The sequence below is a fragment of the Homalodisca vitripennis genome, chromosome 8 (assembly GCF_021130785.1).
Source record: "Homalodisca vitripennis isolate AUS2020 chromosome 8, UT_GWSS_2.1, whole genome shotgun sequence".
Classification (NCBI taxonomy): domain Eukaryota; kingdom Metazoa; phylum Arthropoda; class Insecta; order Hemiptera; family Cicadellidae; genus Homalodisca; species Homalodisca vitripennis.
Genome location: NC_060214.1, coordinates 16,898,727 through 17,020,622, shown reverse-complemented (window position 1 = coordinate 17,020,622; position 121,896 = coordinate 16,898,727). Strand labels below are relative to the sequence as shown.

The window sequence follows — 121,896 nt, the reverse complement described above, 5'->3', positions numbered from 1 at the left end:
TAACCAAACTAACATCAATACAACAAATTTGCTTGACAAGGTTATAATTGACCGCCAGACAAGTAGACGAAGAGTCTGAAAGTCGCCAATTGGTTACCTGTAGTTATCTGAGGCATATAACATTTATTTATGTGTCTGAAGGTGTGTCAAAGCCGGATATGATATAATATTGGTGTCCAGTTGTGTTAAACTTTTTGATATCTTAGTCTACCATTTCGACCTCCACCCAAAGTATCGCAGCTGATGATTGTTTTTTTTTCTTAGGGATAATAGATACAAAAAACCGGTTTTATGTTTATACAATCCAAATTGGATCAGGGGCGTGTGTAAGGGGGTGGACAAGGGGGCATAAGGCTCCCTTCCAGAAATTTTTAAAGACGCATTAACTAACTTTGCACCCAGCAGTTTGTTTTAAGCTAGAAAGCTCAAAAATTTTCCAGACGGTAGATTTTTGCGCCTCTACTTTTGGAGGATATTTTATACTCCCCCCTCCCCGAAAAGGTTTCTATATACGCCACTGTCGGCTCCTGGATTATTTGTAGCACGTTGACAAATAGGCCCACTGTCTCCTGCTAATTAACCTCCCTTAGTTAACCAGCAGGGCCACAATCTCCACCACTTTTGATAGATAGGCCTACTCCCAGCATTTTCTTTCTGAAACAATATTATCATTTGATCATGTTTCTAGACATTAAATGACCAAAGTATGATTGCTACGAGTACATTGGTTGCTATATAAAAATCTCAACAGTGAACATTTGTATAACAAGGAAAGAACTAGCCAGGAACAATTTGGGGGACACAGACAACCTTTATTTTTCCGTAGTGGACAGAGAATAAGAATCCATTTTGTTCCTTTAAAAGTTCTTGGCCCATTTCTTAGTTGAAAACGATCTTTCAGCATTACATGTCAATAATACTGAATTATTTAAATAATAATAATCGTTACTAAAAAAAAAACAAATTAAAAATGTTGGGGGTCCGGACCCCTTAGGCCCCCTCGCTGGCTAAGTCCCTGTTATAAGATGATAGCGCTAAATGAAGAAGTGTGGACTAGTTATTCTAAATTTATATTTCTTATTACTTAATTCGTCTTCTGCCACAACAAGATCTACAAAGAGTACAGCATACACATCTTATCTATCTGATAACAGGAGCGGTCAATAATCAGTTGTGCCTTGCAAAAGGTCGAATGATTGTGAATGTTATTAGACGCTTAGTGTTGCTATAGAGATGGAAATACCAAGTATTCAACTTAAATAGGTGACCGCTTCCTGCATCTTATGGAATAAAACTATAAATTGTTGGTTCTTTTTATACTTTGATTTATAGCACTAGAACCATACGTTTTGGTTATACAGTTGCCATTTGTTTTTTTGAAAAAGGATAATTTTCAACAGTTAGAGAGTAAATTGGTTAATGTAAGTCCTATTGTTTTCGAATTATAGCCATTAAAATTTGTAAAAATACTAGGAAATGTTGATCTTTGTAAAACATTTTATAGTATGCTATACAAATGCCGTATTTACTCTTAATATGTTCCCTAAAAAGACTGAGTACGTTTATTATAATCTGTTATATATTACACTACATAAGTATATTTTATATTGAAAATATCGTAAATAGAGAATCCTGAATGTGAATAATGTAGTAATGATTTATCTACAGATTAGCCCTTTTTTAGTACAATAAACGTAAAAAAATACATGCATATACAATCAGGAATTTCTTCTTTGATTGAAAGGTGAACTCTTAGAATTATATTTTCTCATGTACTAATTGTATGAAGTCGTTCTTCCACCGACTAATTTATTCATAAGAGCATTTAGAACAGTTTTGGCAATAAAGTGGAATTTACCAATTATAATGCAAAACATGTCAAAATAAACCTAACGGCCAGACCAGTTAAAAGCAAAATTAAAAGATGATCATCTAAACTATACTGACCATACACTTATCGAAATTGGAAATAACACTAAAAACTCACACATATTCAAGAGGAAGAACCAAATGTCAAGTCTAGAACATGTTTGAAGTTTATGAAAGTACCAAAATTTATCATGACATATTATAAAATGGCAATATTGTTACGACAAGTATTTATTATTTAATAAATAGTTCAAATTAATTATACGGTCGTAAATACAAAATTTAGCGGTAAAGGTATTTTTGTGTCACGTGTTCATATAGTCCAGTTATGGGTTTCTGTAACTGTTTATGATATGTGTACCTTGGATGGTCTCTTTAATATTGAAATATACAGTCTAAATTTACAGTTGTTTTTAAAGTATCCATCGTATGTCTATTTATTGAGTTAAACACTTTTGTAGGCTATATTACTAACTGTTGATTTCCAAAATATTCGGGTTTCCCTACTGTTGGAGATTGTTGCATTTTGATCTACTCCAGCAACTAACATTATTACCAAGCAGGGGTCACTTCTGTTCTGGTTTATACCTTCCAGTTGAACCTACCACTGGGCACAGCAAAAACCGATGTGTCACTTAAAACTGGGCAACCTTATGGAAGTCCAGTAACGGCACATCTCTGACAGCAAATCTCGAGATTCTGGAGGGCAAGGGCAATTCGAGAGGTCTAGTCTACTGCGGGAGATGACTGTTGGAGTTTGGTGGGGTTCGTTCATCAAGTATCAGAGGTTCTTGCAAGCCTCAACAAGGGTGTGCCATCCCTGCCTGCTTTGACTGGAGAGGCTGGTTCAGAGGCTCCCCTTCTTCCGGGGAGACATGGCTTTGAGATTAGTGTCCTAATTCTTCCTCATGGATCTCGATAGGAAGCGGCCCCTACCCCCTAACCTTAACCATCCAGAATATCCTGTCACTCCGGAAGCAGCGCAAAGGTCCTTGTAGGACTAGATGCAATTTATATGCTTCTTGTCCTATGAGAACAAAATAATTACTTATTATTGAAGGTGTTGAAATAAAACACAGCCAAGTGTACACTTACAATGTATTGCTAAAATACTATGAATAAATAAATGATGGATGCAGATGCAGTTGTAGATGTAGATGTAGATGTAGATACAGATGCAGATGCAGATGAGACCAAAGGTGATTGGTAGGTGTTGGTAGTTACAGAGCTGGACACCCTGTAATGGAAATAGCCTTAATTACGTCATATCAACTGTGATATACATTTCACGTATATACTAAAAAGTTAGTGCAAATTTTGCAAAGAGGTATTTTGTCAAAGGGTTTAAGCTTTATCCCTAAAAGGCAATTAGTTTTATATTGTATAATATAATTTACGATGCAGTGGGTTTTATATTTTCCCAGATATAAAAATAAATTTCACTGACAACGTATAAATTATAAACACTAGAGTTCATAGTAATTAAAGAGATGTAAATTTCAATAGTAAAATTTTTTTATTAAATAAACAATTCTGTTACATCTGCAAAACAAAATGTCAGGCTCATGTCAAATTCTATACAGAACAAATATAACTTATTAGTTATAAGTTTCAAGTTAAGTTCAGTAAGTTTCAGAAGCAAAATTTCAAGTTCATTAACGAATAAAACATTTAATCTTTAAACTGTAGCAGTTTATTACGACGATGTAATGAATACTATTTATTTATTGAAACAAAATCTTCAATTAATTATCAAAAATATAATTAATTATTATTTAATTATTTTTACTTTTCCTTATTTATATTTTTTCAGAAAAGTCTTAACTTTTGTGTCCAAAATTGCTCTATTTTGTTTAAAAACCAAAAAGTGTATAATTTAGAAAAAATTAAAAAGGGATAGTACTAGTATTTATCATATATTTAAAATGATACATCTCCCATAGTTCAAAAACAGTTTCATGACTACCAGCTTTTAATTTGATTTACTATTACATAAATTCGACTCTAAAAATGAAACCAGTTATTATATTCGAAACATGTTACTGTTTTTGACTATTATCCATTTTAATCCTTTATATTTAGCAATAATCTTTAAATTATTAGAACCTGCAGGGGCGTAACTAAGACTTGGCTTTGGGGGATGATCTGTTTGAAGACCACGCCACACCAAAGGCATGAAATATATTAAATTTAATTAGATAAGCTTCAACATTAAAATTCTAAAAAAAATTAGTTGGCTCTTTATTTATTTAGAGTTACACCCCCCCCCTTAGCACCCCGACTAGTTACGGCACTGACACTCTCGGTTGTACTCACTGCAGACGGAACAGCGCTCTTCGTCGCTTCCATCCCCACAGCCGTCCCTCCCGGAGCATACGACGGCGGTCGCTCTACACCGGCCGTTGTTGCAGCGGAAGGGGCAGAGCCCCGGGCCGGGGGCGGTCGACTGGCAGGCAGAAGCCGGTTCGTCACTGCCGTCCGGGCACGAGATGTGGGCATTGCAGAACTCGTATGAGGGCAAGCAGGTACCATCACCACACCGCAGTGTTCCCTCGGGGCATCCTGGAACAACGACAGATCTTGAGCAGGTGAATAATTAGTTGGTCTCGACCTATTAGTACTGTGCAATCAATTTTACATTCCAGAGAAATCAATTTTGAGAAGATCCAAGTTAGGTAAAGGATCCAGTAGTGAGTAAAACTGTTGAATAAGGTTAAATAGTTGTGAGTTATAAGTGGCGGCCATCTTGGTTTTAGCTCCACAAGAACAATGTTGAACCTCATGCACGTTTACGACCTTATTTGTAGCCGTTGAATTATGCGAGTAGTTTCAATTTACAGAAATTACCTTTGAGCATCCAAATCTTTTGTTTCCTACATTTTTATTGGTTATTCAGAAATAACACGAAACCTTTTTATCCTTGTCACAGAAATAGTAAAAATTATAGTCTTCACAAGAAAAACTAAAAGCGTTTGAATAAACTAAGAAGAAATAAAAATATTTTTGTATTGGTCTTATGGGTAACCTTGATGGCAACGAAAGAATATCAGAATAAATAAATAAATTGAAAAAAAAACGATACACTAATATGGAATTTTAACATGAGACATATTCATAAATGTGGCCTAACTATCTGGTAACTTTATTATTTAAACACTGATATGAATCGTAACTTAATTAAAACAAATCTTAATTTTATCATGTGGCAAGATAATTTCATCTTTAGACTTTAAATTTTGCACGAATCTTCATTTGTACACCGACAAGAATGAACTGAGGTGCACGTCCAACTGTGGAGCTTCGTTGCAGTACGTCACTCAGTGGGCTGACACAATTCGTTTCAGTTTGCAGGGGTCGCAAAAAATGTATTTTTCGTACAATTGTCTGTACTTCGATCTTTCAGTGACGAAATGAGCTACAGACTTGAATTTTTGCATGCAACCTCAGCGAAGCCTATTTTAAGGGGTTTTCTACACCAACAGCATTTTAATAAAGCATACTAAACGTATTTAATGGAAAACAGTCCAAAACCCACTTACAAATATTTATTGACCTCCCCGGGAATCGAACCCGTGACCTCTCGGTTAGAGAATCGCACCCGACCTATGCTACGGTGAAGGTCAACAAACTACGCTTGGTGTGGCGTACCCTTCTTGTTGTAACTGCAGTAGAGTAAAAAAATTGTTTTTGTAACTCGAGCCAAGAAGCCCTTTTTTGTTGTTTGATCCATTAAAACATGACCACGCCCTGCTCGCTTTTAGTTATAACAACGAAATATCATACTTAACTCTGCAGCTTAATAATACGAATGTACACTAATCTTTTGAATCAATTTATTTTAATCGTTCGTCCACGATGAGAGTTTTTTTTTTGCCTAAAATAGATATAAAACCAAATTATAACATGATTGATATTGTTTGTGAAATATAAGGAAATAATAAGCCTTGAGCACACCATACATAATGTGGATTTGACGGAGTCGAGTTAATGACTGTATTTAACCCCGGTCTAATGGGAGAATAAAGTGAACGCCCCACGTCGTTCTAATCATGATGGCAGTTAAGTTTTGTGCCACACGATACTACTCCACTCGCTGACGTCATATCACTACAAGAGTGTGTAATGAGGAGGGTGTGACCCCTCCCTCCCTCCCTTCGACCCCCTTGCCAGAAATTGTCCCTCAAACATCTACTTCAAGTAGTTTTGTACTATAATTTTAGTTTTAGATCTCTTAGACAGTTGTTGTTGAGTTTATTTCGTGCAAATGATTCAACAATTTAGTATTCAAATTATATGCTCTATGCAACAGTGTAATTTTCATAGCTATTTAGACTTGCAGTACTGATTTAAAAATGGCAGTGATTTCAAAAATTTGTGTGAAATTTCATGAAATTAAATAATGAAAGATTTATAAATAATTTTAATTATTTATAATTAAAAATAATCAAGAGATTCAAAACAGTTTCCAAGAACAAAAATAAATTAGGAGGTCAAGTGAAATTATCTTGAGCTTTTTTCCACAAAAGCAAAATGCAATTTTGTGCCTTTATTGTATACCGTAGTTAAAGGAGTAATGTATATATATTTTGGATATTTACACAAAATGTACACAAATGTTTGAGTTTTGCTGTGAATTACTTTTAAAAATATCGAAAAAACTCAAAAGCGTCTGGGTGCGTTTTAATTTCGTTAAAATCAGACATCTGTCATAATTATATCTACTGATCAAAAAGACAACACCAGATCAGTGTTATCAGTTTTTGTTCGACAGTGTCACGAGTAAGAATCAATATTATCTTACTTCTAGCTACTCCAATATTCTAAGCCAAATTAATTTTACTTTTTTATGGAACACCAATACTTTTATTTTTGCATTTCGTTTTTTACAAACCTTGCACTATTCTTAAACAAAATCTTGTAAGGCAGACAATTTAAATGAAAGTTTTCTAATTTGATAAATATATTATTAATTTAGTATTTACGTGATATTTCTAAAAATTTTAATTAATAAAATCTTATACCAGGTGTATTTGAAAATACAACTTCTTAACAAAGGTTCTTCTAAAAGAATAAATGTGGGAATTTCTAAGACATGTTATATCGAAATAAATGATGATCATGGCATAGCTTCCATTTAGTGTTACAGCATCGAGTACCCAGAATAATAATAAGCGACAGGTTAACCTTTCTTTATTGATAGCAAAATGTGAATCAATGTGTGTTGATAGCAGAATCAAACCGGACCTTTGTCAAAATTCGAATTACTTTTGTTTTGTCATCATCATAATTGATTTTGGTGCAGAATTGTTCAAAATGTCCACAACTTCCGTTGTTTTTTCAGAAGCACAGTTAAAATTTGTAATTTCGAACAAACCTGGTATAAGACGTAATTTAATTATTTTTAGAAATTCACATCATAGCTAAAAAGTTCACGTTAATAATATAAAATTAGATACGTTTCACTTAAACTGTCTGCCTTAAAAGATTCGTTTTAAGAATAGACCAAGGTTTGTAAACTACGAATTGCAAAACAAGTTGTATTACATAAGAAAGTAAGATTAATATAGCTGTAATCTTAGAATATTGAGGTAGCCAGAGCTAGGATAATCTTGTTCGTGCTTTTGATATTATCAAAATATAAATAAAAACGTAATATAAAAATAACACAGTCGATGATTCGTTATTATCTTTTTGATCGGTATTCACAGATTAGAAATAGTGTTATTTCTAGACGCGTATTTAAAGAAATACTGGTTTAACATAGTTTACAGATTTCTGCTCAAAAAACAGCTTGTAATAACTGTAATTTATTATAAACCATTTATAATTTAAATTGTATTAGAAAGGTGTTGTAAGTTCAATTATATTTTTCTTGCTTTATTACAAATGTTACGTAAGCAGCTCTTACAACTATGATTCTCAGATGCGCCTACAATTCTTTACGACGCAAAACATACACAGACATGTAGCCATATTGCATTCCCACTTGGTAGGCGCTAACAACAGTTATTTTTGTATTATTCCTTTTTAATGTAATTTCGGTCAACTTGGTCTATATTAAATTAATTCCATTCAGTAATTGAGTACCCGCAACGTCTACTGAGACATTGCAGTCTTTAACATACTACATTCGTTACGTCTTTGTCAATACATTTTTGTTCATTTTGTCACTTCTTACATCAAATAGTGTTTAAAATAAAGTGTAAGGTTAAGTGTAACATTTCAAGTTTCGAGTTCTAAATAAATATAATTGTGACGAAGACAGTAACGTCGTTGGGCTTCTCGCCTCCTTTTAGGCCTTGCCATGTAGTTTAATTCATTCAAAGTAGTTCTTTTTCACACTGGGAAGGGCTGGTTCGATGTAAATGTTGACTTTAGCTCCATCCAGTGCACTAAAAGGGAAGTAAACTTTTTTTATTAGGAATTTCAACGGGGGTGGGGGTTATACAGGGTGTCCCGTAACTCTCTGGACAAAGGTATACCACGTTATTGCTCAGGTCAAGACAAACATGTTTCACCATATGAACATGGGTCTCCGATGCTTAGTTTCCCATCTGTCTGTCAGTATGTGTTTTTATAAAAATATTAATATCTTAAACGCCAATTAATGAAATTATACCAAATTTGGTTCAAACTTTCAGGACAACAAGACCAGTGACTGCAAAATATATCATTAAGTTATCTTCAGCATCTTAAAGATGGCGGCCATTAATTACACTTTTAAACTTTAAACATCTTAAGAACTTGAAGTTTTTCTCAAGAACTACTAGAATAACGGGTTTTAGAGGATTTTATAACAAATATAAAAACACAAAAACTATTTAAATCGAATAATAAATAGCTAATTTAGAGCAGATTTACTGTGACAAGACATGGCCCATATCGAGGTTCTCAATGAAATAGCCAACAACACAAACACTAAATAAACGGACAGCTTGATCTGAGTAATACATTTGTATACTTTTGTGCAGAGATTTACAGGACACCCTGTATATGGGAAATCAAAAACATCGAAAAAACTTGGCAACATTTAGCTAGTTGGCGTCTGTTAGATTGTTTTAACGTGGATTATCTCCACCCGTATGAGACCTGTTTTTTGTGAGGGGGGGAGGGGTGTTTTAACTCCCGTAAACTTCTCGAAGGGCACTACATCACTGCTTTTGAGATCCAGATGTGGCTTTTGAAACCCAAAAAGGACGTCTTTAAGACAAACCCGGACTGACAGAGAAGGAAAATTGAGAACATCCAAGCATTAATTTTGAACGTAAAAGACGGACTCTGATTTCGCCCGATATTGTATGACTAGATACGGCCCTGAGGGTTATATTAGCATAATGCTGTCGTAAGACACACTGCTGTGTCATTTATAGCACAATATTAAGTAGACTTCAGTTACAGCCTCCTTTATGAGATTGGCTGGCTGGATCCAGGCCAGATTGAGTTTATATTCATGCGCATGGAGTAGCGGGAGTCTCGGTCCTGCTCTTGATGGGTCTAAAGGTTTACCAACATGTCACATGTAACATTTATAGTCAAACAATATTATATATCGGACATTGGTATAGAATTGTATCTTTAAACATCTGTAAATAAGAACTTCAGAATAGTTCTCATCAATTTCGTTATTAAAACCACATAAGCGGTGTTAATCTTCAAACGATGAACATTTCTTAATTTTACCGAAGTTTGTTATCATAAGGGCATTTTAGTTATGAAACTTAAGCCCAGTTGTAGGATTGAGTAGTGTTGTATGGCCTATAGTGTTGTATGGCATATAGTGTTGTATGGCATATAGTGTTGTATGGCATATAGTGTTGTATGGCATATAGTGTTGTATGGCATATAGTGTTGTATGGCATATAGTGTTGTATGGCCTATAGTGTTGTATGGCATATAGTGTTGTATGGCCTATAGTGTTGTATGGCCTATAGTGTTGTATGGCCTATAGTGTTGTATGGCATATAGTGTTGTATGGCCTATAGTGTCATATTTAACATTCTTGGTTTAAAGTTTGTTATTGGCGATTAATGATTTGAAATTATTGTAGAATTTCGGTCTTTTGATATTGTGTTATATTACAAGAAATATAACTCATGCTATATTTTTGTAACATATAACGATGTGGAATTGTCCGAAATCCTGTTATTCAAAATATATAATTTGTAATAATATCTGTTTAATTGAACAGGTTTTGTTGACTTACCGCGGCCGCGCCTGCTCTTCAAAACACGCAAACGTACTGACATCCCAGGACAGAGTGTTGCGTCGGCTGTCTGGAGGTGAGTATCTAGTCTGGACTCTAGACTACTTTCCTAACATTAATCTGGACTGTGTTGGCGGGAAGTTACCGTTGCAATCTTAGCGTTACACTCAGTATTTGGTAAAGGGGAAAGGCAGAATAGTCAACTGCACATAAGCGGTTTTTGAGAGTGAAAAGGAAACCACTTGAAAGGCATTCTCGCAATTGAGCAATCTCCACCAATAAAGTTATAACGCACTTAATCTGCGAGAATACAGGTCTACCAACCGTTCTTCGTTTAAAGTTTGTTCTTGACGATGGAAATTTTGAAAGGATAACAGGATAACAACGTTTCGAGGATTGGAATCTACCCTCTTCGTCAGGTGGGGGAGGTATTAATCAATACGGTAATAAAGAACAGAAACAAGTAAAGAAGGGACCCACCTGACGAAGAGGATAGATTCCAATCCTCGAAACGTTGTGTTATACCTTTTGTAACTTTTAATGATGGTAAATGTCCGAAATCCTGTTTTCCTTTCCACCAACCAGTACAACAAGACCGGAAGTTTCCAGGTCCCTCACAAACTGCTGCGTCACTTGTGTAACGAAAGGTAACGGACCGGCACGACAATATTTCCGGCCACGGAAACGAAAAGAAAAACGAAATCAGTGTTTTTGAACCTCTAGACACATCAAACCTGCGTGATACACACAGGACAAAGACCTCAATTAGAGCTCCTCGGACTGACTCTCTGAAGTGTACTTAGAATCAATTCTGACAGCTCTTTCTTGTTGTTTAGACATTCCGTCTATGTTCTACTTAGCACAAATAGGCCATTTTCAAAATTCAGTGAACAAAATTTGGTGAGTTTGCGGGCTGACTTAACGCATGCACGCCCTTATCCCACATTGCTATACGTCAGAATGTTATCTAAGTGAGTTCCCTAAGTATCAGTAACCTATAAATGTTCATTTCCTACAAATTCTGCCCTGTGTTATATTCCTGAAGACACTACCTACACTAGACTTTCAACCGCTTTTTCTGAAATTGGTCTGAGATTAAATTATGTTCAATACAGAAAGTTAAACCATTTTAGGATTTATTTTTTAGTTTATTTAATCTAGATTGTAGTATCACCGGGATATTGAATTAAGTTTCTATTGTGACTCGGCGAATCCAAGTAGTTTACGTTAAGGAAATGAATTTTCCAGAGTGCTGAACCTTGAGGGACTCCATGCGATACATTGTTTTTATTGAAGTTGACATCCATTTGTTTGAAATTCCCGGATACAAGACGCTTCCAATTGGTGTAACAGTATCTCAAAATGCACAAAATCGTACTCAATACCCATTCACAACTTTCCAAACACAATTTGTAAAGGGTTTGTAAGGAATCTAATGTGAACTTGTTCTTCTGGATCCAAGCTCATCTCAGAGTTTCAAAACTAAAGAGACTATAAAAACTTTCCTGAACACAGCAATGATTGATATTGGTTCGTACTTTTCCATTCCACAAGGACGGATTTTATAAAAGTTAAGTTACCTATTTTCAAAATGGACTAAAAAGAGAGGATTAATTTCAATAATAGTGTCACACATAAGGTGGACCACAAACTCATGGATGGTGCAATGTTTTTATAAAGATTTAAGATGGAGCATCAAAACTTGGAACATACTTAATGGTCTTAAAACTCTAATCTGACATGTATCCAGTGAACCTCCTCATGTGGACGGCGCACATGGAGTCAGCATAAACTCTTAAACGTAAGCATAGGTCGGTGTGCATATCAAATTAAAGATCTCTATTAGTAGAGTACAATGCCGCAAACCTGGCCTAAGACGGATAACAGAGTCAAAATTGACAGCCGTTCAAAGATGACTTAAATTTACATTTATTAGGTAAACGTAACTAAAGTCATATAGTTTGATTAATTTAATCACAAGCAAAACTAGAGCAATTGATAATTACTGAATACCATTATAATGGTACAATCCTGGGATGAAATGGCAATGGTTCAAGCGCCAGACGTTTATTATTTATATTGCTTGATTGTAAATTCAAGCCAACTTTGAGCCGCTGCCATATCCGGCTGGTCTTTCCGCTTGAGGTCGGGTTTACGGCATTCTATGCTTACATTTAAAAATTTTCTTCCGACTCCCTGTGAGTCGTACCCCTGAGGAAGCAGCGGGTACTGGATACGTGTTAAGTTATATGTTTGTGTCCAGTAAGTCTGCACCAAGTTTTGTAGTTCTATCTTTTATCAGTTGAAAAATATTTAACAGTCCGGGACAGTTTGGACAAAGTCCTGGAAGTAATTTCAAAGAACCAGTAAGAGGTCGAGTAGATGACACATTACTGGAAGTCGTTTCAAAGAACCAGTAAGAGGTCGAGTAGATGACACATTACTGGAAGTCGTTTCAAAGAACCAGTAAGAGGTCGAGTAGATGACACATTACTGGAAGTAATTTCAAAGAACCAGTAAGAGGTCGAGTAGATGACACATGACTGGAAGTAATTTCAAAGAACCAGTAAGAGGTCGAGTAGATAACACATTACTGGAAGTCATTTCAACGAACCAGTAAGAGGTCGAATAGATGACACATTACTGGAAGTCATTTCAAAGAACCAGTAAGAGGTCGAGTAGATGACACATTACTGGAAGTAATTTCAAAGAACCAGTAAGAGGTCGAGTAGATGACACATTACTGGAAGTCATTTCAAAGAACCAGTAAGAGGTCGAGTAGATGACACATTACTGGAAGTCATTTCAAAGAACCAGTAAGAGGTCGAGTAGATGACACATTACTGGAAGTCATTTCAAAGAACCAGTAAGAGGTCGAGTAGATGACACATTACTGGAAGTAATTTCAAAGAACCAGTAAGAGGTCGAGTAGATGACACATTACTGGAAGTCAATTCAAAGAACCAGTAAGAGGTCGAAATTGAGTATTAATACTCTTATGTCATAATAGGATCATTAATTTGCTGTATTATTACACATACTGCTGTAGAACTTTCACCGTATCATAAGAACTTGACCATCAGGTTAACTCAAGAATCTGTACGTATAAAGTAGCTATTGTGGCAAAGGTTTATTTAATATGAATCATGAGTTTAGCTCCTCTTAATGCAGCGTCTGAAATATAACGCTGTCACGGACTTGACTCTTGGACGGAACCTGGAGTCATGTTCGTCTGAAGAGATCCAAAAACTAGGTTGCCCCACCATGTCTAAAACATCGTAGTGCGTTTAACTGATGGGACAATGAGAACTTCTTTTCATCTAGATTACACTGCATTTGTAGTATAGGTGTCTGATGTCAAAACGATGTAAAGAGTTTGATCTTCTTCGTTGCCAACTTCGTTCGGACCTCTTCAAAAGAACATGACTCCAGTTTCCAGGAGTTGTCTGTGACAATGTCAACTAAACTCTAAACTCAACGCATTCTCAAGAATCTCTGTTTTTCTCAAGAATCTGTTTTTCTCAAGAACCTCTGTTTCAAGAATTTCCATTTTTCTCAAGAATCTCTGTTTTTTTAAGAATCTCTGTTTTTCTCAAGAATCTCTGTTTTCTCAAGAATCTCTGTATTTCTTAAGGACCACTCCAACCACTTACCTGAGCCGGAGAGATCCTTGCAGGCCGCCTCGTCCTCACCGTGGGGGCAGTCTCGGAGGCCGTCGCAGCGTGCCGCCCCCGACAAGCACCGGCCCCCGCCTCCACTCCGCCAGCATTTGAAGGTGCCCGGGGGGCAATGGCCACCCCCGCCATCACATTCTTCGTCCGAGCCATCGGCGCAGTCAACTCGTCCGTCACACACGAAGTGGGAGCTGATACACTGTCCTGTCGCCCTGCACTAGACACACACATGGGGTGTTAGTGGAGGAACGTTCAGGCGGGGGGGGAGGTGGTATTAAACACCAAGATTGGCGAGTTCGGCTGTTTCAAACCCAATTTAATATCCCCATAAACAAAACCGGACCCGGTTTGTGTTCTACTGCTGACTTGAATCCTGAAATACTCTTGCGTTCCTCTCAAAACAAATTTAGAAGACCCTCCAAGCGTCCATCACATTTTTTTAAAATGCATACCCGTTTTGTAAGTTTTTGCAAACTATCCTTGTAAAACTTTTAATAAATGTAAATAGTAACTTAAATATAAAGTGTTATATACCACTTTGCAAAGAACTGTGGTTTCAGACTGTGTAATTATGAAGTTAGAAAAAACAATTCCTTAGTAAAAAAATGTAACAAAAAATAAAAAGGAATTTTGCAATTGAGTATGCACATGTATTTGAAATATTACACATATTCAAAATAGCCAAATTGTAGAACGATTTTGTCTTGAAGACAGACATGTAGCTTATTATGTTGAACTGTTTATATGAATATTTTATTATCAATAAGTGCACATTTGAAATTGTTTCCAACTTGCGGTATTAATATAACATTTTGATATAACAATGTTCACACATTTTATATTATACTAGCATTATAGTAGCAATACAACATTTAGAACAGCCTACTCGTTGCAAATTTTGCCATGAGCACAGAAATATACATTGTAAGTGAAAATAGTGATTATCTTTAATGAAAAACATAAACAATATTTATGTGCAATAATATAATTTCTAACAATTAGTAACTACGTAACCACGAATTGAAAAGAAAAAGGACAAAATAGACTGTAAACAGCGAAATTCACACGTTCGTATCTGAGCATCAACAAACAATGGAAGTACACTTCGCTGGAAACTAAAGTAAGACGATAATGACTGTAGACTAATGGTTGGTAGAGAGTACGCGAAATCGAAAGACCACTAAAACATAAACTCATGGGCTGTCGAACGGTATAGGTTATAATGCGATTTGATCGGTATTACCATCGGCAAACAGAATTTAAGACATAAATGTTTGTCACCAATCATTTTAATGATAGCGTTTAGTGAAAGTCAGAGTCCTCAAAAATACTGATGATGGACGCTTGGATGGTTAGAAGAAAAAGGTAACTAGAGAAAAATGTGAAGCTGAGGTACACCACCGTTGTCAACATTGGGGTATCTCCGTGTGAGACCGAGCATAAGGTACAGCAATGCAAACGCGGATCATATTTAATTGAGTAAACTTAACAAATTTTAATTAAATGTCCCATTTTTTAATGTTTAAAGATTGAAAACTTTGGAGAGCTAATAACTGGATTTCAGAAGTTTGCAATCGTTATGGTTACAAATGGTATGTACACGTACAACACAACGTGTCGAGGATTGGAATCCATCCTCTTCGTCAGGTGGGAGGGGGGGGAGATTAATACATACAAACTTTAAACAATGAATTTGTAGAGCTGCCACTTTGAAACTATAGTGTTTAGTTTATTTTAATTGTGATTAAATAAAACAAAAAATGTTAGAGAGTTTTAAATTTATACTTTTCTCCGATTCAAATTTATTACATTTTCATAGCGAGTGAAAAGCTAAACGAGATGGAACTTATCTTATATTCCTATTTATTTTGAATTTTTTGTTTATATTTGCTAGAGCAGTTAATGGACATTCTGCATACATTAAAAGTAGTTGATGAATAATGAATGCACTGTTTTGAGGTCTACCTGAAAGGTGCCAGGGTGACAGCCGGTGTTGCGCGCACTGCAGGTGGTAGAGTTGCTACGGATGGCGCAATCGCAGACCCCGGCCAGGCAGCGCGAGGCAGGGTCCCGAGCACGACACTGGCGGTCCGTGGCGCAGGGCATCCCCAGGGACACGGTGGACGCCCATTCGTCCCCTAGCCTCAGCACTGGACCTGCGCAGTACAGTCAGTCAGCACTTACCACTTAAACTGCATTCCAATCAGTACAGATCCAAAAACTCTCATAAAACTTTACCTGAGCCGACCACTTGTGAAGGTCTTGAGGAAATCTCGATCGGATTCCCGGTCGTGGTTGTGGCCAGGGACGTAGTGCTCGGAGGAAAGGTCGGGGTCGTTGCGGGGGCCCCTGTGGTGGTGGGGGGCTCAGGGGTCCGCAGGGGTCGCCCAGGCGCCCCGCCCGACTTGAGCGGCGTGGGTTTGCCCTTGGAGTGGGCGGGGATGGTGTTGACGAGGGGCGTGGCCGGTTTACTCCCTGGCCGCTGCACCAATGTGGGCGTTGTCAGTTGCAGTAGAGGGGATGAAGAGGACGGCTTGTTATTGGGCCGCTTGTAGTAGGGCGTGGTCAACTGGAAAAGTTGAATCATTGATAGCTACAATGTAAATTGGTTTTATCAAGTATAAGTAATTGGTTTTAGATGCAAAAGCTACGTTTAATAATTTTTCAGAAATGTTTAATGTACCAACATAAAGAGGCGGCCGTAGTGAAATGACCTTGAATTATTTCCCAATAGGAACAATGTAAACCGAACTAGCTGTTTCCCTTGTAGAGTTTACCTTGTTACCACAATCAAGAAAATCTGTTGAAAAGTGTTTGTTTATAGCCACTGTACACCATGTACTTTATTATAAAGTGGTCTAACACTCAATCTTTAAGTTTAGCCAGAAATTTATTTTAAAGATAAATACACATCAAAACAGCGCCTTCAAATAGTGTTTGGCTATTTAATACACGTCACTGTCTCGTAATTGCAGGTGATAATGTGCAGGCGCTTTGATACCTTTTATATTTTGCAGCGCCGCCTGGTTGTGAGTTACATCAATGAGCATAAGATATAAACCTTCTACGTGGAAAAGTACATATACATACAAATTTTCAAACTGATTGGTCAAATAGTTTCTGAGTCTATAAAGGACATACACCAATTTGTGAAGTGTATACTTTTTGAATATTTAAGCGACGAAGTACTACAAAGTTAGAGATTTTTTGCTGAATAACACACAAAATATTGAAAAAGTAACAATAGTTTGGGATGAGTATCAGTTATATTTTAAATTAGGCACCTCCCCCCCCATTAGACAGTTCTGGACTAAGAATTGAATAGGCTTTATTATTTGTTTCATGGTGCCAAAATCAAGATAGCCACTACTACAGCCGACTCTTAACTAAAAACTAATTGTCCTTTTTAACATTAGAGGGAAAGGCTCAAGGTCAAGTACAACATCCGGCTCAAGTAGGAGACAATTCATTATCTTCAAAACTGATTTAAGTTTAGTTTACTTCTTCGGAGAATCAAACGAAACTCGTATTCTATTCAATTTCAACCCAGTGAAAGTGTGGAAAATCTCTTTTTATTTCCATTAAGGAATCTTCACATAAGGACGTCTTTTAGAGAAGCTTTTAAATTGGTTGAATCTGAGTGTTATAAGTTTTTTAACTATTGCTTACCTGGAGCTGGGAGGTGGTGGAGGAGGGGCGGGGGCGGGCGGGCCAAACGGGAGGGAGACACGCCGCCCCCTGTTTGGACTGGCGGAGTGGAGGGGAGCAGACGCAGCGGCCGAACAGCTTGGGTATCAGGAAGTCGCACTGAGATCCTGTCTCCCAGAGGCGACAGTGAGTGTCAGAGTAACAGACATCTCCCAGCTTGGCGGCTGTAACAGACGGAGTGAGTAGAAATCATAGGTCTATCGGTGTAGGTGTCAATATTCAATTTTGAAAACTGGAGTTTTGTAACGTAAATGAAAACTCCCAACTTAGCCCACTAGAAGAATCCATACAATTACAATACTCAAGAGACTGGTGATTACATCCATGCAAGCAACGTTTTCACAGATTTCCTAAGTTTAATTAGGTTTTCGTCTGCATCACGTACAATCTAGATACTCTCAGCAGAGACGAATCGAGATGTTTCCAAAGGTGGAATCTATACGATCGTTAAAGTAGATCATCGCTACCCATCTAGTAATTTATCGGGAGCAATCTTTTACACAAGGTGTATTTCCAAAACTAGGAAGGGTAATAAATAGCAGTCTTAAAATCTGGGGACGTAGCCGATCTTACAAACTATAGGCCTATAGTTATCCTGACACTTTTTCACAAATCTTCAATAGTATTGATAAGTTAAACTGGGAATTCTAGATTTAACTGCCAACTAACTGCATGATTCTTTGTTCGAAGTTTATTTTTGACGATGGAAGGATTGTGAAGGAAGCAGGAGTTTTCCGGACATTTGCCGTCGTTCAGTGAAACAAACAATCAGTAACTGCATGACTTTACCAAGTATGACTCTATAGATGGTAAATCGGCCACATCACGTTTAACAATTTTTTGTTATTACATCCTTTCTGCGTCTACCTGAGGAAACCGGGTAGATTGCATTAAATTGTCTCCAAAGCGTTTGGCACACTCAATCACGACCACCTTCTGGCCAAGTTGGAATTACGTTATATCAGAAAATCTGCTAAAGAGATTTTTATCCTATCCATTTGATTGGCTGCTGACGGGTTGCAAGCCTGCTCTCTCTAGCGCTATTATTGCAAATTCAGGAGTCCCACAAGTATCCCATTTTGGACCATTCCTGTTTAACTGTTTTGTTAATAATAAATGCTGAAATCTAACTGTGAAATGTCTGCTTTTTGCAGGCCATCCGACCGGATTTATGCAAATAGCTGTCTTCTGTAGTTCGTAAAAGTGGCACAACTTTCAATGTAATGTGCGAGAATGGGTAGTAGATCGTGTTACAGAATCAAAAGTTCTTGGCGTAATTCTTACACAACAACCACACTAAATACTAAAGCATATATTCAGAAAGTTTCCAACAAGGTCAACAAGGCTGTGTCAACGGATTGCTTATATTTGCCTGCACCCACTTAAGACCCCATATACATCTGTAATATCACTGCTAGAATATGGCTCAACCATCTGGTTTCCCTGTCATACTGGATTCTCAGCTCTCGAATGACTATAAATCAAAATTTTCCACTGAGGGAGGGAATGAAGTGTGGCTGGATATTGTATTAACCAAGGAATTTGAGCACCAAAATGTACAATTCAGTTCACTTCAGAAGAGAGAGTTGATAGAGCTTTTGCTTCTCTCCAAGATTATCAATAGTTTGGTGAATAGTCCTGAAAGTCTGAAAATTATTCCACTCAATATTGCCTTCTTCGTTGTCGTCTTTCTTTGGATCTTTTCTGACGAACATGGCTCTAAATTCCAGGAGTCAAGCCTGAGACAACTTCAGATACCAGACGTCCCTTCCTACCATAGCTACGTTATGTGTATAAAATTCGGTTGCTCCACCGTGCTTAGAGATTGTGTCTATCACATCGTAATGCACTCAATTGTGTACCTGATGAGAGAATGAGACTACCACTTCACCTATTTATAGGTGTCTTTGACGTCGAAACGATGTTAATGTTGAGCTTCTTCGTTGTCAATTTTCTTTGGATTTCTTCAGACGAACATGACTAGATTCCAGGAGTCAAGACTGAGACAGCGTCAGATACCAGACGTTGCAATAAAAGGAAGGTGAACTGGAGCTAAACTCAAAATAAAATAAATAATCTGTTAACATCGGTTGAGAAGTTGACACACACCTGAAAAAGCTAGATATTCGCAAATTCAAACTTGCAAATAAAGTTAGTTTGCAATGAATAAACAAGAAGATGTTTGAAAAAAGATAAATACGAATAAAACGTATTCGCCATCAACTCGTCTTTCAAAACAAATTTGGTCAAATGGTCTACTAGGATTGACACATCCTGATTTCAAATGGGAGCGATGCTGATGCGAGTGGATAAGAAGGAATTTGTTTGTATAAAAATCACCCTATTGCAATCACCTTCATGGTAGGTAGCACTAAAGTTAATCATATCAGGTATATTTAAGAGAAAATATTTAGTTTTCTGCACAGTTGCCTTTTTATAATTTTATTCTTACAAGCAAACGTCATACATTCCTTGAAATTCATCGTTCCTTTGACCTCTGGCCAAGTGTGCATTTTTTGAATCTCTACTTGCTGCTTCCGCTTGTGGAGAAGGTATTTTTACTCCAAGTTGTTAGCGATTGGCAAGCCTGATGCTACTAAAATGTGCCGGCCACTGTGTACCCCAGACTTGCATAATTTAGACACACAGTTGTCATGAAGAGACAAACACACTTTCTTTTAGAATGTCAGGACAAGTCAAAGTCAAAGCAATTGAAATTTGGGGGTGTGCTAGCCCCACAATACCCAACAATGAAAGCAACTTGGACTCTAAGTGTTTAGAAACCTTTTCAGGGTTTAGTATTTCCAAAAGTGGTTACGTTTTTTTGCTGGGAAACGAACCTCGACAGACAGGTCTACCCCAGATCTTAACTCGGTGGGGTCTCAGACCATATCTACAAACATTCTACGTATCCAACTTTTGAAAACATTCTTTTATCCGAGAAAACAAAACCTCCCGTCAATGACTTATTTTTAAATGTTGATCTTGAACAGGATAATTCATACTCCAAAAAGGTCTTGGCAAATTGTTTAATACATGCAGCACTAACTGTGTCTGTTTACAAATTTTAACTAGGTAAGTGCTTCTTTGTTAAAACAAAATTTCAGCAATTGAGATTACAAATTTGAAACCTTATGTACTGAATTATGACTGATAACTATTATAACCCATTACACATCTGAGGATATATGCTGATTCTGTAAAAGAAGAACAAAGGTATATCCTTGTATCCCATGATTGTGGCAGCCATTGAAATGTGCTGTGCTAACTTTTCTATTCGAAGACTGTATGAATACATTTCAATGATTGAATTTATTTGATTGTCCTCCACAAGTGGATAGCTTTGATATGAGAAGCATTACAGCTGCTTTTGATCCTTTATCCTGCTGGTTCCGTTTGCCGTTATCACACATGACATTACAATCTTACTGTATTCTCGCTACACATTAAGATTCTACACACGAGGTGTTCTAAGGCATGTTCCCAAACAAAAGGATCTCCAATTCTATAGTCTTCCGGATCGGTTCCCAGTGCCTGTAACGGTCGACGATCGTGGCCCATGTCCCGTCCATTCTGTGTTCTCCCGGTGACCCAGATAGGACGTGTCGTGACAGATCACCGCATGTGTGGCCGTGATGACGATTTGGCTTGGCAGACTGGGCAGCCCCATTCCTAGAGCTACGTGCGCGCGCATCTTGCCAGACGTGTCGCGACGTGCCAGACCCAGACGTGCTCAGTGTGTGGAGTCACGTCGCGCCAAGTGTTCGGGTCGCTTTGAACTGTTTGTAGACTCGGCAGCCAAATCTGCCGCCAGATCTGACGAGGGCAGGAAGTAGGAAGGATGCTAAGAATGCTCATCTCCACGAAGCACATGGTAAGATTCATACACATGAATTCAAAATGGTGGTCAGAGAAAGCTTCCTCTGAGTCAGAAGTCGTAAATCCATGTGAACCGTCACAATACGGGAAGAAGTAAAATTACTAAAACAAACCTTTGAGAAATTCCTTGCCAATCAAAGTACTGCTGCATCGTTCAACCAACTGACAGAGTAGAATTCGTTTTAGTTTTACTTTAAATCGGATTTTGTCTGACTAATGACGCTGTTTTATTGTTATCGGGGGATGGGTGGGGGGTTTGGTGAAACATTTCATTATATCAAAACGTTTCCAGATTGCTAGGTCAAACGAAAATAAGTTACTAGGTCAGTCTTCAAAATCTAGCACAGTCAATGAAAGATTATATGTAGTAGAGCCACACCTTAAACAGAATATAAACTCAAGTGGATAAACTCATTTCAGGGCTCATAACACAGGGTTCACAACCTTAATCACAGTTTTGTACCTAGAAAAGTAAAACTTTGACTGTTGAGTTAGTTTGTTCCTTCTGGGTGAGCATCCTTTTCATAATGGCTGCAGGTTTTTGCCCATGGATGAGGTATGATGGATTGTCCCTTCCCTGTCTGGGTTCAATTGTTGTGTGCTTAATGTTTTGCAAAAGGTGGGAAAAACGCTCCAAAGTGTTAAAGATGTCCAGGAGAGTAACGATCGAATCTAAAGATTCTCGTTCGACATGAGGAAGACAACATTTAGATGTCCATAGATGACTTGGATCCTTATCTTTTATCTCATGATTAGTCGCATGTTTCTCTTTATAATGATTTGTAAGATAAAGTAGCTGGACTGTGGTTCAGAAACAGATAAATAATACTACTTAGGAAGCCTGTAGGCCTGTATTATTTTCCTTTTGCAGTGCCTGAGAAGTTTTTATGGGCTCAATGATATTTTCCCAATACCTCAACAACGTGTCACTCCGTAAGGCTACGATTTATGTACATACTATAAACTTTTTGCAGTGCCTGAGAAGTTTTTTATGAGCTCAATGATATTTTCCCCCAATACCTCAACAACGTGTCACTCCGTAAGGCTACGATTTAATGTACATACTATAACTTTTGCAGTCCTGAGAAGTTTATAAAGAGCTCAATGATATTTCCCAATACCTCAACCACGTGTCACTCCCGTAGGCTACGAAATTTATGTACATACTATAAACTTTTGCAGTGCCTGAGAAGTTTTTATGAGCCTCAATGATTAATTTTCCCAATACCTCAAACAACGAGTCAACTCCGTAAGGCCACGATTTATGTACATACTATAAACTTTTGCAGTGCCTGAGAAGTTTTTATGAGCGTTCAATGATATTTTATACTAACCTCATCAACGTGTCACTCCGTAAGGTTACGATTTATGTACATACTAATAAAACTTTTGCAGTGCCTGAGAAGTTTTTATGAGTCTCAATGATATTTTCCCAATACCTCAACAACGTGTCACTCCGTAAGGTTACGATTTATGTACATACTATAAAATGCACATTTTTTATCTTCAGCCATTTCATTTGGGTCTAGCTATGTATCAGAGTAGGTTAGCTTACACTCTGTGAAAGGTGAGAGATTCAAATAGATCAGCCGGAAGAAATTCAATGCACATTGTTGGGCTTCTGTCGTGCACAAAACTTGGCACGTGGTCAGGTCTTCTGGGAGCGTGGATTTCCTGCGAAACACGCTGGTTAAGTTTGCCAACATTCGGTACTCACGATTCCCCGGGTTGTCTCCCAAAATTAGCTGTGGGGAATAAGATAACATCAGAGCTGTAGAGGCTGCACAGAACTAGGTAAAGTTTTACCTATCCTTATGTAGAAGTTTGGTGAATAAGGGTTCAGTGTTGAAGATGTCAAGATTCTTCCTACCATTTCTCTTCCTCCTCCATTTATATCCTTTGATCAGAGTGTCCTTTCCATGTACAATTATGCAGCTGGCTGACGACATGTAAACGAGACATTACAGTTTTTTGCACCAATTTCATTGTTATGTTATTTTGTAACTACAGGGCTGTATCTTAAGTTGTTGGTTCCTGGAGCAAGTGTGTATCAGCACCCACCAACATAAAAGAGTTAAATTCATATAGTTGTTATATCTAAGAAACCTGTGTCTATAATTTATAATATGGTTTAACACACATTTTAATTGCAGCCCCATATCATAATAGAAGTACGGTAACCGCAGATTGCGGCTTTGTCATCATCACGCGTCTTCCTTCAGCCTAAAACCCCCGAGCGGTAGCCACAGAATCGCCCTTTGAATAACCCTTTGTAACTCCGACTTGAGGTTCGCAGTTTGGCCACCACAAAAGAAATCAAGTAAAGTAGATTGGCTTAGGTTTTCAATGGCTGGGGACATTTTGTAAATGTTGGAGCCACGATGGATTTTCCTTTCTGCATTGCTGCGGAAAACAACTCTGCCTTATACCAGTAGTCAGTTTTTTTTAGTAGACTAGCTAGACGAACCAGTAAACCAATAAAGATTTTCTATCAGGATGGAAAATAAATTATAAACATACCATATGAGTGACCTCATGATAACCTCTGGGCTGAGCCTTTAAGGACACGTACCTCTTAGTGAAGCGTCTGCAATCTGATTGTGCACCTAATGAGGCTAATGAGGATAATTCTTCACTAAGATTACAATATATTTTGTTGTCTAGATGTTTCTTATGTCTAAACGATATAAAGAGTTCATTTTTGGCTTCTTCGTCACCGACCTTTCTTGGATCTCTTCAGACGAACTTGACTCCAGTTTCTAGGAGTCAAGTCTGCAACAGCATCAGATCCCAGACGCTGCACTAAGAGGAAGGTGAACTGGAGCTAAACTGAAGATTCATACTGAATCAACCCTTCCCACCACACCTATGTTATTTTTTAAGTAGAGTACGTTGTTTTAAGGAATTAGATGTTTTCGAAGAGACACATATTTTTATATTGTTAAATCTTTTTATGTGTTTGTTATTGTTGTGAAAGTTCTTACCACATTCCGTTAAGACATACTTAATTTAGCAAGTTTCATAATTCATTACTATACTTCACACTACCTTATGGCTAATTATGATGAAAAAGTCTAAGTTTATGGTTGTTTTTAATTATCTATGCAACCGCATGTTTTAAAATTTATACGGGAGTCCTTATAGAGTGCTCTTAACATTTCCAAATTCGGTAAGAAAACACGTATCTCAATTTTGTAAAACAATTACATGCAGATAATATTCGTATTTCATGAAGTATAACTAGATACTATTCAAAGTCAATTTTGCTTTAAGCTAATTAGGCGATTAAAAGAAATATTTAAACGATTTTTACAAATTAACATGGTCTTTTTTCTCACAATATATCTCTTTAGATAATATCGCCGTTCCTACCAAAGGAGGTTGTTCATTAATTCGTTTCCTTTTTGCTTTGTACCAGAAAGTGGTGCAAGAGAGAAGCGAATTAGGTTTAAGCTTCTAAATAGCATTGTTATAAAAACTAATATAACGAATTTTTACGGTTCTCTGACACAGTTCTTTTTCTGAACAGTTCTTCTGCTCCAGACTTGGTGAAGGACGGATTATTGTTGTATAATCTCGTGTTTTACGTCTGGTAGATTGGCACCACTGGGTACTGTTCCTAACACCGGCACATTACACAGCCTTCCGAGTGCTGTTGACCCTGTGACTCATCATCTGTGGGCTTTGTTCCTTGTCGACCATACGTTATTTCCTTCAGCGTACAGAGCTACTGGCCAACATAACTTTGTGTTCCTAACACCGGCACATTACACAGCCTTCCGAGTGCTGTTGACCCTGTGACTCATCATCTGTGGGCTTTGTTCCTTGTCGACCATACGTTATTTCCTTCAGCGTACAGAGCTACTGGCCAACATAACTTTGTGTTCCTAACACCGGCACATTACACAGCCTTCCGAGTGCTGTTGACCCTGTGACTCATCATCTGTGGGCTTTGTTCCTTGTCGACCATACGTTATTTCCTTCAGCGTACAGAGCTACTGGCCAACATAACTTTGTGTTCCTAACACCGGCACATTACACAGCCTTCCGAGTGCTGTTGACCCTGTGACTCATCATCTGTGGGCTTTGTTCCTTGTCGACCATACGTTATTTCCTTCAGCGTACAGAGCTACTGGCCAACATAACTTTGTGTTCCTAACACCGGCACATTACACAGCCTTCCGAGTGCTGTTGACCCTGTGACTCATCATCTGTGGGCTTTGTTCCTTGTCGACCATACGTTATTTCCTTCAGCGTACAGAGCTACTGGCCAACATAACTTTGTGTTCCTAACACCGGCACATTACACAGCCTTCCGAGTGCTGTTGACCCTGTGACTCATCATCTGTGGGCTTTGTTCCTTGTCGACCATACGTTATTTCCTTCAGCGTACAGAGCTACTGGCCAACATAACTTTGTGTTCCTAACACCGGCACATTACACAGCCTTCCGAGTGCTGTTGACCCTGTGACTCATCATCTGTGGGCTTTGTTCCTTGTCGACCATACGTTATTTCCTTCAGCGTACAGAGCTACTGGCCAACATAACTTTGTGTTCCTAACACCGGCACATTACACAGCCTTCCGAGTGCTGTTGACCCTGTGACTCATCATCTGTGGGCTTTGTTCCTTGTCGACCATACGTTATTTCCTTCAGCGTACAGAGCTACTGGCCAACATAACTTTGTGTTCCTAACACCGGCACATTACACAGCCTTCCGAGTGCTGTTGACCCTGTGACTCATCATCTGTGGGCTTTGTTCCTTGTCGACCATACGTTATTTCCTTCAGCGTACAGAGCTACTGGCCAACATAACTTTGTGTTCCTAACACCGGCACATTACACAGCCTTCCGAGTGCTGTTGACCCTGTGACTCATCATCTGTGGGCTTTGTTCCTTGTCGACCATACGTTATTTCCTTCAGCGTACAGAGCTACTGGCCAACATAACTTTGTGTTCCTAACACCGTCACATTACACAGCCTTCCGAGTGCTGTTGACCCTGTGACTCATCATCTGTGGGCTTTGTTCCTTGTCGACCATACGTTATTTCCTTCAGCGTACAGAGCTACTGGCCAACATAACTTTGTGTTCCTAACACCGGCACATTACACAGCCTTCCGAGTGCTGTTGACCCTGTGACTCATCATCTGTGGGCTTTGTTCCTTGTCGACCATACGTTATTTCCTTCAGCGTACAGAGCTACTGGCCAACATAACTTTGTGTTCCTAACACCGGCACATTACACAGCCTTCCGAGTGCTGTTGACCCTGTGACTCATCATCTGTGGGCTTTGTTCCTTGTCGACCATACGTTATTTCCTTCAGCGTACAGAGCTACTGGCCAACATAACTTTGTGTTTGTGATTTTTAAGAAACTTCAAAGAACAAGTTGTGGTTGTAGTTTTTGAGCGGTTGTTGGTCAGAACCCGAATCATTTATACGTACAACTATGTATTACAGAGCGGCATAACAGTTGCGTATAACATCCGTCCCTATGACGCGGCTCTGCAAGATAGTAAATATCCAAGAATTTCCAAGAGCAAAGTTCGCTTGGAAGAGAGTTAATTAGGAAGAGAGCAAAATTTATTATTTTCTGTAAAAAGTATTCGTTGCAAACCAATAAGAAGTCTCTATTCCACATTTACCAACAGACTCTTGGGTTGTGTTTAAATTCATGTTATCATCCTTTAAGAGTTCCATTAAACAAAGTGTTGGTCTCAATATTTTTCTTCTTCAGAGAGAGGCAATTGCGCCTCTGGTGTTAACATCACTTAAATCACTTTTACAGCCTCGCGGTCTAAGACGTCAGACTTTGAGTCTACGTTAGAGATAACGCAGGTTCAAACCCTGTATTCATCGTTTAGTATCATCTTTCAAGGACGTAGCCAGTGATAAGGTGCAAGGGCTCCGGAATCCCCCCAAATTTTCAATTACTGTTTTAGCAAACGATTATTATTATTTTAATAATTCAGTATTACTATAATGGAACTTATTTGAACTTTACTACAAAATCAGTTTTAAATCATTTTACTACGTAGTTTCGTAAATCAGTTTCTTCCCTACATATATTACGTTTAATAAAAGTGTTAGGCACACTTCCTGTATCGGCATGTACTGCTGAAAGATCGTTCTCAACACTGAAACGGGTCAAGAACTTTTTAAGGAACAAAATGGGTAATTCGCGTTTGGCTGCACTGCCTTACTCTCTGTCCACTAAGGGAAAATGTCAGGTTCTCTAGAGCAAATAATTCTAGATACCACGGCTCAGTCAAAAAAAGTTTAATTTATAAAAGCTCTTTCACTTACCATTTCTCACTGTGCATTTTTATACTGTGAACTGTATTTTGCATTAATAAAATCATATTTTTGTAATTACGTTACTAAATAAGTGTAATCAATTTCATTAATCCTGCACAGCCTGCTAAAGCTGTGCCTCCACAATTATCAATAACAATCGTAAATAAAACATATTCAAATACGTGAAACCTTTGTGCAAAATTCACTATTTTCCTCCTTAAATTTTAAAGTTTCAACATGTTTAACCTTTACGGGGGTGGCCCCCCCCAATTTTGTCTTGACTCTCCCCAAATTATTTTCCTGGTTACGTCCTTGTAAACTTTATCAACATTGTTAAACTTATTCTGTTTTATAATTTTATAAAATTACATTGAAACTAAAGAACGGATTTTAAGGCGAATATGACGGGTAAGTGGTGTATGGTGTGATTAAGATTAACTTTATATATTATAGCTTATAGGTATAGCTTATATATCAAGTGTTCAATACCCCAGTGATCATCGATAACCTAGGAATATAGAGCCCTACAGAAGGATATTTCGGTCTTATCTGTATTGTTAGTTTGTTGAAATCTAATGCCAGATTTAGATCCAATGCTAAGAACGTAGCCAGGAAAAATTTGTTTTCGGGGGGAGTCTAGACAACTGATATTTTCCCGTAGTGGACAGAGAGTAAGGCCCCATTTTGTTCCTTAAAAAATTCTTGACCCGTTTCTTCGTTGAAAAAAGATCTTTCAGCAGTACATGTCAGTAATACTGAACTAATTAAAGAGTAATAATCGTTTACTAAAAAAGTAATTGAAAAAAATAAAAATTGGGGGTTCTGGACCCCTTAGACCTCCTAGCTGGCTACGTCCTTGCTTGGAGCCTTTAAAGACTATCCTTATCTAAACTGCTAGCACTGATACAAGGTATGCGAGTGAAAATTCAAGAGATACAAGCTCCAAACCAACGCGTGGTGTATCATTTTCATTAAATGAAGTCTGCAATGTGTGTGTGGGATTAATTATACAATGAGTAGGCCGTCACCGTTACAGCCCGTTCTGCGGCAGTAGTTTCCCACACGTTAACACATCATAAGCAGCGCTCAGTCTAGATTGCGAGTCAAAGACCTCAGAAATTGTTAACCGGAAGTGTTCTTCAGTATCCGTAAACAGTTGGCCGTCATTATAGAGTCGTGTGCATCTCAGGGTCATTATCGTATCCTGACTGCTGCACATGTGATGCACTTCGCTCGGCGAACTTCTATTACTGGAGTATTATAACTGGCTAGTCAACCAGCGTGCTATTCGCTAGCACAGAACCAGAGCAATAAGTACGGGACTACAGATAGTAAAAATGCCAATGAACACTTACATAATTTATTAAATTTTTTCTCAGTTTCTTTAAATGTAGGTAAGGGACATATATTTTTTGAGAGTTCTAGAATAAATTAGATTTTTATTGTCTATTCAGTGGAATTGTTCTTCCAAGCGTACCTCCTTGTAAAGTTTATTTTTTGCTTTCAAATTTTATACTACACATCTATTATGGCTTAATCAGAAGCATTTTCCTCTCGTGAAATTTTAGCTCTTTTGTAATAATTGATCTCTCTTAGGTTTCTTTATAAATTTAACAACTAATTAAATTTCTAAATCTCATATAAGTTTATTATTTTCGCTTACGTGCCCAATGTTTAGGGTTTGTAAAATAAACATATCTAACGTTCTTACATATATACTACACAGTATTTTCTAATTGTATTTTAAACGTATATATTAAACATATTTTGAATTTCAAGGTATCCTACACGATCAATCAGTTCTCCTCTATGTTTGTTCTAATATGGGAACTAAAATAAAATACTACTATCATTAGTAGAAACTTTAACGCCGGTAAATACAGAAGACGTCCTGTACTGTCGTATGAGATCCACAGAGTTTTGAATTGTTTAATGTTTTGTCTTTATATATCCAATCCAAACCCCCACTGATAATTATTTTATAAAACTGATAATTACTTTATTTCGATATATTCTGCATTTTAGACTGCCATTTTGGATTTACCAGGTTGGAAATAACGATTACATAGTTAGTGTTTAAGCAGAGTTTAGCTCCAGTCCACCTTCCTATTAGTGTAGCGTCTGGAATCTGACGCTGTCACAGACTTGACTCCTGAAAAGATATGTAAAGCTATACATTTATGTTAATAGGCTTACAGATATGTATAAGCTATATTTGCAGAAACGTTCTCTCAGGTTTGAAGATCAGGAATGATCTGAATTGTGTTCTGGAAGGTTTGTCCAATAGCCAACTCGAGCCGATAGTCATGATGTCAAATTCTCTCTCCCGCCTATTGTACGAGATAAGTTAACTTTAAAATAACAAATTACTGCAGCATACTTCAAATTCTATGCAATAAATGTTGTAGTTATGAGTGGCTTTTTAAGAAATATATTTATATTTATGTCTCCGAAGAGGAAAATGCGGATAGGTACTCTCTTGAACAATGAAAGTGAGGGGTGGAATTCTTGAACTCTCAAACGAGGCAGAAAATGAGGTGTTGCCAAATTTAATATGTTCAGGCATCACAGACTTTTATTGTTTGTTGATTTATTTGTTTGTTATTGTAGTGGTTAAATGACATAGATCACTTAAATTCCTAACTTTGCCTCTGTAATGCAGGAATTATTTATCGGGAGTGCCGATGGCCGAGCGGTATAAGACTGGGCTTGGGGTCTTAATTAGAGATAGCGCAGGTTCAAATCCTGTCTGTGACCGTTGCGCTTTTTATCAGTACTATTGTTTTTGAACTGTATCGACTCTCCCCCTTATCATTTTAAATAAGATCCTCGCACAGGCCACTGGCCCATCAGAGCAGGCTGAATAAGACCTCTCCTTTTTATTAAAAAAATATGTCTAAAAGATCTCTGTGTGGGTATAGGTTCCATAGAAAGCAGCCAACATATCGCTTATTGATTACCACAAGTACAAAAATTCGTTTTTAATCAAAACCATCTCGTAAACACCTTGTAATTAAACTCAGTTTAATGTATTTCAATTATTAACATTCTTTAGAGGTCGTGAAAAACAAGACGTGGCTTAACGCTTAATCTCGTCCTTCCACGCTTAAATTCTTTTGAAGGTTGTTCAAAATTTGTTCAAATCCATGAAGAACAAGACATGATCCACAATTAAACTCAGTTCGTTGCACTTCATTTTTTTTAAGATTCTTCAAATGTCATGCAAATAAATAAACAAACAAAATATTAGTACATTTGTGAAGAACGTGGTAAGACCCACAATTTAAATATTTTCTTTGTTTGTTTAGACTCTTTTAAAAATAAATCATAGATCGTGAAAATCAGTGAACAACAAGGAAACTCGTACATCATCATTTACAAGATTCTCCAGAAATGGAGTAATTCCATAAGAGACAAGACAGATTCTTCAGGGCCGCACAAACCCATGAAGTTCCAGGAGTTACTGGAGAATATACATCCATCCAAAAACTCCTGAACTTCCAGTCATCCAAACTTCACCAAGAATGTAGGCGAGTATGTGTTCTACATAACATTAAATATGATTCAAAGGTCATGCAAATCCATGAACATCAAGAGATAACCCACAATTAAATTCAATTCTTTGTACGATAATTGTTTTCAAGATTCGTCAGAGATGATTTAAATCAATGGGGGACAAAACGGATTCTTCAGTGTCGCACAAGCTCATGGCAATCCAGGAGTTGCTGGAGAACCAAGAACTCCTGAACTTCCAGTCATCCCAACTTCACCAAGTGTGTCAAACATAACATTAAATATGGTTCACAGGTCACGCAAATCCATGAACATCAAGAGATAACCCACAATTAAATTCAATTCTTTATACGTTAATTGTTTTCAGGATTCTTCAGAGATGATTTAAATCGATGGGGGACAAAACGGATTCTTCAGTGTCGCACAAGCTCATGGCAATCCAGGAGTTGCTGGAGAACGAAGAACTCCTGAACTTCCAGTCATCCCAACTTCACCAAGGTATGTGTTCAACATGACATTAACCATTATTCAAAGGCCCTGCAAATCAGTTAATATCAAGAGATAACCCTGAAAATCCATGAGGGGCAAAACTGATTCTTCGGGGTCGCACGAGTTCATGACATTCAAGGAGTTGCTGAAGAACCAAGAACTCCTGAACTTCACAACTTCACCAAGAATGTAGGTGAGTATGTGTCAACATGCCAGACACGATACAGGAAGTCATGCGCCGCCACAGCACAAATCTCCATGTTCGTAGGCACCCGCCCATACCAACCGGCGGCATGGTCTGGGGACCACCATTAGCCTAATGGAGTACCTGTGTTCCAACAGTTTCGGCAACAAAGATTTAAATGGTCTTGAGATCGAATTGTCCCAAGTGAGGCCTTACTAGTGTACAATCGCTTCACTTTATTTGGAGTGTGATGTACGGATAATAAAATTTACATTTCTGGGTTGGAAGATTCTATTTTATTGTAGAGAAATAGAAGAGGGTTATTGTATTCTATTTTTATTGGCGGCGTATTCGTAAATCACAAATTAAATCCATAAGGCGGTACAATCGATAAGGGCGTGTAACATATTTTTAATGTTGAATTCATAACCCTTTATTATAAATTCTCTGAATTAAAAAAGGCAGAAAAAATGTTTTGATTGCTTCACGTACAATTACAGACATTATAAAAAGACAAATAGAAATTTAGTTGGAGTCAATCAATATTAAAAATCAGCTGAAGACAAAAATGTGAAATTTGTACAGTATAAATAGTACTCAATGTTAATAAAACAATACTTTCCAATGTGGTTTATTTTTTGGACGATGCCTTTCGAAACCAAAGTGGAGTCAACTGATAAAACCTTTGGTTTCGAAAGGTCTCGTCCAAAAAAAACCACATTGGAAAGTATTGTTTTATTAACATTTGTTTATGGGAGTGACAATTTAGAAAATTGTTATTTCCATTCATAAACGTGTTATTTTCTTAAATAATATATACTAAAATATATCATTTTCTTAAACTATAAATATAATTTAAAACATGTATATTACTTAAAGCAATAGCTCAAGTACTTACTGTATAAATATCACATTTTTATATTCAGACGTTATTGTTTAGGTCTGTTTACAAAATTATCTATTTTGTCTACTTTAATGCTTGTAATTTTTCGTGAAGTTATAAAATATGATATTCAGCTTTTTTGTTTTCAGGGAAGTTGTATCTCTAAGTTTTATGAATTTAACGTAAACAAATATTTTCGAAACCCTAAATCGATTACACTTCTCATAGGCCATCTCGAATGCCTTGTTTTCACGCTTGCCCTAATTCCAAGGACTACAGTGCCATATGTTCACCTCCTGGGCTCAACAATGGGACGTCTAGACAAAAACCAATTGTGGGTACAGTACCTGGCCTAATTCCAATGTGGGTGGCGAGGGGGGGGGGGTCAAGACAGGCTGTGCGGTACTGTGGTTGAGTCTGACCGCATTTCCTTCGTTTGATTTTCTTTATTTGGCTTCCTCGGCCTTTGAGCCTACATGGACTAGAGTAGGATAATAACTAATTTGAACAGTGTAGCAGTTAGTTAATGTAACTAAGTTAGTTAAGTTTAAGATGTCGCTTGCACCAATTTTTAATACCCCAGAGCGTACAATATACGCACTTAATATGTGAATTTCTGTTGAGGAAACTAAACCAATTTCGTAATCTGCACTGTTTTTTACTACCACGAAACGTAATTCACCGTAGTATTTTAATTACGTTTATTGCAGTAGCGAAACTGCCTGTCACTTGTCAAAATACCTGTCACTGTGATTATATAGTGTGAAGTTGACAAATCCCATAAACTGGAGACAGTAAAACAAAAACTAGAAGCTTGTTATAGAGTCAAATTCCTGACGTTGCACTAAGAGGAAAGTAAACTGGAGTTAAACTGAACATTTACACTGAATCTACCATTCCCGCTCCGTTATGTGTAGAAAACTCGGTTTTGCTCCACCGTGCTTAGAGATTGAGTCTAATACATCATATTGCACTCAAGTGTGCACCTGATGAGACAATGAGAATACACCCTCACTTAGATTAGACGGGATTTTGTAGTCTAGGTGTCTTTGATGTCAAAACGATGTAAAGAGTTCATTTTGAGTTTCTTCGTCGTGAAGTATATACACCTTTATCTAGATTACACTCAATTTTGTTAAGTCTAGGTGTCTTTGGTGCAAACCGACGAAATAAGATTTCATTTTAAGTTTCTTCGTCGTAAGAGTATATACACCTATCATCTAGATACAACTCTATTTGGTATAGTCTAGGTGTCTTTGATTGTTCAAAACGACGTAAGATTTCATTTTAAGTTTCTTTTGTCGTGAAGTATATACACCTTCATCTAGATTACACTCACATCTTTTAGTCTATGTGTCTTTGTGATGTCAAAACTAATGTAAAAGAGTTCATTTTAAGTTTCATCGTCGTGAAGTATATACGCCTTCAATATAGATTACACTCAATTTTGTAGTCTTGGTGTCTTTGATGTCAAAACGATGTATAGAGTTCATTTTAAGTTTCTTCGTCGTGAAGTATATACACACCTCACTTAGATTAGGCGGGATTTTTGTTGTCTAAGGTATCTTTGATGTCAAACGATGTAAAAGCGTTCATTTTGAGTTTCTTCGTCGTGAAGTATATAACACCTTCATCTAGATACAACTCTATTTGGTAGTCTAGGTGTCTTTGATTGTCAAAAACGACGTAAGGATTTCATGTTAAGTTTCTTTGTCGTGAAGTATATACACCTTCAACTAGATACAACTCTATTTTGTAGTCTAGGTGTCTTTGGTGGCAAACCGACGAAAAGATTTCATTTTAAGTTTCTTCCGTCGTGAAGTTTATACACTCTTCATCTAGATACAACTCTATTTTTGTAGTCTATGGTGTCTTTTGGTGGCAAACCGGACGAAAAGATTTCATTTTAAGTTTCTTCGTCGTAAAGTATATACACCTCCATCTAGATACAACTCTATTTGGTAGTCTAGGTGTCTTTGATGTCAAAACGACGTAAGATTTCCATTTTAAGTTTCTTTGTCGTGAAGTATTATACACCTTCATCTAGATTACACTCACTCTTTTAGTCTATGTGTCTTTGATGTCAAAAACTATGTAAAGAGTTCATTTTAAGTTATCAATCGTCGTGAAGTATATACGCCTTCATCTAGAATTACACTCAATTTTGTAGTCTTGGTGTCTTTGATGTCAAAACGATGTATAGAGGTTCATTTTAAGTTTCTTTTCGGTCGTGAAAGTATATACACCTCAAATTTAGATTAGGCGGGATTTTGTTGTCTAGGTATCTTTGATGTCAAAACGATGTAAAGCGTTCATTTTGTGTTTCTTCGTCGTGAAGTATATACCCCTTCATCTAGATACAACTATATATTTTGTAGTCTAGGGTTTGTCTTTGGGTGGCAAACCGACGAAAAGATTTTCATTTTAAGTTTTCTTCGTCGTAAAGTTATATACACCTTTCTCATCTAGATACAACTCTATTTGGTGTAGTCTAGGTGTCTTTGATGTCAAAACGACGTAAGATTTCATTTTAAGTTTCTTTGTCGGTGAAGTATATACACCTTCATCTAGATTACACTCACTCTTTTAGTCTATGTGTCTTTGATGTCAAAACTATGTAAAAGAGTTCATTTTAAGTTTCATCTCGTAGTGAAGTATATACGCCTTCATCTAGGGGGAAATTACATTCCTCAATTTTGTAGTCTCTTGGTGTCTTTGATGTCAAAAGATGGTATAGAGTTCATTGTAAGTTTCGTTCGTCGTGAAGTATATGACTACACCCTCACTTAGATTAGGCGGGATTTTGTTGTCTAGGTTATCTTTGATGTCAAAACGATTGTAAAGCGTTTCATTTTGAGTTTCTTCGTCGTGAAGTATATACACCTTCATCTTGATTACACTCAATTTTGTAGACTTGGTGTCTTTGATGTCAAAACGATGTATAGAGTTAATTTTAAGTTTCTTCGTCGTGAAGTATATACACCTTCATCTAGATTACACTAAATTTTTGTAGTCTAGGTGTCTTTGATGTCAAAACGATGTATTAGAGTTCATTTGGTGTTTCTTCGTCATGAAGTATATACACCTTCATCTAGATACAACTCTATTTTGTAGTCTAGGTGTCTTTGGTGGCAAACCGACGAAAAGATTTCATTTTAAGTTTCTTCTTCGTCGTGAAGTATATACACCTTCATCTAGATACAACTCAATTTTGTAGTCTAGGTTGTCTTTGATGTCATCAACGATGTATATGAGTTCATTTGGAGGTTCTTCGTCATGAAGTTATATTACACCTTCATCTTGATACAACTCTATTTTGTAGTCTAAGTGTTCTTTGATGTCAAATACTATGTAAAAGAGTTCATTTTAAGTTTCTTCGTCGTGAAGTATATACACCTTCATCTAGATTTACACTCAATTTTGTAGACTTGGTGTCTGTATTGATATGTCAAAACAACGATGTATAGAGTTAATTTTAAGTTTCTTCGTCGTGAAGTATATACACCTTCATCTAGATTACACTAAATATTTGTAGTCTAGGTGTCTTTGATGTCAAAACGATGTATAGAGTTCATTTGGAGTTTCTTCGTCATGAAGTATATACACCTTCATCTAGATTACACGGAAATTTTGTTGTCTAGGTGTCTTTGATGTCAAAACGATATATACAGAGTTCATTTGGAGTTTTTTTTCCCTTTTCCCATCGTGAAGTATTATACACCTTCATCTAGATTACACGGAATTTTGTAGTCTAGGTGTCTTTGATGTCAAAACGATGTAAAGCGTTCATTTTAAGTTTCTTTCGTCGTGAAGTATATATACCTTCATCCTAGATTACACTACATTTTGTAGTAGTCTAGGTGTCTTTTATGTGTCAAAAGGCGCGATGTATAGAGTTCATTTTAAGTTTCTTTTTCTTCGTCCGTAAAGTAAATACACCTTCAAAATCTAGATACAACTCTATTAGGTAGTCTAGTGTCTTTTGATGTCAAAACGACGCAAGATTTCATTTTAAGTTTCTTTGTCGTGAAGTATATACACCTTCGTCTAGATTACACTCATCTTTTAGTCTCTAAGTGTCTTTTGATATCAAAAACATGTAAAGAGTTCATTTTAAGTTTCTTCGTCGTGAAGTATATACACCTTCATCTAGATTACACTCAATTTTGTAGTATTGGTGTCTTTGATGTTCAAAACGATGTATAGAGTTTTATTTTAAGTTTCTTCGTCGTGGAAGTATATACACCTTCATCTAGAATTACACTCAATTTTGTAGTCTAGGTGTCTTTGTTGTCAAAACGATGTATAGAGTTTTCATTTTGAGTTTTCATCTTCGTCATGAAGTATATACACCCTTCATCTAGATTACACTAATTTTTGTAGTCTAGGTGTCTTTGATGTCAAAACGATGTATAGAGTTTCATTTGGAGTTTCTTCGTCATGAAGTATATACACCTTCATCTAGATTACACGGAATTTTGTTGTCTAGGTGTCTTTGATGTCAAATACGATGTAAAGAGTTCATTTTTAAGAGTTTCTTTAGTCGTCTTGAAGTATATTATTCCTTCATCTAGATTACACTACATTTTGTAGTCTAGGTGTCTTTTATGTCCCCAAAACGATGTATAGCGTTCATTTTAAGTTTCTTCGTCGTGAAGTATATACACCTTCATCTAGATACAAACTCTATTTCGGTATTAGTCTAGGTGTCTTTGAATGTCAAAACGACGCAAGATTTCATTTTAAGTTTCTTTGTGTCGTGAAGTAATATTACACCTTCGTCTAGATTACACTCACTCTTTTAGTCTAAGTGTCTTTGATATCAAAACTATGTAAGGAGTACATTTTAGAGTTTCTTCGTCGTGAAGTATATACACTTTCATCTAGATTACACTCAATTTTGTAGTCTTGGTGTCTTTTGATGTCAAAACTATGTATAGGAGTTTATTTTAAGGTTTTCTTCGTTCGTGAAGTAAATACAACCTTCATCTAGATTACACTACATTTTGTAGTCTAGGTGTCTTTGATGTCAAAACGATGTATAGAGTTCATTTTGAGTTTCTTCGTCATGAAGTATATACACCTTCATCTAGATTACACGGAATTTTGTTGTCTAGGTGTCTTTGATGTCAAAACGATGTATAGAGTTCATTTTGAGTTTCTTCGTCGTGAAGTATATACACCTTCATCTAGATTACACGGAATTTTGTAGTCTAGGTGTCTTTGATGTCAAAACGATGTATAGAGTTCATTTTGAGTTTCATCGTCGTGAAGTATATACACCTTCATCTAGATTACACGGAATTTTGTAGTCTAGGTGTCTTTGATGTCAAAACGATGTAAAGCGTTCATTTTGAGTTTCTTCGTCGTGAAGTATATACACCTTCATCTAGAAACAACTCTATTTTGTAGTCTAGGTGTCTTTGGTGTCAAACCGACGAAAAGATTTCATTTTAAGTTTCTTCGTCGTGAAGTATATACACCTTCATCTAGATACAACTCTATTTGGTAGTCTAGGTGTGTTTGATGTCAAAACGACGCAAGATTTCATTTTAAGTTTCTTTGTCGTGAAGTATATACACCTTCGTCTAGATTACACTCACTCTTTTAGTCTAAGTGTCTTTGATATCAAAACTATGTAAAGAGTTCATTTTAAGTTTTCTTCGTCGGGAAGTATATACACCTTCATCTAGATTACACTCAATTTTGTAGACTTGGTGTCTTTGATGTCAAAACGATGTATAGAGTTCATTTTAAGTTTCTTCGTCGTGAAGTATATACACCTTCATCTAGATTACACTAAATTTTGTAGTCTAGGTGTCTTTGATGTCAAAACGATGTATAGAGTTCATTTTGAGTTTCTTCGTCATGAAGTATATACACCTTCATCTAGATTACAATATTGTTTCTGATTACACGGAATTTTGTTGTCTAGGTGTCTTTGATGTCAAACGATGTATAGAGTTCATTTTGAGTTTCTTCGTCGTGAAGTATATACACCTTCATCTAGATTACACGGAATTTTGTAGTCTTGGTGTCTTTGATGTCAAAACGATGTATAGAGTTCATTTTGAGTTTATTCGTCGTGAAGTATATACACCTTCATCTAGATTACACGGAATTTTGTAGTCTAGGTGTCTTTGATGTCAAAACGATGTATAGAGTTCATTTTGAGTTTCTGACTGAAGTAAGTATTTACACCTTCATCTAGATTACACGGAATTTTGTTGTATAGGTGTCTTTTTATGTCAAAACGAAGTACAGAGTTTATTTTGAGTTTCTTCGTCGTGAAGTATATACACCTTCATCTAGATACAACTCTATTTGGTAGTCTAGGTGTGTTTGATGTCAAAACGACGCAAGATTTCATTTTAAGTTTCTTTGTCGTGAAGTATATACACCTTCGTCTAGATTACACTCACTCTTTTAGTCTAAGTGTCTTTGATATCAAAACTATGTAAAGAGTTCATTTTAAGTTTCTTCGTCGGGAAGTATATACACCTTCATCTAGATTACACTCAATTTTGTAGGCTTGGTGTCTTTGATGTCAAAACGATGTATAGAGTTCATTTTAAGTTTCTTCGTCGTGAAGTATATACACCTTCATCTAGATTACACTAAATTTTGTAGTCTAGGTGTCCTTGAAGTCAAAACGATGTATAGAGTTCATTTTGAGTTTCTTCGTCATGAAGTATATACACCTTCATCTAGATTACACGGAATTTTGTTGTCTAGGTGTCTTTGATGTCAAAACGATGTACAGAGTTCATTTGGAGTTTATTTCGTCGTGAAGTATATACACCTTCATCTAGATTACACGGAATTTTGTAGTCTAGGTGTCTTTGATGTCAAAACGAAGTAAAGCGTTCATTTTGAGTTTTGTTCGTCGTGAAGTATATACACCTTCATCTAGATTACAACTCTATTTTGTAGTCTAGGTGTCTTTGGTGTCAAACCGACGAAAAGATTTCATTTTAAGTTTTTTTTCGTCGTGAAGTATATACACCTTCATCTAGATACAACTCTATTTGGTAGTCTAGGTGTGTTTGATGTCAAAACGACGCATAGATTTCATTTTAAGTTTCTTTGTCGTGAAGTATATACACCTTCGTCTAGATTACACTCACTCTTTTAGTCTAAGTGTCTTTGATATCAAAACTATGTAAAGAGTTCATTTTAAGTTTCTTCGTCGTGAAGTATATACACCTTCATCTAGATTACACTTAGTCTAGGTGTCTTTGTTGTCAAAACGATGTATAGAGTTCATTTTGAGTTTCTTCGTCATGAATTATATACACCTTCATCTAGATTACACGGAATTTTGTTGTCTAGGTGTCTTTGATGTCAAAACGATGTATAGAGTTCATTTTGAGTTTCTTAGTCGTGAAGTATATACACCTTCATCTAGATTACACGGAATTTTGTAGTCTAGGTGTCTTTGATGTCAAAACGATGTATAGAGTTCATTTTGAGTTTCTTCGTCGTGAAGTATATACACCTTCATCTAGATTACAATCAATTTTGTAGTCTTGGTGTTTTTGATGTCAAAACGATGTATAGAGTTCATTTTGAGTTTCTTAGTCGTGAAGTATATACACCTTCATCTAGATTACACGGAATTTTGTTGTCCAGGTGTCTTTGATGTCAAAACGATGTATAGAGTTCATTTTGAGTTTCTTCGTCGTGAAGTATATACACCTTCATCTAGATTACACTCAATTTTGTATTCTAGGTGTCTTTGATGTCAAAACTATGTTCATTTTATGTTTCTTCGTCACCGACTGTTTTGGATCATTAAGACGAACATGATTCCAAATCCCAGGATTGAACTATGGGACAGTGTCAGATTCCAGACGCTGCTACAAAAGGAAGGTGAACTGGAGCTGGACCCAAATTTCACATTCAATCAACCCTTCCCCACCAAAGCTGTTATGTGTAGAAAACCTTGTGGTTCAATGAAAGTATAACGATATTAGATAAATTAAAAATTGCATCTCAATGAAAGTGAAGTTTTATAGGAAACACGTATTCAAAAAGTAACATAATAGAAAACCAATTAAACAAGACATTGCAACCTGTTAAAGTAAAGATTATTTTGACACAAACACGTTATCAAATATTCTATTTAAATAACATTTGTTATTGTAAATACCTTTTTCTGTCTGGTACATAATTCGTACTTTAACATGTCAATCCTGTAGATATGTTTATAACTACAGCTCACTAGCGGTTATAAATAATTATCAGGTAAGAATTTAAGACAAGAAATGGATCTGTTAACTCTTAGGCTTTAAACGATGTATTACTGTTTTTAATCGTGACGAATGGGAAATGCATAAATAAAATTATCTACAGCAAGAAGCTCGTGAATATTTAAATTCATAAGCCAGTGTATATTTAAATACTCCCCCAAGGTACGCTTATCTAAGGACACCCATTGAGTAAGATTACCTTAACCTTTAATTAAAATATCCATCAGGGGTAAAATGTCATATTTTTATTTCAATAACTTATCAAATACTAGTAAAGTGTGTTACTTGGAATGAAATTAAAGGATGTACTTTAAAGGTGCTATAAAACATTTTGTATCTGCGAGACAACTTCACGGAATACAGAAGAATTAGAAACAATATTTTGGATCGGTCTAAGTGAAATAACAAGCTTAAGTTGGAAATGTATACATTTTGTAATAGGGCCCAAATAAAAACGGGTGAAGATATGTCTGAAAATTTTACAGCTTGTAGATGAGTTATAGCTTCAATGAGTGACATAATTTTTATTTATTCAAAAGCTTATTTTTGTTACAAATGTATTTACAGACATATCATTTTAACACTTATGTTTAATAATTAAATAAATAATTTTCTGAAATAATCCTTGAAGCTTTAACTTACATGCTGTAAGTTTTAAATTTTAAACTTGAGCCGTTTTTATATTAAGCAAAAAATTTGATTTTATACTATCTTTAATTTGGAGTAATCCAAAACATACAGTTTATTTAATATTTTTAGTTACATTTAAACACTTTTTCATTTTCAAAATGTAAATAAGTTTTAAATGAAGATTTTTTTGGAACAGTAAAGTAACAATACAAAAAAATGTTAGAGCAGATTTTTTGAACATCTTGTAACATTTCCAGCAAGAAAAATTAATAGTTTTTTAAAATTATATGCGTCAAAAGACCTTGAAAATGAGGTAGCACACGTTCTCCCATACGTTTAAAAGTATCCCAAAAATTACTATCTAATCCCCAAAAAAGCCTTTAAATGTTTTTGCGGGTTCAAAATAAGTCTATAGAATTATTTGGCCAGAAAATAGAGTGAGTTTAATAAAAACGGAGTTTCTATTCTTTACTTTTTATACGGCTACAGACAGAGGGTGGCGTGGTTCACCCTGTATATCTATAACGAGGTGTTATAAATTATATATTTATATATTTTTGTATTCATCGAAGTTATTTGAAATGACTATTAAATTAGAATAAAACAAATCTCAACACAAAACCAACCAATCAATGCATCACCTCAAAGATGTAATGTGTTGAGATGACCATGTTGGCCGAGATATGCTCTTGTTAGCCAAGTTCACACATTGTGAAAGGAACGTTGAGATGACCATGTTGGCCGGGATATTCTATTGCTAGCCAAGTTCACACATTGTGAAAGGAACGTTGAGATGACCATGTTGGCCGGGATATTCTATTGCTAGAAAGTTCACACATTGTGAAAGGAACGTTGAGATGACCGTGTTGGCCGGGGCCGGGATATTATATTGCTAGCCAAGTTCACACATTGTGAAAGGAACGTTGAGATGACCATGTTAGTCGGGATATTGTATTACTAGACCAGTTCACACATTGTGAAAGGAACGTTGAGATGACCGTGTTGGCCGGGATATTCTATTGCTAGCCAAGTTCACACATTGTGAAAGGAACGTTGAGATGACCATGTTAGTCGGGATATTCTATTGCTAGACCAGTTCACACATTGTGAAAGGAACGTTGAGATGACCGTGTTGGCCGGGATATTCTATTGCTAGCCAAGTTCACACATCGTGAAAGGAACGTTGAGATGACCATGTTGGCCGGGATATTCTATCTATTGCTAGACCAGTTCACACATTGTGAAAGGAACGTTGAGATGACCGTGTTGGCCGGGATATTCTATTGCTAGCCAAGTTCACACATTGTGAAAGGAACGTTGAGATGACCATGTTGGCCGGGATATTCTATTGCTAGAAAAGTTCACACATTGTGAAAGGAACGTTGAGATGACCGTGTTGGCCGGGATATTATATTGCTAGCCAAGTTCACACATTGTGAAAGGAACGTTGAGATGACCATGTTAGTCGGGATATTGTATTACTAGACCAGTTCACACATTGTGAAAGGAACGTTGAGATGACCGTGTTGGCCGGGATATTATATTGCTAGCCAAGTTCACACATTGTGAAAGGAACGTTGAGATGACCATGTTAGTCGGGATATTGTATTACTAGACCAGTTCACACATTGTGAAAGGAACGTTGAGATGACCGTGTTGGCCGGGATATTCTATTGCTAGACAAGTTCACACATTGTGAAAGGAACGTTGAGATGACCATGTTAGTCGGGATATTCTATTGCTAGACCAGTTCACACATTGTGAAAGGAACGTTGAGATGACCGTGTTGGCCGGGATATTCTATTGCTAGCCAAGTTCACACATTGTGAAAGGAACGTTGAGATGACCATGTTAGTCGGGATATTCTATTGCTAGCCAGTTCACACATTGTGAAAGGAACGTGAGATGTTGACCGTGTTGGCCGGGATATTCTATTGCTAGACCAGTTCACACATTGTGAAAGGAACGTTGAGATGACCGTGTTGGCCGGGATATTCTATTGCTAGACCAGTTCACACATTGTGAAAGGAACGTTTGAGATGACCGTGTTGGCCGGGATATTCTATTGCTAGACCAATTCACACATTGTGAAAGGAACGTTGAGATGACCGTGTTGGCCGGGATATTCTATTGCTAGACCAGTTCACACATTGTGAAAGGAACGTTGAGATGACCGTGTTGGCCGGGATATTCTATTGCTAGACCAATTCACACATTGTGAAAGGAACGTTGAGATGACCGTGTTGGCCGGGATATTCTATTGCTAGACCAGTTCACACATTGTGAAAGGAACGTTGAGATGACCGTGTTGGCCGGGATATTCTATTGCTAGAAAAGTTCACACATTGTGAAAGGAACGTTGAGATGACCATGTTAGTCGGGATATTCTATTGCTAGACCAAGTTCACACATTGTGAAAGGAACGTTGAGATGACCGTGTTGGCCGGGATATTCTATTGCTAGAAAAGTTCACACATTGTGAAAGGAACGTTGAGATGACCGTGTTAGTCTCGGGATATTCTATTGCTAGATCAGTTCTCACATTGTGAAAGGAACGTTGAGATGACCGTGTTGGCCGGGATATTCTATTGCTAGCCAAGTTTACACATTGTGAAAGGAACGTTGAGATGACCATGTTGGCCGGGATATTCTATTGCTAGACCAAAAGTTCACACATTGTGAAAGGAACGTTGAGATGACCGTGTTGGCCGGGATATTCTATTGCTAGACCAGTTCACACATTGTGAAAGGAACGTTGAGATGACCGTGTTGGCCGGGATATTCTATTGCTAGCCAAGTTCACATCTGAGTGAAAGGAGCGTTAGATATAAAATCGCGCATAGTAATTGGAGGTATATCCTCATATGGCCTACACTGCGCTATTGCATCATGTATAAAAACAGCTACACGCGACTGGTTTCGTAAACTGGACTAATGTCGCTGCGTTGGCGGTTAAACAAGTCGGCACACTTCTATAATTATTCAATTCAAACGTAAAAAGTGTAATTTATTTCTGTATCTGTATATACAACTATTCCAAGTTTTAAAACATTGCTGGAGAGTTGAGGAAACTATTTTGTTTCATCTGAATTTTTCCAAAGGATTTGAAAGATTCGTGGAAAGTCTCCGCGATTTTGTAACATTTTACTAAATCGTCTATCAAATCAATAATGTTATAGATAGGCTCTTTTTAAAGGTTTTCATTGCAGATAATTGTTTGATTATGAAAACATAAATCATAAGTATTCTGTTAATTTGTTTTATTTAAAAACACAAACAGTACTTAACAAAAATATGTTTGAACATTTGTCCAATTTCGTCTTCGAAATAGCGCTAGAAAATAATTTCTACAAAACAATTGATACTATTGACTACTGTATGTAGTACAACTACACTTGCACACATATACACACACCAACAGTTATTTTACTATCCACAAAGTGTAAGGATAACATCACTTTTTGTGTAAATATACGTTTTCACTTTATCTCGTGAAAATCAGGGATTTTTTGTTTCACTGAAAGATGGCGAATGTCCGGAAAAATCCTGTTTCTTTCACAATCCTTCCATTGTAAAAAATAATCTTCAAACGAAGAATTAATACACACGCTATTACTGAATTCTGAGTAAATGAAAACTCCAATTGACAAAGTGTAGAAATAAAACTCTTAAGTACAACTGAATATAACTAACAAATCTTATATTTAAATGTAATTTAATTTTAAAAATAAAATTATTTACTTACACTATGTATTGTTTTAATTTTAAATGAGAGGAAGCGCTTTGAACACATTATTCCACTTTAAAACATATATGAATTAAAAGAGACAACTAAACTAAAAACAAACATAACAAGTTTTGGTTAATAATTTTAAAACTAAAAGTTATGTTGTTTTTAAGAAAGTTGCATTTTCACTTTTTTGTTTCACACTAAGGCTGGAAGTAAACATTTAATAACGAAACTGTTATAAATTGTTTTCTTGTGACTTGGTTCGTTGTGATTGTGTGATTATGTATCAACAAGTTTATAATACGTGAAGAAATTGTCGCGGTAGAACTTTTACTTACGTTTGCACTAAAAGGGTTGTACTTAATACAAAACCTCTATGGACATAACACAAAAATTGCACGGTTAAAAATATGTACTTAATCGGAGGTATTGACTTTAAGACAAGATCCTGCAAACCAGATTTAAGAGGCTGTGGTAAAACGACCTAAATAAGAACAACGATAAACCTCAGCGTTTTTACACCTTTAGTTTTAAACCTAGCAGTATCGGAAAATCGTCTCGCTTCAAAGACTTACACGCGTCCAAATGCTTTTCAGTTTATTTTTAAAGTTTTAGTACTTAAACGCTAAAGTACTGAAAAGTTGAAATTTTTTCAGAATAACAAATATCAATTTTTTAAGTAAAAAGCTTTTTTATGCGTATTAATGGCATTTTTAAGACATCTCCCACTATTCTACTAATAAGGTCGTTAAGGTTTATGAGGTTTAACGTTGACCTTAGGGGTTTTAATTGACATGGCAGTTAATTCAGCTCTCCTTTAAACTGGTCTCGAATACTGACGACAAAGATAAAGTCTTGTGCGCGCGCGCGCGCACGTGTGTGTGTGTGTGTTAAAACGTCATCGGCGTTATAATACTAAATACAAGTAGGCTGTTCTATTTTAGATTGTGTATACAGGTGTTCGAAAAGGTTGGACTGGCTATGCATATTCAGAAAATGTGAGATTCTAAGCTAAAAATGAAGAATATTTTTTTTCCAACTTTCACTTTATTCAGCAGCTAACGCCAATTCGTTTCTTTTATTAAAATAATGTTGTCTATGTTATCTCTATTATTATTACACAACTTGGTAAACTGGTCCGTGCTATAAAGTATTATACCAGAGGAAAATAGTTTTAAATCAGGTTTAATATTTTCAGAATGGCAGCCATTTAATTTTCGTTTCATAAAATAAACCTAATAAACAACTGTTTTCATTAAACTGTTATAGACGCAAAAAAAGTTATTAAATAGCTTTTCCTTTCCAAGGATACCTCATTTGTAACCAAGTTAACACGTTTGTAATATCGTTTTGCAAAAATTTGGGTTCCAGACAGCTGATATTTTCCCGTAGTGGACAGAGAGTAAGACTCCATTTTGTTCCTTAAAAAGTTCTTGACCCGTTTCTTTGTTGAGAGCGATATGTCAGCAGTACATGTCAGTAATACTGAACTATTTAAATAATAATCGTTTACTAAAAAAATGTAATTGAAAAAATTGAAACTTTGGGGGGTCCGGACCCCTTGGGCCACTCGCTGGCTACGTCCTTGGTTAATGGTTCAATAGGCAGTTTTAGTGTTGTACTTTAATTACAGTAACAGCTGATTTAAATAACAGCTGTTTAAGTACTAACAAATTATAGGTGTGTAATACGAAATCTTTACTTTTTAACCGATTTTTACATTCTTACATTTTTACAAATTCTTGGAAAGGAAACCTTGTTTAATAACTTTTTTATCTAACAAAATCTTGATAAAATCAGTTGCTTATTAAATATGTAATAAAACATAAATGAAATAGGCCTCATTTCGAAAATATTAAAACTGATTTAAAAATATTTCTTCTGATATTATACCTTCCACCTTCCAACATGACCCGTTCACCAAATTTTTAACAATAATAAAGATGACAACACAGGTAAAATTGTTTTAGGAAAAAATGACGTATTGATGCTAAACAAAGTAAAACAAATTATTCTTCATTTTTAGCTTAGAATAACATATAATCTGATAATGCATATCCCAACTTTTCTGTTACACTCTGTGTATTGAACATTATAAAACTCGTTGAACTGAGGTAAAAAGTGTTAGTATTATGTAAATTTTATTCAGAAACACCATTTCTTCACAATTAATTAATTAAGGTTCTTATTGTTAACCCTGGAACAAAGGCGAATTTATTTGCACCATGTTAACTTGCAAGTAATTGAAATGCAGAAAGAAAAAACTAAAGTGTGTTAATTGGTGTAGAAAAAGTCAACTGATTAAATCATCAGCTGATTTAATGAGCCGCGATCAGCCGCAGTCAGCCGTACCGGTATTGTTCCATTGCGGGTTGCACGATCGCTTGGGCAGTGCCTCACATAAATCAATAAAACTTCCTAGTTTCTTATTTGATTTTTCGGTACTTTGGGATTATACCGACCACACCAGTATGAAGAACACAAAAATATAAATTTATAGAAACAAACATGATAGAACGAAAAAACAACTCTTTAATTACAAAATTAAAAACTTACAAGCATTCCCAGGTATTGTAATCGGTATTGTTGTCTCTGTTATCTTATTTTTCTCGAGAATCCCGATTACGACAGGCCGCGCGGCATCACATGATTTGCACGGTACATAATTGCCTTTCCATTACAATTAAATTTATATTTCTGATCAGCCCCTCTAGAATTTGATATTTTACTGATAGGTACTATCTCGAGGAATGTTTTTCTTTCTATGACATCAGCGCGGGGCAGCACCATTTTGGGTGGCGGAATATGATCAAGAATAAAAACAAGTTTTGAGTGTTTTTTCAATAAAGAGTTTAGTTTTAGTTTGGTAATGTTTGTTTTTGTTGAATTTTAGTGTTTGGAGAAATGTAGAGGTAAAACATGGAAGTACAACAAAGCGACGCGACTCTGCAATCACGTTATCTACTAGACCGCTCGACTTTGACCTCTGTCTGAGGATGGGGAGGGGTTTGCGATAAGACAATTCCTGTTTTATATTGACGAAATATTGTTTTACGCTAATCTAGTAATCAGTAGAAGCAAAATGTCAAATAACGATTCATGTCTGGGTGTGGTCGGTATAATCCCAAAGTACCGATTTTTCAAAACAAAACATTGCAACTCAGATCAAACTCGTTAAAGTCTCTTGGTATTCTTTGTTTGAAGTTTGTTTTGATGATGGAAGGATTGTGAAGGAAACAGGATTTTTCCGGACATTTCAGGTAAAAGCTTTTGCTATTGGCCTTTAGTCAGTCGTAGGTGGTATGTCGAATGCAGACGTATTGTGACCTGTATTCTGTAGTTGGGTTTTAATAATTAGTGTTGTATTTAGTTATAAAAAAACTAAATAAAATAAGTGCTTTTAGAGTTAGTGAAGTTGACGCACAACATGGTGGTTGTGATCCCTGACTTACGGGTGCCACAACGCTCTGGTATGATTTGTTTATTTTAACCTAGTTCGTAGTTATGTGTTAAGTTAGTTATTTACCTAGTTAAGTTTCCTTCTCTTGGTATATTTTTCTAAAACTCTTTGTTTTCTTGTAACCAGCTTCAAACATTTTAAGTGAGTACTACCATTTGGAAATGAGTCAAGCAAATAAACAAAACAATATTTGGTAGGTAATACAAATGAAAAGGTTTGATTAAAACTGGTAGGTTAAACAATGTTTGGTAGGCAGTAGAAATGGAAAAGTTTAATTAAAACTGGTAGGTTAAACAATATTTGGTAGGTAATACAAATGGAAAGGTTTGATTAAAACTGGTAGGTTAATCAATGTTTGGTAGGTAGTAGAAATGGAAAAGTTTAATTAAAACTGGTAGGTTAAACAATATTTGGTAGGTAGTACAAATGGAAAAGTTTAATTAAAACTGGTAGGTTAATCAATGTTTGGTAGGTAGTAGAAATGGAAAAGTTTAATTAAAACTGGTAGGTTAAACAATATTTGGTAGGTAATACAAATGGAAAGGTTTGATTAAAACTGGTAGGTTAATCAATGTTTGGTAGGTAGTAGAAATGGAAAAGTTTAATTAAAACTGGTAGGTTAAACAATATTTGGTAGGTAGTAGAAATGGAAAAGTTTAATTAAAACTGGTAGGTTAATCAATGTTTGGTAGGCAGTAGAAATGGAAAAGTTTAATTAAAACTGGTAGGTTAAACAATATTTGGTAGGTAATACAAATGGAAAGGTTTGATTAAAACTGGTAGGTTAAACAATATTTGGTAGGTAGTAGAAATGGAAAAGTTTAATTAAAACTGGTAGGTTAATCAATGTTTGGTAGGTAGTAGAAATGGAAAAGTTTAATTAAAACTGGTAGGTTAAACAATATTTGGTAGGTAATACAAATGAAAAGGTTTGATTAAAACTGGTAGGTTAATCAATGTTTGGTAGGTAGTAGAAATGGAAAAGTTTAATTAAAACTGGTAGGTTAAACAATATTTGGTAGGTAATACAAATGAAAAGGTTTGATTAAAACTGGTAGGTTAAACAATGTTTGGTAGGTAGTAGAAATGGAAAAGTTTAATTAAAACTGGTAGGTTAAACAATATTTGGTAGGTAATACAAATGAAAAAGTTTAATTAAAACTGGTAGGTTAATCAATGTTTGGTAGGTAGTAGAAATGGAAAAGTTTAATTAAAACTGGTAGGTTAAACAATATTTGGTAGGTAATACAAATGGAAAGGTTTGATTAAAACTGGTAGGTTAAACAATATTTGGTAGGTAATACAAATGGAAAAGTTTGATTAAAACTGGTAGGTTAAACAATATTTGGTAGGTAGTACAAATGGAAAAGTTTAATTAAAACTGGTAGGTTAAACAATATTTGGTAGGTAGTACAAATGGAAAAGGTTTAATTAACACTGGTAGGTTAAACAATATTTGGTAGGCAGTAGAAATGGAAAAGTTTAATTAAAACTGGTAGGTTAAACAATATTTGGTAGGTAATACAAATGGAAAGGTTTGATTAAAACTGGTAGGTTAAACAATGTTTGGTAGGTAGTAGAAATGGAAAAGTTTAATTAAAACTGGTAGGTTAAACAATATTTGGTAGGTAATACAAATAGAAAAATTTGATTTAAATTTAGTCCTAATCAGTTTAGTAGTTATTTTTTTATTATTATTTGCCTTATTATTTTGTCTGATTTGTGATGCACACTGGCAGGCCCACTGTAAAGAGCTCTTCATTAGGTTAGGTGTCCTTTCATTGCCTTCTATGTATATATTTAGCACACTCTTGTTTGTTAAGAGGAACTTGGCACTTTTGCCTGCAATGTCTGAGGTCCATAACTATGCAACTAGAAACAAAAATAAACTTATAAGTGAACGATGCAGATACTCTGCAACTCAGAAGAGTTTTCTATACCAAGGCATAAAAATGTTTAATGTTTTGCCGGAAGGTATTAAAGAGCTGCCACTCACTAGATTTAGACAAAAACTAAAGAACTTTCTAGTTGCAACCTGCTTATACGATGTAACAGAATTTTACGAAGTTGTTAACTCTTTAAGTTAGGTTAAGTAACCTTTTAAGTTGACTTTGTTATACATGTGAACATGTTTACAACAAATAAATATTTGATTTGATTTGATTTTATACCACATACAGACAGACACACATACAGGAAACGGAATGGGTAATACAATTCGTTACATTTGGTTTATATCACCCAAAGGACAATCTCTTAAAGTTTGCTTAGATGTATATTCCACTCAAAAACACAATTTTTCAGAATTAATAGTTATTTAAGTATTTCATTGTTGGGTGGTTTTTCGAGTCTCACCTGGTTTTCTCAACACTGTCCAACCCCAGAGGAAGCTATCGTTGAACGGATAATTTTGAACATTAATTTTCAACATTCTCGAACAACACTTTTGGACGGTCAGAATATTAATTACTTTAATATGAAACATTTGTTTAATCTTCGAAACCTATTGAATTGGAATTTATTTTAAGATTTCTGTAAATTAATTACTCAGAACTGTTTATTCTCCGCAAATTGATTAAACTTAAAGAAACCATGTAATAGGATGAACATAATATTTACTGATCTGAGATAAAAATTATTTTCCAACCAGACTACTAGTGGTGTTTTACAGCTGATGTAAGAAAACCTGGAATCACCATTTGGATCACGGCTGGCTGGAGAACATGTCATTGACAACTGGACACCGGAGTGAAAAAGTTCCAGCTTACCAAATAAGTATTTCCTTAGAAAAAACTTTTCTTCTACATGAAAGATTATTACGTGCCACTACATGTGCTGTTCAGCCAGCATACCGACTCTGCTCTTGCAGGATTATTACGTGCGACTACATGTGCTGTTCAGCCAGCACACCGACCCTCCTCTTGCAGGATTATTACGTGCGACTACATTTGCTGTTCAGCCAGCACACCGACTCTGCTCTTGCAGGATTATTACGTGCGACTACATGTGCTGTTCAGCCAGCACACCGACTCTGCTCTTGCAGGATTATTACGTGCGACTACATGTGCTGTTCAGCCAGCACACCGACTCTGCTCTTGCAGGATTATTACGTGCGACTACATGTGCTGTTCAGCCAGCACACCGACTCTGCTCTTGCAGGATTATTACGTGCGACTACATGTGCTGTTCAGCCAGCACACCGACTCTGCTCTTGCAGGATTATTACGTGCGACTACATGTGCTGTTCAGCCAGCACACCGACTCTGCTCTTGCAGGATTGTTACGTGCGACTACATGTGCTGTTCAGCCAGCACACCGACTCTGCTCTTGCAGGATTATTACGTGCGACTACATGTGCTGTTCAGCCAGCATACCGACCCTGCTCTTGCAGGATTATTACGTGCGACTACATGTGCTGTTCAGCCAGCACACCGACCCTGCTCTTGCAGGATTATTACGTGCGACTACATGTGCTGTTCAGCCAGCACACCGACCCTGCTCTTGCAGGATTATTACGTGCGACTACATGTGCTGTTCAGCCAGCATACCGACTCTGATCTTGCAGGATTATTACGTGCGACTACATGTGCTGTTCAGCCAGCACACCGACTCTGCTCTTGAAGGATTATTACGTGCGACTACATGTGCTGTTCAGCCAGCATACCGACTCTGCTCTTGCAGGGTTATTACGTGCGACTACATGTGCTGTTCAGCCAGCACACCGACTCTGCTCTTGCAGGATTATTACGTGCGACTACATGTGCTGTTCAGCCAGCATACCGACTCTGCTCTTGCTAGATTATTACGTGCGACTACATGTGCTGTTCAGCCAGCACACCGACTCTGCTCTTGCAGGATTATTACGTGCGACTACATGTGCTGTTCAGCCAGCACACCGACTCTGCTCTTGCAGGATTATTACGTGCGACTCCATGTGCTGTTCAGCCAGCACACCGACTCTGCTCTTGCAGGATTATTACGTGCGACTACATGTGCTGTTCAGCCAGCACACCGACTCTGCTCTTGCTGGATTATTACGTGCGACTACATGTGCTGTTCAGCCAGCACACCGACTCTGCTCTTGCTGGATTATTACGTGCGACTACATGTGCTGTTCAACCAGCATACCGACTCTGCTCTTGCAGGATTATTACGTGCTACTACACGTTGTGTTCAGCCAGCACACCGACTCTGTTCTTGCACCATCGTTCAGAATGCAACGTACTTCATTCTATACTTAATTTATCGTAACTCCAATCTTTATCTTCTTTTTCCATGATTAGCTAATAAACATTTCTAATGTGGGCGCATGTAAGAATCCAAATGAAAGACATTCATTAAAATTTAAATGTCAAAACTTATTAAAACTATGTAACATACACTATTTATTTATAATACTCGATCTTTAAATACGGCAAAATCCTGTTCTATGTTTATAAAATTTTTAAATTATTTCCTTTCATTACTTTTCCATTTCATATCGTACTAGGGCGTAACTTAAGGTGGGAGGGTGATGGAGATAGAACCTCCACCCCCAAAAAAGTCCAAGTGTATTAAGAAATATTCCTAAACAACAAAACAACTTAGTTTTAATACAGCATTTACATGTGTGAATTAGAATTAGGGTGTAATTTATTTCAATTTATTATTTCCCATAACCCCCGTGTGGCTTGCTTTTTCATCACATTTATCCCCCCCTCTCCCAAAGCCAAGTGAGTGCTAGTCCCACCACTGGCCGCGACACCCCATCTCTACGATCTTCGTCCCTCATCGTCAACCCTAAATATATGAACTATGCCTAAATTACTAGCAATTAGTAAATCAAGGCGAGAGTACGCTACAGCTCGTGTCGCATAGCAGGTTTCATTGAGGTTACATGTAAAACTTCAAGTTTACACATGTTAAAACATCATAGATCATCGTACAAGTTTTGTTAAAAACATTAACTTATTCTGCAATTTTCACCTTGCCACTATGGTTATCAAAAAGGCCAACAATGCTCGCTAATGTCACTTGTTGAAACGCCATATCATCGTACTAGTTTTGTTAAAAACATTAACTTATTCTGCAATTTTCACCTTGCCACTATGGTTATCCAAAAGGCCAACAATGCTCGCTAATGTCACTTGTTGAAACGCCATATCATCGTATTAGTTTTTTTAAAAACATTAACTTATTCTGCAATTTTCACCTTGCCACTATGGTTATCCAAAAGGCCAACAATGTTTGCTAATATCACATGTTAAAACGCCATATCATCGTAGGCTACTAGTTTTGTTAAAAACATTGACTTATTCTGCAATTTCACCTTGCCACTATGGTTATCCAAAAGGCCAACAATGCTCGCTAATATCACATGTTAAAACGCCATATCATCGTACTAGTTTTGTTAAAAACATTGACTTATTCTGCAATTTCACCTTGCCACTATGGTTATCCAAAAGGCCAACAATGTTCGCTAATGCTCAGCCACATTCTATGGATGACATGTACCAGCATCTAACTTGATGTTCCTTATACAGAAATAAAGCTTCGTGCACAATTTCAGGTCTGTAGGTTGGTTTTTGTTCTTGGTATATCATGCAGAGGCAGACTGAATGAAAGTTTTCCTTAATTTGCTTGATAAAATTCGTAACCTCAGATGCATGTCTGGCAGTTAACTAGCGTCACTCTATACTGGCAGTAATATTCAATACAGAGTTATTTATGGGAAATACTGTACAAGAAGGTAGGCAATGCGTCTTGCCCAATAAATATCTTCAATAAAACAAATAAATTTTTTCACATAAACACGTCACAAATTCTTCTCTCCGATCAAACATTCTGAAAAGCTATTCGGTTTACAAAAAGATGTATGTATGTTATTCGGAAACATTAACCCTTTTAGTGACAGAGCACAATCAAAACGATTGTCCGAAAAGTGAAGCCCATTTCAACGATTTTAATAAAACATCCATAAAATCAAAATGGTTTTAGATAGTTGCTTAATTTTTATTTAATTTTCTTTACAAATAACTTTTTATTGAAAAATACATAAAACATGCATATACTGCTAATTTATTATTTTAAAAACACATAAATGGTACTTACCAAAATTATTTAAACAATTTTTGAGCTTTGTATCCAAAATAGTACTTGAAAAAATATTTCCTCACAACAACTGATACTACTATATAAAAAAAACTAAAATCGTAAACATATACACACAAATAAATATTATATTGTCCACAAAACTGTAAAGACAACACTTCTTTTTATGTAAACCTCCATTTTCACATTTTCTCCTAGTCCTAATCTGAACTCATGAGATTCAAACACAGTTTATAAAATACACTGAGTTTTGAATAAGTGAAACTTCATTTAGAATAAGTTAATGGAAAACGTTAAAAGGAGCACATAACGTGTCCCAGTTGAGAGGTATCAGTTGTTTGTAGCTCCCAGCTTGTGCAAGCGTGTCTTTAAAGTGACCGTGCTCGCTTATGCGTCAACGGATTTGGTTGGAAAAGGTACCGTTAAAATTTTATACAACTTTCAAAAAAGCTGGCATCTTGTAAAATTTGTATAACCTATTTAAAACAGTTGACGCCTATCACAAGACAAAATCTTAGTTGCTCCCGGCTTGTGCAAGCCTACCTATAAAGTGACCGTGCTCGCTTATGCGTCAACGGATTTGGTTGGAAAAGGTACCGTTGGAATTGTCATAAAACCTTCAAAAAAGCTGGCATCTTGTAAAATTTGTATAACCTATTTAAAACAGCTGACGCCTATCACAAGACAAAATCTTAGTTGCTCCCGGCTTGTGGAAGCTTACCTATAAAGTGACCGTGCTCGCTTATGCGTCAACGGATTTGGTTGGAAAAGGTACCGTTGGAATTGTCATAAAACCTTCAAAAAGCTGGCATCTTGTAAAATTTGTATAACCTATTTAAAACAGCTGATGCCTATCACAAGACAAAATCTTAGGTGCTCCCGGCTTGTGCAAGCACACCTATAAAGTGACCGTGCTCGGTTATGCGTTAAGGATTTCATTGAAACTGGTACCGTTAGAATTGGTATAAAACTTACTAAATAGTTGGTACGCTATGCATTTTTTATAACTATACCGGCTTCTTTGTTATTTGATTTTAAACATTTTAAACAGGTGAAAGGATTTTGTTAATATTTTATTTTCATAAAGGTTAATATAATTCCCAAGTTTCATAAATTCAAAATCTTCACTGGTTCAAAAGATATATTTTTCTATAAAAAAACACATAAATACATAGAGATAGGTTTTATGACATAGCCTACCTTAATATGAACGTTTTTGCTCATTTTTATGTGTCGAACAAAATCCCAAAATATTGGAACACTTTTATTGAACACTCTGTGTACGGAAGTTACCACTAAAGTGCTTAAATATACGTTATTTTTACATAAACGCCAAATTGTAAGCATAAGATATAGAACAGATTCCATGTGTACTCAAGATGTTCAAGACTTCGCACCATACAAAATGCATAACAAATTAGGAGTAAAAAGCAACTGCTATTGTACCAAAAGTGTAGTTTGGTGGTAGAGTGTACTTACGGGAGAGACAGGGCTATTGTACCAAAAGTGTAGTTTGGTGATAGAGTGTACTTACGGGAGAGACAGGGCTATTGTACCAAAAGTGTAGTTTGGTGATAGAGTGTACTTACGGGAGAGACAGGGCTATTGTACCAAAGGTGTAGTTTGGTGATAGAGTGTACTTACGGGAGAGACAGGGCTATTGTACCAAAAGTCTAGTTTGGTGGTAGAGTGTACTTACGGGAGAGACAGGTGTGTCTGCGGAACTGTAAGAAGCCCGGTTCACAGCGACACACACCCGCCAGGCAGGTGCTGTTGGCGACCTTCTGTGAACACTGCTCCGACACTTTGCATTCGAAGCCGAGGAGCGTCGCTGGAAACCAAAGAGCACCAGATTAATATACAAGAATTAATAGTATTAAACAGGCTTCAGCTGTGTTAGCTTCAATAATAGGGGGATGGTTTACACTTACAAGTAAATAATGTATTAATAACTCGTAGTGTAAAAAGATATTAAATCGTGACGACAATTGATGAATTTTATTTTGGAAGACGATTCTCTAATTATTGGACTCACACTAAAAATACAAAATCTAGCCACCACTGCATGTCCTGGTCCCACAAAACTACTTCACCCGATTCCGACTTTGTAGGGCAACACGGATAATTCTCAAGGTCAACTTTACTTCCGGAATTATTACTGCATGCACACATTTTAACAGTACTCGGTATAAAACTTAAGCACAGTTTCCTGTCCACCTCTCATTGCACACGAAACACTGTAGGTTTTTAAAGTTACAAAGGGACTCTAAAAATCCGGACCCCGCTAGTCCGTACATCTAGTTTATCCGGATGGATCTCGAAAACCCGCACATAAGTTGTTTAATGTTTCATTATAACAAAGTAAACTGTACTTTATTCGTTTGTTACTCGCTAGCAACTACCACTACTGCACACAATACCCTCCATTAAATCTATGAAATACGCCAATACGGATATTTAATTCCAGAGAATCAATTTTTGTTTTCGAACTAAATCTAGATAAAGAAGTGTCGTATTGGCGTTTATTTGTACTCTCATGCATGTAATTTAAAAGGATAATAGGATTTCGGAAACTTGCCGTCGTAGTAAATATGTTACAAAACTAGATCATTACGTTTCGTATAACTTCATTGCCACACATTTGCTAAATCTTAAGTTTTTCTTATGCTTCTCCTCAAGGTTTTTTGACGTTTAATGAAGAGGTTATATTCCAATCCTCGAAACGTGGACATATAATAAATACAAGATATTTGAACTAAAACAATAACGGTTACCATAGGACTTGGTTTGAATAGTTATACCTACTTTGAAACTTTCAATTTGACATTTTAAATACGCTTAGTTTCATCGGCACTCTCGATTATCCAGACAGTCCGGATAATTCGTGTCCGGATAACCGAGGTAGTGTTTGTGACATGTGTAAAGGCGCCACTTACTTGTAGCTTAGGCTGTTTCCTCGGCACTCTCGATTATCCGAACAGTCCGGATAATTCGTGTTCGGATAACCGAGGTAGTGTCTGTGACATGTGTAAAGGCGCCACTTGTAGCTTAGGCTGTTTCCTCGGCACTCTCGATTATCCGAACAGTCCGGATAATTCGTGTCCGGATAACCGAGTTAGTGTCTGTGACATGTGTAAAGGCGCCACTTGTAGCTTAGGCTGTTTCCTCGGCACTCTCGATTATCCGAACAGTCCGGATAATTCGTGTCCGGATAACCGAGTTAGTGTCTGTGACATGTGTAAAGGCGCCACTTACTTGTAGCTTACTTACACTGCAAGCACTGTGTGCCGTTGTACTGTGCGTAGTAAGGGAGACAAGAGCAGCGCCCCTGGTTACATCTGGAGTACTGTGTAGAGCACTGGTCGTCTCCGGTACAGGCAGTGTCCAGGCCCGAGCAAGAGGTCATCCCCGCCTGTTGGCAAAGGGGTGAAATAAGTAAATATGACTCAAATTTTCTCTATTTACATACTGTACATTTTTTTATCGTCTGTATAGCTCCAGAGAGCGGATGAAATCCAGGGTTTGCTGTTGTTTGTTTTTTACCTACGTTTTTACATAAAATCGTAATTAAATATTATATAACCCTTTAATTGCCATGTTCAACAAACAGTTAAGTATTACATTTTTGTACCATACTGTAGTAGTCTAGTACCTAACCGGAAGTTGACACTAAAAGGGGGGAATCCAAACGGCCAGACAATCACGCTGCCGGACCTGGATTTGCCGTTATACTTCACATTTTGCCGTTAAGATTAAAGATCAAATACTTCTTACCAAACCAATCCCAAGTAAATGGGAGGAGCTAACTGTAAAAGTGATGCCCACTAGATCGACTATGTTTGTGCGAGATGGTAAAGAAGTGGTGGGGTCACTCCCTACCAGCCTCTCCATTTCGGTTTTTGAATATTATTTATGACCAGGATAAATAGAAACACAAATTGTCGTTTGTTAAATTTAAATTTGCTAATAACATCTAATGACCATTATTTGAGTTTTTTAAATATTTAATCGTTAAAAAATCAGATTAAAAAATTAAAGCTTTAAATAACAATTTTGAAAATGTTTAGGTGTACCAGAAAATTTATTTGGCTTTACATCCAAGTATAGAAATGAAATAAATTACTTGCCCTTTAATCTAATCTACTATTACTTAGCAACCTTTCCATCAGATCAATCGATAAGTCAAACATTTACCGAATTCAAACCACTCTAGAGGCGTAACTAACGCCAAATGAAATCCTAACAAAATCCCTCAGGAAAAAAATTTAAACACACACAACGGCTGAGGTCCAGAAAGGGATAGGAATAAAAATTAAAATTAGAGGTCTCTGCCTATCCAACCTTCCAACGCACGTGACTTTTTAATACGAGGTTTCCCGTTTTATTCCCACTCGATGTCCATAACACACAATAATGGCAAATATTTCAATCGTATGGTTATTTAAAACCATTCGTAGCCAATAAGCAGTTGTAAACAAAAGTGTCAATGGCGGTTGCGCAAAAACCAGCGATTCATATTATATCTCGAGCTTGGCCTGTAAAATCAACCAGCACTGTCTCCTGGTAACATTTGATTCTATTACAATCGTTATAAACATTAGCCTTGACGATAATTGATAAAATTGCTATTAAAGGAGTATTAAATTGCTGTCATTAATACAAGAACTGCTTATAATTTTTCGATTTTTTTCCAACGTTCAGTGATAAAAAACTTCGGTTACACTACCTTTCAAATACTGCGATCTGATCTCTTCCTCAAGTTCCGGATACACTCTTCTTCCACAGGAAGATTTCAGATTGCAGACCATGAAACGTAGTGTTACTGATTTTCTGAATCACTGAAAAATGAGAAATATCTGGAACATCCCATCCTTTTTCCTTCAAAATCCTTCCATCTTCAAAAACATACTTTAACCAAAATATAGTGAGGATCCAAATTGCGTACTAATTGAGTATTGAATTCCAAAGTCAAGATACAAGAACTACTTCAGATCAGGATTTTCCGACATCAGCCATCATCCAGGTATCAAAAATTAGTGACACTACGTTTTGTGACCTGCAATCATATTTCTTCCTCAAGTTTCAGAACAAAGTCTTCTACCAAAAGAATAGCTTAGATTGCAGATCACGAAACGTAGTGTTACTGATTTTCTGTATATATGAACGATGGGAAATGTTCGGAAACTCCTGTTCCTTCACAATTCTTCCATCTTCAAAAACAAAGTTTAAAGAAAAAATGGTGAGGATCCAAATTTCACACTAATTGAATTGAATTACTAACTCAAGATAAAAGAACCGCTTCGGATTTTCCGACATTTGCCATAGTTTAATTATAAAAAATTAGTAATACTACGTTTCGAAATCTGCGGTCTTATCTCTTCCTCAGGTTCCGGATACACTCTTCTTCCGCTTCAGATTGCGGATCACGAAACGTAGTGTTACTGAATTTCTGTATAACTGAAAAATGGGAAATTTTTGAAAAATCATCTAAAAGAAAGTTTAAACCAAAAACAGTTAGGGTAAAACGAGTATTTACTTTATCCGACACGTAAATCCCCCTATCTGTCGACTCCAAGCCCGGGGAAGACGAGGCGCGGTTCGCCGTGCACGCACCGCTCTTGCCGTATAATCAATTGCACGCCCGGCAAAGTGAACGACCCAATTTTTTGCGACTGGAGCAATGTTGGCCGGGAAGAACCATATTGCAGTCTTCCACCCACAACAAATCATCCTCTTACAAGTCACTAGTAGCTGAGTGGTTCCCAAACTGGATCGAGGACTTGGTTTGAATCTCTGCTAAGGCATTGGGTTTGGCGATTAGTTTTACTTTGTAAATAATCGCTGATGCCAAGTAAGAAGAAAAGGCAGTGCCCACACGAATTAGGTGAGCCAGGTTTGAACCCATGTTGAAATCTGTAATCGTTATAATCGTTCTTGGGATGTAGACAGTAAGCCATTCATCCACTGGAAAAATCACTCTCCAAATACAACAGAGGAGACAACAATACAAATCTAAATTGAACATAAAAAATACTGGTGACTGCCACGCAAAAACAGAAGAATTTGTCTTCTCTTGCGTGTGTAATTATTCTCTCAGCAGTTCTGAAATTCTGAAACAACTTATGTTTCTGTTTTGTTTCATAAATTCTGCTATAATATGTTTTCAATAACAGAAAAATACATACTAATTAATTAACATTTTATTTGATCAAAAACTAGGTATAAAAATACAATATTATTGTTGCTTTGTTGCAATTAATTGATTGTGAAGAGAGAATAAACGTTTTCATTTCATAAAAAAATATCCTTGGTCTAGTCTGGTAACGAACTCCATTTCACATTTAATGACATCATTATGGTGAAACCATTGCAATAAGTGAGCACAATTTACTACGTATTGTTTAATTCTGTTTTTCACAACACTTAGGCAGGTATATTCTTTTAATTGAAGACTCTTGGTCAGTAATAAAAACTCTTAAAATAATAATAATAATAATATTGGAAAAGATTTGTTGTCATTGATTATAACAGGTATTATATGGTGAATGTTGAGTTCAGCACCTTCTTCTAAAATCAGCAGCATCTAAAATCTGATGCTGTCACACACTTGACTCCTTGAATCAGGAGTCATGTTCGTCTGAAGAGACCCATAAAAAGTCGGCGACGAAGAAACTCAAGATGAACTCCTTGCACCGTTTCTACACCAGAGACATTCAGACTACAAAATGCAGTATAATCTAGGTGAAGAGGTATTCTTATTGTCTCATCAGGTGCGCTACTGGATACCAAGGCACAATGCAGCAACCGAGTTTTCTACACATAACTTAGCTCTGGTGGGAAGTCAAAATTCACATTGATTCAACCTTTCCCACGAGAAGCTTCATGTGAAGTTTATATACTTTTACGTTTGCAGATAGACTTTTAAAGCAAGCACAATTTCAGCACACGTACATAACCCAAAGAGAGCAAGAGCACGATTCGACTGAACCCCATGTTCCCGCCTGGTCGGCATGTGCGGGATCTCCGTTAGCGCTGGTCGGAATGACGGACGGATGGACAGCTGCTGTGGGAAACGCTCCACGCCGCACAATAGTGTAATGCCGCTCTCATGCCCTATCAAACGGCCATCAACCATCAAACGGCACTCCGCCGGCCGAGTCGATAAGGCGTTAAATTACCTGTGCAATACGCAAGCGCGTTGAGCCAATATTAGTCTAATGCTGAGGTACACCGCAGGGAACTGTTTTAGCTGTTAATATTTCCCCTGGAGGTGCACACGTTTTGTATAGCAGTGCATCAGTAGTATTAAGGAGGTTCTATGTTCGATAGCTAAATCTGGATATAAAACGGCTTATTAACTGTCTGCGAGTGCGAAGAAAATGTATTTTAATCAACAATTTTACATCAGTTACTTTTGTTAATATTTCTCTATTTTCTATTTTCATACTGTCAGCAGGACAAACGAAAACAAAAGGTATAAATACACCCATTCCAACATTAAGACACCCGTTTCAAAATAAAGACACCTGCCGTTCCAACATAAAGACACCCATCCAACAAATACAACCATTAAGACTCCACCCCGCCGTTCCAACATAAAGACACCCGTCCGACAAAGACAACCATTAAGACTCCACCCCGCCGTTCCAACATAAAGACACCCGTCCGACAAAGACAACCATTAAGACTCCACCCCGCCGTTCCAACATAAAGACACCCGTCCAACAAAGACAACCATTAAGACTCCACCCCGCCGTTCCAACATAAAGACACCCGTCCAACAAAGACAACCATTAAGACTCCACCCCGCCGTTCCAACATAAAGACACCCGTCCAACAAAGACAACCATTAAGACTCCACCCCGCCGTTCCAACATAAAGACACCCGTCCAACAAAGACAACCATTAAGACTCCACCCCGCCGTTCCAACATAAAGACACCCGTCCAACAAAGACAACCATTAAGACTCCACCCCGCCGTTCCAACATAAAGACACCCGTCCAACAAAGACAACCATTAAGACTCCACCCCGCCGTTCCAACATAAAGACACCCGTCCAACAAAGACAACCATTAAGACTCCACCCCGCCGTTCCAACATAAAGACACCCGTCCGACAAAGACAACCATTAAGACTCCACCCCGCCGTTCCAACATAAAGACACCCGTCCAACAAAGACAACCATTAAGACTCCACCCCGCCGTTCCAACATAGAGACACCCGTCCAACAAAGACAACCATTAAGACTCCACCCCGCCGTTCCAACATAAAGACACCCGTCCAACAAAGACAACCATTAAGACTCCACCCCGCCGTTCCAACATAAAGACACCCGTTCAACAAAGACAACCATTAAGACTCCACCCCGCCGTTCCAACATAAAGACACCCGTCCGACAAAGACAACCATTAAGACTCCACCCCGCCGTTCCAACATAAAGACACCCGTCCAACAAAGACAACCATGAAGACTCCACCCCGCCGTAACAACATAAAGACACCCGTCCGACAAAGACAACCATTAAGATTCCACCCCACAGTTCCAACATAAAGACACCCGTCCATCAAAGACATTCATTATGACTCAAACTTTGTAATAAAGACACCCACCGTTCCAACATATAGACATATTATCCAATATTGACACTCATTTCAACATGAAAATTAATTCTCAATGTTGCAACAAGAAAACGCCAGTTTCATTACAATGGCACCCGTTTCAAAAGAAAGATACCAGTTCAAGTCACTTGAACCCCACACATGGAATAGGCATACGGACAGCCCATGCAGTTCAGGTGTTCATCGTATACCACTAACGGTGACACTACTGAGCAACTCTATCTCAGTGCTCCACGCTGAAGGATCGTACACAAAGCGGACTCGACATTGATAGATTCAGCCTTACAAGCAGTTTATCACGGTACTTTATCGGCTTTGCAGCATGCCCACAATCCTTACAGTGTCCTTCATGCGAATCAAATCACTCTTCTTCTAGGCTGGTACAAGCCAAAGTCAAACTAGCATGCGATAATACCATTCATGTTGTTGAATTTACTATCTCGGTTTTTGATTCAACCCACTGAGTTAGCAACTTTAAATCATGTCTTAGCTTCCAGGACATACAAGACATGAACATTTAAACTCCGTCTTCCCCTTTTCGCGCGCATCCTGTGAGGAGTTAGTTATATGATTGTGAAAGTGCCTTGAGTTCAATAACCAGATCATCTGTCAAGTACTCTGGCCTACATAACCACTATTTAGAACGGGCCATTTGGAACGGGAATCTGACTTAACAACCGTGGACGATGGTGACACAGGGTTTGCTCACTGCCAAGAATCAAACGTCATAAAGAGAGACTAATCCACAGTTGTGTACTGAACCGTGGTAAGCTTGTAATCGACAGGCCATCCGTAGCCATCGCCGAATCGTACAAACAAATCTCATCTTTACGTACACACAAACTTTAGTAGAGAAGAATAATGAAAAGAAGGTCAAGATTTCAATCGTTGTGATCTCAATAGTGCCTTCTCTACTTAATCTCAATATAGAAGACAAAGTCCTGACTCAACTTTGCCGAGTCCAACACTGGCTTAACTTTCAAATCCTCATCGAGATCACGCCATTCTCTACTTAATCTCAATATAGAAGACAAAGTCCTGACTCAACTTTACCGAGTCCAACACTGGCTTAACTTTCAAATCCTCATCGAGATCACGCCATTCTCTACTTAATCTCAATATAGAAGACAAAGTCCTGACTCAACTTTACCGAGTCCAACACTGGCTTAACTTTCAAATCCTCATCGAGATCACGCCATTCTCTACTTAATCTCAATATAGAAGACAAAGTCCTGACTCAACTTTACCGAGTCCAACACTGGCTTAACTTTCAAATCCTCATCGAGATCACGCCATTCTCTACTTAATCTCAATATAGAAGACAAAGTCCTGACTCAACTTTACCGAGTCCAACACTGGCTTAACTTTCAAATCCTCATCGAGATCACGCCATTCTCTACTTAATCTCAATATAGAAGACAAAGTCCTGACTCAACTTTGCCGAGTCCAACACTGGCTTAACTTTCAAATCCTCATCGAGATCACGCCATTCTCTACTTAATCTCAATATAGAAGACAAAGTCCTGACTCAACTTTACCGAGTCCAACACTGGCTTAACTTTCAAATCCTCATCGAGATCACGCCATTCTCTACTTAATCTCAATATAGAAGACAAAGTCCTGACTCAACTTTACCGAGTCCAACACTGGCTTAACTTTCAAATCCTCATCGAGATCACGCCATTCTCTACTTAATCTCAATATAGAAGACAAAGTCCTGACTCAACTTTGCCGAGTCCAACACTGGCTTAACTTTCAAATCCTCATCGAGATCACGCCATTCTCTACTTAATCTCAATATAGAAGACAAAGTCCTGACTCAACTTTACCGAGTCCAACACTGGCTTAACTTTTCCAATCCTCATCGAGATCACGCCATTCTCTACTTAATCTCAATATAGTCCAACACTGGCTTAACTTTCAAATCCTCATCGAGATCCTCTACTTAATCTCAAAATAGAAGACAAAGTCCTGACTCAACTTTACCGAGTCCAACACTGGCTAACTTCTCTACTTTAATCTCAATATAGAAGACAAAGTCCTGACTCAACTTTACCGAGTCCAACACTGGCTTAACTTTCAAATCTCATCGTGATCACGCCATTCTCTACTAATCTCAATATAGAAGACAAAGTCCTGACTCAACGGTCCAACAACTGGCTTAACTTTCAAATCCTCATCGAGATCACGCCATTCTCTACTTAATCTCAATATAGAAGACAAAGTCCTGACTCAACTTTACCGAGTCCAACACTGCCTTAACTTTCAAATCCTCATCGAGATCACGCCATTCTCTACTTAATCTCAATATAGAAGACAAAGTCCTGATCAACTTTACCGAGTCCAACACTGGCTTAACTTTCAAATCCTCATCGAGATCACGCCATTTCTCTACTAATCAATATAGAAGACAAAGTCCTGACTCAACTTTGCCGAGTCCAACACTACTTTCAAATCCTCATCGAGAATCACGCATTCTCTACTTAATCTTCAAAATAGAAGACAAAGTCCTGACTCAACTTTACCGAGTCCAAACACTGGCTTAACTTTCAAATCCTCATCGTCACGCCATTCTCTACTTAATCTCAATATAGCTTGACTCACTTTGCCGAGTCCAACACTGGCTTAACTTTCAAATCGAGATCACGCCATTCTCTACTCAATATAGAAGACAAAGTCCTGACTCAACTCTCAAACTTTCAAATCCTCATCGAGATCACGCCATTACTTAAGAAGACAAAGTCCTGACTCAACTTTACCGAGTCCAACACTGGCTTAACTTTCAAATCCTCATCGAGATCCACAAAGTCTTTACCGAGCCAATCACACTGGCTTAACTTTCAAATCCTCATCGATCAGATTCTCTACTTAATTCAATATAGAGACAAATCCTGACTCAACTTTACCGAGTCCAACACTGGCTTAACTTTCAAATCCTCATCGAGATCACGCCATTCTCTACTTAATCTCAATATAGAAGACAAAAGTCCTGACTCAACTTTACCGAGTCCAACACTGGCTTAACTTTCAAATCCTCATCGAGATCACGCCATTCTCTACTTAATCTCAATATAGAAGACAAAGTCCTGACTCAACTTTACCGAGTCCAACACTGGCTTAACTTTCAAATCCTCATCGAGATCACGCCATTCTCTACTTAATCCTCAATATAGAAGACAAAGTCCTGACTCAACTTTGCCGAGTCCAACACTGGCTTAACTTTCAAATCCTCATCGAGATCACGCCCATTCTCTACTTAATCTCAATATAGAAGACAAAGTCCTGACTCAACTTTACCGAGTCCAACACTGGCTTAACTTTCAAATCCTCATCGAGATCACGCCATTCTCTACTTAATCTCAATATAGAAGACAAAGTCCTGACTCAACTTTACCGAGTCCAACACTGGCTTAACTTTCAAATCCTCATCGAGATCACGCCCATTCTCTACTTAATCTCAATATAGAAGACAAAGTCCTGACTCAACTTTGCCGAGTCCAACACTGGCTTAACTTTCAAATCCTCATCGAGATCACGCCATTCTCTACTTAATCTCAATATAGAAGACAAAGTCCTGACTCAACTTTGCCGAGTCCAACACTGGCTTAACTTTCAAAATCCTCATCGAGATCACGCCATTCTCTACTTAATCTCAATATAGAAGACAAAGTCCTGACTCAACTTTGCCGAGTCCAACACTGGTCTTAACTTTCAAATCCTCATCGAGATCACGCCATTCTCTACTTAATCTCAATATAGAAGACAAAGTCCTGACTCAACTTTGCCGAGTCCAACACTGGCTTAACTTTCAAAATCCTCATCGAGATCACGCCATTCTCTACTTAATCTCAATATAGAAGACAAAGTCCTGACTCAACTTTGCCGAGTCCAACACTGGCTTAACTTTCAAATCCTCATCGAGATCACGCCATTCTCTACTTAATCTCAATATAGAAGACAAAGTCCTGACTCAACTTTACCGAGTCCAACACTGGCTTAACTTTCAAATCCTCATCGAGATCACGCCATTCTCTACTTAATCTCAATATAGAAGACAAAGTCCTGACTCAACTTTGCCGAGTCCAACACTGGCTTAACTTTCAAATCCTCATCGAGATCACGCCATTCTCTACTTAATCTCAATATAGAAGACAAAGTCCTGACTCAACTTTACCGAGTCCAACACTGGCTTAACTTTCAAATCCTCATCGAGATCACGCCATTCTCTACTTAATCTCAATATAGAAGACAAAGTCCTGACTCAACTTTGCCGAGTCCAACACTGGCTTAACTTTCAAATCCTCATCGAGATCACGCCATTCTCTACTTAATCTCAATATAGAAGACAAAGTCCTGACTCAACTTTACCGAGTCCAACACTGGCTTAACTTTCAAATCCTCATCGAGATCACGCCATTCTCTACTTAATCTCAATATAGAAGACAAAGTCCTGACTCAACTTTACCGAGTCCAACACTGGCTTAACTTTCAAATCCTCATCGAGATCACGCCATTCTCTATTTGCATTTGGGAAATAAATGGGGAACTGTAACTATCAATGTGGCTGCAACATTTCAATTACCGATAAAATATCGCATACACCATCATGATGAAAAGCTCCTGCGTTAGTCTTTCTACCAGATCCAGTGTAGTTTGAAGGCCCTACCAGAGCAAACGTGAATTGAGAAAGATCATTTCATCAGTAGTAAAAGGCAAAGTACTGACCATGGCTCTCAATCTCCACATATCGGGAAGCGAACCCTATAACAAAACTACCAAACACAATATAGAAAATCAACAATACGAATCGCCTACTCTTACGCCATGACTGAAGAAATAAGCCCGTGATTTCCGACATCCCTTCAAACTCCGTCGATCATCGCCCATAGAGCTTCTTCAGGTACTTTCGAAATCCATTTGAAATCCCCAACTCGGCCAACATAATGGAATGGGATGAGGATATCTCAGCCCAACATCATATTAAAGCCTAAAGAAGCAGCGTGATGCGATTTCAACCGAACTATCGACAAAGTTTGTTCTAGTAACTGCTACGATAACACAGCTATAATAGAATCAACACACAAATCAATTACGTCCACCTTCCGAAGATGCTCATCTAAAATTCTATGGAGGTGTCTGACTACTGATGAAGTGATGATTATAGGTCTAAAGTTGGCAGAATGAACAGAATTATGCTTCTTCAGCCGAATTTCAAATCGGTTATTGACAATGCTATCTCCACCCTCACTAATATCGCAGTGTCTGTGGTAAATACAGCGATTTCTGCCGTAATTAGTGGAACAAAATTCATACGGGAGCCCAAAATTTCCAAAAACGTAAAAGACACACGGCCAGAAACCCCCCCCTTCGAAAGAAAAGTGGGACTTTCTAAATTATTCCAATCAGTGGACCAACAGTTTGAAACCTTTAACAGTTATGTGCACTTTTATTTAGATCTAAGTCAGTTATGTGCACTTTTATTTAGATCTAAGTTGTCTAAAAAGAACTATCAAAATTTGCCAACCAAAGACAAACGATAGGTGGATCACTAAAGGAATTCTAATCTCGAGAGAAAAACTTTACTCTCGAAAATTTTACTCCAAAATTTATAAGCAATCTCGAGACGACAATTTTAAACATTTTTCCGGACATAAAAATGATTTATAGAAAGGTGATCCAAGCATAAAAAGTATATGATGTCTCAAAAAAGATTACATCTTCCAAAAAACGCTCTAAAACTATTTGGGGGGCATCATTAGCAATAAATAAAATCCATCAAAATTGGTGGTCGGCTTGTTGATGATGGAACTGAGGTGCCTAACGAGTTCAACAGGTTTTTTGCAACTGTGGCTTGTGACCAAGGCTCTCGCCCATCAGGTCCTCAAGCAAACTCCACGGGAAGACAAATTCCATCAGCCTCTATGGGCTTGGCACCGGTTGACGAGAAAGAACTCGTCAGAATTATTCAGCAGCTCCCAGCCAAAAACTCGAACGATCTTAATTCAGTCGGAATTTGCCTCATAAATAAATGCTCGAAGCATATTGTGAGGCCTCTGACCGCATTAATAAATTCATTACAATTGGGAGTTTTTCATCACTCCTGAAGATGTCAAAAGTAACCGCAATTTTATGAAAACGACCCTACGCTCATAAATAATTATTGGCCTGTCTCGATTTTGCCTATTTTAAGCAAAATATTTTAAAAGTTTTTTTAGTGAGAGTGGTTCCATTTTTTAACAAACACAGTCAGCTCTCAAATGATCAATTTGGCTTCAAAAAGGGCAAATCGACAATAGATACAATAATTGTGGGTCTTGTCAATATGATTGTAGGGGGACTGGAAAGTCGAAATCACAAAAGTGTTTTTGATTTATCTAAAGCGTTTGACTGTGTTGAACATATTCTTGACAGACTGGAATTTCATGGTATTCGAGGCGTGCCTCTCACGTGGCTTAGTTCATTCCTAAGTCAAAGTACTCAAGTTATCCGAATCTCTAATCATGTTTCCAATTCTAAAAAAATAAGTTATGGGATCTCTCAAGGATCCATTCTCAGTCCAATTCCCTCCCTGCTTTATGTCAATGACAAAATCATCACTGCCACACGAGAAAAGTCGTGCAGTATGCTGATTATACGACTCTAATTGAACGAAACGCTTTTGTTCTAATTAAAGATTGTACTGGTTCAACTATATTACTAGGCTAAAGTGAGTCAATAGAATACATCAAGCAGAATTTAGTTTCTGAGCTTAGCAACGATTAGGTGAGATGAAGAGGCAAAAACTGATTCCAACTAGTAATTTTTTAAATCCAATCTTAATTGTCAAGCATAAACTAAAGCCTGGTTTCACCATTACTAAACAACACACAGGTATTCCGTCAAGTAATCGGTAAAGCTACTTGACTAAAATAAAACATATTTCAGTCAAGTAACAAATCAACTGGAGAGTTGTAACTCGAGTCAGTGTGAGTCTTTCACGGCAGTGGTCTTTACTGGCACCACATGGAGTTTACACAGATACTTTACATAAGGAAAAGGAACACTTTCACTGAAGCAACTTCTTCACCAGAATTTTGTCCTTGGAAGGTGAAATATAAATAGAGTGTTTATTATGAATATAAACATGCTTTCAGGTCAGTGATATATACTTTACAAGGTTAACACACGAGTCAGCGTGGGAGGCATCGTGTTCGCTGCACAGCACACAACATCCTGGTCCTGATAGCGACCCCTAATGGACCATCGTTTACCATTTTTAATTTAGATATACAAGTAGCAGAGGTGGAGTTCACAGCTAAATTCACCCACAATTTTTTGTTCTCTTAAGACATTGCACTTAGTCCTATAAGGACCTTTCCGCTGCTTCCGGAGTGACAGGATATTCTGGATGGGTAAGGTTTGGGTAGGGGCCGCCTCCTGTCGAGATCCATGAGGAAAAATTCAGTATACTAAAACATGTCTCCTCAAAAGAAGGGAAGACCAGTACTGAACCAGCCTCTCCAGTCAAAGCAGACAGGGGGTGGCACACCCTTATGTTGAGAGTGGCAAAGCCGTTGACTCGAACCCCACCAACTCCAAGTCATCTTCCGCAGTAGACTAGACCTATCGAATTACAACAGCATCTCGACATTTTCGGTTAGTGATGTGCCGCTCCTGGACATCCATAAAGTTACCCAGACTTAAGTGACACACCCGTTTTTGTTGTGCCCAGTGTAGGTTCAACTGGAAGGTATAAACCAACCAAAAGTGATCCCTGCTGGTTGTCACCCACAAATTAATTCCTTCGTAAGTTACCGCGTAAGCAGATGGACACACAAACATGTCGTCAGATAACGGGAGAGATAATGTTAAAAGCCCAGCCAATTAAACTTGGAAGGGTACAAACCTAGATTCTGTAGTGCATAAATTTACTGAAACGTTTCGTAAACATCTTGTTGAATTCTAACCGAATTCGCTTGTCTCTGAAAAACTATGCAAAACAAAATCTGCGTTTTTCAGTAGAAAACACGTATTGATTTTCGGGTGGCATAATGTATTCCATCTGTTTAAGGATTCTATCCTAAGCTCATGCAAAATGTCGTATAAATGAATGTTGAGTTTAGCTCCAGTTAACCTTCCTCTTAGTGCAGCGTCTACAATCCTACGCCGTCACACGCTTGACTCCTGGATGGAGTCATGTTCGTCTGAAGAGACCCAAAGAAATTTGGCGACAAGGAAGCTCAAAATGAATTCTTTACATAGTTTGACGTCATAAACACCTATACTACAAAATTTAGTGTAGTATATGTAAAGAGGCATACACATAGCTACGTTACGTGTAGAAAACTCGGTTACTCTACCATGCTTAGAGATTGTGTCTAAAACGTCGCAGTGCACTCAATTGTGTACCTGGTGAGACAATGAGAATATTTCCCAGACAGAAATTGAGACTCCCCTAGGGACCGTGTGTACAGTTTTCAATGCCGATGTAGAAGTAGTGGAGGTAGAGAATTAAACCAAATTTCAACACCCTAGGTCAACTCGTTCGACACATTTTGCGTACGGTCAGACAGAATTGGATTTCGTAATCACCAACGGACGGGAGAGGCCTGGAGGCTCAGTCTTTAACTACCAATACGAAAGCGAAATTATTAATAGGGCCTGTATACACTATTATACCGTCCTTTTCAATTCATTGAATTCCCACAAATGAGGAGATATTGGACAGAATACCTTATCCCACATAGTATTTGCAAATTCAACGTCATTCCACTGGAAGTTCTTTTAGTGGTTGCTTCAAAGAAGCCTTACTTCCTGAGCAGTCAAGAAGTGATGGTGACCAGACCCTCGTCAAGTCTTTGTGCACGAGGAAATTCATGTAACTGACCATAACATTGTTGCACTTTTGTGACAGACTCAGTCCTAATGGCTGGTAATTTCAGTACTTTACCTATCCCAGGGCTATTCTACCACTCCACTTACCACGTTATACAAGATAATCTCTCTCACAGACCATATCGAGGTTAACGTGGTCCTCATCATCATCGTCTGTGCTCCTGCACCGCAGTTCAAGGTGGAGATACTACTAACTTATACCACTTATACCACATGTTAGACAACATCCAAAGCTGAAAAAGTAAAACTTAATGAATCAACTGTTCAAGAACCTATCCAAATTCATACTTTTTGACAGTAATGCTATTTCAGTTCAAGAGCCTAGAAAACATTCAAACTGCTTACCACACAACTTGGTTTTGTTTAAAGTCGATAGAGAAATTTACCTCAAGAATGAAATTGATAATCAGTCGAGCTAGTTTTGTTGGAAGTCGAAATAGAAGGGTCTCAAAAGGGTTGAAAATTTAAAATCATAATGGTTTCACATTTTTCATACACTGAAACCTTAAACCAATAGTCAGACACGTAACAAAACGTAAACTCGGGGTCATTTAAGTGTACCAATCTAGGACAAATGAATTTGAGAAAAAATATTGATTTATATTTTCTAACCTTATCGATACCGTCCCATTTCCACCTTCACAAACTAGCGTGGCTGACAATAGTTTTCTTTCTTAGAAAAAAATCCTCTACCGATGTCAAGCAAAACAAGGATATTTAGTTCAAACTGGTTCTGGACTCCTAGTCTATACATCATCTGCTACTACATTCTGGTAGCCTGATACATATTTAAAGTACAAATGTCTTACTTCGTTCCTCGGTGTTTTAAACTGTTTTGATCAGTTCAACTAAACGAACATACTGTACTATACTGTGAGGTTAAATGGAGTAAAACTGCGACATAAAGGAAGGCAAGGTCGCCGATGACCGTGAGGGCAACGGGACCTCTCGAAACCTCAGTCCCGCCCGTGGGAACGCTAGCTAGACCATCAGACGTGTCACGCTTTCAATCGGTTCCCATTTCGATATGGCCCACCTCTTTGTGTGGATTGATCACCTAAACGTGTCTGTTTCAATTGGCGAATTCTCGGCAGGAGCGCTGCGCGGCGCGTTGGCGACCCCACTCTACCTCTTGGCTCAGCAGAGGGCTCTCCTGAGGATTGCCTCTTCGGGCGGAGTTAAGATAAACTAGAGTAACCTTTGCCTGCATCAATGGTTTGCCCGGTTGAGTTTGTTCAGCTCGGTGATCAATTTGAGTTTGCAACTTTAGTTTAGAAAGATCTTCCTCCAAAGAAATTTGGAGCGAAAGTTGTCTACGACCAATTCAGTTTTATAATAATACACTGGGCGTTTTATGGATACATTATTATTATTATTATTATTAATGGACGTGAAAATTTTAAGAAATTAATGTTACCTAGAGTTCCCATAACACTTATCCAAATGGAGCTTCTGGGACAGCATTCTTCAACAGTCCCATGGAAGAGTGAATTTTTGTCTGAAATTGGCATGGATTTAATCGGATAATAAATCCCTTTTTGGGAGGAACATTCGACAATTCCAGAGTTCAAGAGCTGAAGGAAATTTCGAAAAAGCTGGAGTTCCAAAAGGTCTGGAATTCCCAGAGAACGGTTTGTTCAGAAACATGGTCCAGTAGACGAAGGAAGAGTCCATATCATACGATAAATCTATCATGATGTCTTTTTGCCTGATTTTTTTCAGAGACAGCGAGAACGATCATGGTCACGCTCTGCAAGACGCACGTATTTGTTTGATGAATGTATTCTTACAAGAGATCACGCTGCAGTACTCTAGTAGTGCAGTATACTGCATTTAAAATTCATACGTGAAAAAGTATATGTTTATTTTTTAATATGTATATTATTTTTGAGAAAACTAATTGATAAAACGGAGTATTGAAGGACACAAAAGAGATACGTATAGAACATGAGGACCAATATACCAAGTTTCAAGTCTTTAGGACCTTGCGCTCAAGAGTGATCTTGCAGACGGACGAATAAACTGACAGACGGACGTACAACACGATTTCAAGATGGCGCTCTCGGGTCTTTAAAAGCAAAAAAAAAATAAATGTTTTACTCCAAACAGGTATCCAGGCGTTGTTGACAAAACGTGTTTAAACCAAAGCATATCGCGATTAAATGAAAACGTAGATTTATTGTTGTAATAATTTGAAAAATACTCAAACCGACCAGTATTGATTGCAATACACTAATAAAATTATTTTAGAATAGAGGGTAACAAATTACAGTGTTACTAGCTTGTGTATAATTAGCAACGAGGATTATCACGATCGTGATGGCCGTGAGGCGTCAAATATTGCCACTGCCTGCATGATTGTCAACCAGTCGGGTTATTCTTCTTCCTCTCGCTGCCAGAGCTTCCTGTAGCGCGAGTTGCATACTGAACTGCCCGCGCTCGAATCATGAATGAAAGTGTAGACTGTTACTACTCCACTGATCCTCGCACCTTGGCGCAACCTGACCATCTTCTCTTCTTCTTCTTCAATGCTCACTTCATATTCTTCGTCTTTGCAACGGTCATTGTTTTTTTGTTGGAAGCAGTATATTTCCTTTTATCCTTGGCCGCATCAATATTTTTCAGCATTTTTAGGTTAACTACAAGAACATCAATGGTTGCTTTAATATTATGGTAGATTACCCCTTTTTATTGTGTACTAGCAGTTACCAACGGCTTTGCCCGCAGTTTCGTAGCTTTGTCCGCATAAGTATTTCTGGTACTAGTGAATTATATTTCCGACGCCAATGTTGAGTTTGGTTTTTGCCACAAACTAGAAATCTGTCTAAAATTGTATATTTCTGCAATTTAATTTACTCCGATCTTGGTATTTTTCGCTCCATAATTAATTTTGACTTTTTCATGGTCATGAAAATACATACACATACGTTTGAGAAGCCTCCTGATATCAAAAGACAACTAAGATGAGGTTTATAACAGTTTTTAAATGTATAGTAAGTACATACTGTAGTATAAATTAGATAGTAACTTTGTCTTTTATATATAATACTTAATATTTCCTAAAAACGTACAGATAATAGTATATTTTACTAAGACTTTTTTATTTTCTCATCTGGATATTTCCTTTCTGTGTGCTCAACAGAGGTCGCAGACAAGGTTAAAATAAGAAGTGGTGTTATTATAAAGCTTAATGTATGCTTTAACACTATAAATGTAATAACATTGAAATTGGGCTTAAATTAATTAAGCATATGATTGTACTGTCGTAAAATAATGTTTACACAGAACAGTTGGTTGCATTTAACAGGCTCTTTCAATTAATATTTCGTAACTTAAGAGACCAAGATGCGATGTTTTGCTACTTCAGAGACCAGTGGGGTGTAGCTCGGAGGAATTTTTGAATTAAGAATATAATATGAATAATGTTCATACCAAGGACTCTTATAGAATGTGTACGTAAAATTCCAGTACACTCTGTTGAATAGATCACGCCTGAAAACAAAAAAAAACAAACAACGGCATTTATAATATTATTAGGATAATGGTTAGTTTATCTTAAATAGTTTTTTAATGAGATATATGAATGAATGTATGATGTTAAAACCACAAGCCAGCATTTTAAAGATGGCACACGCACTTTAACGGTACATTGATTGTTTCTACGTCTTTTGTTTCAGAAAAATTGTCTAAAAAGAGCACATTCTCATTTTCCTTATCCCGAACATTTGTGCATTACGCTAAACTGTTGTAACATGTTATCGTCAAGTAGCTATGGTGGGACAGGTTATCGTTAAGTAGCTATGGTGGGACAGGTTATCGTCAAGTAGCTATGGTGGGACAGGTTATCGTCAAGTAGCTATGGTGGGACAGGTTATCGTCAAGTAGCTATGGTGGGACAGGTTATCGTCAAGTAGCTATGGTGGGACAGGTTGATTCAACGTGAATGAGTTAGTTCCAGTTCACCTTCATTCAGAGCCTCTTTGTGACCGACTATTTTGTATCTCTTCAGACGAACATGACTCCATCGTCCAGGAGTCAAGTCTGTGACAGCGTCAGATTCCAGATGCTACACTAAGAGGAAGACTGACTGAAACTAAGCTCAGCATTCAGACTGGCATCATTATTTGTTTGCATTATCGTTGATGTTTTATGTAGATATTTTGGGTTCTCTAATATTGTTAATTACACAACCTAATTTATACGCATTACTTCGCTTTAATCAAACCGATATGTAATGCCTTATTTATTACTACGCAGCCATAAAATAGTTTATAGCAAAATAAACTAGCTGTTGTCCGCGGATCCACCTGCATGCACAGTGATTAGAAATTTGCTTCGGATTGAGTTAGTTGATTAGATGTCGTAACTTTTAAATGCGGCATTATCAAGTAGGTTTATGGTCCGTTGGAAGTCGTCATGGTATAATAGCAGTGACACTCAGCAGCACTATAGCATGCGTCGGCTATGTGTGCTATAATATTATTTAAATTATCAACAGCACATTCAGCACATGCCTACTTATGTGCAGGTAGTCATTTAAGACACGTGTACCGGTACTCCGTTTTAAGCACACTGAGTTTTAACCCAAATAAAGCAGTCAATTTAAAATGTTGACTATTGCGAATGATGGTCAAAAGTAAGAGATGGTCTTGAAGACATGTGCACCTCCGGAACCCCTTCCGGATTATTGAATACTTAAGTAGTCTAAAACTGGAGAGTAGGCCTTTTGAATCAGATCCTCAGTCATAGTGGTTTCTGTGAAATTTCCTCATCGCCGCACCCTGTTTAACTCAGTGCACTTGAACTTTTGGAAACATTTAAGATTCAAGAGTGATCTTGTAGAGGAACGAACCCCTTTTATAACTTACCTTTGCCATAATATTGAGGTTGAGGATGTTGGGTTCATTGATGAGAATCCAGTACAACCATTTCTAGAGCACATTTGAAGCTACATTAATGTTTGTGCAATATTGCATAATTCTTAATTCATTACTTTCTGAGATTGATCAAATGTTTAGTGTTAAGACCAGTGGGGCGGAGCCCTGAGGTTGGAGCCCAAAACCTATCTCAGTGAGTACTCAAGAGCTAACATAAATTCGCATGCTAAATTCAAATTTATGTCAGTATTTCTCTGGAATATTCACGAACTTTCAGTAGCTATCGCTGAAATTCTTCAAATCGTTTTTATGAAAGCAGCATGACCGTAGATGGCAGTTTCAGGGATTTGCTACTGGTATTTGTTGAAAACGTTCACTGTTTCCAAAATTGCATGGATTGCAAATTCATTAAAATCATTCTACAAAGGGCGCCCACAAGGTGGACGGACAATGGTTGCAAAGATGGGATTGATACTTGTATCGGTATAAATGTAGGGGTACAGTGCTTTCAGCTTGCTGAAGCCTTCTCTCATAGGCTTGCAGTGAGATCGAGATTAGCCCATTTCGGGAGTTAGGTCTGTCACAAAATTAAGCCAACAGTAACAGTATAGGAATACAGAATGTATTAATATGCTACTTGCACATGAAATCCGTTTAAGGCAGTTCAGTTGTCGTACACATTTGACCGGAATAAGTTTTGGGTGATCACAAATAATACTTTCAGGCATAGAACTAAGCGAAATCAATTTCACAGCGAAAACATCGATTCATTTACGTCAATATAGTTTTATTGCAATACGGAAATTATAAACAATAATTAACTGTACGTTATTAACGTAATTATCTGTAACTTATTAACTGTAATATGTCTATACATTATGCGTAGTACGATGCAGAAGTACGCCACACCAAGTGTCGTAACAGTCTTCGCCGAGGCTGCATGCAAAATTTCTAATTTATAGCTCATTTCATTCTCGAGATGTCCTGTCGGCAGACAGTCGGACAAAAAGATTTGACACGAAAATGACGCAGCGTGCAACTTTTTCTTGTAGGAATTAAGTTTACTGTAAAATAAAGTCTACATATACGATCTTTACATATCCTGTCACATGATACAATATTAGATTTTTGTTCATTACATTTGGTTTCGTAACAGTGTTTATATTATAAAAGTGTACAAACTGTCTCTATAAAATTATGTATGTGTAAAAATACTAAAAGAGTTAAAATTTCAAATGTTGGAATCTCCTATAGGGGTATTGACCTTTATGCCTGCAAATTGATTTATTCTGCCATTTTCTCCTTGCCATCGTGGTTAACAATAAAACCGATGTAAAAACAACTGCTACGCTCAGCCAAATTCTATAGAGTGACATGCACTATTATCGAACCTCAGTGAAATAAAGCTTCATGCACAATTTTAAGTCTATAGATTTATTATTTCCTTCCGTGACATTAGACAGAGAAAAATGAAGTACTATTATCGGATTCCTTCGGATTTGTCCCTCATGACTACCAGACGTGAAGATTTATTATTGGATCCTTCCGTTTTGACCTTTATGACTACCAGACATGAAGTACTATTATCGGATTCCTTCCGATTTGTCCCTCATGACTACCAGACGTATATATATTATACGTTCCTATACAGTTCCTGGTGATAGGATTGTAAATATCTTGATTAAGTTGATTGGCCACCTTGGTACGATATTTCGTTCGCCATTTTCGGTGGTCATTCCAACATTTAAAAATTAAAACTCGGTTATGCAGGAGCCTGAAAAAAAATCAACAAGTGTTCTGAAATGCTTATAACATTTCCTACACACGTTGCAATTAAAATCTGTTCTATCTTGAACGGTTTTCGAGGTATTGATTCCGACACACTTGGAAGAAGTATTTTCTATAATTCCGCCTTCACAGTCCCGAGCCGCTAATCGCAGTGCATTGCTGCGGTGGTGCTAAACCCGTTTATAAACCTCCCCTCGAACAATTATTCATTGTTGGATAATTTATTTCTCCATGGAGGGACTGACGCCTCTGCCGCTCGTTTCATTAAAACAACACACCGCGCTGGGCCGGGGGGTGGTGGGGGCGGGGCGGCGTTAGGGTGAAGGGACGACAAAACCAGTGACAGGTGCAATAACAATTAAAAATCACTCTGCCCTTTCATTCCCTTCCTGTGAAGGGCTAAAACTTTTCTAAATCCGTTTATTTATTCAAACGTTTCCGATTCCCCTTCGGCGTTAATTATTCACGGCGAGGAGCGGCGTTTCAATTCGGCTGAGCTAAAGCGGGCAGAAAATTAAATGCAAACAACGACCGACTTGAAATTGAATATTTTGCGCCCAAAAGGTGAGTAAACATCAAAATGTTTTCTGATGGCAAAACCCACAAAGCGCCGCGCTCTAGAAAATGGACAATTCCTCGTAGTGTCCAACCTTTCATTTGACTGTGGAATAGTCTGTCTATAATATGGCTGTAACAAAAATCAAATCATGATAATTTTTAAGACGTCAGGTTGAAGATGGAGAAGTTTTTTTAAGATATCCACGTTCCAAATAGCGCCTCGCACATGTATATATAATGAAAAAACTTATTATTTAGAGAAGCTACAAAGTGAAGAAATCATATTTTCAGAACATTGAATTTTAAAGAAATTTCCACGATCTATGATTACTAATGCACAATTCTTTTTGAACGTGTTTGTAGTATTTGTAAAATTATCTTTGGAGAGGTAGGAAAAGCTAAAATTGTGTTTCTTTAAAAAAGCTGTTTTCTTATCTACAGTATCTTATTAAATACATACATTTTGGCCTGTTTCCATACTTTTTATACATTTTAATATGGTACACATTGGACTCTCCAAATATATACTTAACAGATCATACTGATATATAACTTCTTAAGTTATCTTTAATTTTGTTTTAGTTTTCCTTACAGGTCAATCGTATAAAGCTAAAACAAATTTTGAATGCCTATACAAGACTTTTCATCGACGTAACCCAAAAAAAGTATCGTTAACAGCATTTTTTTAAAGCAATCGTAAACGAAACAAAATTCATAACATGGAATTTATGTTCCACGGTAATTATTTAAATGCAAGATGTTAGAGCTTATTAATGCAAACAATATTGTTGCTTATTGTTTCTGGTTCTTTAGTATACCTGGAACCAATTTAAAATATTTTTATCACAGACAGCATATTTGTATAATCTAAGTTCACATAAACTGTACGAGCTTCGAACAAGTTATTTTTTATACAAACATCGCGAATCCGTTTATTTTAAAATTAAATTTAGTAAATGTTTTGATCCTTCTACATATGCTCATAAAAACCACACATAGTTATCAAGTATTGATAAGTAGTTCGTAGTTGAAATTCTAAATCAATAAGATTAGTTGTTTAAAAACGAGATTTACATTCATATTAAAATGGCAGATATCCTACCTGCGTCTAAACCAATTTTTGTTGTTTCTCCTTTTCATGGGCATTACAGATTGCTCTATATGACTAATCAATATATTTAAAAATACCAAAAAAAACAGTAGCTGTTGTACATATTGTTGTTCAAAACATCCATTAGAATTAAATTAACATATTTTTGCATATCGTTTTTAGTAAACATTTACTAAAATAATATGGAACTGAAGATGTACTATTTTAGAAATGTTAATTCGGCTCTCATTGTCTTGCAGGTATACCTAAGAGCAAATACTTAAGGGACGGATGATTAATTAATTAAGTAACTTCGTATGTCATTTAATATTTCGCTTTGGTCAGACTATGATGATGTGAACAATTTACAAAATTGTATATTTTGTAATAGGAAAAGTTGACCTATTAAATGTGTAACATGGTTTTCCCGATATATGGCGGTGAAAGATGTGGGACCACCATGGCTTTCCCTATGGAAAGTTGTGACCAAGGCCTACTGTACAATCAAATTTAATTAGTGTTATTTTATTGGGGAAAGGTCTTCAGGAACTTGTCTGTTGAGGGGCCTACATTTGATGAATAATTACTAACAATCATTTTACTTTTACTGAATGCGGATTAGCGATGTGAGATTTTCGTAAACAGGATTTTACAACGGGCGTTTGTTTTCTCTTACAAGATTTATGGACCAAACTATAAGTTGAAAAACAATATGTACGTTGATGTTAGCTCCAGTTCACCTTCCTCTCAGTGTAGCGCCTAAAATCTGACGCTGTCACAGACTTGACTCCTGGAATCAGGAGTCATATTCGTCTGAAGAGATAAAAAAAAACTCAGCGACGAAGAAGTTCAAATGAGTTCTTTGCATCGTTTTGACATCAGCAACTCCTAGACTATATAATATAGTGTAGACTAGGTGAATAAATATTCTAAATGTCTCAAAAGATACACAATTAAGAGCACTGCGATGTTTTAGACACGTATCCATTGCACGGTGAAGCAACCGAGTTTTCTACACATAACGTAGCTATGGCAGGACGGGTTAATTCAATGTGAATGTTGAGTTTAGCTCCAGTTCACCTTCCTCTCTTTGTGTGGATTCTACTTTTAGGGAGCATTTGAAAGAAAATCCATGTTCTCTCAAAAACATGTAAATACAGCATCTCTTGTAAAATCGAATGAATTCGATCTCTCCTATATTTTGGAAGGTAGAGTAATTAGCAATTATTCATGTCCTGAATGTAGTATATTGTGTTGTAGAATGTACGTAGTTTTATTAAAATTCTTCAATTATATTTATTTCTATTTGAATTTTTCTTTACGGCAAATTTAACAAAGTTTTAGAATGTTTGGTTCATCGATGGTACCCATAAGTAAAATTACTGTAAAGATAATTTCTTAAAAGGAGTTAAATAGTTTTAACTAAACAAAAGAAATCGTAAATACATAAAAAGTCACATTTGGGTAATTTAGTGTAAGATAAAATACACTTTCCGACTTCAGTTAACTTTCCGGTTTACTAAAATATTAATCAGATCTACTTATTGATTAAAAATTGCAATTTACCATTTACAAAGACAAAAATGATTTCCTCCTGAACTTAAAAACATGTACGTTTAGGTAATATTACAACACTAAAATTAATATTCCTATGACGTTTTTGGTTAAACCTTGAAAAATTAACGTAGAGATTAGTTTAAACATGTAATGTTTAGTAAGCCTCATAAAGTTGCTCTTACTCTGCGATATTCCTTGGCAAAAGTCGCCCTGCGTCCTAGGCAAATTGTACTTATTGAGGATTTTTGTTGGATGGTAATTCAAGATTTATTTCTATAGAGTTACTTAGACGTACAATGTTGGCAGATAATCGTATTTTTAACAATTCATTGAGACACTGAAATTTAAGTTTCTGGCATGAAACATTTATAAATTTAAGACGATTTTTTTATTAATTTTGAAAATTTTAGTCCCATTTTAAAAGAAGAGCCTAAGATGCACGCAACCTAGAGAACCACCAAGTGGACGTCTCGACTATAGGGACTTACAGCCCAAGGACAGTGAATACAGAAAAATCTAATATGGATTTTAATATTTGTTGCATTTTACCAGGAACATGAAAGTAAGCAAAGGAAGAAAAGTAAGTAAACGGGAGCAAAGAACGACGGATTGGCACTGTACCAACAATACTGTACCCATCGTGATAGCGGTGCACAAAGCTTTAAACCCACAGCTATGATACAATTTTAATTGTAGCCTATCGAATTCTGTTAGAGAGAAAATACATCCTTTCTCTCTCTTTTATAAGTGTAGTGTTATCGGAACTAAAAGTTTTAAGTCTTGTAGAAAATACGATTATGTCCTTACAAAATTTAAGAATACTACTTGGCTTTTAAGAACTTTCAAGTTTTAATATGTGTATAAAATGTTCGATGCTCATTGACAGAGTGATGAGCACATTTCAAATTCTGTTTGGTTAACAATACATTGTATTGACTTTTTTAAACTCAGGATTTCCGGTTTACGAGCCTTTAAATGAGAAAAATTGAGTTAACTATAATTTTTTGTTGGATTAGAATGCTATTTTTCTTGTATTAATAGTTTTGTTTTATGAAGACCATTAACTTTAGGCTTACATATTATAATTTATTTGCACTTTAACATTTACATGGACTCCTTTTATAGACCGTATCCTGAGGTGCGAAATTCGATGCCATGATCCAATACCAAAGACACTATTGATGACGCATTACTATCAAAATATTAAATCTGTATACTAAATATGATCAATACTTGGATCAAACAGTTCTAAAGTTGTCTTACGGACAGTTTCGTCAGTTAGAAGCTCATAATTATTGTGACCGATGAATTTGTGGAAAGGATAACAGTAAATTCAGAATTGAATCAATTAAACTTGCCATTTATCACTGCTATGTTAGTGTATCTTCATTTGTAAAACACAAACTTCGTTAGAAAAAACTTCACTTAACCATCACGTTTTATTTTTTTATTACTAGACGATAGACACTAAGAAGATATCAAATCAAGGATTGAACTGAAATTTAAGACCAAACTAACTTTTTGCATTTTGCAATAGCATTCTTTACTCACTTAAAATATTGTATACTGAAAGTTGGAATATTTTCAGAATGTAATATTTCCGAATTAGTAAAATCGTATATATTTTCTTTAATTTAGTTTCATTCGTTTCGAAGGAAGTGGAGAATAATCAACTGTTATAATATATCAGATATACGCATGATTACTAGTAAACACTTTATATAGTATGATAGAACTTACCTGGTAGAGCAGAAACGCGAGGGAGAGCACACCCGCGATCATGTTGGCACTGACTACCGCTCGCTACTGGCCCGCCAGACCATTGTTGATTGTTGCCGATTATCTACGGAAATGCACGAAGCAAGTGCTCTGCTCCCCCTCCGTGTCCCCGAACGTTCATAATCTGTCGCCGATTCGTGACGATCGCTGGTTGGCCTGGTTTAAATCAAACACTGCGTGAAAAACTCACTCGTTTCTTTATAAATAGCCTGTTTACGTGAAAATAACTGACAAACTCAAAAAGCTGCGTTTTGAAATCTCACTGCAACAGTAGGAGAAAGACTAATGTTACCAAATTATAAACCAATTTCAATTTTGCTAGTATTTTCAAAATTAAAATAATGTGATATTAAGCTCGTTTACCAACAGTATTGTAAAAATAGGTGAAACTACAAAACTTCACCTCTACCATATTTCTATATTTAACTGGTTTCCAATGGATTTTGGCGTATTGTTTAATGTACTGCTGAAGAACGTAGCCAGCGATGGAGTCCAGGGGTACCCCCAAATTTGCAATTACATATTTGGTAAACAATTATTATTGTTCAAATAATTCACTATCACTGACATGTATTTCTGAAAGATCTTTCTCAACAGAGAAACAGGTTAAGAACTTTTAAGGAACAAAATGGGGCATTAGTCTCTGTCCATTTTGGGAAAATATCAGTTGTCTGGGTCTCCCCCAATTTTTTTCCTGGCTACGTTCTTGGTGCTGCTCTTGAAAACTGAAGACCATCAAGCAAGCAGTTGAGACTTTGAATGATTTTACATACAGAGAACACTGACTTTCCCACATTTTTACCTTCAAACACAGCATTTGTGTACAGCAGTTTTATTCTGAGGATTATAGAAATTTAAATTTAAGCGTACAAAGTCTAAGTTGTAACATGTGACCTATACAATTTGCAATTCCAAGGAAAACGCGACAGGCATTGAACGACATTGGTTGAGTTTTAATGTCAAAATTTGATAACCAACTCTCTGGCGGTGAAGGGTGAAATTGAGTGGGTTCCGTGACCGGGGGTGGGGAGCGTAATGAAATGAAAGTGGCCGGTTGCTGCAGCGTTGATTCAGTAATTTCGGCGGCTGGGGGAGCGTCGCGACGGTGATGGTGGCGGTGGCGGCGGCGGCGGCGTATGAGTGTTGGGGTCCTAATTGAGAGTTCACCCTTGTAATGTCGATGTGGTGACGTCAGAACAAGTGTCATGATCAATACTGCAAGTACACGTGCCGTGCCGCAGGGGTGTCCCCTGGTGTCATTATAATAGGGAAGGGGACTGATCCGGCGGTGAATCTGGACTGCAAAACAAGTCTAGGCGTTTTATAATCGTCAAACATCTTATTTCTTTAGGAAATATCACGCGTTCTTTTAACATCTTGTTAACATACCTAATGGGGGTCCTGATGACCGAGTGGTCTAAGACGTTGGACTTTGGGTCTGAGTTAGAGATAGCGCAGGTTCAAACCCTGTCTATGACTGTTGCACTTTTGATCAGTACCATCGACCTCCCCCTTATTCTGTTTGATAAGATCCTCGCACAGGCCAGTGGTCCATGAGGACGGACAGAATAAGGCTTAAAAGGGGAAAAAAGAAAATAAAAAAATAATTTATAGTTAGCAATATTCAACGTCAATAAATGGGATCCTGTAGAAATCCAAGCCTTAAATCATCCACAAAACCTGATCACCAAGAAGCTGAATTTCTGGAAACCAACAACAGTACTTGGAGCAAAATCTAAATATTCTATGATAACTTGTGATCTTTATTTTTTTTTATTTTTACACAAACCCACCCTTTGTTATCAAGTAAACAGTCGTAATAAAAATGTATAATTCTAGGAAGTTGAATAGGCTAGAGCAGGGATGGATAATATACTCGCCATCGTGTGGTAATACTGACCTCAGTATCTTTTAATTCACTTTCTACTGAGCCAGAATACGTTCACCTATAAATAGGTAATGAGGGACCGACGCCAATGCAAGGACTGCTATTCGATCGTACAATCCGGTTAGTTGGAATTCAAATTAAGGTTGTTTTTTGAAGACAGACCATTCAATTCAAGGATTGCTATTCGATTATACAATCCGGTTAGTTAAAAGTCAAATTAAGGTGGTTATTTTACCATTCATATATTCTTGCTGACTTTCGCACTGAGCCCTTCCGTGACTTGGAGCTAAGTAAATATGCTCAGATCGTTATGTGGAAGTACAAAAGTAGGTTATGTTATTGAGCACAGAGTTAACAAAAAACTTTATGCATTTTAAAATACAAAAAACAAGACAAGGCCCAAGATACGAGATTCCTTTTCTTGGCACTGGCCGTTATAAACTTCTGTAAAGGTCAGCCTTAGTTAGTCTTCACATACTCTTCGTAATCATATCATCCACATTGTTTATTTTTGGGGTGATAACAGTATCCTTATTATCCTTATTGTGTTGACTCAAAATTGCTCAAATCGTTGTATCGCGCAAATGTTATAGACAAAGAGATATACAGGTGTTCAGTAAAAGTGTTCCAATACTTTGGGGATTTTGTTATACACATACAAATGAAAAAAATGTCATGCAGATATGTGCTATAACCTTTAATGTTCCGTCCAACTCTCACTGTCTGTTTGTGTTTTTTATCAAAAAATTTTATCTTTTAAACCAGTTAAGATAAAGGTAAGAAATTTGAGAATTGTATTGACCTTTGGTAAAACTTTTTGAAAATAAAATATCAATACAATCCTTTAACCCGTTTCAAAATGGCGAGTGTTTAAATTGTTCCATCATAATAACTCAAAATCGACAAACGTCCGCCATTTTGAAACGGATAAAAGGTTTTGCAAATATTTTATTTTTCAAATGGTCTACCAAAGGTTTAATACAATTCTCAAGTTTCATAACTTTATCTTAACTGGTTCAAAAGATATAATTTTTTCATATAAAACACAAACAAACAGATACCAATATGGAAAACTAAAGGTTTCATTTAAACTTTTTTCTAATTTTTATTGGCTATTGAATAGTGATACTAGTGGAAATCATCAGAATTTGTGCTGTAATTTTTTTATTCTTTATTTGAAGGTTCTTTTACGATGGAAGGACTGCGAAAGAAACAGGATTTTTCTGGATATTTGCTTTAGTTCTGTGATACAACAAAAAATACTTCAGTGTTTTATAAATTGCTGCGATTACTTTTGTTCCACGAGCGATAATTCATAAAATTGTACGACCACCAATGTAATTTTACTTCCTGTTCTATTTAAAAACAGGTGCGGTTGGTTTTGTAACTACAATAGTCGTTCCAACTCAGTTGGATGAAGCAGAAATGTTTTGTAACAGCTGAAAAATGTATATGATTTTTTTAGAAATATTGTATTACTTTCACGTTTTGACGAACACTCTCGTTCTGCAGGACTACAACTAACGGGGTTTTACATTTGTTAAACGTATGAACGGCCGCCATATTGAAACTAAATGGCATAACAACTTTCCTCTTAGTGCAACGTCTGAAATCTGACGTCGTGCAGAATCCTCCTGGAATTTGGAGTCATGTTCGTCTGAAGAGATCCAAAAACAGTCGGTGGTGGAGAAGCTCAAAATGAACTCTCTACATAGTTTCAACGTCAGAGGACATCTATGTCCTCTGTTCGTCTAAAATTACGAACAGAGAGAAATTGTAAGAGAAATGTTTTATTGGCGTGTGTTACAAATATTTTATTCTATTTTCTAGACCTAAGAATATTTTCTCAATGATTGGGAGACAACTTAGAGACATTCGGTTTATGAAATTCCACATGAACGCACACACTGTCCCCTTCAGATAAATACGATTTCATTCAAAAATGCAATTATCACTAACACTAATTATCACAGTTCTTTATTATGTGCAAAAGTGGAGGATAGAATTTACTGAAATCTATACGAATCACACTTGTGGATAACATCAGACGTCTGATCCTTTGCACGTCTTATGTTATACAGCAGTACAGCAGTATTACTATTATGATTCTATCGAAATCTTTATTGATACTTGCAAGGAATACTGTTTAAACACAACAAGGTAGGGTACGCCACACCACTTTCCGCGAACAGGCTTCGCTGAAGTTGCATGCAAAATGTTAGGTCTCTAGCTTATTTTATAAACGCCATATATTAAAATACCATAATATGTTTGTACTAAATTTGTTTAAAAATTTATTTACTTTCTTGTTGCCACATCACAAGAACAATGTAAAAACGTTCACTAACGAACCTTATAAAGAAATGCAGGTTCTTGCAAAATTTTAAGTCTAAAGATTATTTTGTTCTCCAGATATCGTACGGACAGACATACAGACAGAAAATCAATTTTCCAGCTCTTCGCTGACGCTCAGCCAATCAGAACTCGTATGTTGACGAAATAAATTATTCTGAAAATTTTGTTAAAATACTTATTGGTCTGTAATTATACAGAGAAGGTTCAAGTGGTTTAGTCGTAAACCTACTCGTGAAAACGAAATTGCGTTTGAAGTTATCTTGTGTTTTGTAATAGAATTCACTTTTTCAATTTAATTTTGTGTGGATATATTTGACCTTTTCGGGTTAATTTCATTGCACCTGAAACCTCAAATTCCCGTATGCTGCTGCCCACAAGCCCACACCCAGTCCCAGACCAGGGTAGCGGTCCCGGTCCCGGCTATCCCAGTACTGTTACCGTACCCACATTCCTGGTCGCGCTCCTCACCGTCCCGTTCCTGTCTGTCTGTCTGTTTGTCTGGCAGGCCTGTCAACGCCCCAGTCTGCACTGCTGGACGAGTATATTCCTCGGTTTGCCTTATGTTAATATTGTACACCCTGTCATTGGTTGGAAACCCAATATGTGGTCGATGTAGAAGATACACGCCATTTATTTTCTTTATCTTTCTTTATTTCCAACGGACATCATCCAATTTACAACGTACATTTAATTGCTAATTTAAAATTCTTGACCGGAGAGAAGATAGGAAACAAATAAAACTATAGTTTTCAAATTTGAAGTCACCACATCACACGCTAATGACAACCATGATTTGCAGAAAGTTATACTCCACGTAAGATCTACAACTATATAACAATCAGAAAGTGAGTTAGAAATCTCCAACTCATGATCGGTTGTAATAAATCCATCACAATAGTAAGTAATAATATTATTGTCGAACCAACTATCAAATCTACTGAATGTTATATTTGTGTTTTGTATGTCAGCGTCACAAAAAGAATAAGGAATCAGCGTTGATCTTATATAACCAGTAATCAGTATAGTAATTGCAACCCATTCTTTCTGGTGTTACATTAATGGATACTCCAGATTGAAGAAGAGGGTGGAATTAAGAACGGAATGCTGAGGTCCGGCACCACATCACTAATTACAAAATAATAATAAGACTTCCACACGTAAAATGAGAAGGCGAATTACTTCACCCCCCCCCCTCACGCTCTTTGTAAAGCTCTCGTAAAAGAAGCGAGAACAAATAGTACAAATTAAACACAATAGTGATTCGAGATTCCAAAGGAAGTTTAGTGCGCCCGTGCCGTATAGGCTAGGACATACGGGCTCTCCGGAATTCCCAACCATCTGGACTAATCTGGGATACACACTTCCCTAGATGAGGAACTTCACAGATGTCATCTACGTTTATCGAATCACGCCGTTTGAAAACATTAATAACTGTTTATCTTGTGTAAAGAGCCTCCTTATATATCACGCATCTTTACACGTGATTGGATGAAGCTCAAAAAATGTTTTTTTTGGAAGCTGATGATGTGCAACATGAATAGTGCTATCGTTAGAATAAGTTACCTGGTTAGATGAATAACCTATTGGACATTTGTTGCATGCGACTTTTATCATCTTTGGACCGTGAGTTAAATGTGCCATTTGTTTCATACCTGTCTTAACGAACAATTTAAGTCTGGCCACTTCTTTCTACTCGATTGGCATGTTTGATCAATGAATAACATCGATCTCCGTTTCACCTGTCTTGTCAATAACCTGCGTCACTCACCTGTGTCAACTGCATAGAGTATCAAAAGATTGACCTACGCAACTTTTTTGCCACAGCCTTCTAGATTTTGTCACCATTATTCACTTAAGCACTATACGTCATTGTTTATTCATCATTATTATACCATGCCACCCACCTGCCCTGTATGTGTGAGGCTGGTCCTTGATACTAAGGAGGGTTTAGGTTGTGATGTCCCTGTAAACGTTGGTTTCATCGGGAATGCGTTAAAGTATCTAAAGCCGAATATAACCGAAGTATATATATATATATATATATATATATATATATATATATATATATATATATATATATAAGTATATATAATATAACCGAATATCTAAAAGTGGTGACAACAATATTGACTGGTTCTGTTCTCGGAATGATTGCACCTCATCCCCGGCTGCTCCTGTTACCCAGCTCAGCGCACAAATGGGTTCTGTCATCGCGAAGCTGGATGAGCTCATCGGGAAAGTCAACCAGATTGAGAGTATTTCTAGGGATGTAGCTGAGATTAAATCCGAGGTGTCTGCTATCAAGACCGGCATAGCTCTACTTGAGCCTCGCGTGGCAGATCTCGAAACAAAGGCCATCTCTCAAGAAACCAGATTATGTAAACTGGAAAGTCACCCTCCCTCTGCGGAATCGTATGTGGACTCGGCTATAAATAAAATAAATAAATAAAAATGCCTTTATTGGAAGCGTTTCTCAGTATAACAACTGCTTTACAGAACAACTCTTGTCATATCTTACACTATTTACAATACTGGGAAGTAAAAATAAAAACTAAAACCTATAGACTAAAGAAAACACCCAAACAAGACAAATAAATTACTGTACAATCATTTTTCTTAATTTACTTTTAAAAACAGTAACAGAAGTCTGTTTAAGGTTCTGGGGGAGGTCATTGTACAACATTGGGCCAAAGTAAGAAAAGCTCCTCCTCCCAAACTCATGCTTGACTCTGGGAAAGTGAAGCAGGTCACCATGGCGGACACTGCGTTGAGAGACCTCTTCCCGAAATTGGAGCTTCTCGCTCAGGTACCGCGGCTCACCCAGCGCAAGCACCTTGTGGATCATGCCACATGTCAGGATCCTGCATACATTTTCCATGGGGGACAAACTGACAGCATCTCGGAAGGGTGACACATGATCAAAGCGCCTCAAATTGAAAATGAATCGAACTGCAGAGTTTTGCAGTCTTTGAATCCGATCTATGTCTCCCCTAGAGATACTGTTGCCGTATGCAGGATAGCAGTAATAAAATACAGACAGAACAAGAGAACTCATAAGCCGGAGCTTAGCGGATTCTGGCAGCAGACTTCTAAATCTGTACAGACCCTCAGCCTACCAAGGGCACGCTGGATAGCATCATGAGTGACATGATCAGAAAAGGTGAACTCACTGTCAAGCACAACTCCGAGAGTCTTGACTGACTCAGAGACAGACAGGCTCTCCACACTGAGCCTTACTCTAACTCCTCTCTGACCAAGGGCCTGCACCAGATTGTGTGGGGCAAGATGAAGGACAATGCACTTACCTATATTGAGTTTAAGGCCATTGTTAACCGACCAAGTGTTGATGTTCACTAGGTCGGAATTTATTTTCTCAATAGCCTCATCAATGGAGCCAGGCTCGTATGACAAGCGCAACTGACAGTCATCTGCGTACAGGTGAGCTGCACAGCTTTGAACACAACTGGGAAAGTCAGACGTATATAAGTTGAACAATATAGGTCCAAGACAACTTCCTTGAGGAACACCTTGCCTTTTGACAAGTGAAGTTGACGTCCCACTTCCCATCTTTGTAACCTGACTTCTGTCTCCTAGGTATGATTTTACCCACTCGATTGAATTTTTGCCAAAGCCATAAAAATGCATGTTAGCGTACAAAAGTTCATGGTTAAGGGAATCAAATGCTTGTGAGTAGTCCAGTATCACTAGTGAACTACACATCCCTTTATCTTTCGCATCAATTAAGTCACTGAACAGACTTACCAGGGCAGTGCATGTGCTATGATTTTTTCTAAATCCAGATTGTGTTTTTGGCAATATGTTTACTTCGTTCATATACTGTGCTATTTGACGTGTTACTATCTTTTCCATAATCTTTGATATTGCTGGTAAAATCGAGATGGGTCTCAGTTGTTGACACTTTTAGGGGACGTTACTTTTGGCAATGGATGAACAATACTCATTTTCCATCTCTGCGGGAACACACCGCTCATCAATGATTTGTTAATGAGATGAGTAATTGCACCCAAAGCATACGGACTCACGGCCTTAATCATTTGGATGGATATTTCATCACTACCAACAGTTCTAGATTTGATTTCATTTGGTGCTTTTTTACATCGTCTTCAGTGACAGCAGAAAAGCTAAAATCATTCATCGATTCAATTCTCTTACTAGTTCTGAAGAAATCAATTTCTTCAACTCTGGCTTCATTTCCATTCCCCATATTGACAAAATACTGATTGATGTCATCAAGCTTCAGTTGGTGTGGAATGTTTTTCATTTCTGTTTTTCATAACTATATTACACTGTTTCAAACAAGTCCAAAATTCTTTTGGATCCTTGTTAACGGATAATTTCTCAGTGAAAAAATCTCTCTTTGCTCTCCACACCATCCCATTAAATTCATTGCGTGTTCTTTTATACATCTCCCAATCTTTACTGTCCCTATTGAGGAAATGAATGAGAGGACCCTTCGTGCTAAAAATGTCATGGTGTTTGGCCTTAGCGAGAGTAAGAAAGGGTCTGTGCAGGACAAGATCTTGGACGACAAGACAAGATTTCAGTCTATAGTTGGAGCTATCGATCCTGGTATTGATGTCCATAAATTCAATTGGATTTGACATTTGGCCCGTCTGACCTTTTTACTGTCTCTTTGGAGGACGATCCGCTTCTTGCATCTGAACCCTGCCACCCTGCTCTTGGCGTTACCAGTGTTACTTCTTGCCCAATGAATTATCATGCTGACCACCCCACATATATTCGGAATACTGGGAGGTGTAACTTAGAAGCGGTAAGATGTGATCTCCAGCATGGGATAACTCGACTTGATTATAATTTCAATGATGTTAACCTGCTGTTCTCCAGTTTCTGCAAACAACTTGGGGATTGCATTAGATCCCACTCTCCCTGGAAGCGTGTTGTTCCCTCTGTATTTCCTAGGTGGTTCTCTAAAGAATTGAAGGAGCTAGTCATACTTAAGAAGATACTTCACAAGAGGTTCAAACGATCTCACGATGAGATGGACTATCGTTCGTTCTGCAGAATCCGAGAGTGTTGCCGGACCCTCTCCAGGGAATGCCGTGCTAGCTACGTGGGTTACGTCAACTCTACTATCTCCTCGAACGTCAAGGTGTTCTGGAGCTTTGTGAATGACATCAATCGCACATCTACCACTCCTTCTTCACTTAGACTTGGCAACATTGAGGTCTCTACTCCCTTTGAGATGTGCGAGCTCTTCTTCGCCACCTACTTTTCCTCTGTATACACACCTGCATCTTCCGAAGCTCTGCCTGTTCCGCCTTTCAATACCTCCTTTGTCTTCTCTGATTGCTCTGTCTCACTTGATGCCGTTCATGGAAAACTCGTTGCTCTTGACTCTGCTAAGGGATGTGGTCCTGATGAGGTTACTCCGGGGGTCCTCAAGTTTTGTCACTATGAACTGGCTCCTCTGCTCTGCTTTCTGTTCAACCTCAGCTTGTCCACTGGAATTTTCCCTGATGCTCTCAAGGATGGATTCGTGATCCCTATAATGAAGTCTGGCGATTGCAGTGACGCTACTAACTACAGACCGATTGTGATACAATCTGTCCTGAGTAAGGAGTTTGAGAGCCTCATTCTGAACATGCTGGAGCCTCTCTTCAAGCATGTTATCATTGATGAGAAGCAAGGTTTCCTCGCAGGAAGGTCAACGGAAACAAACCTCCTTTCACTCCAGTGTTATGTGATGGACGCTCTTAGCCGCAGAAACCAAGTGGATGCAGTTTACATAGACTTTAGCAAGGCTTTTGACAAAATAAGTCACCGGCACCTTCTTGCCAAGTTGGAGGGATATGGGGTCACCGGGGTGATGCTGCGATGGTTCAAGAGCTACCTCTCTGATCGAAGACTGTTCGTCCGGTTTGCCAATCACCTATCTTGTTCCTTTGTTGCAAGCTCTGGAGTGCCCCAGGGTTCCCATCTGGGTCTTCTTCTCTTTTCGATATACATAAATGACATCAAAGAAGTCATTTTTGTTCCCTTCCTGCTATTTGCTGATGACATTAAGCTTTTCATTGAGGTAACATCTATCCACGACTGCCAGGTTTTGCAGAATGCCCTGGACAATGTCCTTAATTGGTGCACCTCCAACGAAATGTCTGTGAACCCTTTGAAGACCAAGCTTATCACCTATAGTAGGAGGACGACTGTTATAGTTGCTGAGTACTCCATGGACGGATCCCGAGTGGAGAGATGTGAGGTAATCAGGGACCTTGGCGTCTTAATTGACTCGTCATTTGAATTTAACTCCCACATCAGCCACATTTGCTCCAGAGCCTCAAGGTCCTTGGGTTTGATCATCCGGACAGTTAAACACGGGCTGAGTACCGGCGCTACTGCCCTTATGTTCAGTACACTTGCTCGCCCGCTGCTGGAGTATTGTTCTGTGGTCTGGTCCCCAAACCAACATGGACATATCAAACAGCTCCAGTCAGTGCAGAGACGCTTTGTGCGATTTCTGGGATGCCGTTCTGGGATGAGATACTTTGACGTCTCAGTGGACGAGCTGTCGGCTGCGTATGGTCTTCGGAGTCTGGAGTGCAGACGAAGAGTTGCTGATACCTCCTTCCTGTACAGGCTCATAAACTGCCAGATCAATTGCTCCAGCCTACTTGAAATGATACGGTTCCGCATCCCCACAGGAACAAGGCAGCAGCATTTGTTCGAGCTGAGTCATGCCGCCAGGAACTACCTCCGACATAGCCCCATCCTACGATTGATGCGACTCGGCAACGACATTTGCTTGTCTGTGGTTTTTTTCCACATCCCTTCGAGCCATCAAACGCATTGCTGCGGACTCCAGCCCAGACCTACATTAGTCATCTCTTCCAGTCATAATCATAGTCTTAATGCATTTTCTTTTTTGTTATTAATCACATTCTCTATCGTTTTGTTATTCTATAGTGTTTTTTATTTATTCGTTTGTTATTCCTTGCTCTGTTATTTTTGCTTTGTTATGGTGTTGGTTATTTATTAAGTCCGTTGTTTTTGTTCTTTTCTGTTAGCTTTGTTAACTGATTCGTAGTACTTTCTAGTCACCGTATTATTAGCATTTGTGGCAGAGTTGTCGGATATCTTCGTTAAGTAAGTATGTAAGTATTCAATGTCAGATTTAGTTGTAAGGCATTGCATTGACAGTTAAGCATCTTGTAGCATAGCTATTGTTATATCCAATTGTTTGTTTTACTCGTTAAGTTTTTTCCTGTTTTTGTTTCTTCTTAACATGTGCCATCAACTTGTTGTAAAGTGTAAATTGGTGCATTGCAGTTGGAATGTAAATAAATAAATAAATCAGCGATTAACATGGCTTCTTTTTCACGTGATTAGCTGAAACTCAACCAATTAGAGATAGATATGGCTTCTTTGTCACAGATTGCCAACTTTATGATATTCTAATTCTATTTCATTAGTTTAAATTATTATTTTCGTTAACCATTTATACATTTTTTCTCGTTATTCTTTCATAACTGGCTAGTATCATTACAGGCTTCGTTTTTCTTGCATACAAAATTTCAGCATACTTTATCCTCTACATATAGGCTGTCACAGATAGGCAATAAGTTTTTTTCACCCTTCAGACAGATAGAAAAGAAATTTTGCCAATCCCCTTAGTGATAGGTTACAATGACTCCAATCAAAATCAAATAGAGGCAGCACTGTCGTCGAACGTAATATGCCTGTAAATAAATAAAACTTCATGCAAATTTCCAAGCCTTCAGGTCAAATAATTCTTGGGGTATTCTGCGAAAAATTAGGCTATGCTACCGCTCAGTTAACTTCTATGGAGAATTAATATGCACCATAATCCAACTTGATGTTGCCTATGAATAAATGAAGATACATGCAAAATTTGAAGTCCTTAGCTCAATTAGGTATCTATATGTTATGTGGCAAAACAGACAGAAAAACAACAGTACCAGCCCTCATAATGATAGCAAATTATATCAAAATTTTAAGTCTAGTCGTTCTCCAGTTGAACAGTGGAAAGATAGGCTTCACTAATGCTCAGCGAAATCCCATGGAGAGAAATGCAGCATCACCGATTTCGATGTTGCCTACATGGATAAATAAAGCTTCGTGCAAAGGCTCAAGGCTGTAGGTAAGTTCGTTCTCGAGATAACGGATGGACAGACAGACAAGCAGACGAGAGATCTTGTCAGCCACCTGACTAATAAGACTTCGATAATGCTCAATCGATAATATGAAATGTTTTGAAATAGCTTTGTCGAATTCTGTTACAAGTTTCTGTATGTTCTGATATGATTGATTTCTTCCGTTACCTGGCAGTCCGTAGTAATAAAGAAGTCTTACTGATCACTGATTTGTTCAGTTTTAGCCAATCACGATGCGGCTCCATATTCCTCCAATCAACTTATAAGCAGATGTGCTTAGTATGTGGCAGTTTCAGTTTCTCATATTGACTGAAAATGGCTCTTCATAGCGGGTATGAAATATCTGGACATTTAGTTTGTGCAAGCAGCTTAGATTATAACACCAACCATGAAACACAAGATATAATACTATGATAGACGGTATTCTCTTATATACCGAGTAGAAGCGTGAGATTTTAAGTGATAGAGTAGTCTCGAGACGCAAAACCAGTGTCGACAATTTGCTATAATGCTTAAACAAGATTTGCAATTTGGTAGAATCATGCCAAAGAGAAGAGCCACAGTCCTCTGTTATAAAGCGTTCAAAGATGCTGTGTTGAACTCATGTAGAGCAGCAGCTAAGCGGCAACCTTCTATTTTCATATTGATATTGTTACTGGCCAAAACAGCAAAGGTATGTTCATTCGTGTCTGACAGCTACGATCGAATGCAACTATTCTCATTTGTCAAACTCCGTGCCTATTTGGGAAGCTCTTGACTTGAAGAATCCCCTAAGGAATATCTGCGGTATTCCTGATAAAGATTCTTGCAGAGACGATTTAGTCACAATAATATATTAAATTCCCTCAAATTTACTTACTGGAAACCTTGAACCTTTTTTTCATAAAAAAAAACTTCACATTTCCCTTCATTCTAAACGAATTACCTATCTACTGAGAAATATAAAAAATAATACCTCGACACAGAACATGCTTCTTCAAAAAAATGATAATTTAATAAGAGTACAGATTACAAGATAGCTAAAGAATTTTAAGAATTGCTAAGGTTTTAAAGATGACTTAGTATTTTATTTTTAAAAACAATAGAATGTCCCCAATCTTCAGGCCATTTTCTCATTCTATCAAGAATTGTTCCTTTTGTAATGGACGATTTCCTCCAATGTGAGAATAGAGAATTCTAGAAAAACTTTATTACTTTGGACTTCGTACGTTCCCCGGATAGGACAGCACATAACTGAACGGCCGATCAAAAGCAACTCTCTGCGGTGATACAAGTACCAGCCGAGCCAGTAATCTGAATCCCTTGATCGAATTAGGAGATATAAGAAGATCGCCAGTAAAGGTCCCAATAATGTTTACCTGTTGGCTTTCAGCCTCCAAGCTGATTTTGAGGTATGCTCTTCTGAACAATAATCTCAAACTGATACAAGTTCCAGCCGTGTCATGTGTCAATTATTACCAGATTAATTATTATCAGATTATACCTTGATCGAACTAGGATAATCTAATTAGCAGATATAAGAAGACCGTCAGTAAAATCCCTAATAAAGTTTATCTGCTGGCTCTCAATCTCAAAGCCCTGATTTTGTGATATGGCCTTCTTAACAACAACCTCAAGCTGATACAAATCATAGCCGAGACAGTTGTTTAGATTAGTCAATTGAACTAGGTCCGATGTGTCTGAATACCTTGATTGAACTAAGAGAATCGAATTAGCAGATAGAAGAAGACCGTCAGTAAAATCCTTAATAAAGTTTAAATGTTGGCTCTCAATCTCAAAGCTCTGATTTTGGGGTGTGGCCTTCTTAACAACAACCTCAAGCTGATACAAGTTCTCGCCGAGCCATGTGTCTGAATGCCTTGATCGAATTAAGAGAATCGAACTAGTAGATAGAAGAAGATCGCCAGTAAAAGCCCTAATAAAGTTAACCTGCTGACTCTCAACCTCAAAGCTCTGATTTTGGGCACAGCCGAGCCAGTTTTTTGGATTACTTAATCGACTTAGCAGATAAAAGAAGATCATCTGTAAAAGCCCAAAAAATGGACTTGCCAAAAAAAGTTTAAACCAACCCGCATGTCGGTCCTAATAGTATTAAAAACTAAGAAACGAGAACGCTTGGCGACTGGTCCATGCCACCTGAAGGCTGAGATTTTACAACCACATAAATGTCTTTGCCAGCAAGCAGAAATCGTTTGTGGCCTTATGCCCACAACCCGCTGCTTCTGGCCACCCACCAGCTCGCCCGCATAGCTGTGGTGGTGTCGTCAGGGCAATCACTTTCCACCAGCAGAAACAGCGGAAAACGTTCTTTCGAAACATCATCACATTTCCAACAACACATCAGTCACTTTTCATTGCGAAATCTGGCATAATATGTGGGGTGAAAGCTTCACACAAGCGGGATGTTTATTTCGTTATCGACTTCACAATGCTGCCAATACACACCAATCATTTATTTAGAAGAATTTACATAAACAGAAGTGTTATCCACTCCTCCTCACCGTCCTTACACTAGTCACAAATATGATATATCTTTATTTTAACCTAATGTCCATATACCGGAACCTCAAATCGGGCCCTTAGCCTTAGCATTTGAGGCCCTAAATTTTCTCATCTAACTGTAAAAATATGTGAAATATAGTGATAATCTTTTAGTTTTTATTATATGCTGTATTCTTTGATTTTAAAGAAATATCTATGTTAATATTTTATAAATAGACGATTTTGGATATTTAGTACAGACATTGTTATAGTCATGTACAATAATCCGATGTGTAATATATTAAGACTATTATCTTTGTACTGTGTTGGAGTAAGAAAATACATTTCTTTCTTTAATATACTTAGCTCAAAACGTACGCCGATCATTGCACACAATGTATTAAGCGGTATCGTTATTAATAGACTAGTTTAAATTATTTAAACATACCACTACAAGACAATTAATGAAAACGTTCGTTTTATGTAATTACATGTACAGCAATTGCACCATGAAATGTTTGCAGTAAATCGGGGAGTTTCATAACTATAATTACAGACTTTACATATTATTCTATGGACCAAAACAGGAAGAAAGGTAAATATGTAAACATGCAATATTTGAACCGAATAACAGCAAAGATGAGTGTAAATTAATTAACATGTTACACATAACTTAACAGCTCATTCGTCACACTATTCAACTGTTACTTTACTGTGTGGAGAATCTTTAGACAGAACATGTACGGTTGCACTAAACTTGCAATAAGTTAGTAATTTGTGACCAGATTGCAATATTAAAAGTCTCGTTATTTGTTGTAAAATTCTTTACAAACAATAAATTATTTTTACATGTTCTGGTAAAATTAATGCTTTTTTTAGAAATTTGTTGACCCTATGTCAACATAAAAAGTGTACCAAAGTTTCGTTAAAGATGGTTGAATAGTTTTAAAAATATTATTTTTTAATAAAAAACATACTGACAGACATACAGTAAACCAAAGAAGATATACCATTGCGTGAATTTAGTTTTTGTTTCATTTTGATCTGTAAATTAATGTCTTGAAGTTTGTTGTTGACTTTTTGAAAAACTCTGAATACATAGCCAAGGCATTTATTAAGGCTAAATAAAGAAAGTAATACTAATTATTTATTTTCATTAATTATTTTCTAAAAGTTCATTAATATTAATATGTATATTCATTAATAAGAAAGTTCATTATTTATTTTCTATACATTAACTCTAATACTTCCTTTTGGACCGGCACGCACTTCATACACTTTTTTTTACTTTTTGTTAATTGTTTTTTAAGGAAGTAAAAATATTACAGCGTATCCTTACCTCGCTCTAAATTAATGCTAAATCAACCACAAACAAAGGATTATAGGTTTGTTTCTCTGTGATCAAACTAAAACGGCATCAATATAGCTAATAAAGAATACCGATGCCTAACCTCGTTCATTACAAATGCTCTAAAATATTCATTAGCATTTTTATTTACCCAAAACAGTGTTTCTATTTCTGGTATCATATATCGTAGGGGCGTTGAATGATATTCATTATTAGTCATTATGCTTATTGGCTTAGTCATTATTAATTGTCTACTTTTATAGTACACGAAATGCAATGCAGCATAGATATTCCTTACCACATGTAGCCTTGCTGTCACAACTTGTGTGTAACATACATATTGTGATTGAATTGTCACTCATTGTAATACGAGTACAAACAGCTGGTCCAACATCATCAGCTGAGTGGCTCGCGCAAAACAACCTCAATTGTGTACTGTTCGTCTCTTATTTATTTATTTCCTTCCAACGGTCAAAAATCAATTTACATTATTTATTAACTTATAATAGATGATTAAATCATACTTAAACAAAAGGGCCAAACCAAACATGCAACTGGACTCTAAATCAGATCTAGGCATAATTAACGTATAAATAATGTAATAAGAAAGTATAAATTATATTAAAAATTAGTGAAAGTATATAATAAATTAGTGATAATATTAACTTAATACACTACCGTAAGGTGTGATACCATATGGAGAAACAAACAGACAAACAATAACAGTGCAAATAAACTATACAATTATCAACAACAATGAAAGATAAACTTTAAATGAATAACAAGAGTAAAAAAATATTAACATTAATGACTGATAGTGGTAAATAAAAAACTGAAAAAATAAAAAATATTTAACTTAAAAGCATATTTAATTTAAATGCATGCACATTACTGTCTAAGACGTGACATATGAATGAATAAAGAGATAAATAATAACAGTGCAAATAAACTATATAAAGTAAACAACAATGGGGAAAATACTGTAAATAAATAACAAGAGTAAAATATATATAGGTACCAACAGAGAAAAAAAAAACTAGAAAAACAACAAATGCAAGCAATAAAATGTAAATATATAACCAAGAGGCACAGTCGTAATTATAAATGTGTAACAAAAAACAAGCAGAAACAATAACAGAGCAACACAACAAGAATAATGAGGGAAAAGTTATCAGACGATATGTAAGTCATGACAGGCTAGTCTCAACTCTCTCCTGATGGCATCACAGCTCATATTAAAGAAGTCCAGATGTCTGGGAAGGTTGTTTGCCAGGCGTTGAAGACGTGGAAAAGCACTGTGGAACATGTACTGTGTGGTGTAGTGCCGCCTTGCAAACAGCTGGGGGTGACGAAGATGACGTGATGCCCGGAAGTCCAGCAATTCGAGCAGATCAGATGCATCAATGACAGAGCAGATCAACTTCTTCAAGAAAAGCAGATCATGAACTGTACGTCTTGAATGGAGAGGTTCCAAGTTAAACTGAACTCGAAGGTCATCAATCGGCACATTACGGTACTCAAAGCCCAGCCGCAGCCCAATCAAACGAATGAAGCGGCTCTGTATGTTCTCAAGCCTATCAATGTGACCAACAAGGTAAGGTTCCAGACAGTAGAAGAATATTCAAGTATGGGTCGAACAAGGTGGACGTAGAGGATGTTCAGAGCTCGGACAGAAAAAATATCACGACTGGTCCTAATAACAAAATAGAGTGCTGCATTAGCCTTTTTAGAAATGTGATTGATATGCTCATGACAACTTAGGTCGGAAGCAAGTATGACACCCAGATCCTTTATTTTAGAACAACGTGCCAGGGGTTGATTATTAAGGTTATAATGATAAAGAATAGGAGTATCTGACCTAGAGAATGTCACAGTAGAGCACTTGGAAATGTTCAGAAGCATATCATTAACGTCTCACCATTCTGCAAGCAAATCAATACTCTCCTGTAGGGACACACAATCCTCCACAGATGCAATTTCTTTGAAAATTTTAGCGTCATCAGCAAAAAGTAGAACATTTGAACCCACACATTGAACCAGATCATTAATGAAGATTGTGAACAACACTGGCCCCAGTAGGGAACCCTGAGGTACACCAGAAACAGCTGGGAAAGGTTGGGATAGTGAGCCCGCCACTCGCACCTGAAGAAAACGGTCCCGTAGATAACATCCCAGCCAACGCAAGAGCACCCCACCGACACCAACAGCTCTGAGCTTAGCAACAAGGTGGTTGTGACTAACTCGATCAAATGCTTTCGAGAAATCTGTGTAGATGGCATCAACTTGGTGTGAGTTAGAAAACGCTTTGAGGATACTATTTTGAAAAGATAAGAGGTTTGAAGTGGTCGAACGCCCTTTGACAAAACCATGTTGTTCAATGTTGATAACATTCTTGAGGCTGAACATCAATCTTCGAAGGACGAGCGATTCAAAGACCTTAGCCAAGGTTGACTGGATAATTATAGGGCGATAGTTCTTAATATCAGAAGGAGATCCAGACTTTAAAATAGGTGTTATATATCCAACCTTTAAATTAGTAGGGAAGATGCCAGCAGCCATAAGAGCGTTGAAATAAACTGTGATAAGAGGCGATATTACACCGCTGCAATGCCTCAGGATCATAGGAGAGATAGCACCCTTGTTTGTGTCGAGCGACTTCAACTCAGCCTCCACTTCTTCACAGGTGGATTGACATGAAAATATAGAAAATGTTGCTTCAAGGTTGTACACTGGTGGATTTTGTGACGAGGGCCTGTAGACCGAGGAAAAGAACTTGGCGAACAAATCACAGATACCCTGCGGGTTGTCCGCAGATTCATCATCAAGCTGCATTTTTGAGGGAAGAGACGGTACCCTCTTAGAAGATTTTATATGATTCCAGAAGGCACGAATGTTTCCTTGAATAGACGAGTCAACAGTGCGGATGTATGTCGAGTAGCATTCTCTCGCCAGTCTTTTGCAGGTAGCACGAGCACCACAGAACTGAAGATAAGTCCGATCATCAAGACTCTGTTTGAAGCGCCTATGTAAAGTCTTCTTTTTGATTATCATCTGTTTGAGATCGGGAGAAAACCAAACAGGGAAGCGCTTGATTCCCATATATTTGGGTGGGCTTGCTTTTCTAATAGTGCAACTTAACTGTGAGCAAAATTCAAATAACCTATGGTCAACAGAGTCTGTAACATCAAGTAGAGGGTAATTTAGGCGTTGCACCCATTCAAACACGAAGTTAAGGTCACATTTTCTTATATTGGGAGTAAAGCCACCATAATTCAGTTCTTCTTTGGGGCGCACGAAGATTTCCATTTCCAAAGCAGGATGATGGCATTCGGCTGCAAGGAGCGGGTCAGAGGCATTTAGGACGCGTAAGGCTTCAGAAGAGAAGACCAAATCGAGAAGAACACCTCGCTCATTTCTGATGTAGTTATATTGGTTGAGATTTAGGAAGGACATAACATCGTAAACAGTCTGTGCAGATAGATCCAAGAGGCAAGAAGAGGGATTAGACCAATCAACATTTGGTAGGTTGAAGTCCCCCACCACCAACCTGATGTTAAAGATAGGATTGGCAACAAAGAGTTCCTCAAGTAGGGAGGAGAATTCAATGTACTGAGATGAGTTCAGGTTGGGGGGTAGATACACACCGCCCAGGAAGAAAAAGGAGTTATTGAGCTTAATGGTTGTGAAGACACACTCAATACAGCCACTGGACGGGTGGAGCTCCCAAGAATCGAGATCCTTTCTGATTGCCACCAAGACGCCCACCACCAGTTTTGAGACTCGATAAAGATGATCTATCGCACCTGTACACAGTATAGTTGTCAAATCCAAGTTCAGAATCACTGACATCGGGTGTGAGATTGGTTTCAACTAAAACAACAATATCGTAGATCGAATGACTTAGAGATTGGCGAAGTAGTGAAAACTTTGTTCTTAGACCATTAACATTTTGGAAAAGCATGCAGAGTTGGTCTTGACCGTTGGAAATCAAGCGTTTTTGGCTTAGATTTAACAATTGTAGGTATGCCATTGACATATCTGATTGTAATATCGGTCTCACCACTACTCTGCCTGATTTTAAGCTGATCCCTTAGGGCATTTAAGTGTTTAGTTTCATTGGGTGTTCGATCTCTGGATACTTTTACGTCTTGAAGGATAAGTCTCTTGATCTGGTTTCACAATTTCACCGCAACTGTTTATTTTAAATGTTCAACAAGTTTCTTTGTGAATCAGTATAATACTGTTTTATTTGCAGCGTGTTTTATAAATAGTAACTTGGCAATTTATCCATCTCCTCACGAAAATAACGCCTTAAACGATTCAATCTACAATGGTTACATACATTTTTGAAGTATTTTAGCATGGGTTTGATTTTCCTTTTTATTAGGTCCTTTTCTCGTTGCTTCCTCATTCAGATGGGAATTATCATTGTTTCATGTTATTAGGAGTGGTCTCAATCATGGGGTAATTACCCCATTTTTGTTAAGGGTAAAAGATACGAAAATATAACCCCAAAAACCGAAAACTGGAATTACCATCTTTTCTGGACTAACCGCAAATATTCCAAGGGAAACTCAACTACGCGTTCGCTGGCTTCTTCTCGTGAACATACCTACTACATTCCTCTAGTGTAGTCGAGGACGTAGTCAGCGAGGGGGTCCAAGAGGTCCGGACCCCCCCAAATTTAAAATGTTTTAATTTCTCTTTTAGCAAACGATTATTATTATTTAAATAATTCAGTATTACTGACATGTACTGCTGAAAGATCGTTCTCAACAAAGAAACGGGTGAAGAACAAAATGGGACCTTACTCTCTGCCCACTATGGAAAAATATCAGTTGTCTGGACCCCCCAAAATTTTTACCTGGCTACGTCATTGTTTGTAGTAGGCACATAACAGAGTCAGGACATTGTGTTTGCCTTCTGAACTGGACCTGAACCACTGTGAAGAACTATGGAAACCACTCAAACCCTTCCCACATTAAAATTAAAATTAGTTCAACATGCGAAATATTTTTTACGAACTACCACCTCACTCCAATATAACTTGGATATTTGGTGAGTAAAAATTATTTTTATTTTTATCTTTGTAGACAATTTGTATTTAAGAAGGTTTATTTGAACTGTGTTTTATCAAATTAAGTTTATTTATTAAATTTTTTGTAAATAAGTACTAAAAAACACATTTTGAATTTTATGTACTTAAATAATTAATGAAAAACGTGGGGTAATTTCTGGAGAATTCAGAAAAACGTTTAGTTTGATCCTAATGTGTTATTGAGTGGTATTAGGTTATGGTAACCTGTTATTTTGAATCAACTAGACTGCGCCAGTAAAGAAAACTTATTTCAACCTACCACAGGCATACCAACGCGGGGGACGAACGGGGCTGGTCCCCCAAGAGCATTTATTGAAAATAACCGATCACATAATAGTCTTTTTTCGACTAAAAATATCAGTTATGTTTGAACTTTGGAATTAGGATGTAGTATTTCAAAGATTTCCTCCAGACCAACTCTCCGGTGTTTTGGACACCCTCCACAGAAGATTTCTGGGTGCACCAATGAAACCTTCCTCTCCAAAGTGGTTAATCAAAATAATCGTGTATTATTGTCGACTGCGCTGGCATTGCATGGAAGTGTGTTGTTTACAGTGCTTATATACGACATAGAACCTCTTCTCCGAGCGTCCTGTTTTCATAAATTACTGTTTAAAATTATTTTTTTGAAAAGAATTCCTACAATTACTTTCCTGACAGATTTTCCAGGAGATTGTTTGAACTTTCACCGATCACTACACTCTAAACAGAAAATCACCACAATCTGGAAGAATACAAAGTACAATATGTATGGACTTATGGAATATAATGTGAGCCATAAACAGGTTTGTATGAAATCTGCCTAAAAGTGTTTTACAATTCAGTTCATTCAGTTAACAACAATATTTCTTCTTCTGTTTTTAAATATGACATTTAAAAACCGGGTCTATACATAGTTTTGAGTTGGATGTAATAGGAAAAAGGGATGACAATTTACAGTAGGAAGTAAGACAATAAGACATTTTATTTATCCTTCACCATGTTACATGCATTGCAGTAGATATTGTCATTTTGTTTTAACAGGCATTCTCCGTTTTTATCCTTAGATACATTCAAGGATTAGAAAGTATTTATAATACTACTAACTATTCAGATTAAATATTGTACAACTTCGTACTACTTTATAGGCTACAACTTCATATCAGATCTTTGATGGCTTTATAATATTCGCCTAATTTATAGAATGGTTTTCTAGATAGCCAGTCATGTAACACTACTGAAAATATTTTCTCTGTTAGATTTTGCCATGAAGCAGGCAGATTATTATACATTTTTAAGCCTTGATAGACAATAGACAGTGGACAATAGGCTTTATTTCTACATTCTTAGAGAATTACCATTGCCTCAAAACAAAATATAATTCAAGAATAATACATATAGTTTTAAGCATCAAGATTCCATTGAGTTTTCCAATATAAGAACTCTTCAATTGTGTAAAATGGATGATGCTGCAACCATCTTCTTAGCTCTCTCTTCATGGCATCACTACTGCTCTGTGATTTGATGTCTTCAGGCAGGACATTAAAAAGCTTGGATCCCATGTACGATGGCTTCTCTGAAAACAGTGCCGTTCTGTGTACTAGTAAGGTAAAATCTGCAGCCTGGCAGGTGTTTTGTGTGTGTGTGTGTGCGTGTGTGTGTGTGCAGGTCCCTACCCCTTGTCAAGTTTTTTAGAATGCGTACATTATCACTTGAAGTATGTATAGAGACACCACAGTGATTATGCGGAGCTCAATAAAGGCATATCTACAAGTTTCTCTAGGTTGTAGACCAGCTAAAATGCAGACACACTTTTTTTGAAGAATAAGGGTTCTTTGTAGATTTGCTTTACTAGAGTTGCCCCATGCTGAAAGATAGTAGATGAGGTGAGACTCAAAAACTGCATAGTAAGCGATAGTTGCTGTTTTTAGATCACTTATAGACTTAATTCTCTTTACAACATTAAGTCCTGTGGCCAGCTTTTTATAGAGATTGTCAACATGTATGGTCCATTTTAGGCTGTTGTCAATTTTAATAAATAAATAAATAAATAAAATAAATATATGTTTATTGCCATCTTACAAAATGCATCAGCAAAGTCAAATATACACCTAAGTGGTATAGTCTGGAGGCAATATTATTAATTATAAATATTATTAAACATATAAACACTTTTTACCAAAAGTTTGCCAAGAATTTCTCTCTTCCAACCTATCTTCATACATAATAAATAATACAATTTCATAAATGACACAACGGAATAAACTAAGGTACTAAACCAACATCCTAATCAATCCCTATTACAGACTATTTAAAATGGACTGTAAAATTGTAAATAAAACTATAACCTATAATATTAGCACCTATCTAGAAAGTTTAAAAACATTAAATATTATACAATTAAAACATTAAAATATTATACAATTAAAAATATTACAATGTTATATAATTAAAACATTAAAATATTATACAATTAAAACATCAAAATACATAAATAAATAAATAACAAATATTTATTGTCATTTTTCAAAGAGCATTGACAAATAAGTAGTGTATATGTACATCTCAAGAGTCAAAAACAATATCCTATCAGTACCCAAATTATTACATGTAGATATGTTCCTTAATTTTAACATGTTTAGACATATTCCAATCCTATAAAGTATATATATATTTTTTTTTACAAAACATGAAACAAAGTATAGTAAATAAGAAGAAAGAAATAAGAATAAACAGGAAGAAATGGAAAAACTAGAAATTTACTTCATGAATACAAAAAAACTCAGTCAGATCATAAAAAGGATTCCTCAGTAACCAAGTATACAATTTAGCTTTGAAAATGTTTGTTGGATACTTATCAACTACATTTTCTTAATTTGTTATAAATCTTTTGAGAAGTTAAAATGTGACTCTGCTGTGTTTTGCTTAACCTACAGTGTTCTATTGCAATGTTGTTTTTATTTCTGGTATTGTAGCTGTGTATGTTGCTGCTAAAAGTGAGAGCTGGAATATTTTTCAGGATGTATGAAAACCGAGTCAAAAATATACAAATTAATAACAGTTTGCAGCTCTAGTTCAATAAAAAGTGGTTTGCAATGGTCCAATGGATTTGCTTTAGTCATTATTCTAATCACCTTCTTTTGCAGGATGAGAATGTCATTAATTCTAGTGCTATTGCCCCATATTACAAGACCGTATCTAATTATAGATTGGAAAAAGGCATAGTAGGCAGATTTTACATAGCTTTCAGGCACACAATTCATTATTCGTTTAAGAAGAAAAATTACTCTTGATAATCTTTTGGAAATATATTCAATATGAGAGGTCCATGTTAAGTTATTGTCAATAAATAGTCCTAGAAATTTAAACACAAGAAAAGAAATCATTGGTTATGTCGGATGGAGGGATTTGCCTTAAGCTGAATAAAATGTTTTGGGTTTTGGATTCATTCAATAAAAAACCATTTGACCTGAACCACAATGAGGCTTCGGTAAATGTTTTATTTACAAGGTCTTGTAGTGTGTTAAAGTTTTGTGTGAACATTTAAGAAAGTTGTATCATCTGCGTATAATAAAGATTTAGCCTTTATAGCACTAGGGAGGTCATTTATATGAATTAAGAATAGAAGGGGACCTAATACTGACCCTTGGGGTACTCCATTCTCAATCACTAATTCATTGGACCATTCCCCATTTAAAAAACACTTTTTGTTTGCGGTTTGTTAAATAATCTTTAAGGAACTTGGCTGAAATACCAGTAATACCATAATAGTTTAGTTTTGAGATTAGCTCATCATGTTCAATGCAGTCCAAAAGCCTTGCTCAGGTCGCAGAGAGTTACCTGAACAAAAGGCCTTATTCTCAAAAGTATTTAGGATTTCCCTAATTAGTGCATCAACTGCATCAATTGTACATTTTCCTCTTCTAAATGCGAATTGTGTTGAATTTAGATAGTTGTTACTTTCCAGATAAGCAATGAGTTGATCATGTACTATAATTTCTATAATTTTAGATAGTACCGGAACAATTTGATATAGGGCGATAGCTGTCAGTAAGATTTCTAGACCCTTTCTTAAAAATTGGTGCACAGTCTTGACAACTTCAATTCATCAGGAAAAAATCCATCTCTCATGCATTTATTTATACATATAGTTAAAGGGTTTAAAATTGTATGATACATTTTTCTTAATCATATTGTTAGATAAATTAAAAATATCCTTGCTATCTGAATTTTTTAAGTCTTTTTACTGCTTTGGTAACATCAACAATTGAGACCTCTGTAAAAGTGAAATAATTTTTACAATTTTGTAATTTTTAACTAAGCTTGAACTATCAATATTAGGCTTCTTAATACCGTCCTTTATTTGCTTTACTGAATTGACAAAAAAAGTTGTTAAACTGATCTGGGGTGATATTTATGTCTGGTTGAGACGATGAGCTGTTTATATTTTCTTTAATCAAGTTCCAAGCAGCCTTACATTTATTATTGCTATTTTCTATTTTTGCTGCATTATGTGCTAATTTTGCGTCTTCAATGGACTTCTTATAAAACTCTCTTCAGATCAGTGTAATTAGCATGAATCCTGTCACAGACAGAATTCTTCACCAGTTTGTCTAGAAATAAAAGTCTTTCTTTCATTTGGGTCAATTCTCCTGTGTACCATTCATTCTTTCTTTGGATTTTTTCAACTGTGGATTGTTGCTTTTTTTAATGTGGAAAAAAATGTCAATTTATATTAATTATAACTGAAAAGAATGCTTGGAAAAATTGTTGTGCACACAATGCTTTTTCGTTGTTAAGTAAATTATTCCCCAATCGTGTGACGACAAACTGTTAATCAGATCAGCCATTGATGACTTCGAAAAACTAATTACAAAGGGCATTGTTTTGTTCTTTATTTTCTTTAATGTTTTCAGATACTTTTGAAAAGGTGTGGTTTTTGAATATTTAAAATTAGACCATTATGGTCTGAAAAGGGAAAATCAAAGATGTTACATGAGATAACTTGTCTGGGCAATTTAAAAAATGTTGTCAAGACAATGGTTTCCCCGGGTTGGTTTTTTATTCAGGCAAAAATAATTATGCTGTCTTAAAATATTTAAAAATTCCTTTGTCGTTCTTTTTGCAAGAGGTTATGTCAAAACTGGCATTTATGTCTCCCCCCACAACTACTGAATAGCCACGATATGAGGAAATAAAAGTTAGAAATCTCTCTAGGGTCTCCAAGAACACATTGGGGTCACCAGCAGGTGAGTGATAAAATAGAGGCTGCTATAACTTTAATACTATCCACAGCAGCCACAGACGCTTCAAAATTTAATTCGGAACAAAAACTGAGATATCTATTTTTTTTTGAGTCAAATTTTTTGTCAATGAGAATGGAGGTTCCGCCTCTAATCTTATCTTTTCTACAAAATTCAGAGGCACAATAGAAATTTTTTGGGCATGCTAGGTCAGTTGTACCTTCGTTAAGCCAGTGTTCAGATAAGCAAATAATTGAAATATCATTATTTTTATCTTTACTATCGCTAATAAAACTATCCAAGACCTCTATTTTGTTTTTTAATCCTTGTACATTTAAATATAATAAATTTATGAGGCTTTTGTGCTGCTTTAAGGTGGGAGCACTATTCTTAACTGTTATTTTTTTTTATTAACTGATTTGTTTGGTACAAAAAACAAGGCCTAATATTCTCAGCATTAATAATAGTTGTATTTGGAGATGTCACCAGGGTTGAGGGCGATAGTTTCCCTTCCAGCTGGGAGAGCAGTTCCAGAAGAAAGTCCCGAACCAGCTCCAATCTCTTCCAGTAAGTTGCCAATCACTTGATGATGGATGTTGGGGTTTGAAGAATCTGGTGGATACTGCTCACTGGGGGTCGCCTCTGTGGTTGAGGTTAGAAGTGCGGCTTCAGGTTCAATATCCTTCCTCTGCAACAGTTCCTTTATCATTTTGGCAACCTGGTATTTGCCTCTTTCTATTCATATGTTAAGCCATGAGTCGTAAACAGGTGACGAGGTAGCAGGTGGAGAGGAAGAAGTTTCACGGTACTTTTGTTCAATTCACTAATGCTCTCAATTTCACCATTTACTCTGGAAATTTTTATATCCAATTCGCAGCGGTCGTGCCTCATAGGTAGTGTAGCTAGGAGGAGGTTGGTGTGCTTAACACTGCTGATTAAACTGTTAACATCCATCATTAGCCGATTGACACCTGTTGTTTCAACACTGTTTGTTCCAGCTATCACCAAAAGATGGTCCTCGTTGGTAAGGTTTCTTAGTGATTTCTTCAACCTCCTCCACCACCTGATGAAACCTCGCACCAGGTCTAACATATGAACATACATTCAAAGACGACCTCTGCTCCACCATAGAACTTAGGTTTTTCCCATGACTATCAGCTAAAATGATTAGTTTGGGTCTTGTGTTAGTTACCACAGGGGTCTTTGATTCAACGTTGATATTTGTTGAGTGTTATTCTTGGCATTTGGTTTCTTGGTGGTTCCATGACGAGGCTTTGAGATTTCCTTTGTTAGCTTTCCATCGTCCTCATTGTCTTCCAAATTCCAAACTATTGAACGGATTTTCACTTACAACAGTACATTTTTGTTTAGGAGGTGAGTTGTTTTTGGTTTTATTCCGAGATTTCACCTTTAACATCTGTGAAATCAGAGTGTTGTAGAGGAGGGTAGCAGTGGAGACACTTTTCGTTTTCAGCCGATTCATTTAACTCATCAATTGAATCTCTAAGTTGTAGAATAAGTACTTGTTTACTATTAAGTTCTTTTTCATATTGTTCCAGTCTAATGAGAAGTTGTTCGTTCATTTCATTTCCTAAAGCTTCCTCTAGTGTCTGTGTGCTGGTTGAGATGCATACTTTTGGTGACAAAGTAATTTAGTTCCTCTGAACTATTATAAATGGTCAGTTTTGTTTGTAGTTCCAACAGTTTTTTATCTTTTTCAAATAATTTTGTTTCTAGCAGTTTTATTTGGTTTCTGAGACTGGCTATCTCTTTCTCAAAAATTCCCACACATTTCAGCAGCTTCTTCCTCCGCCAGGCGTAGGGATGATTCCATTTTTTCCTTTTCATGTAGTAGCTGGCTGTTTATTTCGCATATCTCCATCGAAGTTTGTTCAGCAGGATTATACAAGAAAATTTCTTCTATGTTCTCATCGCTAGAAACTTCATTCTGTATTGGATTGAGCTCAAGATGAGTCTTGGCCTCCTCCAAGGCAATTTTTCAATGAAGGTGTGATTCTCTTGTTTGGTAAAGTTTCTGTTACGTATTTATTATAAGGAAGAACATCTACCTCCTTGCACAACGCAGTTTCATTTGTACCAAAAAATACAATGTGGTATTTTGTTGTTTTCAAATTTCGAAACATAAGCTGGCCATGCTTGATACCCCCTCACTTTGGCAAAGACAACTTCGTTATTTGAAAACATTTCTCTTTAATGTAATTGATTTTAAATGGGTTTATTAAACACAGATTGTCAATTTCTCAATGTAAGCAATGACACTAGCAGGATATTTCAAACACACTTATTTAGTGATTGATTGAGTCACCAATAAAAGTTTATTTCTTTATAAAACTCCTCTTGTTATATTATATGTCAAGAATATTCTTATTTGTAATATAAAGAAAAGTAGGATAAGAAAATGGATTGATTAAATTATAAATATAATAAAAACGTTTATAGTAAAGAATAATTTGACCTCAATGTATTAACACACTATGTTTTTAAATTTATGAACAGTTCCTATTAAAAAACTGCAATGAATTGAGACAATGTCATATCAGTGATGTGCAGATTCAGTCCATAGTGTCAACAATACAGATAAAGTAAACAAAGCAGGCAGAGCAGAAAGACCAGCTGACCTTGAACTGTCACTGCAGGTGGCTGCCTCCAGCCCAATCAGACAGAGACAGTTACAGCTGATTGTAATATTACAGCTGATTGCAATATTCCAAGTTTCTTTGGTTCTTGCTTGCTACTACCTGAGTCAATTCAGTGTTCACTTCCTGTCATTCACAGTTCAGTTTAGTAATTGAGTTAAAATGTTATTTTTTATTAAAATCTGTCCAGCAACATATCAAAGCACATTTTTTTTTTATACAGAGTTAGTGTTTCACAGCTATCACTACAACTGGTCTTGTTTATAGTAGTAAAAATTAAATTACAACTGTGTCAGAAAACATGTGCTTTTACCCTCAATAACTGTGAGTATTTTTGAATTTAATTTTAAGTTTGAATTAGTTCACCAAAAGAACAATAATACACAAGTATTTGGCTTCATGCGATACTTCAATGTTTGGCAGCACTCCCACCTCCTCTTTTCTGCGACCCATGACAAGCTGCTTATATTTACTCTCATTTACCACTAGGTTGTTGTTATGGCAGTACTGAACAGCCATCTCCATTGCTACATGGACTGAGACTTCTAGGCTACCAGGTGTGGAGTCACTGAGGAGGAGTGCTGTATCGTCCGCATACATTATGGTTGTTGAATATTCTTCAAGTATTTAGGGAGGTCGTTAGTAAATAAAATAAAAAGGATAGGCCCTAAGATGGATCCCTGTGGTACACCTCTTAAGACTGTTCGATTAATGCCCTTCTCTGTGTATTTTTGTTTAACCAGCTGTTTCCTGTTTGACGAATAACTCTCAAACCATCTAGCTGACATGTCATTTATACCGACTGCTTCTAATTTATTCAGCAGCTGTGCATGGTCAAGACACTCAAATGCCTTACTGAAGTCTAATAGTATAGTAGTAGTTGGGTTGCCATCCTCCAGTTGATTGATTATAAACTCTACAAGGTCTATCACAGCAGTGGTTGTAGAACGTCCTTTTATGAATCCATGCTGGTACTTTTGAGTATGGATAGGACTACCTTTTCAATTACCTCAGAGAATGTTGATATTAACGATATTGGACGGTAGTTACTCACTTCCCTAGAACTACCTTGCTTGAGAAGGGGTATAACTTTGGCTAGTTTAAGCTGTACTGGAAACTTTCCTTCTCTAAAAGACATGTTGATGATTAGGGTTAGTGGGTAGGCAAGTTCATTACAACAAACTTTAAGGAGCTTAGCAGATACATTATCAATTCCCGCTGAAGTTTTATTTTTTTATGAGGAGATCACTTTATTTACTTCTTTCACTGTCACTGGGTATAAAAAAGAAACTGGAGTCTCTTGGTATGGGGCAATTGTCATAGGGTTTGGTTTAGGATTTGCAGCAAGAGCATTGTCCGCTAATTTTATGAACACAGAGTTAAAAAAAATTAGCCATTAATAGGGGGTCACTGATGACCTCACCGGATTGAGCAGTTCTGTAGGATCTTTGGAAGTTTTACCCTTTCTCTCCTGGTTTACTACTGCCCATATAGCTTTTGATTTATTGTGAGAACAAGCAATTTGATTAGCAGCTTTCTGGTGCCTTAGTGTTTTTAGTTTTAGATCATAGTTCTTTTTTTAAAGCTACCTCTTGCTTATTAGCATACCAGTGAGATTATACTGAGCTTGTGCTCTCAAAAACTCCTCCCTCAGACTTTCTGTTTCAGTATCTGATATTTTATTATTTTTTGCCTTTAAGTTGGGTTTTTTTACATGGGGATACATGTTCAATTACCATACTAATTGTATTACTAAAATACTTGTAAGCATCAGATGTATTTTGTAGAATCATGCAGTTCCTGCCACACTTCCTGCACCAATCTGGATTTTATTTCTTTTAATTTTTTTTTTTGTAAAGTGCTGCTTCAGTGTGTAAGATAGAGCTATTTCTTTTTTCAAGCATTTGAGGCTACACAGTTGAGGAGATTGGTCAGAGACACCTTCATGTAACACCTGAACTATCAATTCACTTTCCTCAACATTTGAGCATATACAATCAATTAAACACTGAGATGTGGGGGTAATTCTTGTAGTTGGAAGTGTCACTCTAAACAAGTTATAGCTTAGCAACATCTCTTCAAGCTTGCTGTTGTCTTGGTTGTTCTCTAGACAATTTATGTTTATTATATCACCCATAAGAATAGTGGAGCAGCTCCAAGTCGGGGCTACTTGAAGAAGTTGGTAGACGACCTCGAGAGATTCTTCTACATTACCATGAGATCTATATGTTCCTAAGATATACACTGTCTGTAGTTTTGCTTGAACTTTAACCATGGCAACCTCACATAGCAGCTCTTGACTAAGATCTGTAACGGGAACTGCTGCTACATATTTTGATGTCAGAGATTCTCTACAGTAAATTGCTACTCCTCCTTTTCTATGATCTTTCCGACTAAAATCTGATACTAATGTGTAACCAATTAGGTTGGTGTTGTGAAGTGTGTCAGCCTTCAGTCCATGTTCTGTTAAAACTAGTATATGGGGGTCAATTTTTTCCAAAAGATGATTCATGAAATCAATTTTGTTAGACAGGCAATCAACATTTTGATGGAAGATGGTCAGATTGTTTGTTGCGTGCTCCTCTGAAGTTGGCCTAAAAAATGGTCCTCTGGTAGGTAGTTAACTGATTCTGCACCAAAGGGAGAGGTTAAGTCAGAATTACCTGGAACTGGTAAGAAAGGTGTATGTAGTCTGATGGCTTCTTCAATATTTTGAGTGAAAAAATCCTCAAAACTTTTATCTTTCCCCAGTAGTCTGGCAATAATAGGTGGGCCATTGTGAACCTTAAAGGAATGTGATCCAGTTATAAGCAAGTCTTCTTGGTTGGTGTCTCATCAGTTTCTATGGTGTGTACTATTTTATTCTCTTTTTGTCTGTGAAGTTTCTCAACAGGGATCAAACGCTTTTTCTTTAGAAGGAAGGCTGGTAGTTCCACATGAGTTCCGTCAGCGTATTGTTGAATATCTGGAAACTGTTTTGTGTTGCTTATTTTTGGTTGAGGTGAAATCATTTTTTGAGGAGGCTATAGCTTTTTTAGGTAGTTTTGAATTTTCAAGAATTATTTTTTCTAATCGATGATCCTATGGAAGATGCTTATGAACATTAATGTCTGATTTATTTTTCTTATCCAGCTACTAAGCAAATCATCCACTACTGGTGTAAAGTAGGTAAATGATTTTGTATGTCTAGATATTGCAACTAAGCAATGTGGCAGGGAATCATAGATCTGTCCTGTTTTCTCAGATGTTCGGACCACAGCAATATTCTCTGCTTGCTTTCCTTGGAATTCATGTATATGTTGCATTAAATCCCAATTTTCTCAGAACAATCTTTTCTGATTGTTTGAAAACGATAACCCTGCATTGGTCTTTATTTATTGACAAGTTGTTGATTCCATTTAGGCAGATTGACATTTTTTCATTGCCCTCTAGATTGCTGGTTGTCATGCCTTGTTGGTAAAAGGTTGAAAGAAGATCTGCCACACTGCTTGTACATCGATACGAGTGGTTAAGAGTTTGAGTCACTTTTGCTATTTCCAGGATGTTGAAATATTTGAACTCACAGGGAGTCCTGTTTATATATGATATTTGGTTTTTATCTCCTATCAACAAAGCTTGTGAGACCTCTGCGAGTGCACATGTAAAAAGTATTTCCCCTGCATGTAACATCAGGGCTTCATCCACTATTACTCTCTGATTCTGAAATGAAATGAAAAATGAAATGAAAAATTCTTTATTTTTACAGGCAAAGTTAGGGGTTCTGATTCTGATTCTGAGGTCGGTCACTGCTCAGGTTGTGGATTTTCCTTTTCTGAATCCATGCTGGTTTTTTGTTTAAATGTCAAATTCCATTAAGTGGGTCATCAGTCTTTTCAATACGGTTTTTTCTATTACTATTTTAAAGAATGTGGGAATTATAGAAATTGGCCGGTAATTTCCAGTTGGGGTATTTTCACCTTTTTTCAGCTTTGGGTACACCTTAGCTTCTTTCAGTGCAGAGGGGAAACAACCAGTTTGGAGAGACTTGTTTATTACAGCTGTTAGTAGTGTAAGGATAGCATCTACACAGTATTTTACTAATTTAGCTGATATTTCGTCAACACTACTTTTCTTCATTCTTTAGTTAAGATGTTATATCTTTTACCTCTTTTTCATTAGTTATATTGAAACTAAGGTTTTGGTAAACTGGAGTTTGTGTTACTATTACTGTTTTTGTGTTGGAGTTTAACTGTGTAGATTCTCTATGTTGCCTGCTATGCTAGTGAAGTAGGTGTTAAATTCTTCAGCAATTTCTTCAGGCTTGATTATTTCTCTTCCTGCCGAAACCAGTTTCATTGGGTGAGTTTCTTTCATCCCTCTATTTGCTGCCCTTTCATGGTTTATTTGCCAAACTGTCTTAGATTTGTTGTCAGATTGTAATATTTGTTGTCCTGCTGCTGATTGCCGAACCTACTTCAATCTGAGATCATAAAGTTTATTTTTCTCATCCATAATGGTTTTATCATCTTGCCAGCCAGTCAGTTCATATCTATGGAGGGCTTTGAGGTAGTCTTGTTTTAGTTGCATTACCATTAAGTCTGTATAATTATACGCCCGCTTCTTTTTCCTTTGTCTTGTTTTCTTAATGAAAATAATGATTTATTCCTTCAAAAAAGTACAAAAACATTACAAAAATAAAAATCTTAGGAATAGCCTAATCACATGTCCAATAGTGTGATTAGGTTTAACTAAATAAAATAAACTTAATACAGTACTTTTTGAGTTCAGTTACATTAAATTACATGCTGGCAACTATCCGAGGTGCCTGAAACTACAACTAAACTAAAAATAAGAAAACAAAAAAATATGATTACCAATATAAAGATAATTCTAACTACTTTTCCATATAATGTCAGAATAAAAATTATCCAATATTAACAATAAAAACAACATAACAATTAGTATCCTCTTTATACAATTTTAATTTAAAAAAAACAACAAACAAATTAAAAAACATAGCAGCAAACATAGTACATTAAAAATAAATCAACATTATAAAGATATAAATAACTTCTGTCATAGAAAGATCAATGTGCTATTTAAGCACATTCACTATTACAAAATGCATGTACATGCATTCAATAACACATAGTACATTATACATATATACAACAACCATTTATATACAATTGCCACATGAAACCAAATTAATTTTTATATAAAATAAATAGTAACTTTCAACTTTATCTAATGACTATTAAAACATCTAACATCATTCATCTCAATAATTAACCAGTCAAATACACTATTGCTGAGAAGGTTTAATTTATCTATTGATCTAATGTTAATAGGTAATTTATTAAAGAATTTTGGACCTGCGTACTGAAAGCAGAGTCTAAATAATTCCTTTTTTACTTTTGGTATTTTAAAAATTCTTCTATTTACGTTTCTTGTTCCATATACAAGAAAGGTTGTAACTTCATTTCCACTTCTTCTATAAAATAGTTTCAGTACTTTGTACACATATAAATGTTGAATAGGTAGAGTTCTAATTTGTTGGAATAGGGGGGACGAGCTATCTCTGAGTTTTTTTCTTAGCATTATGCGCACTATATGATTTTGTGACACTAAGATTATCTATTAGAATTCTGTACGCACCTCTCCAACAGATTAATTCGTACTGAAGTCTTGACTGGACTAAAGAATAGTAGAGGTTTGCATTAAAAATTTATCACAGAATTGTTTTAAAAAGTAGAATGTTCTTACTGTATATCGTATTTTGCTGTTCAGCTCCTGAATATGTTTTCCCCAATTCAATTTTTCATCAATAGTGATTCCTAAATACTTAAAATGACTAACCTGTTCTATAGCTTGGCAGTTACATAGAATAGTTTGTGTACAATCCTGTAGGTTATATTTAAGCAGAATTTCAAAATATAAAGCCAATATTTTTTTTTTTTTTTTTTTTTTTTTTTTTTTTTTTTTTTTTTTTTTTTTTTACATTTATTTGCATTTCATTGTTACAGCACCATCGTTGCATTAAGGATATGTCAGTTGTAATCCTTTGCTGCAGAACTTCGATTTCTTTGTCCGCATAAAAAATCGTAATGTCATCTGCAAATGCACTAATTTTACCATAAAAAGTCTGCTCAAGTAGGTTGTTAATATCAGTAAGAAACAAAGTTACAGATAAAATTGAACCTTGAGGGATGCCTGAATTTATGGTTAGAGGGGGAATAAGACAGCTCTCAATTTTTACCTGCTGGTTTCTGCCTGTTAAATAGCTTGTAAACCATTTTAAAGCTATTCCTCTGATTCCTATTTATTCTAGTTTACTTAATAAAATTCTGCGGTTAAATAAGTCGAAAGCTTTACGAAAATCAATGAATAGTCCTGTAACTTTATTGCTTTCGTTTAAATTTAAATAGATCTTATTAGTGAATTTTATTAGCGCGTCTTTGGTAGATTTCCCTTTTCTGAACCCGTATTGGTTAATATTAATAAAATTGTTTCTATTAAGGAATTTAACTAAACGTATATTGACTATTTTTTCGAATATTTTAGAGAAAATTGAAAGTAGGCTGATCGGTCTAAGGTTGTTTAATTGTATAGAGTTTCCGCTTTTTTAACAGCGGCACAACGATACTCTTTTTCAGTTTATTTGGCGAAATTCCGTAGTCATGCTGCAATTTATAAGTTAAGTTATACTGGTATAATAAGTATTTTAATTTCTTTTATAAGTTTGGTACTAAAAGAGTCGAATCCAGTTGATCGTTTATTCTTTAGCTGATTGGTAATATTTTCGACTTCTGTTTCTGTTGTTGGAAACATAAAAAAAGAATGAACGCAATGCGCTGGCGATACTAGCGCAGGTAGCGGCGCGGCCGCCAAGCAGCTTGCACCGTTTAGCGTTTGTTGTTTGTTCTTAACCGTGATAGTCAGCTGATTGAACAGAAATAAAATATTTGTTTATCTCATCTGCTACAACATGTGCGTCCGATACTACAACTCCGTTATCTAAAGTGATCTGTTTCACACCTCTTTTTAAATTCCTACTCGTCAAATTGTTTATTATTTTCCATGGTCAGATTCCGTTAAATGCCCCCAACGCTTAAACTTTTTTCAATGAACTTGAAACGTTATAAAACGATCTAGTTGAGAAACAGAACTAACATTCCATCTATCAACAAGCATTTCCAGGTATTGCGGTCGGTATTGTTGTCGCTGTTATCTTATCTTTCTCGAGAATCCCGATTACGGCAGGCCGCGCGGCATCACAACGCTTCACTTCAACTCTGTTACCTGTACAGTTAAGTAGATTCGAAATTGCTGGACAGCTATACTTCAAGACATTGCGGCTTTTCGGCCACCTCAGTAAGAACTCTCAGTAAAATTTGTTGTGTTCTTTTTGGTGTTGGAATTAAATTACTCATTGATTATTGAGTTTTTTTTCTTCACATACTAGCTTTTTCTTCTGGTAGTAACCAATTAATTGTAATTCATTATAATCATCCGTATATTAGCGTTGGGACCATATAACGGAATCTGACCTTTTCCATTGTTGTTGCGAATCACCGTTACAGTCACTCAGTTTCCTGGAATAATATTGGTTTTTCTCAATTTCATTTTTTAGGTTAGTACAGAATCGAATGTAATAGTTTTTAAATATATTATCATAAGGCCTCTTTCGGTAAGTTCTGTATAGTTTTTTCCAATTTGCTTAATAACCTAGCTGTCATCCACGGACTAATTGACTTTGACTTTATCACCTTGGAATTTGTATTATTAGATTTGCTACTACTATTTGCTATGTCAGTCAAAATTTTGTTGAAAATGTCATAACAATAATTTACATCAGTGCATTTGTAGCAAAGTTCCCAATTTGTTTTTCCGAGCTTTTCTCTAATCATGTTATAATCCAGACTAACCTGTGTGTTTAATCGGTCTTCCTTAATTTTATTTGCCTTACAGTTTATTTCCCATTTCAAACCTATGGCACAGTGGTCTGTCAGATCAATATCGAATAAATATTTTTTTTATTAATTTTTTAAATATTTAATTTTCTATGTTTAATAAAAATGTGATCGATACAAGATTGTGAACTGTGTGTAATTCTTGTGGGAGTATTGACCATAGACTGAAAACCGCAACCATCCATCAAACTAAGGTAATTCTGGGTAGTTACACAATCATTTAGTAAATTAATATTTAAATCACCTGTCAAGATTATATTGTTACTAAGCTTTGGTAGGATATTTGACAATTCATTAATAAAATCATTGTAGGTAACCTATAAACGCATACTACCAATTTAAAATATAAATTCACACTTTTAATATCAATGATAAGCACATCAGCAGTTACCATGCTTAAGTTTACTTTATCCGCTTGTACACCATCCTCACATAGCATACAACCCCTCCTGCCCTGCAGTCATCATTACAAGTTGCTAAGATTGTATAGCCTGGGATGTTGTACAAATTTAGCTCATCGGACCCAATCCACACTTCACTTAATACAATGAAATGATCATTATTCTTGACACAATGAATCTCTACTAGAAAACTATTGAAATTTCTTCTAAGACTTCTTATACTGACATGGATTAGATTGACATAACCATCATTATTAACAGTAGAAAAGAAAAAGGAATCAAGGCTTACTTGCAAATTCTGTGATGTCATTTATATTATTTAGAAAATGTTATTCTAGGG

At 36.8% G+C, this 121,896-nt stretch overlaps 1 protein-coding gene across 1 annotated transcript; it reads right to left on the bottom strand.

The window, feature by feature from the left end:
- Positions 1-2,953: 2,953 nt before the first annotated feature.
- Positions 2,954-84,064, bottom strand: LOC124367364 (SCO-spondin-like). The gene is made up of 9 exons (XM_046824124.1): positions 83,966-84,064; positions 58,133-58,274; positions 56,562-56,693; positions 17,416-17,618; positions 15,985-16,315; positions 15,712-15,902; positions 13,726-13,963; positions 4,186-4,431; positions 2,954-3,106 (listed from the first exon to the last, which is right to left on the bottom strand). The coding sequence occupies exons 1-9, from the start codon at positions 84,005-84,007 to the stop codon at positions 3,090-3,092; spliced, it is 1,542 nt and encodes a 513-aa protein (XP_046680080.1). The 5' UTR covers positions 84,008-84,064; the 3' UTR covers positions 2,954-3,089.
- Positions 84,065-121,896: the final 37,832 nt, after the last annotated feature.

What these genes read in the sequence shown, in the direction of transcription:
- LOC124367364 (XM_046824124.1), bottom strand. Translation starts at nt 84,007, where the DNA reads ATGATCGCGGGTGTGCTCTCCCTCGCGTTTCTGCTCTACCAG. An exon ending in CGGCACACAGTGCTTGCAGT is followed by an intron (nt 56,694 to 58,132) that starts GTAAGTAAGCTA and finishes TTTGGTTTCCAG; the next exon opens with CGACGCTCCTCGGCTTCGAA. An exon ending in CAGACACACCTGTCTCTCCC is followed by an intron (nt 17,619 to 56,561) that starts GTAAGTACACTC and finishes CGTCTGTTACAG; the next exon opens with CCGCCAAGCTGGGAGATGTC.